The sequence below is a fragment of the Limanda limanda genome, chromosome 7 (assembly GCF_963576545.1).
Source record: "Limanda limanda chromosome 7, fLimLim1.1, whole genome shotgun sequence".
NCBI classification, from domain to species: Eukaryota; Metazoa; Chordata; class Actinopteri; order Pleuronectiformes; family Pleuronectidae; genus Limanda; species Limanda limanda.
Window position 1 is genome coordinate 23,370,267 of NC_083642.1, and position 109,260 is coordinate 23,479,526.

General features: G+C 40.2%; 1 protein-coding gene across 1 annotated transcript; it reads left to right on the top strand.

The window, feature by feature from the left end:
* Window positions 1-3,153: 3,153 nt before the first annotated feature.
* On the top strand, window positions 3,154-79,053 carry LOC133005600 (vitamin D3 receptor A). The gene is made up of 9 exons (XM_061075333.1): window positions 3,154-3,184; window positions 49,765-49,912; window positions 50,800-50,930; window positions 60,965-61,149; window positions 63,081-63,180; window positions 64,417-64,594; window positions 66,637-66,788; window positions 67,383-67,499; window positions 70,175-79,053. Exons 2-9 carry the CDS (start codon window positions 49,767-49,769, stop codon window positions 70,426-70,428), a joined length of 1,263 nt encoding a protein of 420 aa, XP_060931316.1. The 5' UTR covers window positions 3,154-3,184; window positions 49,765-49,766; the 3' UTR covers window positions 70,429-79,053.
* The last annotated feature ends 30,207 nt before the right edge of the window (window positions 79,054-109,260 follow it).

Below are 109,260 nucleotides of genomic sequence, written 5' to 3' on the forward strand. Positions count from 1 at the left end.
TAGTATAGCGTAGTATTGCATATTATAATACACTACACAGTAGTATAGAATAGTTAAGTCTGATATACACTATAGTATAGTAGCGTATAGTCAACTATATTGTAGGGCATATAGCACAGCATCGTATAGTATAGTAGGATACATACAATATAGTGTAGTATGTTATAGTATATTACAGTGCAGTAGGATATATACTATAGAATAGGGTATAGTACGGTGCATTAGTGTATATAGTGTAGCACAGTATCATATAACATAGGTAGAAACTATAGTATGGTATTTTATTAGAAACTATTGATACACACAGGATAACAGCAGCTGTTAGCAGAGCGGACATTCCATGCATTCCACTGTGATCATTTTGTTGATGTAACTGAAACAACATCAAACTCCATGTGTGATGGATACATCTCCACTGCTTTACAACAGGTCTGTCAGAGAAGTCAGCAAAACGTATTCTTAGAAACACAGCGGTATAAGTTGCATGCGGAACTCATTCACTCTGCTTTTAGAAAGGCAGGAAACCTGATGACACAGTTGTTTTTAACGTTAATAACAGCACGCCACATATCACATAATGCATGAGGAGGCTGTTTGTCTTTTTAAAGCCTTCTTTCACACAGCACAGAAAGTAAGCTTTAAAGAAAAACCCTAATCCTTTCACAGAGAACTCAAAGCCTCCAATAAACAGGCTTCAAGTTGCCTTTTTTCCATCTGTCAAAGAGAAGGGGGTAATGCTGCCGGTCTAATTTGTGTTGTCTGAAATGTAGGAAAGTTTGGGATAATTCATTGGCATGTAGCCCGCATGGCCATTCTTGTGTGTGTGTGTGTGTGTGTGTGTGTGTGTGTGTGTATGTGTGTGTGTGTGTGTGTGTGTGTGTGTGTGGGGGGGCTATTTCATTGCCTCTGAATTCTTCCACCGAGCAGATAAATGATCTCTGCTGTGTCTCCATATATCCACTGTGGACACACATGTTCTTGGTATGTGTGAACTATCAGTTTCCACCAGCTTCCAGGACAGAGAGATCTCAGGAGAGAAGAGGATGTTGGAACTTTCATATATTATGTATAGGTAAATCATCAATAATTCATGTCAAGAAATAACTTTCAACATTCAATAGTATTACAGCATTCCTTGCACACATATGAATACACATAGATGTATAAATAATAATAGAAATAATTGTGAAATGTCTCACCAGTGACATTTCACTTATTATAACTTTAACATTCAAAAGTATTACAGCATTCCTAAAGCACAACTCTTATACATAATAATACTGACATTTATCACTGTGACATTTCATATGTCTTGTATGTGTCAATCATCAATGATGAGGTTGAGAACAATGTTTAACATTTAAAAGTTTTGCAGAATTCCTCAAACCACAATGTATACACTTAATATTGTAAAATAAAAAAGTAATAAATACAATGGAATTTTCTCAATTATATTTAAGATATCATTTAAAGGTAAATAATCAAATATTCACAACGATATATAACTCAAACACAGTTTTGCATTATTCCTGAAACACAAATGTGTACGCCATAATGTAGTTAATAAAGTGATATTAGTGACATTTCTCAACATGTCAAATTAGTAATTTCATACAGCATGTATAAGTCAATCCTCGACAATAAAAGAGGAGAAATAAATTTGTAAAATCCAAACTCAATATTGCAAAAACGTAATAATAGTGACATTTCCCAACATCTCCCACTCTATATAAATGCAAACAAATCCACTACGCATTGCACGCTGCCGCTTATAGCGCACATGGTTTTTCTTTGTCCACATTTTATTATAGTTTTTTCTATGACATCTATTACAGTGACGACTCTTAACAAATTGTTTACTACCTACCGAGGCCTGCCCGCCGCCTGCTACGTCACGACACACCCCTATATGGTAGGCAGGCAGCTAGAGACTGATCAGCTGCTCGGCCAATGGGCGCGGACCGGGGCCCGGCTCTCCGGCATTGTGATTGGTCGGCGGGGCCTGGATTACATGTATGTATAGATATGACTGAGTGCTAAAGCGGAGGGGGGGCGGGCATTAGGTAGACGTGCGGTGCTGCTGCTGTGTTGATTCAGATCGAGAAAAAAAACTGGACTAACAGGGAGTCGTGTTGGCCGCTGCTGCGTGGATTAATGTGAGTGAATCTGCACTTTGCTGGGGGGGGTCCGGGACGGGACGGGACGGGACGGGGGGGCGGGAGGGGGACGTGTCCACTTTATGGCTTCGTAGGCTCTTTCTCGTGTGGGTTCCGCTTAGAAGTGCATTACCAGGCCGACACACACACACACACACACACACACACACACACACACACACACACACACACACACACACACACGCTGGTAACGTGGTGCTGCTGCAGTTGTTCGGACCTGACCGGGACGATGTGGCCAGTGAGCCCGCGGCCCTGGTGTCACTGGGCAGAGGCCGTTCCACTGCAGCTCCTGCCCCCCTCACACAATAATTACCGTAATTTACCGTGTGTGAATATTAAAAGGACGTTTTCGTGGCGTTTTTTTTTTTCTTCTTCTCCCTTTTTCCGTCTACGTTGCGCAGGGGAAACAAATCCGTGGGACGGCCGGAGCGCAGCTGAAAAAAATGTGGCAATTGAATATGGCCGCGTTGCGTTGGCACATGAGCAAAGTAGAGTGACAGGACCCGTGTGGTGGAGATGGTCATCAGCCTTTGTGTCATGAATAACGCCCACACGAACTTTTACCTCCGCACATTGTCCGAACAACTCTGAGGTTGCGTTGTGTCAAGTGTTGCGTCACATGTGACCCGGCCGGTCGCGGGTCTAGAGTCCGAGTCCCGGAAAGGCGTTCGGCGGGACCGCGGAGGGATAACGGGACTGTCCCCGGGGCTCCTGTCGTGTCGCCCGGCTCCCACGCAGACCGTTACATGGCCCCTGCCTAACCACCCCCCCCACCCTCTCTCTCTCTCTCTCTCCTCCTTCTTCTCCTCTCTTGACAGTTTTTGTTTCGTGAGGGGAAAAGTTTTTCCAGCGTGGGGGAGAGATTGTTTTTTAAAAACCCGCCTTCGACTCCCCCCCCCGGGACACTCGACGGGGGACACGTCCGGGGACCCGGCAGGCTGCGACACCACTCCCCCCCCACCCCCCCTCTGCTGCTGCACAAAGTGACGGGTGACATGCCACATCAGGTAAGAAGACCCTCCGCCGGTGGGATGTTGTTGTGACAGAAAAAAGGCAAAACCCGGTTAGCAAGTCCCGAGCTAGCTGCCGCTGCTGCTGCTGCACACTAGCCCCCCCCAACAAAACGTGCATCTTTCCCTCTTTGTTTTCCACGCTGCACTCGTGTTTACGTGCGCGGAGAGGCCTCGTGGCATTTCGAGGTTGCATATTCATCTCGCGTATCAGCAAACTTCCACTGCTGTGTGTTGTGTGTGTGAGTTGTGTTATTGTTGCAGGCGGGCGCTTCCCTCCACATTCCACACGTGGATGTCTGTCTGCTGCAGGGCCAGTGCGCAAAGCCCTGCCAAGCCCCAGAGCACCTATCGACATCGACGGTGTGTTATTATGGTGGTGTACACGAAGCTGTGTTCGTGCGGATGGATGTTCATGATGGGTTCATTCGGGGAGTACGGAGGTGCTGCCTGTCATTCTGCCTGGAGGGTGGTCCGCAGCTGATCAGGAGGGAGGACAAAGGGAGCGATTAGCATGGAGCTGAGTGGAGCCGAATGGACACGGGGTGGACTCCAGTCACTTAGTTCCTCAATAGTCCAATAATGTATCCAAATCATCACCATCTAATACTGCGGAATTGCGATGGAAAATAATACTAATCATCTGTCGTATTTGATCAGAAAACATGAGACCACACAGGAGGATTTGTGGCAGGGCTGTTGTGTCCTGCTGCATTACTTTAATGTAGGTGTGCCTATGTAATTAGCTAATGAGTGTAGATTATTTATTCACTCACTACGTTTACATGATGGCAGAAACCCGATTTCGGCCGAAATCGTGTTTCTCTATCCATGGGGGGTTAACTGCTCTATCTCAGGGTACATGGCACTGAGAAATCCGACTCTTGTCCGAAAGCATTTCATACCCCGCTACGATAAGTGGCGCTGTTTTCATTACAGCTAGTGGTGATACAGCCATTTCCGCTTGACCTCGTCACCACTCGCAACCATAAACAACAACAGCCTTCAACTCAGCATGCGAGAAAGATGACGAACGGAGAGCAAGGTGAAGCTACGTCCCTCTACATGATGTTGTGCATGTTTACTCTAGGAGTACTGCGAATGCGAACGGCGCATTTGATTAGAATGGTAATGGCGAGTGCCGGCCGGCACCGGGCAGCGACATTTTATCTACGTGTCGACTTCCGGGTCACGGCCAAGGAGGGAGGAGGGGGGGCAGGATCTCAAGCATGCGCAAAGACGTCTTCTCCAGTTGTTGTCTAGCTTCCAGAGTTACATGCGCGCGTTGTCCGATATACGGCCAAATCCGATCTACTTATCTGGGGGTGGTTATCCGACTTCAGTCGGACACAAGAAATCTAGATTTGTGGAGTTACATGACATGGATCTTCGATTGAAACCGGACAACGCCAGAAATCGGGTTTCAATCGGACACATGTAACCGCAGTGAATGTGTGTCACAGCATAGTCCTTTCCATTAACTCGATCATCTCTGTTTATACTGAAGAACTTAACTTAAAATTTAAGATTGGTAGGACATGGGTGGATTTCCTCACTGAGTATGCAGAAGGAAAATGTTGTATTATCTATTTCTTTAATTTTCCTAACTCTCCAATGGACGTTAAGAGAAACAGAAAATGTATAATGGCTGAATAGAAGTGTTGGATGACGCATGGTGCCATGCTACATTACCATAACAGCAGTCGGGCGAAAATAACTGTTAATAATTCTAATATATAATGCTTCGGTGGGTAGGACATGTAAACAAACACATGCCCTCTTGCTGTTGCTGCGTCTTGAAGCGCTTTGGGAAGCTCTTAAGCTTCAAGTGACTTCACATAGATGTTGTGCCGCAGTGATGAGCCATTTCCGAGTTGCGGATTATTGGCTTTTGTCTAAAATACTCCCAAACAACAGAGGATCCAGTGCAAGGTTTTGTAGCTGCATCTTGCTTTGATCGTGGGCAGCCATCGTTGCAACTTGCTGTTTTCTCAATCAATGACATCAGTTTTGTGGATTGTGTTGCCTCTGCACTAACTCTCCTTTTTGAAAATACATCTCATGAATTGCTTACCTAAAAAACCTCAGTCGGTTTTGCTCCTCCTTGAGTCCTCAACAATATACGCGCAAAGTATGTATGAATCTTAGGAACCGTAGACAGTGCTGTTTGTTGACAAGTTCAACTTATTTTATTCTATTCTGCATCGTATGAATCGTATCGTACTTGTGTACAGATAAAAGCAACTATCAGTCAGGATTATTTTGTCTTTTGGATTGTTCATACTCTCTTTATGTTACAGTTTGTAGAGTTTAAGTGGATATGCTTTGATCCCGAATCAAAATATCAGTGGTTAATGCCCATGATCAAATTCTTTTCATAGTGAAATTGTGTTTCACGTTGAGGCTTGAATTTAAACAAAACCATCAGTTTTGCTTTGAATGAGAAATGATATTTAGTTAAATCCTTTTGCAGGGGTATAACTGTCTTAAAATAATAATGGGGATTATGTGAAAAGGGGGTTTCCCCCTTTTTTCAGCATAGTATGTGAAAACACTGCTTTGTTTGTGGTGACTTAAAAGGGACGGTTCCAGCCTTCTTTTTTGTAGTGTTAACTCCACTTACTTTGATGAAAGACAATGCACCTTTGTTAGATTTGACACAACCAGGAGATTATAAAGTTTATGTTTTGTTCTTTGAGGGACATGTTATTTTTCCTCATTGTGGTTTTGTTACACTATTTGTATGTTTGCTTGGTTTAGCACTTTGAGATTTTACATGGTAGCTGACCTCCTACATTGAGTAAACACACAAAAACACTACAACCTGCAATAACATGATTCACTGACCACTTACCTCCCACTGCTGCCTGGCCAAACGCTTCTATTTCAAAGACTGGATGGTTTCATGTTGCCAGCTAAAGGACATACAGTGCAACATGCACTGGATCTTTGGAGTCAACATGTTGATCACAGTTCTATGAGTCTGGAAATAACTGGAAAGGGACAATCACACTGTCACACAGGACTGGAAAACCTCACCAAAGTCTTGCTTTTGTCTTCAGTGGTAAAGGGTACAATCGGCCTTCATTTCCATGTTTTAAATTACTCCTTTGTAGCCACAGGTTTTTATCGGCTCTATAGTTTCCATCGTGATTTAAAGCATGGAACCCAAGCAACACATTACTCTTTGCCTTTTCAGTCACCACCGTTGGTAACTTCTTTGTCTCTGATACACGTTCCATCTGTCTCCATTCAAGCAAAGCTACAATATCATTCAGTTGGTGTTGAGTGTTTTGAAGCTAAGGTAAAAGCTAAAGGAGTAAGCAAAAGTTTTCTGGCACATTTGTAATTGAATGTATCACAACAAAAAGGAAGTCAAGTAGGCAATCATGTTTTAGCAGGTTTTCTCTGTTTAAAGAACCCACACATACGTGCTAAATTTGGTGTAATAAGGCTGTAATAAGGGTGTTATAATATCTGTCACTGTGTTGATTCCTTCTTATTAAGCTTCCCTCCAGTATAAAGGGCCTTTCTCTGTAATGAAGTGCTCATTGGAGCACATTATGCCCGAGAGGTTTGTATTCTGCTGAGTTACAAGCGGGTTGTAAAATGATAACAGATGCATAGGGGCCTCAGATGCACAGGGCCTCAAGGTGCAGCACACTTTTTTAAAACATAAGCGATTCCCTGACAATATGGAATTCTTGAGTGCAGTCGTTTATGAACACACACACACATTCACACATTTGCACCAACAGGTCTGCACACTTACACACTTTGTTGCCGTGAGTTAAAAGTTTCCAGTGTCTTTGTTTGGTTCATGGGTTTAAAGACGGTGCTGCTTCTTATTTGCTTTTAAAGTGATATTTAAATGCAATGCAAATAGAACGGTTGTTTGACAGTTAAGACTGTTCATTCTGTTTGATGAAAGGGATCTTAGAAACAGACATTTAAAATAAGTTGTGTTGACATACACAAGGTGAGTTCTATCCTGATAAGGCAGCGTTTGACACTGAGTGAGGTAGCTGCGGGGCGAGGCTATGATGAGCTCTGTCTGCCTGTTGAGAACTGCATGCCCGACGCAGGAACATGTACAGCTAAAGCAGAATCTCTTGGTGTAATGTTGAGTTCTGCCTGCCAATAAGAAATGCGTCTATTGGCGGTCAAGTGGGCCAGGATTTATCCCAGCACTCACAATGACTAGTCCAACTATAAGAGACAGGTTCATTATCAATGCAGTTGTGAAAGAGAGACAGCAGGACAACAAAGGACGAAGCAAAGGCACAGCTCTGCAATGACACCTTTTTATGCTTTTATGAGAAGTGGAAACATCTTTACGGTGCATTAAGAAACTGTAGCCGACAAATTGCACTTGGGTGAGCTGCCAAATTGTAACCCTTGCCTTTTGGGTCTACAAAAATAACTTGCAGTCCCAAAAATCTGGTTACTGTTACAAAAGATAAAACTAAGCAACAATGTCAATTAATCGAGATAAACAATTATAGATAGAAAATAAGACAATTATTTTTCTTTATTATAACATTCTTATTAACATTCATGCAAACATCTTATAACAATCAGAAATACCCTCAAAGCAGTATTTCTAATTTACGAGAGCTACAGTGATTTTAACATTGTAAGGCAGCATATAATCATATAATATGTTGTATTGTCTCACATTATGGTAATATTGGCCACCCCAACACAAAATATGCTGGTTTTCATTGTTTGCTGTAGCTACTGTTCAATCTGTCACTTGTGTGTAAAGCCTTTCCTTAGAAGACTGTTCTGCCCATACGTGTTGGTGGTCACATGCTGGATTCATGCAGATACTGTTTTTTGACAACTGTGTTTAATCAATTGGTGATGCTTGGGGTTATGTGGCTCTCAGTGATTTTATTTATCTTTGGAAAGCTGTGATGTTTGTTTGTCTTGGTCTTGTCCAGAGTCAATGCTGTGGTTATGGGTCTTCAAAGTTCAAGCAAATATTTGTATACTGATTCCAGTTTAATCTGCACTGATCGTCTCAGATTTAGATAATCCCCTGTAGCAATACGTTGTCACAGATGGAAGCTCGGGCTCAGCTCGGGATGTTTTAAAGCAACTGGTGATGTGTAGGGATGTTCTAACCAAGTTTTTTTTTGTTTTGGCCTAAATCCCCATCTAAATTATTTATCATTGGGCATATCCAATTCTGAGTCCGATCCAATACCTCTATTCACCCAACTGTTGATTAATCTTGACGTAACAGCTGTGGCTACTAAATCTGACAGACCTTCTTTTTCACATTTCTACTTGCTACAAGCCGTAGAACTCCTCTGTTTCTCTTATTATTTGTAATTTTTTGTGCATGTTTATTTGTTTGGTAAAATCGTAAATAAAGCTCATCGGGAAAATTATGGGACCATACTTTTTTGACTTTTTGCCCTCGCAACAGAGGTTATGACCCATATAATTACACATAAAGATTTTAAGTTGTCATTCAACTAGCTCTGTATGGTGTTGTCTATTCTCTTGAATTTTCCCCTTTGTCTGTTCAACCATGGTAGTCACACTGACCAGTTTCTCCTCTGCCAAACGTGCTGCGTCACCCACCCCCTGCATGGTACAGTCTTTTTTTCCCCCAGGAAAGACCTACCAGACACCAGGTGCCTGCAATAGCAAAATGTTAAAGCTTTCCTGAACTGGTCAAAGGTTGAATCATTATTGTGGAATAACTCGGCAGTAGAGAGGAGATAAAACGGACGTTTGGTTTGTGCTCTTTATGACTTTCACATGTAACACATTATTCCTTTTTGGTTATTCCTTTATTCCTACAGCCACAATCTCCTTCTCGCCTCCTCCCTCTTTAATATGAATGTGCTAAACGGGGGCTAATGGATTCCTTATGGGAGGTACTTGTGTAGATGCAAAGGCTCTGGTGTTGTGGCTGGGGTGATTAGGTCTTGTTTGAAGTCCCTAAGGGGCTTGGCGAGATAAACGTCAATAGCTGCTCACCTCACTGTTTAAGGTCACAAGACACCATAGGAGTTGTGCTCACGGACTTGGAAGTTCCCAGGACTTAACAACTGAAAAACATGGTGGTGGTAAACCTAGGCATAGACCATAGCGATCACAGGGTTTGTGCAGCAGGTTGTGGTCTTTGGTAGCTAAACGCAACATGAACACTGACAGAGTTCAGTTCCCATGAAACACAAATGTATTCACCATTGGAAATGAAAGGCTATTTAGATAATAGTGTCCCCATCAGGATGCAGTGCATTGCTCTTGTATTGTTGCGTACAGAGAGATGGCGTTTCTGGCAGTTTGATTCTTGTTGAAATTCATGTTTTTCTCCAAGAGCCATTTTTTATGTCATGCAGTTTTCAAGATGCATGATAGGATGGGTTGAATATGGGAAATGCCTCTGTGTAGTACTGTGCAACTCAGAATTGAACAATACATCAATTCAAGGATTGCATTGATGTGCCTAGAGATAGTGAAACTTTGGAATACATGGATTTCTTATTTTCCTACTCCTGAATTCTATCAAATTGGCTGCAAGTACTTGTCAGACTGACGGAAGATAAAGCATAGGCCCAGTTTTCCTTTAGCAGGGTCATGTGGGGCTTAACGTGCAGCTTAAATGCTTAACAAGAGACTAAAATCACCATCAGTCTGACTTTGCAGAGGTGACTCAGATAACAACTTGAGTTGGTGTTCTAGTGACAGCTACTTATTGAACCTCTAGTCTGAAATTCATAAATTGATTTGGCCCAACAAAGGTCAGACTTATTGACACATAGTTTTATAGTATGGGTTCTGTAAATGTCAGGCAAAGTTAGTTTTTCACCTTTGTCTCCCAACAGGGGCAATGTAGTGAGACATTTGGCCACAGGTTGGTCAGAGTTTATTCATGCAACTTGTATGACATGATGGGAAAGCCTTCAATTTTACTGTTTAAAAAATATGCACAATTGCTTGCATTTTCTCATGGCACGCAAATAGCAGGTCTATGAACAAGAAGCAGTCAAAGTCTCCCTGCATTTTGATTAAGCTTAATTGGAATCAGACTGGCAAACTCCAGGCTAAAGATATTTCCCTTATAACCGTCACTGCCTTCTGTGTGGATAAATGGACTCTGTTTCCATTGATTTAAATGGAGGCTTTTAATTAGACTGATGTGAGACTCGGGTTGCATGTGTTTTACTACCACACTAAAAGCACAGCTTGCTCATTAGTGCAGCCACTCATTAAACCTGGAAGTGTGTGTTTGGACACGTATGAAGTTTCCTGGGACTTGGAGAGTGACAAGCCCCTTTTGAAATGGTCTGTTCAAGATGGTGATGTTGTGCCTACTACTTCGTTCTGTATTAAAGGTGCAAACACGAAGGGATGAAATGGTTACTGTTTTTTCCGATTAACTTTGATAAAATTCCTGGCGTAAGTATAACCGTGTCAAATTTAAATCATCATTAACAGAGGTTTTAAAGCTGCTAAAGCCGGTAAAACTGTCCAGCATTCACCACAGTGCACAACGCTAGGCCTACAATCAATGCTTTCACCACACAAGCCTTAGTGCATATATGTGGACAGTTTCAAAATAATGACACTATTGATTTGATCATTTATTATCAATTAATACATTTATTGTATTTTTTTGTAGGCTGCTCTTACTCTTAAAAAAAAAAATCCCATTTTAACATGATAACATAATGGTGATACAAAATATCATACTGTTTCATCTCTACAACCCTTCAATGTGGAGGGTTATTCGATGGATTGAACATGATACATTTTTTAAAGTTGGGAGCTTTGTTTTCAGACTATTGGAGAGAACCAGCAGCTGCTCTCACACATAACAATCGGAAATCAAATCTTCTAGTGACGGTCATCTTTTAGTATCATTCTCCCAAAGGGATGTTTTTGCGGGAATTACCACGGAGTGACCAGGAAACATTTGTCTCCTTGTTGCTCGCTCTTTCTGTGTCTGTCTGTTGAGGGCTCAGTGTAAGGGGCTTTCAGCGAGCTGCTAACCCTCATTCTCAACCTTTTTTTCTTTTTTTCTGTCTTTCCTGATGTTACTGTAGCACAGAAAGGGAGAGACCACCCCCGAGGGTGATTGGTTGTAGCTCAACAGGCCCCCCACAGAAGGCTCCTCCCCTCTCATCCTGTTTGTGGGACATGTTGAATCTGAAAGTGTTGTGGATGCCCAGGCACGAGGCCACGCACACGCACACGGTTCATGTCAATATGTTGTTACTATATAAATATTTCATGCCTCACTGTGTTTCTCTATCGTTTTGCCTGCATCTTTTTGACACGTGTACATTTACACGCACACACACACACGCACACACACACACAAACACACACACACACACACACCATGAATCCAGAGCGAATCCGACAGGACAAAGCATGTTGTTGCTCACAGCTATAACACTTAAATTCTCACTCTTTCCCATCGAGGTCCTGATGTTTAAATTGTTAGAATGTGATAGTAAATAATCTACAATGACTTTTAGAGTTGGATTTAGTATGTTCCATCTTTTTGACAAAAAATATTTGACTTCTGCTCTTACATTTCTAATTGGTTTTAAAAAAGTCAGGTGTCTGTAGAAATGTTTTATAAGCGCTAAACATTCGCTTTATGAAATCTGGGTTTGTCCTCTCTGTAAATCTGCTTTTAAATCCTGACTCTCCATCTCAACTTGTGTCTTCATGTTTTATTTCTCATTTATTAAAGGCTATATCAGAGCTTTTCAGAAAAGACAAGTGTGTGTCCTGTAAATATCTGCAACAGTTGAATACAAACATTTGGGTCATCTCGATATATATATATATATATATATATATATATATATATATATATATATATATATAACAACTTAATGTGTGGATTTCAATTTTAAGATTTTAAAGAAAACAAAGAGAGAGAAGCAGACATGCAGAAATGTTGTCTTTATTGCTTCACCTCAGGTGGTTAAAGTAAGTTTTATTTGCATACTTGTTCACTGTCAAACGAAAACAGGATGGGTTTAATGCAACACAGATTTCTCTTTTTTTGCTTTGGTTACAAAATTGGTCTTAAATCAAATTCCTGGTAGCAGTAAAGTCTTAATTTGCCTCTAAACTCGTTCCTCTTACAGTCCGTCTCTGCCTCATTTCTATATGTTGTCGTTTTCTCTCCTCCCTCCCCTGCACCGCCAGCATTTTACGCTTGTTATTATCTTCTCTCTGAACCACTGTCTCCCTCTCTGTGTCCTTACTTTTGCATACTGCATTTTTTCCCCTTGTTATGGGGTTTCCTTCTTTTTATTGCCTCTGTTCCGTTCCTGTTTTTCTCTCCTGCTGTGTGCTGTATTATGTAGCATTTAAGACTCGCTTTGCTTTTCGCAGGAGCTGTAGTCTGCTTGGGACAGATTTGCTCTAGTGCTGCGCTGAACGTAGCTTGTAGTGTATGCCCTAAAGTATGCAGTATGCAACTAGGACACACACACACGTAGAGTCTCTTTCTATAATATTCTGCATTCTGCTGTGGCCCTATGCTCTGACTGAATATTTCTTTTGAGTTTGTTGTGGCGATGACTGTTTTTTGCTGTTTAAATTATTTTGAACTGCTCTGACATTGTTTGATGGGCTGATTGGACGGCTCTGTTTCATCAGTGAAGAGTGGCTTTACTTTATTATCTAATGAAATTATATTTTGATTATCACATGCAACAGTATTATGGATTTTATTTTGATGAAAGGCTCACTGAGCCAAATGGGATTGAAATGATTTAAATCTTACAGAGTGAGTAGCTTAATAACATATTTAGTGTGATCCTGTTTTTAAAAGAAGTAATGAAACAGTTTACATAAAAAAGTTTCTTATACCATGATCTCATGTGTTTTAAGTTAGGTAATAATTGCGTAAGAGCAGCCTTTTTGATAAATTACTAATAGCTTGAAGCAGAAATGCCAGCTTTTACTTCAACTTTTCTTGGTCTGAAAACTGTGGTTTGGGCTGCAGGGAATTTTAACAGGCATTTTTCATTTTAACATCAAATTATTTTAGTAAATCAATTGAGTATTTATCAGAATGAAAAAGGGTTAATATAGTTATTAATCTGCAGATTTATCTAAAATAATGAAAACAAACTTAGGCTGCAGCCGTAGCTCAGAGCAGGATGGTTTAATAAAATGAATACGGCATATGTGAAGCAAGAGGAGCAAGGCTTTATTTATTAAGCTGTTTGGGCCATTAAACAAGGTTTGAGAGGGAACCCAGCGTGTATGTGTGTGTGTATGTGTGCGTGTGTGCACACAAACACACAAACAGGGAGCGGTCTGCACCAGTGTTAAAAACATGAAGAGAAAGTGAAGGCCACCAAGGCTGATCTCATAAACTAACCCTAACCCTCACTGACCATTACTTTAAAACTGAGCACTCAATTAGAGGTTCTGTTTGCAGATGAGCCTGCTGGGCTGTGTAGTTGGCAGCCACACCAAAAGGAAATAAAACGTTTTTATACATTTATACAAAATCTTTCTACTTCCACACAGAGAAGATTGCAGTCTATTTTTATCTTTTACCCGTGGAAGCCAGACAACTTAAACTAAAGCACACTTTGAAGTGATCCTACTATTACTTTGTTTGGCAGATAAGTGGCATTGCTGGTTTAATTTTCAGGCCTCAAGGCAGTAAAATCTGAATTTAAAAATTTGAATTGGTGTTTAGGCAATTGTTGTGATGATATATATAGCAGTGTGTTTACAGTATTATTTTGTGTCTGTTTCTGGGGACCAATATTTATGAGTGTGTGCAATTTGGTGCAATGGACTGTTGGGCCATATCGGCAGAATGCGCTCTACTAAGTTCCATTTGAGTTCAGATTGGGAAGGATGGATGAATATATTGTGCAGTGTCTTTGCTCAATGTTCCCTCTTCTAGTGTGTGTGTGTGACATGCTTTTGGACCTGTCAAAATATAGTTGCGTCTGACACGTGGATGTATATGTGGATGAAAATTGTGTGCGCGTTGGTAGAAATGTGTGAGTCATTGCATGTTTGGATCTGGCATGCTGGTCATGGCATAAACATGATTGTGTCTGTCACCATACAGTATGTCAATAAAAGTGACCTACTGTATGGTGTGTGTGTTTAGTATATATATATATATATACAAGTGTGTGTATATATATATATATATATATATATATATATATATATATACTTGTTTGATTTTTGCCCATGCTCTGTGTGTGTTTGTCGGTATCCAGTGTTTATGCTGAAAGCTGACACAGCTGTTTCACAGTAACTGCACTGTTTCGCAACACTATCTACAGTTTCACTCCAGTCGAATCCTGCCACTTCCCTCTATCACAGTTTTTCCCTCCCTCTCCCTCCATCTCAGATTTTCTCACTGTGTCGTTCCACTACACCACTTGTGCAGATTCATTGTACCAATGTGTTTGTCGCATCTCTTGATGTGTTTACACATAGCCATTATGCCGTCCTGTAGCCTGTAAAGCTCACTTTTGCAAAATGCATTCAGAGCTCTGGAACGTTTGTCATTTAAAAAAAAAAAAGTGAACCTTGTCTAACCTGGATAAACAGAATTTAATCACACTCTTTTTAAAATGCTGGTCAGTGTCAAATTCATTTTATTGTGCATTATAGTCTCACGATTAACTATCACCTCATTCAGACCCCTTGCTGTCAGAAGTGTCATTTAATTCAGAAACCTAAGCTACAGAGAACCCATGACTGTGACCCCAATTAATATCAAGCGTAGTGGCACAGTTTCTTTGTTACTTTATTCATAGATTGTCTGGTTTTGATAGGGCTGAAAGGATCAGGACGAAAGCATATGGATCTCATCATGGTATTTCACTGTCAAAGGCAGAAACCATTTCAATAGAAAATGTGAAATTAACAGACCCACATTTGTAACCATTTAGAATTGAAGCAACATTGTAATTAGTTGGGTTGAACTGGTAATTGTGACAATAACTGGACCTTTGTTACTTTGTTTCCTTCCAAATCATTGTCATGCCCATAGTCTCTCCTCACAAATGTTAATGTCAAATGTTTTTACTACACTGACGCGCTTTATAATGTTATTAATCTGAAAATGGAAATATGAATCTGTTTGTTTCAAGTTGATGCATATTTGGAATAGCATACAAAGATGGAAAAATGAAAAAAAAAAAAAAAAAGGATACCATTATCTCAGGCAGGAAAAGTGGAGCCGTACATGTAAAGGAAACGATGAAGATGTCAAAAGAACTTTTGGTGATAAGGTGTTGACCTGACGTAAACAATGACATTTGATTCTCCTCAGTGGATTAAATATTTTACATTCTGCTTCCTCCTGTGCCACCTTAAATACTCCAGATATTTCTGTGTTGTTGTGAACGCGTCTGGGCAGAGAACCTCCTGCTGCGTTGTTCATGTGTGAAAAGCAAACTCTGAAGACAGTCCCTCAGAGGTTTTAGCTTTAACACTTTCCGAGGCTGTTTACATCCATATTGGGTGAATCGTGTTGACATGTGACATATTTCTGTTGTTTTCTTTAACATTGGAGCAGGACAATGATATTCCACACGCTGCAAAAACAAACGCTGAGCGTGTTTTTTTCGCTATTGTGGCCAAATAGTGGAATAATTTAGACTGGTCAAGTTAGGTCGTCTGACTTCTTTCCAAGTGAAAATATCTTTCACAAAGTAGAAATCCAACTGAAGACAAACCCTCCTAAAGGAAGCAGGGATAACAGATGCCTGGCTTAAGCATTACCTGGAAGGATTAACACATTTCTCAGCGGACCCATCACACTATACTGTACTTATTTGATATTTGTTTTAATATTTATCAGCAAAAACAGATTTTAGCTGTCGCAAAATAAATGTAAATTCAATGGCACTGCTGTTTTTTCTTTATGAAATTGCACAAAGATCCTTAGAAGGAAACCCAGCAATACTCAGTCGTGGTAAAATAGATCCTTTCAGCCCTGTCATCCAGCCTGAGGGGCCCCTGAGCTGGCTGCGAGCCAGTGGCAGCAGGGAGGTGAGGTGCTTTAATTCACCTTAGCCAGGAAAGGAAAGTGTTTACACCAGAGTGAATCAAACAGTGGAAACAACTTTTGTGACTAGACTGACCGAGCGAATAATGATAACAGTCTGCGTTGTCTCATAAAACCTGTGGGCCTCGACAACTCGGGCAAACAGATTTGAAGTAACAGATTTTATGAAAAGACTGAGGTGTCTAATATTGACATGTTTGTTATTATAAAGTTATGGCAGATGAGTTTCCATTGCTTGAAGTGAATAAAATATTTAAAAAACCCACTCCCATATATATTGACAACATTTGACTCAAAGGAATACATCTAAATGTAAAAAATCCTCAAAATATCCTCTCTGATATTATTATATTATCAGTGTTGCACTTTTGCATTCGGTGTGTAAACCTGGTAAGTCTCACTTTACTGGTGAACATGTAAAATTTTAGACCTGTAGCCAAAAAAAAGTTTTAGATGTCGACTCTTGAGTCGTTAGGTAAGTCTCTCCCCCCCGCCCATAAGTTCTGTAAAACTTCAGTTTTACAGAGCTCATGTCAGTAATGTATTGTTGTCTGAGCTGTTAAATGTAAAACAGGTTGTGTTTTTCTCATAATTAATCATTGATTGTATGCAGATGAATTTGTTATATTTTTCCCTGCGGTGCTGCTTTGCAACAGCTGTAGCGCTGTAGGATTTATGCCCTTCACGCGGTGCTGACAAATACAATGACAAAATGAGTCTATAAAATAAGTATTTCCTGAGTTCGTACTTTGGCTGAGAGGCTCTTAAAGTAAACAGTGAGGTCAGACATATTTTACAAACAACATTGTGCAATATTCATCAACAATGTGTTACGTTATATGCTGACATGTGCAGGATGAATGTAAAGGCCTGGCTGTTCGAAGGCTAACTGTGTTGCTAAATGTGGTTTAGGTATGAAAGAGCAGTCTGACGAAACAAAACTGTTTGGGGGGATTTTATTGTCAACATGTGTCATACTGGTAGTATGTGCATGATGTTGGTGATAGCAGTTATTTCTTTTAATATGTACCCTGAGTCGTAATAATAAAAAAAAAAGTATGAAGACCTCAGATCACCCTCAGCCGCACATTTCTTCTCTACCCAGCCTCCCTTCTGGCAGCTTTGCGAGACTCTGCATCAGTTACATAACCCTGTCATTCCACGGATGCCTTGCAACAAAACTGTTTTTCTTTAACCGTTAGCCTTTGAATCGAACTGTTTGTCCTTTAAAAGCCAGTGTAGGCATTAAGGATGACCTGTTGATTCATCTTTCATGGTTTCCCCTGCCATTATAAGACTTATACACAGAACCTCAGCATTGTTGTGGAGTGCTCAAACAGAATGAGCAGAAGCAACTATGCTGACTATGCCGTATTAACCCTAACCTAATGTGATATGTTTATTCATGACAGCTAGGAATGTCACAATACCAGAAATCCATTACCCATACCTCTGAAATTCACAGATTCTTGATGCAAAATTTGTTAAGTATAGTGTAAGGGAAAATTGGGTAATGCTGCACACAGTGTGATAACAAAAATACACATTCATCTAATTTGTGCTAGCAGTAGTTTATATCCATCCATCATATATACTGCCTATCCTTTATGGTCCCAGGGGGCTGGAGCCAATCCCAGCTGATATTGGGCGAGGGGTGGGGTACACCACCAGATTGGCAGCCCACCACATACAGAGAGAAACAACCGTTTACATGCAAACTCCACAGGGAAAGACCCAGTTAAGTGAGGGATCTCTTAAGTTATTAAGAGATTGTAAAACCGGTTTTGGTTCATTATAAGTTTAGATGATGAGAAACACTGTAGTAGTAATCACAATAATTATGTGGTAGCCTGAATCAGCTGACTGAATTAAGCTGTACAGTAAATCTCAGTTCTGGTGTGTGTATGTGCACACATGCATGTTCCTGTAAATGTGTGTATGTGTACACAGCCACAGAAACCGAGAAAGAGTAGTTTTGTTTTCCAAGGATGTATGCTAGTTTACCCAGAGAGGAAAAACCACGCAACAAACAACAGCCACAACAAGTCTAAACATGGGGTGATGATTTGTGCTCCTCCTCCCCATTCTCTCTCTCTTCGGTTGTGGTTTTTGTTTTCTACAGCTCTGTGATTGCAGTGATCTGTTGAGGACCTCATGCCTGGTTTGGAAATACAAGTCACTCAGCCTCTTCGGAACATACACTACACAAATACAAGTGATTACACACATAAATCCATTAATTCTGGCACGTTGGCAGGAGGAAACAGATGAAAGCATCACTTGACGTCTGCAAACACACTTTGCTCTGTGGGATCCCTCCCATGTTCCACTTGTTTACAGTTGTGCTGGTCACCGCAGAGTTGAAGCTGTCACTCAGAATCAGTTCCTACTTTCACATGTGGTGATTCAGACCGCCTGTTTAAAAAAGAAAAGACAGCCATCATTGACAGACGTGTATGTTATGGCTTCACCAAAGACTTGATCCACAAATCCTGTTTTGACAGTTGCTTGTACTGGTGATTATGCGTTTGTGTTCTAATCATACAGATGTGAAAGATTGGTTGGTGGGGTTCTTGCATGACTTTCAGGGTGTGTCATTGTCTGTAATGCCTCAATTTGCCTTCTCTCCTTTTTTTGTTTTTCTCTCCTTGGTCGTATTTCAAGGACAGCAGATTTGCCAAGGAAAATAATCCATAAAAGCAGCGGCAGAGAGGACAGCTTCAATGACATGTCTTGAAGAGAACTTTGTATTTTTCAAGAAAATTATGACATTCTATTTTCATACACAGGATGTCTAGATATGAAAAACTTTTCTTTGGACCAGATACAAATAAACTTAGAGGGAACTAGAGAAAAACAGTGAGAACCAATTTATATTAACAACAATAAATTGTTTCACGGCGCCTTTCTTGACACCCTTTGGCACGGTCCAATGTGTCAACGGATGAATCATTAAAGTAAAACCAAGAGTTGAAATCCGATTAAGAGACACAAATACCTCAATAGAACATGTTTGTCACACAGGAATAATTGGAAAATGAAACCAAGTTTAAAATCCGGTTAAATGGCATTGACACCTAACATCCAAAATCTTCAAATGTTGGATGTTCGAACTGTTGGGTTGTGTCGAGTTGACGTCCAAATGTTTATTATCCACAACCTTACTGCCATTTTTCTGGAGACATCCTTCAGACAATGCGGTGTAGGACACTAGGGTTGATTGGTGGAACGATGCAGGTCTTGAAGCATCATCAACCCATGCTGAACAAAAAATAATTTTCCCTAACCCTAACCCTTTCTGACTTTATCCTGACTTAATAAATATCAAGTTTATTCCAGAACTTTCAGTATTTGGATGAAGAAGCTCTTAGGGCTCTTGGTGCTGGATTCTGATTGGATGGCAGGCTTTCCCCCAGAAAACTGGCTAAGCCTAGTGGTAGGGCCGCTAGAGAAGCCGACCGGCGGCCGACCGACGGCCGACACCGTGTTTTTGTAAAAAAAAAAAATTTTAAAAGTTGAAAAGAATTTTGAAATTATGACAATTATGTGTTATTGTAAGACATTTATTAACAATACTTATTAACTAGTGCTGTCAAATGATTAAAATATTTAATCGCGATTAATCGCATTTATGTCAATTTTCGTTTTAATGCTCTTATCAACATGGAAAAGTGGATTGGCTTGCTTTATGCAAATGTTTTATTTTATTGAAAAACAACATTGCCAAACAGGGCGGTACAAAATAAAATTATAAAGAGCACATTTCAGGTAAACAAGGACTCTAGTGCAGTTAAACCATGGCTTAATATTAAAAAATGTTCAAGTTTGCTGTGAACATAGCCGCCAGGCCTATAAAGCAGTGGGGGAAACCCTGGATGGTTTCTGTTAACTTTTAGAAATCAGATAATTTAACTGGACACCTATGACGTGGGTGTTTGATTAAACTGTAGGTAAAGACAGGAACAGCTGCGCCTCAACTAAAGACAAAAAAAGGGTGTGAGGAGATTCTCAATGAGAACCGTGCAAATGTAATTTTAAATCGGTATCATGTTAGCATAAATCCGGAAGTCCAGATCAACAAACGATATGAAGAAGAAAGAGGACTTGTATAGCATTAGCTCTGGTGAAAGTGGAAGCTTAAGTCTGAGGGACAGCTGCTGGGAGGAGGAGAGGGGATTGGGGGGAGGAAATGTAAATGAAACTGCATTGATGTTAAGAGATGTTAAGTTATGGGTAAGAGTGAGGGACGGAGAGAGAGCGATGTCATGACAGAGAGAGGAAAGAGAGAAGCAGGCTGTGCAATATGAGCGAGAGAGAGAGGGCTAATGTAATATTATCTCTTCTGGACAGACCGTTTTAATAAAGTGTTTTAGAACAAATTGTTATTCTCTGTTCTTGAGATTGGCTGCGAACTGTGAAATGTCTTTTTCCTGGATTTAAAACTGGTCATGACTAAAACTCTCTTATATAACCATCATTGTACTGTGTATTGTACTCTCTGGTTTATTTTATTGACTGAAGTAAGTCAATGATTCAAACCATCAGTTGCAGACCCATCAGTCAACAGTTCAAATCGAGCAGAAGTGTATTTCTTTTGTCTGTCACTGTTCTTCAGGGGCCATTTCCTTCCTTAGAAGTAGCTGCAAACTGAGCGCTGTTGCTTTTATGCTCCTCCCTTCTTTACCTAAAGAAAATGTCTGTGAAAGGTGCAGCTGAGGGCGAGTCTGAGTGAGAGGAAGGCAGTTGCTCTGTCGAAAAGGTTATCTTCTGTCTCCAGCTTAAAATTGGTGAAATTACGGCTAACAGCAACTTGGTATGCTTTTTTTGTAGTTCTAAGCTTCAGAGGAATAACTTTGCCTGTGTACTGTAATACATGACTGTCGCTGTCACCCTTAATGTCCCACCAAACCATGTTCAAAAATCTGTCATGAATAATCATATATTCATATATAATCATATTGTTTTGCCTGATGAGTGCAAGTTGGCACACTGGCCAACTTGCACTCAGGCAAAACAATATATACATTTTATATATAAAACAACACATTTCTGTTTTTGTTTGTACTGCCTGGCTCCTATTACTTGATTTTAGACAGGGTCCAAGAACTGTTTCTAAAAATCCATGTAACGTGCATCATCCTGGCTGTTTAACAGCTTTTTATTTCTTCACACAATGAAGACAATTCTGTCTTTAGTTTTCAGACCAAAGAACTGTCTGTAAGTTGTAAGTTAAACAGGCAAAGTTGCTGACAAGAGCAAAGCAGGGGATATCAAGCCAGCTGAGGCGGGAGTCGTGTTGCTGAGCAGCTTTCTCTGCAGGAGCCATGCGCACACACTGTGCATGGATGTGCAACAAACACACACTTACTCAATAACGCCCTGCTGTTTGGATTTTACAGGGGCTGCTCTGACCGAAGTGAAGTGATGTATCAAGAGAAACAAGCGTTATTTACATGCATATATATATATATACACACTAGGGCTGAACGATTTGGGAAAATAATGTAATTGCAATTTTTTTCCCCAAATACTGCGATTGCGATTTAATATGCGATTTTTTTTCGGTCGACCAAGGCAGCCCGACCAACCTCCGTACGCAAGGGTCTCGTAAGGGCCCCCCCCCCAGACATGCCGCCAGAACTGCGCATCCCCTGAGGCAGCGGGTGAGTGAGAGACCTCCGCTGCAAGTAACGAGCCAGTTTTTATTGAATAAAGTTATATATAAAAAACGGACAAATGCACAGGCCACAGAGTCAAACAGTACAACTGCATGTATGAACAGTTTTCTGAAGTTAATGAAATGCTCCCACTCCTCAGACTTTGATTTTTAACCCTTTCGAACACAAGTCACCTAACAGACAGAGTGTGTGTGGAGCCACAACACAGCAGACATGAGGCGGTGTAAAGACCTCGAGCGTCCCGTTCATGTCCGGGTGGTCGTGCAGCGGTACGGAGGCGACGGGCCTCAGCAGGAACCCCCCCATGTTGAACACATCCGTCTCGCAGATGTGCGTGTAGGGGACCGGGGGGCTCTGGAGCCCCGCCTCCCCGGAGCTCAGCTTGCTTTTCCAGGGAGCGATTTTCAGGTCCGCCGCCGGCACCGTGGTCAACAGCGAGATGAGCTGGTTCTGTGTGTCCGTCACGTCAGCCGAAGACTTGAGGCCCCTGTAGCTGATGCAGGCCTGCTTCGCTATCTTCTGGATCAGAGGAGTTTTGTTGTCCCGCGGTGTGGCTGCGGGTGAGGACGGCAGCCCGGTGCGCTACTCTCGTTCGCACGTGATAATCGTGCACGTTGCGATTAGGACATCGCGTTGTGTCATATCGCGATTTTATCGCAAATGCAATTAATCGTTCAGCCCTAATACACAGACACTCATGTATATGTTTCATTCTGTCTATTTTACGAGCTGTGACATTTTGGGTAGAAAGCAAAGGAATTTGAACTATTATTTTGATTGTAATATAAAACTTAAAATATTTTGTTTTCAAATGGTTTCCTTTATTTACATTTATGTAGATAAAGTAGCTCACCGGGAAACTTTCAATCAGCCACACGTTTAGCAGTTAAACAGGAAGTTTGGTCCTATTAATTTGAATGATATCAATGTCCAGGCTGATCGTCCTCCTCGCCATTTAGATAAAAGGCAACATATGTTTTCGCTAGAACTCTTTCCCCACTTGACTTCACCGTGACGCTTGTATGCATTGTGCAAATGTTTCATACAAATCCTGCTGATGAGCACAGCATTTTTAACTGTTCGGCCTTAGCTCTTATCTTACCTACTCTAAGCCGGCATCTTAATAAAGTATATATCTAAAATATATTATGCTTCTAAGCATATTCTTTTGTAATAAAAGTCAGATGGAACAGTTAAAGCCTACATTGACAGGGTTTTAATCACTCACATACAGTGGGCATGCACGCCCATAATTAAAAGGAAGCATTTGGTTGTTAGCTGCAGAAAGAGCGAGGCTTCAGATGAGAAGCAGCAATGGTGACTAACAAATCATCTCCAACACATGTAAGTATTTATCATTGTAAAATGCAGAATTTAACTGCACAACAGCGCTTAGCAAAGCCAAAAGTGTCGGCAAAGCTTGTTATTAATTATCCATGTTGTGTTCTCAGCTGGTAGCCAGGGCTAATGCTGGTTGTTTTCTTCCAGTAGGGGTCTTGTGATAGGAGCCTGACGAATCTGCAAAGGCTACGTTACAACCAAAAAGACCCAATCAACAAGCGGTTTCGAGTGTCTACGTCATAGTTTCCAAACATCTCCTTTTCTGCTGGTTCAGACTAAGCCTTGGATTTCAAATTAAAACACAAACAAGTCCAGTTGCTTACGTACAGGACTTCTGAAGAGATCCTTAGCAGAGTTGGTGCCTTGTCAAACAAACCCATGGTAGTGTGTATGTAAGTCTCCATAATAGCGCTTCTAACCCTCTACCTGATTATATATAAACATTTGAATGACTTTGCTGGCCTCGTATTAACACAGCAGAACATAATACACAGCGGAACATAATATTTGTTCATTCAAACCTCTTACTGTTACGCACTCTGACTCAGCAAAACAAGACAACAAAACCTACTAAATCTCCAGGGTGAAATTCACTGTAGCTTAGAATTGATGCTCCATGCTTTATTCAGCCTGTCGAGGTCAACCAGAGCAGCCCAAGCCTGTCTTTGTTGCAATTCCTTACAACATGCTGTGAAATGTACATGTTCTCGGCACATTCTGCACATTTTTGATGATTTGAACCTCGGTAGCACCTTGGGTATAAGAATACTGATTACATGGTTCCAATAAGAGAGGGGGAAATCTCTATTCTCTTTGTCAAACTCTCCTTATAGTTCCTCCTTCATCCATTGTTGATGTCAGAATATATCAGTTGATGGTGGAAGCAAACTTAGCTCCACATGGATGTCATCTGCAAATCTTATTGCCATTATGTGCATCCCACCTCCATTTTACATCTGTGATCCTCTTTTCCCTTTCCAGGGTTTCCCCCAGAAAACTTGCTAAGCCTGGTGGTAGGGCTGCTAGAAGGCAGCCGCGGGGGGGGGGGGGGGGGGGGGGGGGGGAAGAGTTGCACTGCTGACTTAACTTATAAGCCCTCTTTTTTATTTATTTTTATCACGTTGGAGTTGCTAGTTTAAACCTACAGTTTTGCACTTTAATATTTGAGCCTTTGTTTACATTTTGTTTTGTGCTGCATTATATGGTGACATACAGTTTGTTGTTATCAAAATAAAATGAACTGAATTGAAATGGTCAATTTGATTTTTTTGGAGGAAAATTAATCATTTACATTAATCGACTAATCAATAAAATAGTCGTCAGATTAATCGATAGAAAAATAGTCGTTAGTGGCAGCCCTACTTAATATTTAAAATTCAAGTTTGCTGTGAACATAGCAGTCAGGCCTCTTATTTCAGAAACAATGAACCGTAACAGTTTGGTTACCAATAAAAGGTAAGCCTACTACTTCTTTGCTTTCAGCCAGCTACTCAAACAGACAAGCAACAAAATAACAAACAAACAAAATACACAGGCAAGTGTCGGCCTACTTTGAAATAAATTAAACACAGAACTTTGTAGGGCTATTTGAGTCCTCCTCATATTTGTGGAAAATGTATGAAATAAGAAGTACCCTATTTTTAAATAAATAAAACCAAATAGCTGCAGCCTAATCGTGTAACGGACTAGGTTTATGTTTGGTTTTGACTTATGTTCAGTAAAACACTGTGTTGAAGGAGCGTTCTGATGTCCGACGGTCAGTGAAGGGGACGTATGTTCAGTAAAACACTGTGTTGAAGGAGCGTTCTGATGTCCGACGGTCAGTGAATGGGTCTGGGTGGGACATGTGACTGTTTGGACCAATAGGATGGTTGCTTGGGGATCGGGGCTCAATGAGGAAGTGAAGTGTTGTTGATGTGCGCGAGTGACGGATTTATTTATTTTTAAATAAAAAAAACAAGCGACGCTTAGCCTGGCGGGGGGGGAGTATAGCCTGGCGGCCCGCCAGGCCTATACAGCACTGGGGGAAACCCTGCTTTCTGTTCATTTTCTAATTGGAAAAACAACAACTTTAAAAGCACTTGTACATGTATGCCTATTATGTCTCGCTGGACACTGTTTATTTATTTAACTTCAGTCGTCAGTCTGCCCCAGTCTTGGAACAGAGCAGCGTATTGGTGTCTGTGTCCTGTTCAGTTGTTTTTATGTACAGGATGTGCTGGAGCTGGTTACTAGAAAAGAGGACGGGAGATGGAGGGATGGAGGGATGGAGCGAGAGATGAGTCATTTTCTCTGTCAGACTGTTGTTTTCCACTAAGCCCTGTTATTTTCGCTTATAAAAATCGATGCCAGGTAGTGGGTGGAAAAATACTCCCTTTTTTGTTTTCACATTTGGTGTAATTTTATAATGGGGACAGACTGTGGTTAAACTTGAAACATTTGCATGGACTTGTCCCTGTGTAACCCTCATCTCATTCTTTATATAGACCTACATTTTTTGTGAAATCAATTGGCATAAGATTAAAATACATAATTGTTTTTAAGGCTTCAATATGTTGTGAGTTCCTATAGGTCTGTCTCTTTCTGTTTTTTGAACAGCCTCTTGATGGCTGCTCCAACGTAGCACTGAGCTATTTTGACCATTCAAAGTTTTTATGGTGGCATGTTCTCCTCCTGTCTGTGTGGGTTTTCTCCAATACTTTAGCTTCAGAGGCAGATTGGGGCCATTTTGATTGAAGTATCTAAATTGACCATAGCTGTGAATTTGAGTGTGAAAGATTGTCTGTCTCTGAATAGCTGCTTTCAGACATCCACCGAACTCCAGAGAACCTCCACAGTGTCTCCGGAGGAGGTCGGTCTATGTGTGCAAAAATAAAACAAATATTTCAGGCTGAAAAAGAATAAGACACCAACAAAGGTGTCAGGAGAGTTTGTGGTGGTGAGAGCTGATGCCATTGTCATCTGGAGATCCTTAACAGCGGATGGATGGATGGATGGATGAATGGATGCTGAAGAGTTGTCTGCTTGTACATGCTGCAGGTACAGAGCTACGTTAACATTCCTTTTAGTTATGTTTTAGTTCATCTGAGGGAAATGCCTGGCTCCTAAATTAACCACTATATCAGCCAGTCGCTCTATTTAGTTATGGACGTTTATTTCTGGACAGATCATGTGCGGTAGGTTATACAGACAATGTCACCACCAGAGCTTTCATCATGAACTAAGGATGTCCTAATAACAGATTGTCAATGGATGAATGTCATGGCCAAATTAATTCATAATTTTTCAATTGCCCCTCCTATCGTTTCATGTATGCATCTCCTGCATATAACCAATACACCACCACACCAAGCCGCTCCGACTACGCTCTGTAGACGACAGACAGAACATGTTTCTTTGCCTGTTTTTTCATTTTTCATGGTTTTTCAAAGTGAATGGACAGTGAAAGAGAGAGTGGAGTTGTGGCCCATTAAACCAAAGAACTGAAAGACATTATGCTAATGGTTAGCACATTTTCCATGGAGCCAATATTGATATTTGGTAGCTACCAGTTTTAGTAATGACATTGTGCGACATGTCTCCTCACAGTATGTGGCCAGTAAAATCATCAGCTGTGGTTATGATGTCATGAAATCTATGATTAATGACTTAAAGTTGAGTTCAGACCCTTTATGATCTCATAGAAACAACAAATTCTTGATTTTGATGAACCAAATTAAATTCAATGAATTAAATTAGATAGAATTGGATTGAATTAGACAATAGAAGTTTGATTGGAAACTTGTTTCTATATTTGGGTCTGAATGATGTCATTCAAGAGGCCTCCTTCACTCCTTAGCTACTTCTGAGAGTTTCTTCTTCTATCAAGGTGGCTAATCTCTTCCCTGGCTGCAACACTGTCCGCACTTCTATCCCCCAATGATTCCTCTCAGATTATGATCAGGCTGACAGTCATTATAATTGACAAACTGTCTGTAAATTACTCTTTGCAAACTGTGAAGCCTTTATTACTTTATTGAAAATTCCCAACAGCCTATTTTGGGACTTTAGAGATAATACAATCAAAGCACTCATTCTTTCAATGTTATAGATGGACTCCCTCATGTAAGGAACACCCAGACAACTTGTTTCTCTTGTTTTCCATCGACTTACCTAGGGACCAGAGATTTAAAGTGCGGCTGGTTGACAATCAGTCCCTACAGGACATGTGTCTCTGTGTCTGCGTGTGTCACTGATCAGGTGTCCATGTTGTTAACTGTGATACATTGCTCGGATTAGTCATTAAAAATTAAGGCCTATGTGATTACTCCTTAACATAGACACTGAAATAAGACACTATGAACAAATTTCACTATCATTTGCTTTTTTATTATATTGTACAAGGAGTGCGTTGCATTGTATAAGATGACCCTAAAGTAGATAGCCCATGTGAAATGAACCTCTATCTGAACTACATAACATCTGTATTGCATCTTGTAGTTTTCTTCGTTGCAGCTGGTTTTGATTTTGATAGAAATGTGAATTCGTTTTTGTCAACAAATACTACAGACTCTTAGTTTTGTGTTTGTCAGTGACTTTTCTTATTTCCTTCACAACATTTAAAAAATGTATTTCAATACATTTGGATTTGCTAGATTTGTGAACAGTTACCATAGTTACAGGTGTCTCTCACAAAGTGTCTGTGGCACTGTGCAGCATTACAGACAGACTTACCTCAGTTAATCTGACTAGCGTTTCCAAACAATGTCTGTTTGAACAGACCCGTGCTCCCTAATCTAATCCAGTACAGTTGTTGTTCCCCTTGTGAGACTGACGCTGCCTCTATATTCACTCACTTGTTGACTTAAATACTGCTCGTGTTCGTGTTATTAGAAGATGTTTAGATCTCATCAGATAACATCAGGAACTTCTTGGTTTTGCGAACATCTAGGACCATCACACATCAATTCTGGAACTATCTGACTGAAAATGTTGTTACTTGCACATCCACTGCACTCTACAGTTTACCTTTTATAAATATCAGTGTGCTGCCTACATGTTCTTGTAGTTTATCTCAGATATTTTGTTGCCTTCTCTGGTGTAGTTCTTAGAGGATTGTAGATTAATTCAGTCCATAAATCTGTTTCATTCTAAAAGAGACAAGATCAACTTGGGAGGGTATTTCTTATTAAGAGTAGTGCAACATGTACTCAGGAGATGAAGTTATTGAATTAGCATCAAAACTGTTTTAATCTCTTATTGTTGTTTAGTTTTTATTTGTTGACACAATATAGTGTAATACATGCATCATACTCACATTTTAAAATCTTCATTAAGATTTTTTGTCCTGGCTGCTATCAGGTTTTGAAATATCAAGTTTTCGTGTTGAAGCATGAACGTCGTATCCCAATTTCAGTATCCTGTCTTTTTTGAGAAATCTTATTTTACTAGCTGGAGCACTCAGTAAGATATCAGGATACTGGTACATGTGTACGTCTTATCACAGTTTCTGACCACTGCCGGCTACTATTTGCAGGCATGGCTTCATCCAAGACTGTGCCTGAACACAATCATATAACCACATGTGGCTGAAAAAAACAAAACTAGTTCAGTTTTTTACGCTAGTATTCCTTTACCAAATAAACACTTATGTCTTACGTCCCACATTCAATTGTTGTCCATCATGGATCTATTGTCCATGTCCAACTTTTACTTTAAGCTTAATTTATGTCTTTTACTCACTTCAATGTGTGTTGATATATATATAGTTTAATATTAGCCGTCATATAGCCTGTGAAGTTGAAGGAAATTAATAATAGTTTTGAAACTATTCAAAATATGTGTCATTTTATCGCCAGACTAACGTTATTATATTGAATTATTTTAACTACTCAGAGTTGACAGTTTGAGTTCAGTTTTTCTTGAACCCTGCAACAAATTCTCTGGAGCTTACATTTTTTTGTAACAGGGACTCAACTACCACCATATGACATCATCGATGCCAGTAAAGAATCTAGTTTGTTTCTGCAGTTTGAACTGAAATTATGAGGAAGTGTCTGGATTTTTAACCCACCCTTTTATCTTAAAAAAGTCAGACCCTTCTCCTTCAGTAAGAGGCCCTTCTGCTTCACTGAGTGCCAGGCCCTTCTCCTTCAGAGCTCCTCTCCCTTTAACGGCTTGCCAAGCCACATCAGGGAATGTGAAAGAGTCTGTTCTCAAGCACAGACTGAAGATCCATCACTTCAGTTTATTATATGCTAACCCTTGCACTGACCCTGAACCACGTCCACTATCACCGTGTTTTTTAATGTGGCGGTACTCTCACATCTCAGAAGTTTCAGTCTGTTCCTTGTTATCTATTTGTTTATTTTCCTGTTGAACTCAGTGTTTGTGTAAAACCTCTGAGTGAGTGAGTGTGTGCTGTTGGTGGATGAGGAGGAGGGGGATGTTATTGATTTACACCTGCATACTTGGCAGTCCACATGAGCTGGGACGAGCCCGTTCACACAATACCGCCGTGGCAGATGAAGTTGCTAAAGGTCTAATGTTGCCATTGTAACCATTATTACCTGCTCAATAACAATACTGGCAGCTGTGCACAGAGGCCGTCACTGAAGACCTTTTTGGGGCATGCTAGCATGCTCGCGTTTGTGAATTAATGTGCATTTTCGTGTTCTCTAGAGTGTGGTCTTAACATGTTGTGGTGAAAGCATACTGAGTTCTTGGCATTGAATCAAAGCATTAGGTCTGGTGCACACTAGAGGATTTTCAGCTCTTAACCAATTGTAAAAACGTGGGAGACCACAGACATAATGACAGATTAAACCGATTTTTAATATCATAATCTTCAGAGCGTCAGACCAGACACTTGTAGAAAAACAATGCATCTCAAGGGCGATTCCAGAATTGTGTGATCAAATGTGACTTCAGAAGAAAAACAAACATCGAGGAGGATTGACATCATGAACTTGCTGAACTTGTTTTCCCTTTTTTGTTTTTTATTTGGGCAGATAATCTGCTCCAGCTGGCCTTGAATTGGGAACCCACAATAGTCGGAAGGGTTAAAATCGGCCTGTATTTATATGTATATGTTAATATATATATTTATATATATATTTATATATATATGTGGCCCACCACCATTAACACATGGAAATAATACATAAAGGGATTCACCTGTCTGTCTTCAGAGAGGATGAAGGGAGCTATGGATTATAGTTGCATACCGGCCGGGTTTACCCTCTACTTTTGGCTCCTATCAGCTCCTACACAAATGGTCTCCCCACACACAAAGCACAGCAGACACAGCTTCAAGTCAGGAATGAACAGGGTTGGATTTCCCTCCAAAGTCCAAATTGAAAACAGAAAGTTAAAGGATCCGTCTTGTAATTCCTGATACAAGATGTAATCTAGTAGTGCACAATAGAGATTTCATTGTTTTGATTCCAAGGGGAGTGTGAAAGGTTTTTTTTCAGCAGGGTTACTGTTTCTCCACCGTGGCTTTTAAGGGGCCTTTACCTTTCAATTCATCCACTTTATTTAATGTTTAACATCAGATGCTTACCCCGACCACACTAGTACCTTGTTTTCTGACCAAATACCAACAAAAGTAAAGATTTTAGTTTACTTTAGGGCTAATTAGAAAAACCTTTACAGTTTTGTTCCTAGGTAGACATTTAAGTGAATATTTGCTCATAGGAGGAGGTCTCTATTTGATGCAGATTATAGGCCTTGTCTTAGAGGAGCAACAAACTACAGCTTCAGTTTATATATATATATAATATATGTGAAAGAAAGTACAGCTAATGGAACAATTTTCCAATAACAATTTGATAATAGTGAAAGGAAACTATTTGCGGATGAGTTTGTTTTGGATCCTACAAAGATTAAGTGAATGAAAAGAGCTCCCTCAGTGTGTTGCCTGGCCGCATCATGCACCTTACATTTCACTGAGCTAATATGTTTGTTTTGGATTGTTTCCCTCAGTTTTTTTCCCACTTTGACATGCATGGAGGTTTTGGCAGAGAAAGCTTCACTCTTTCCCTTTTCTTTTTTACAACTTTGTTGGGGCTATAATGTTTGGGAAATCACAAGGACTCAGTTTCATTAAATGTATTTAATTTTGGTCTAAAATAAATTTAACAAAATTTAATTAAATGTGTTATAAGGTTAACCAATGAAGATCATTTATATCAAGATTTTAGGTGTCAGCATTTCTTTGATAACTTATTTGATTAACTATACAACTTTCCTTGTAAAACCTCTACAATATTTAGTCCAGTAGCCGGCATACTGTAATGTAACATAATGCCATATTTTGTATTTCATCATTGACCAATATCTAAGTTTATAACTGCTTCATCTATGAATCATGCCATCCTAAATCATAACAGTAAAACAGACAGATGAGCAAAAAAAAAAAATATCCCGCTTTCCGTCCCCCTCCCTCCCTGTAATATTACAAACACCATCAATGGAAGTCATGTCACATTTGTCATTCCACAATAGCATACCATAATACATAGACAATACATTACTTGTACATTAAACTGTTCACTAACTAAAATACCCAAATTTGACCAAACCACAGTCAGTTGTGATAAAGTCACTGAATTATTCAGTTCCTATGTTGTTCAATGGTAGAGAAATATGCACCCAATCATTCTGTTGGAATCTGTCAGTTGCTGTCAGAGGTACAATATGTTCTTTATATCAAAAGTTGTAGTTCTGCTATGTCGGCCTCTATATGCCCTCATATTTTCAGTATGTCTTCATTTAAAATGGCTTATCTTTCTATGGACTTCCTTAGGCTATTTGAGGCTTAGGAAATTCCCGGTACCAGAGTTTCACCATCACACAGCATTCCAGTGTCATGTGGCTCGCATCATTAGTTCATAAGGCCAATTTCACTAACATAAGAGAGTCACCAGACCCGTCACCCACCCATATTATTGAAGTCATATGGTTTCAAAGAAGACTTTCAACTTGTCAGTAATAATTTTTTGTCTGATTTCAGGCTATTGCTCAATATCTAACTGATAGGGATGCATCTATCTATATTTTTTTATCGTTTAATCTAACAATTATTTTGTATTACTCGATTAATATTATAATAATTTATCACAAAAACGCAACAAAATATTGCCCAGTCTGAACTGCTAATCTGCCTTTACAGTTCCATTTCTCTCCAAAAACATAATTAGTTGAAGAGGTTGTTCCATTCAAGTAAAAGGAAAATATCTTAAAATAATAAAAAAAAAAAAAAGTGCTTAATTTTAGAAAAAGTTAATAAAAAGATGTACTTTGAGTTTCACCTTTTTTCTTAATATGTAGCTACATTTGACATTCCACTTTCTCTGAGAGAAGGAAACTACCGCGTGCTGCCAAGAATCACTACCGTATAGACGGAAAAAGCAACGCAGGTTAAAATAGAAACACTCCGTCGAAATCGAGTAACAGGTCTAGGTCCGTATAAAGCGGCTTCTAGGTATGGTCCAGACCGCGGTTCAATTATTGGTGACCTATGCTAGATGATAAATGATGATGTATGCTCTTGCTTTATAGGGACAAACCCACAATCTAGTGTGAATCCTTTTCTCTCTATTCTACACACCTGTCTCATTAACTACTGTTCTGTCTTTTACTTTTTTACCATCTCAATCTAAACTGGCCCTTTGTCCTTATAACAGTGATGTGATACTGGCAAGATGCAACATGATTATTTCTCTCAAGAATTCAGTCTGGCTCCAATAAATATCCCATCAAAATCTTCAATTTGCAATTTTACTCAAGCAATTTTACAATCTTGGTAAATGAACGGAATGGCGGCTTATAAAACAGCCTTATTGAACTTTTACAACCTTTTATCACACTCCCTTGATTTAATGACATCTCGTATTGTTGTATATTCAGAGGTTCCCTTTGAGTTCAGGGAATCCTTTGTTTTGCTTCTCTTTCTTGAACTTTTTGGAATCTTTTATTATACATGCACTTTTTTATCCCCCCTTTTCCCCTCTTCCATTCCCTTTGCATAAACTCTTTCTCCATGTGAGTCATGGCTTGTGCTGTATTTGTGGAGTTTTCCCTCGCCCGGCTGATCCCAATTATCAGGTTAACCATTAACCTTCAGGTTTCACCTTGCTGGCCCTTTGCCCTCACCCTCTGTCATTACTTACATTTCTACAGGCAGCATAAAGGGAAGTACTTTGTGATGGGGTAGTGGGAGGAAACGATCAAGGCGTTAAGGAAGAGGCCAGGCGTGAGAGTGAGTATCAATGAATATCTGACTCATTGAAGCAGCTTGAGAGGTAAAGCCGGAGGAAGGAAGGCAGAGTAGAAGCCTGAAGTGGGAAGTCGTTAGCTGCCAGTGCTACTGGGTTGGATTAGACGTTATATTGTTTCCTTTATATTAGATACAATTAGATTTCTATTTATTCACGCCAGTCAGTTTTTTCCTCTGGGATTCCACTCAATTAGTGTTATCTTGCGTCATGTCAGTGTTATCATTCATGGTTTGTTAATGTTAATTATTTGCTTGCATGCATACCGCAATGTGTTCTTTCTAGTAAGTCATTACAATTTTACCTGCAATAAATACATATAGATAAAAGTTCAAATAAAGAGGCAATGATATATAAATTGAATATATTTTCCGATTTTATTATTGTTTTGTTTTTTGAGTAATGTATGACTCATCACAGGATATGCCCGCAAATGTGATTCAGTCTAACAGGCATGCTCTGTTGTTCTTACTGTTTTGCAATTAAATCAGCATGTATTTTGGAGAAACAAAAGAGAATTCACCATAACTAAACCAGATGATAAAATCAAAGTAAAAAGGGCTGGATTGAAACTATGAAACAAACGGAAAACATGTGTTTTTGTACCTTGGACCTCCTGTTGTCAGCAGCATGGATTTTGATTGCAGACAAGTGAAGCCCTCCCAGATGAAAAGTGCCAATATGTTTTATATTTGCCATGGAGCAGCCTATACATTGATTGAAAGAACTGATGAAGAAAGCACCTTTCAATTGGATACCTTTTTTCTGTGTGCTTAGGAAACCTGTAGTTTAGAGAATACATATTAAGAACAATATACTTTTATCTATGTATAAGAATAGCCCATCCCACACTGGACCACATAACCACTTACAACCATTAATATCTAGGTTTAGTCTTCAGTAGGAAGGCATGCAATCGACATTCACTCAGGTCACATGTATTTATTCACTCTTGCTCCAAGGGAAACCTCACACCCAGATGCCTACCCTAGTTCTTGTCCCTTCTCCAGCACAATGCCATGACAAGTCTGTTTGTAACTTCTGCCATCTCAGTCACAGATTCCAATGTCTTCCGCATCGCTCAAATGTTGAGTTTGAAGAGGCTACAGACGAGCTGCTTTCTACTTCCCTCTTTACTTACCCTGTTTTAAGTGTGTTTGTTACATAGGAAATAACATGACAAACAAAAACACAAGGGAAAACTCTAATGCTGGCTATGGTAAAGGAGTTGATCACCTTAATTTAAATAAAAACCTCTATATATGCACTCTGGGTGGTGAATATGACCCAACAATTATATCACCTTATTTATTACTTTCTGGATGTCACTGTATTACTTATGTTCAAATTCTTGGAGGATAAGCATGCCCGGTGTCGTTCAATTTTTCCATCTCTTGCTAGTCTTGTTGAATAAGATGTGGCAGGGTTAAATAATGCCTGGATTGACACTGGTGTGGTTTTGGAATGTGTTCCACTGGTGCTGGTTGTACACACACTGGTTTTCGCTTGGGTGCAGGTTTCCCTGATATTCACAGACATGACGTTTTGGGTCGGGTTCTGTCATGTTTGTTGGGCTATCTACTTAATTGTTTTACACTGCACATGTGTGTAATCACTTCATACAAGAAATAACCATTCATGTGAGAGATAGAGTAACACAAACCTCAGTGCAGCATCAGGCTTGAGTCCGGTTTGGGTAACAAAAAATGAAAAGCCAACCTTTAGGGTTGGGCTTGGACAGGTTCAGACAAATGAGCATAATACTGTAGTTTGCTTTGTGTGGGATGATTTAAAACTGAGCCGACGGAGGTGCCCCATTGTTTGGGGAATGAGATTTTGAAAAAAGTTGTATTTATGCCACTCAGCCTGAGACAGAAACCCCAGTGTGATAAAACCAATGAGGTCCATAGCTTTCTTTATATTAGCTTTTCTGGTTAGATTTAAAGTACTGCATCCTTCTCCAGTCATCATGTCAGCGGGGGCCTCTGCAGAGCTGGTGGGTAGGAGACTGACCTTCTTCCAAATCATTATTGGTTTGGACTCTGTCACTGTCTGCTATGTCTGCCAGCTGAGCTACAGTAACACCACATGTGAAAGAGGAAAATAAGCTGCTTAACACTGTGCTATGTTCTGCGGTGTGTGGGCAGTGTTGTTCAGTATGTTGCTTGACATGTGATGTTTTTATCAGACCCTGATCTAATGGTAATATGCAGCGTATTCTCTGCTGTTTTTGTGTTTGGCTCACAGATGATATAAAACCAGCTTTCCTGTTTTCCTCATTTAATTTTCATTTAATGTAATTAGGGTAAGAGACTTGTAGTAACAGCAGTATTGGTTGTCCCCGCTGGAAATATAGATCCAGCTGCTTTTGCCAAGTGCGCACACATGGACAAACCGTACTGACAGCTTAATGGGATGCATGCTCAGACTGCTTCTCTTACCTGAATGAGGCAGCCGCGTCTTTGTGTGAAACTCTGCTTATGCTATATTGTATGTGGTGTTTTTCAGTGGAATTAGTGGATTGCATAAGACGTCATATTTGACCATTATTATTATTTCAGGGTTTCCCCCAGAAAACTTGCTAAGCCTGGTGGTAGGGCTGCTAGAAGGCACCCGCGGGGGGGGGGGGGTTCTTATACTCTAAACATGTTGCACTTTGTTTAATATGCACACCTAACTTTTTTATTTTGATAAGGGGTTAAATAGATACTTTGATATCTTTTTGAGTTGCACTGCTGACTTAACTTACAAGCCCTCTTTTTTATTTATTTTTATCATGTTGGAGTTGCTAGTTTAAACCTACAGTTTTGCACTTTAATATTTGAGCCTTTGTTTACATTTTGTTTTGTGCTGCATAGGGATGGGTATCGTTTGGTTTTTATCCGATACCGGTTCCTAACCGATACTTTTAAAACGATACCGGTGCCTAAACGGTGCCTGAACCGATACTTTTTTCAAAAAAGTGCACAAAACGATGCTTGACTAAGAAAGGCTTTTTCTATTGCCAAATATATTAACTGTTTAAAGTAGATTATAAATATAAATAAATACAAAACCCTTTTAACTTAAAACTATGAATAACATGCGAACTGTTAACAAAAGTTTACACTATACTTAAATAAATAAAAATAAATACAAAACACACCATCTGACTCGTGACTCTGACTTCGGTGCCTGAGCCAAATGAAGACTGAGGGTCGCTTTCCCATCACTCAGAGACCCCCGTGTCTCCGCGGCTGGGGCTGTCGCAGGCAGGCTTCGGCCCCCCGCCTTCGTCCCCCTAAAATGCGGTCGCTTTTATGAAACATTTCTCGGCGTGGTCTTCGTTCCTCCCGCCCCTAGCCGGTCCCGGAGCCGCAGAGGAAATGCGCCCGGCGGAGGGGAGCCAGGGCCGGGGAGAGGTCTCGCGAGGAGGTCCTCCCCCCCACCTGCACGGGAGCCCTGACGCACGCGGGGCTCGGGGACAAGAGTCCGTCCACCGGGGGCCCGGCGGGAGCCGCCGCTTCCCGTGAAGGAAGGAGCGGAAGTGTGAGGAGGCGGGACGAGCGGAGACCTCAGTCTTCAATTGGCTCAGGAACCGAAATGAGGAACCGAAATCTCCGTTGCATTTCGGTCCGGGTAGGTACCGGTTGTATTGGAACCGGTTCCATATTGGAACCGGTTCTCGGTACCCAACCCTAGTGCTGCATTATATGGTGACATACAGTTTGTTGTTATCAAAATAAAATTAACTGAATTGAAAAGGTCAATTTGATTTTTTTGGAGGAAAATTAATCGTTTAGATGAATCGACTAATCGATAAAATAGTCGTCAGATTAATCGATAGAAAAATAGTCGTTAGTGGCAGCCCTACTTAATATTAAAAAAAATTCAAGTTTGCTGTGAACATAGCAGTCAGGCCTCTTATATCAGAAACAATGAACCATAACTGTTTGGTTACCAATAAAAGGTAAGCCTACTACTTCTTTGCTTTCAGCCAGCTACTCAAACAGACAAGCAACAAAATAACAAACAAACAAAATACACAGGCAAGTGTCGGCCTACTTTGAAATAAATTAAACACAGAACTTTGTAGTAGGGGTGTCAGTCAGGGCATTTTGACAAAAAGGGGTCATATCTGAATAAACAAAGCCTTGGTAGAGAACAGGAGGCAGCTGAAAACAAATAACAGATACAAACCTGTAGAATTTAATATATTGTCATCCGTGTTATTTCTAGTCTTTCAAATAATGCGAGTCACAGTTATGCTTTGCAACAATTGTGAAAATGCTCCCTTAAGCTCTACAGTATTACAAAAAGCATGATTTTGAAGCATCATATTTTAATTTAGCTGTGGATTCCTGCCTCGCATCATTGTCAGGCTGTTTGTGTGATGCTCACTTGCACACGATGTGGCAGCCGGATTTCTCCGTTGATACTGCATGTCATGATGTGCAGTCAATCAGCTGGTGTCCCTTTGCCCTTATTTACATACTCTAGGTCGGTCATTGATAAGAACGTATTGATCAGCCACGAGTGAGCTTCAGTGGGAGAGGTTTGTCTCTCTGTCTCTTTATATAAAGCAAAATCCTTGTCAAGGATATCGATTTTTTTCATTTTGGAATTCACCCTTAAGCATAATTTAAAGTGCACTGAGGATATGAGGTACAAATAAATTGTAAGCTAACTCGGCATGTGTACACCACACATCTGTCTATGTTCTTTTAACATTGGAAGATAACAAAACGAGATACTTTTAGAAGATAAAGTACTCTCTGCCAGAAATATACTGCCTCTCGGTGTGTATACTTTGCACTTAGTACATTACAGCCTCTGTTCTCACTAAGCCATCACAATTAAGCTGCCAGGAACAGCGCTAGGCAGATCATGTGACACCCTCCGGCCCCAGAGAGACTATTTCTTTGCCGTTCACATCCATCACATAGGGGGGTAAACTGTTCGGACATTTTTCTAATTTCAAAACCTATAAGTTGTGTGCTAAACCTGACATTTTGCCCCAAGGTAGACACTAGAGGAAATGCTCGTCTGGTGAGTGGTGGAAATAATTTATCATTTTATTTCCTTCATCCTAACGTGCTTTTGCCTTTTTATTTTCTAATACTTGTATTCCTTCATTACATTTCTTCACGAGCCTTGTTCGCTCTCTGCCTCCTTTTCTTTTCTCCGTTACCCCCGCAGCCCCTTTTTTCTCTCCCTCTCTTTCCCTCTCCCCTTTCAGTCCCCCAGTTCCCGCCGTAATTTTTTTTCATTACTTCATTCCTTTCTTTACAAGCTCCTCTCTGTCTCCCCCTCTCTCCTCTCACGCTCCTCCCTCTCCGTCTCCTTGTCAGTCTGCCAACAGACCGACGGCCTGTACGTTTTCATCGTCTGCCTAGAAAACAAGGTCTAAAGTTCAAAGCTGCTGTTGCGGATTGGCGGCAGGAGAGGGAACTCGGGAAGAGGCCAGGCCGGGGTCAGAAAATATTTGAATATCGTCACATGTTTTCGATTCGATTTTAGTCCATTTAATCATATGTGAATTAGATGAGTAAAGCGGAAATTCATTACATTGGTCCAATGAAACAACTGCAGGCTGATAATGAGGAACTTTGCTCCTCAACAAAGTGGGGACTTTTCAGATGAGGGATTGAAAATTTGCAAAAGAACTTGCAGAGCAGCTTTCAATTTAAACTCAATACTAATCTTTGTGCAGACACATTCAACAAATTATTAGGATAGTATTATTTCCATTTGAAGTTTTACTTTTATTCTGTGTCCTGTGACTGTTTTAGATCTGCTCCCTTCCTTTTGCTTGCACTCTGGGGTTGCTGATATAAAGTGCTATTCAAGGGACTTTGATATGTGTGTGTGGGTGTGTGTGTATTGTTTTTCTAAGTGCTCTTCAGATGACGAATGAAGGAAATATATTTTGACATTTGTCATTCATGTTAACACCTCCTGCAAGCGGTTATCTACCACAGGACTTGCGTGCGCATGTGTGTGTGTGTGATTTAATTTCATTAACCTCTTATTTATTTGCACAGCTGACTGTTCCAAGCTGTTCCCATGTTAGAATCTGCGTGTATTCGTTTGAGACGGGGGGGGCGTGAGTGTGTGTGTGTGTGTCAGGCTACTCACCTGTATTTATCGCAGCTGAGCTTCCTTCAGCCCCTGTTTTTACAGTGTCTGTATAACCCCCTCCCACTAACTTGCACACAATTAGCAGCATCTTCAGGACTTTTCCTGCCGGTGAGTGGTCATGTATAAAGGAGATAAAACTCTGCTCTGATTTTGCTGTGAACGATGCATGTGGTTATATGATATGATGTGGGGGCAAATTTAAGCTCAGCATTTTACAGTAAACCCTGTATTTATAGCTAATGATCATGGAACATTGTATAACATGCATATACGGGTGCATTTGGGAAGTACATGTTTTACTCTTTGATTAAGATGAAGATTGGGACCTTTCAATCATATTTGCAAAATGTGATTCAAAACTATATGTTAATCTGCCAGATGGTAAACATTATTGGAACATTTTTTTAATGATATGTCTGAATTGTACAACCAACGCTGTTAATGGTTGATATGACAACAGAAGCTTGATCTGCTAAGGTGCGTGAGCTTGTTGCTACAGTAAGAGTTTAAAAACAAAAAGAGAAAATAGTTTAAAAGGTCCATTTGCAGCGTGGACTTCAGAACAGGCTGAATCTGAAAGCAATAATCAAACTTGGATCTTCAAGTCAGTGCTTCATTTTCGGGATAACTGATACTGAGATCATTTTCATGTTTTTGATAGAAAAGTTAAAATATCTCTTGACAATTGTCTGGATTTATCCAAACTGGTCCAAGCAATAGCTGCTCCATTGTGAGCGTGTTTACTGTATTTGGGCATGAATGGAGGGGGGCGCCACATACCAGCCAATAGCACCAGTCCCCCTGTGTAGCTTACTTCTGCAGCCAATTGGGACAGTATCTTTCAAACAGACCTGATACACACACACACACACACACACAAACACACACACACACACACGCACATGCGCAGAGCTCTCCCTCCTTATTTTTAATGGCCTCAGGCTCATTTGTTCTTTGTGCAGGCATCTGGTTGGATAACATTTGAGTGCTTTCTTCTGTCCTCATGCTTGATGTTTTTTGATCCTGCTGTATTGTGTGTAACTGTAGTGGGGTCCAGTTTAACCAATGGATACTGACATTCCTGTCCTTTTTTAGGTCTCCGGGATTACATCATGGATTTTGTATTATGCATTAAGTATCTGTTTGCCCTTTTCACAATTTCAGCTTCTATTCATATTAAGGCAGTCCTTATATTGGTATAGGCCATATTTAGAGTAAATTGTTTTCACTATATGGTTCACAGTGTGTTTTTGCTGAAAATTGCAAAACAATTATAACACTAATTAAAAAACCTGTTATTAAAAGGATATGAGACAGTTGGGGAGCATACCTGGGGACTATGACCCTCCATGGTACACCAACTCATGTTTTATTTGGGCATCAACTTGCTTTGATCATTGTGTCCCACATTGAGGTTTGGAGCCAGAGAAGGGTTTTTGGGGTTCATGTGCCGCCTCTCCTCTTAGCTTACCTTTTGATGTCGAGGATTTATGGAGCCAAATAGGAATCAGATACCTGGGGCTCACCCTCTTAAAGAGAAAGCCCACCCTATAGTCAAACAGAATTTCACTCCTGACTTTTGTCGTCCAGCTCAGCAAACAAATCTAGTCAAATCTAAAGACGACAGAGGCATAAGTCTCTGTGCGCCATCGCGTCAGTAAACATGAGGAGCGGCCGTTTCGTTTTTTTGAGTGGTGAGATTTCGAGTGTGTGAATGTGCTTGTGAAGCTCTGGCTCGGCTCCCACTTTGCTGTATTGTACTGGACTGGAGTTTATGGCAGTTAGCTGTTGGTGAGGCCCACTGTGAGGCAGCTGGTGGTAAAAGTAGGCCATGTTCCCTGTTGTGCCGCCTATAGAGTGAACCCCAAAGTGCAAGAGATTCCATTTCCTATGGACTTGTCCTATACGGAGCCTTATACAGGACCGGTCAGTACTGGATTACTGCTGCGCTTTGAAGAGAAACTACGTGAAAGGAGAGAGTGAGGCCCCATTTCAAGTCGCTCAAGTTTTTTTTGGATACTAGAAGGAATTATTGGTGGAAAAAAGTTTATTCAGCTCCTCTGCCTGACATTCGTATTAAGAACAGAGACAAAACATACTTATCACAAATTTAAGTACAGATAAAAAACTACTGTAAAATCTTAGTGATAGAACATTTCAGTTGTTAAGACTAAATTGTCGGATTATATGAACATATTTGTATTGAAGTGTGCAGCTTTATTTTGTCTGAAGATATGAATGAATAAAAAGATGTTCAGTTAGATTATAATTACTAGTTTGAACTTGCATAAGGAAAAACTGTTGTCAATAGTTGGTGGGTGGTGATTCATCCACATGACGATCCTGGTGATTCATACTGCAGCTATGTGGTTGCATTTGCACCATATCCCAAATATATATATATATATATACCAAAAGTGTAGTTGCTCCTGACATATATTCATGCTTAGCTTTTCTATGTGTTATGCATCAGCAAAACTCCAAACTCTGAATTGCCATTGCCAGTTAGGGACTGACTAAATTCAAACAACTTCTCTTCTGATCACCAATTGACTCAAAGATGTCTCTCTTTCAAACAATTCTAGTCCTCTGTTGGCTGGGAGGTCATAGGTTGGGGTCGGCCTCAGAGCAGCAGCCTCGTGACTGGGAGGGGTTCGGGGGCATTAGATCAGGGACACTTGGGTCTTCGGTTTAGGGACAATCACTTTAACCTTTATGCTTCCTTGTTGCCAAGTTCAAACCAATTCAATAGCATTTGGCCACTCTGTAAACGTGTGACACCAGCAAAACAAGGCTGCCAAACCTTTTTTTACTACTAGAATACATGGTCCAGTTTACAATATACTATGCATTAGGGTTGTCACGATTCTTTAAGTCCATTTTCTATTGAAGCAATCCCTAGCACTGGCAGCCATGCTGTTGTTAGACAATCAAGTATTAATATGCTTACTTCAACCGATTATTCCCTCAACTGTCTTTCACAGTCTGTCTTAATAGATAACACCACCAATTTAGTTTGACATACCACACCAAGGCCATATGTCAACTTTAAGTAATTTAAAGATGCACCAATAACTTGTATCTCACAAAAACCAAAAATAAGTCTCAGAGGTCATCCTTTTGTAGTGTTGTGACTCCTTCCTCTAACTGCAGTGTCCGCTGCTCATATCAAACAACAGCAAGTGCCATTTAAACTGCTGTCATTGTTGAAATACCTCATAGGGGCTGCAACATATTTCCCCACCTGTGACTTCAGGTTAGCAGGAGGATTTCCCTGTGTGGTTGTTGGTTATCTCTGCCTCTGCCAGTAACCATTATGTCACAGCATCAGGTACCTGGAATCTTTTGCCCCTTGGTCATGTCAGGCATGACTGACCATGACTGATCAATGATACTTTTGGTCATTTTGATAGATTTTAAATTCATTTAGGAAACTGTGACACCTAACCTAACTAAGCATATGTTTTAGCTAAAAATCATATTTGAGTGCTTAAACACTACACCAGCCACAATTGACTGAAATAACTTCCCTTTGGATTGTAAATGATATTTGCCAGCGGTTTCTCTGCTGGTTTCACACATTATTTTCACAGCACTGGAATATATATCACACTAAATAAGCAGTAGAATCTCTTAAAATGGACATAAGGTATAATATTTCTGTGCCCAAACCCCCCTTCTACATTATGGCCAAGTTTTAAGAGATGTCTCGATTGGAGCCTTTACTTAAACAAAGGAGAAAATGTCAGAAGGTCTTCATTCACTGCAGTGAGGCCCACACTCTGCTGATTTGATCCAATTTGTTATCCAGCGACTTCCAACCCTTTTCTCCTCAACAAAATGGATGATGATCAGCTGTGTCGGGCTGCAGTTCCAGAGATGCTGAAAACAGGCAAACGCCACCAGATCCTCATTAATCACCAGCCTTTGGTCTCAGTGGTGTAGTGACAAAATCCTCAATCACGGTGATGATATGTGATGGCACTGGCACAGATTCATCAATACATTGACAAACCCTCCTCATGCTCCATTTAATGGAAAGCCTCACACACTGACAGTACATACGCATGGTCATTATTGAGCATGTGACACATTGCTCTTCCCGGCTGGTGGTCTTATTGTTTTAGCAGCTCAAGGCTATGCAGGTTTTGCACACTGGAACATCAGATTTATGATTGGAAGCATGAAGACAAACACAGCACAGTACTTTGACCGGCCTCCAAGGGGCACAGAGGGGGCTGCAGTAAAAGAGAGAAGAGAAGCAGACAGAAAGTCACAAGATGACTACATGCAGTGTTTGAAGGAGGTAGAGCAATTTCCACAATGTTGGAAAGGGGCCTGGGTGGGCTGTGTTTATGTTGTGTTTATTGGTCGTCAATATGGCAGTTATTGGTAATAATACTGATGGATAACTATGCATTTTTGCAATTTTAAACAGCATCTGTCGGCACTAATGTGTGGGATTCTCCCCCCCCTCTTTAGTTGCCTCTGTGGAAAAGCCACAGAAAGAGACCACACTGTTCAAAGCCTGGTCCTGAAATAACTGTCATTATGTTTGAGAGCTTGAGTGGCTGAGCTGCTTCAAAACAGGTCTGGACGTATTTTGATGCATGAATTAAATGCATGCATATCTGAAGTGAATGCTTTGCTAATTTCTGTGGAAATAACACAAACTGTGCTCTGTTGTGATTCAGTAATAAATGTTTCTCGCACACACTGCATGGTGATGGGGTCCTAATGGCCGGGCTAATGGCACCATGCTATGGTGGCTGGGGGGGATGGGGTTATGAATTTTAACACAACTAGATGGTCCCTCGGTTGTAGCTCTCAGCATCAGGAAAATTAGACAGAACATTCATTCGGCCTGTTTATCCCTCTCACTAAATGTTTCATCTGTTGACATTAGATGTCAGTCTGCATAGCTCTCTGAAGCAACATGGACAAATGTGTTTACAGCTGAGGATGGAGAGTGACATTAGGGAAAAAGGAGGGAGAGATGAATATGGAAGGCACAGCCCAAAACATTGAGAGAGAAAGGGAGGATGTAAAAGAGAGATGTGGGTGGGATTAAAGGCCAACATGCAACAACTCTCTCGCAAGCTATGATATTTAGTACCCATGAGCTTTGACTGCTGTACAGTGGTTAATGTCTGGACTGGTGTCCTAATAACAACAAAAAACTGTCAAGGACTGTTGCTTGATGAGCATGCAGACTTTGTGTATTCTGAAAATATCTAACTCTAGTGTCAACTTCAAAGTGGTAACTTATCTTGTGGATTGCTTGCAGAATTGAAAGCAGAAAGCAGGTTTTGTTATTTTGCAATACTATTGACATAGCATTGAATCTTGTTATTGTGTCAGCAAGAGCAAGGGCTCTAGACACAGTAAGTGAAAGGTGTCTCAAGGATAACAGGGGAGACGAGGTGAACAGGGGGGGGCTGTGTAAACAGGCCTTCTTGGGGCAGTCGGCTAACTAATTACATCAGTGACTTTCAGACATGCACTGCTCTGCAGTCTCTACTCCTTCTAGTGTAAAGTCTGTAAGAGAACACTCAACACAATATCTCCTGGTGAAAAATCAGTGACGTACACGTTGAAGACACCGACAACATGTATAGATAGTTTGTGGTGATAAGAGCTGACGACGGCGTCGGAGTGCTGTAAACAAAATCACATGATCTACACAGCAGAGTTAATATGACACTTCCTGCCTCTGCCTTAGCACGCAGCTGCTCCACCTCTGTCCTGAATTATGCGGAGGATATGTTGCTGTTTTGAACACGTCTGTGCAGAGAACATCCTGTTATGCTGTGCATGTGTGAAAGGCAGACTCTGTGTTAACTCCTAAGCCAATTCTCTGGATTTTACCCGGAGGTCATGTCTGAAAAAGGCCTTAGTAAGATACTATATCAAAAATGCTTCTGTGTTATGTAGAGTCTAAGACTGCGGCTAATGGTTATTTTCATTGGCAGTTGATCTAAGGTTTTCCTGATTATTTGGGCTTTTCAACATCAAAACTTCTTAGTGTCGAGGATGATATAATCAAACGGCACATTTTCACATTTAAGAAGCATAACCCAACACTGTCCTTTAGACACAAGCCCGAAAATAATGTATGCAGAAACATTTTCATTTTTTCTTTTTGGTTATAAATAATAGCTTTTCAATAGCTTTGCACAGTTCCCATATGTCATACATTAGTTATATATTACAGTAGCTTTTTACTGATTTTGGTGGGTTTTTTTGCCACGTGAAACAAGCTATATCAGCTCTGTAAACATGTATATGTGTTTACACGATCATATCATATGTCATATGTAAATGTGACCTCAGCTGTGTCACGCTTAATAAATCAGTTCACCAGTGTCGTCACACACTTTATTTCATGAAAATGGATCCGCGAAAAATCCATCATCCACAGCTACGGCCTTTTGTGTCTAATGACACTGTCCTTCTCGCTCTGGTCTCCCCGAGCTCATTTTATTTTGTTCTGTCGGCACGAATGTCACACATTTCATAGGGAAACGTTTCAATTCATAAACAAACAACACTGGTTTAGTGAGTTGGAATTAGTTTAAAATTAGGATGAACTAATCTATTTATCTTTCACAACTTATTTGCTGTTCTTCTGCCACAAATTTTCCCACAATCAGTATAAAAAGTGACTGTTAACTTTTGAGGTAAATAAAAATAATGACAGTAGTAGATGATAATGAATAAAGTCGAGGAAAAAATACATAGTAAAACTGAATGCATGGGAAAGAAGCCTAAAGAGAGAGATGGAACTACCTGTCAGTGTGGCAGCTAACCAGGCTGCCCTCTTGTCTACCAATTAATCATGTTGACCATGAATAAGTAAAACTGACATTTATTAAGCAGGGTTACAAATGAGACACAAGTAAGGAAAAAAAAAACATAGAAAAAAGAGCAAGAAAGAGTAACAAAAGTGATTAAAAGAGAAATACCAGCAGGGTTGTTAATTATGGACATGGAGCCCACTGGCAGTGCTGTTAATCAGCCCCAGTAATGAAACTGCAGGTTGTTATGTTGTTTGTGTAAATGTGCTGAGATGTTTGACACACTGCCGTCTCTCCAGTTTGACCTCACAAACTATTTCATTATTCAGTGGCGGCTGCATCAGGGGAAAAAAAACTGTTTATGTGACATGATGACTAATGGTGGTTCTTGTTTTTTGTGCACATCTGTCCTGTCAACGTTCCCTCGCCCACCTGAACACACACATGTAACCTGGAAGTACCAATACTATTGCAGTACCTGTTCTAAACCTGCCAGTTTGTTTGGCCTGTGCTAATGCTCCAGAGCTACCTCAGAATTATTCCTCATCATTAGTGAGTCCTGGGTCCTCAAACACAGTTAGAAAACTGAGTGTTCATTCATGGTTTGTTTGCAATAAATATTTGAAATTCAGTTTTTCATTAAATAAAATTATTTTTGCTGTTCATGTGTGATACAATCTAAAGAATAAAAAAAAAAATGATATTAAAGCTCTGTAGTTGGGCTTGATATAGGCTACAAAATGACCTTCTACTTTGTGAAAACACATTGCCAAAGAGGAAGTGATTCTATAAATGTTGTTGCCAGGATGTAGAAAAAGACATCACACCAGTCCACAGGCTGTTACCACTTTGTCCCGCCCCCAATAACCATTACAGAGTGCTGGTCTCCTGTTTATTATTGTGGGTACAAATTTGATGCTGTACTTCCCTGGACCATTAAGAATACACAGGCCAAGTGTGAAGACGTAAAGATAAACGGTTTGCGAGACTTACAGAAAGACGTTTGAGGAATTAGTAAGTAGATGTTTGTGAATGAGAGAACCTCCCCCTGTGCGTACATGTGACTCACACACAAACATCCACAGGTACACACAAACCTCTGAGACACACTTAGCGTAACACCACCAGCATTGTGTATGTTTGCGCTTGTCCTGCTTTACTGGTGCAGTGTGTTCTGAGTAATGAAGCCTCACAGCCAGAAACTCCTTCCTACGTGCGTATACGTGTTTGTATTTTCCTGGGAACCGATGATGAACCTTCCAGCAAGATGTAATGAGAGCTAATGGAGTCTGACTATGTTTGTCTCTGTCTTTCACTTATGGTCTTACCTGTCGGTTCACACACACAAGCTCCCCTCTTTCATTATTTCTGTTTCGCTCTCCATCGCTCCACCGCACCAATTACTCGTATCTCTTTGTCCTCGCTTGACATTACCCGAGTCCTACTTCTATGCACGTCAGCTCCCCACAGGCTATATTCTGCAGCCATGTGACTGTTTTCCCTGCTGTGCCTAAGTTCATTTCATGTACAAATCCCCCCCCCCCTCACACTTACTGTCCTCATTTGGTCGTCTTCCCCTCACATGACCTCTCTGTCCCCCACACATAGGATTTCTCTGCTGGTCCAGATCACCTTTTAAAGCATAATAATACAGAAAACATATTTTTTTGCACTGGACCACTTTTAAAAAATATCTTGACATATCGACTTTTTCTTTTTATTTCACCCATGGACATTTCTATTCATTAGTGTGATATGAAAGAAAGGCTGCATGATATGGCCAAAAATTACATAAAGTTATAGTTTTTAATATCAGTCAATATCGATAATTATTTCGATGAAAATAAATATTTTTGTCAGCTTTTTGCTCCTCAGTGAAGTTTCTGTTTTTTGACTCGTCTTTTTGACAGAGTGACTAACACTTGATGAACAGCAAAACATTTTCGAAATCTAGATAGATGGATATCTTGCATCTATTTAGAGTGCTTATAAAATAGATTTTATATATAAATATATATATACGCAAGGTATATAACCCTTGTGTTATTTCTATTTCTATAAAAGTTATATCGCAATAATTATTGATATAATTATAAATTATTGATTGATATTTTAATGTCCGGCCCTACAGGAGAATAAACTGTTGTATTATAACCTGGAGTTTGCTGGTCAGTGGTTTGAGTCAGAAAAGTTTTAAGGTTTTAAAAGGGAGTGAAATCTGAATATTGGTTCTAAATAAAATGGAGTCAGTGAAATGAACAGTTTCACTTGTCTAGAAACATCAAAACAAATATCTTCACTCCTACTGTCATATTTTTGTGTCTGTTGCAAAATTAAACTTTCACAAGATCTGACATCATATAGGGAAATAACAAAGCCACTAAATTAATATTAAATCTATGTAATCTAATGTACTTTGAACGCTGTTGAAAAGTGTAGACCTATGCACGTTGTGTAACTTGTTTGTCCTTTTTGCATTGTGTAACACAATGTAGAAGGCCACATCCTGTAATCTATTCCTCTGTCTCCTTTGTTGCATGCTTCCCCATTGTTGCATTAGCTTTATACCTTTTAGAAATAATAAATAATGATTACAATGATGCTAATAGAGTGAAACAAAACATTAAGTCATCAAATCGAAACAACTAAAACATATTTCAAGCTATTATTCTTCCTCCTGACTTAACGTTTCATTGCTTCCATTAGACTTTGACTAGGGCGCTTTCAGGGAAAGATTGATATGTATTAGTTTGCATCCCTGTCGGTGTTTGTTACTTTACTGCTGACTATTTCATAGGGGATGGCCAGATGGTGTGTGTGTGTATGTGTGTGTGTATGTGTTTAAAAATAGGATCACTGTAGACAATATTTCAGCTTTGCAGTATAATATACATCCATCATTTCTTAGCCCTTGGTGAATGGCCGTCTTTCTGTCATACATTTTCTTTCACATTAACATTGTCATTTCATGATTCCTCTGATTTTCTATGTTTCTGTGTGTGTGTATGTGTGTGTGTGTTTGTACCTGTGTCTGCTGAGTCATTTAGCCAATGGCTGCGAATTGCAGAGTGTGGCTGTCAATGACTTTGAGTAAATATGCTAATAGCCCGACACCTGTTTGTATAAGAAGAGGGAAACACACACCTCCCCATCAAGCACACACGCACTCAAACACTCCCACACAACAGTGGAGCAGGGGGAACAGAATATTTGATTGAAAACACATTTCGGTCTCTGCTATCGTTTTGTGTTCATGAGTCTCACTCCAACAAGGAGCTACTGTAGGTTTGCCGTGTCAAACAGGCTCTGACTTCATCTCTCCTTTTCTCTTCAGTGATGGAGCCCATGACGGTAACAACGTCGATGGTCGGGCCGGACGAGTTCGACCGCAACGCCCCACGGATCTGTGGCGTGTGCGGCGACAAGGCCACCGGCTTCCACTTCAATGCCATGACCTGCGAGGGCTGCAAGGGCTTCTTCAGGTGGGTGTCATCCCTTAATGATGTGTGTTTATAAGCAACATGTCTGTTTTGTTTGTAAGTATGTGGGATGATGTCATGAAAAGGTGTGTGTGTGTGTGTGTGTGTATCTAATGTATTATGAGGGATTTATCTGCGCGACTGTTACTGAAGCAGTCGACTCTAATTTTCTTTCTGTTGTTAGGTGCATTCATTGATTAATCACACATTTATGTTGTTTTTCTTCATAAAACATTTACTGACCACTGCAATATATTTGTTTTTACTGTATATCGGTATGTGTTAAGTTTAAATGATAGTTTTTGTCCTATCTTTAAAATTACTGACACATCTCCCAAATTCAAAATCTATCAGACATTTATTAGGAATGAAATGTCTGCCATAAGCAGAGAGATGAAGATTTAAGACACATTTGGACTGGTCTCTTTTTTCTGGAGCTGTATATGTAAATGTTGACTTTAACATTTTAATCCCAGCAACAGAAGGAAGAAAAGAAAGACGTCAACCCTTCAAACAGGAATTTAAATTTTAGTGGAATAAGCTGGTTCAGGTAGTTTAATTAGGAATTGCTACAAACTGTTTATATAATATATATGTAAAATGTGTGTAATGTTAAGTCCAGTCCAACTTATTTCTTTATAGTTGGTAGGGTATCAACCTGATTGCTTAATTATTTTCAATAAGTTGCATATTAAAAAGGAAGAAATATATGCACTTAATAAGATTTAACTTCCATGAATCACCAATGACAATATTTACCATTTCTTCTGATGTTTTCATGCTGCATGAAACGTTAAGCCTTGAAATTTCTATCCTTCATAATATTTTTGAGCCACCACAAGGAAAAAATACGTCCACATTAACAATTTATTCATTTTGAACTCTTGTAGGCGCAGCATGAAGCGCAAGGCCTCCTTCACTTGTCCATTCAACGGAAGCTGCACCATCACCAAGGACAACCGGCGCCACTGCCAGGCCTGTCGACTCAAGCGCTGCGTCGACATCGGCATGATGAAAGAGTGTGAGTACTATTATTTGCGATGGCTGGCATCCGAGAAGCTCAACTGATATGATTGAGTCAAATACTGAGATGCAATTACAACTTAAGTTGCAAATATTTCACTTTAAACATAAACAGAGAGCTTGATTTTATGCTGTAACATGCTTTTAGCTGTATGCTCTGGTTAACACAAAATTAACTAAAACATTGACTGATGACACATGATTAACTCATTTTGTGGTACACAAGCATTAAACAGTTGTAGAATCAAGCCTCATGATAACATTTATCAAATAGGTATTATGTATTAAAAAAAATTGCCACACAAATATGACCTGTAGAGGTCCTCTCTGTGAAGAGAGGCCAGGAAGAGTTGTGAAACCATCACATTTGTGGCATGTCAGACTAGTTGTTATAATAGAAATTAAATAATAATCTTCAGTTGTACCTTGTACCACCAGGTGGTACACCCTTTTTAATCTTAATATCATTAAAAGCTGAACTTGAGGGTACACTGAGGCTAAAGGTAATCTGCCTGGCTACTGGCTGGTATGGCAGTGCTATGAGAGCCATGTGGCCGGCTCAGTAGAACAGACGTCATTACCTCTATGCCTTTTTTTAAACTAAACTAAATGCCTACTCTCATAGGCAGTAGAGTCAAAAGCTGTCCTATTTAATAAACTACAAAAAATGTGGGTTGCAATAAAAGTAAGATGAGAGGAAGAATGGAATTAAAACAACACAGTAGAAGAAGAGTAACAAATCGCATGATTAAAAATGCATGAATCTGATATTAATAATTAGTAGTATTTATTTATCTATTTGAGGTGTAGACGTCTGTAGAGCAGCTGACTCTGATGCTTCACCAGGATCAGTGCATAGCTTGAGAACCACAACCATGAAATACAGTTTACCCTGTTTTTTTTCATGAATTTAATTTTTTTGCACTTGACCAGATGGTGTTGTTGCCAGTGCCAAATTCGAACACATTCCCCAGCTCGTTACACATGAAGCCAGTTAGAGAATGCTATTTTACAGTTGAGGCAGAGATTTGTATTTTAATTTATCGGTGGCCTATTTAATTATTGTGTTGTATCTTCCTCATTCATTTTTGGCATGTTGGTTTGGCCTTCCACTAAAATACTGTATTCAAATCAATGTAGTATTTAAATCAATATTTAATATCAACTATAAAAATCATCTCCAAGTAAATTATTTATTTATCTTACTCTTAGTACTGCGTTGCAAGGAATTATCGGCCAGGCAATTTTTTACGGTTATTATTACATCGATGGTTTTTGAAGTGTAACTTCACCCCTAAATAGAGGTGAAGTGTATCATGGGAAGGTCAAAAAATACCGTGAGAACACATTGCTGAGAGGGGGGGGCGTTAAATGGTAAACTCTCAGTGAGTTTGGGCCCTGCAAGGTCCAAGATGGTTTAAAATACTGGGTTCAACCCATGAATTTCAAGTATATTTGGTGATAAATGTAGTATTAACACCAGCATTAATGTGCTTCTTTAATGTCATAGAATTTAGATTGCAGCTCAAAATACACATTTAAGTCTGCATTATCTATTTAAAATGCTATCATCACTGTTATCAAAGTTGTAACTAATAGTGTTTTGATTTCTAGTGCTCTCTGTGTATTGAGGAGTCCATTTAATGGTCAGTGAAAGTTTAGCTGCTCTGGTTTAAATTGATATTTAAAAACATTCTGGAGGAAGAACAACCAATTGCATCTGCGGTCAAGGTAAACTGATCTGATTTGCTACAATATGTACTGTCTATGCCTAAGGCTGTGCTGTGCCCTATGGTAAACTCTGGCTGGGGTCAGGCAGAAGCTGAGTATAGTAATAATAATAATAATACATTTAATCCTGCTTCTTTCCAGATGGACTTTCTATCATTACCGCATCCGCAATTATGTTAATCAAAACACAATAATATATCTCAACTAAATTACCTTTTATGTTTAAAAGGCTGTGTCACAGCTGCGCTCATGCCCTGCTGTTTATGCATACAGTAGCAGCGTGTAACACAAGTAGAACGTGCTGTGAAAGGAGAATGAGACATCAGTTCACCCCACGTTAACACAAGACGACACCTTGTCTCATCACATTCATAATGACCAACATGGAAGCGTATCTTTAATCTGCATGTTGACAAATTAGCACATTACAGCCGCTAATCATTCCAGCGTCCTCGCTGCGTTTCGCTTATTCAAATGTAAACGAGTGAGGAAGTCAGTGTGTATGTGAATACTAACGCAGCAAGGGGAGAATAAAGGAGAGCACATGCAGGAAGGGCAGCCGGGGGGGATCAAATCTTGCCCAACAATAGCTTTTTCTTCAAAGGGATGCACAATGGTTTTGCCCACGTTTCATTCACAAACAGGCTGTGTGTGTGGGTGTGTGGGCTTGTATGTGAGCTCGGTTGTATATTCCGGTGGGGACTTAAAAGTGAATGAATTCTAAGCTTGTCTCTGAATGGTCTGTGCATGTATAGCTAAGGTTGTTTTATTTTTGCATTAAGAACCTAAAGGATGCTGTGTTGTTGTTACATCGACAATATCTGCTCTGGTAACCGTTTGGGCACTAGTACTAATTTAGCACCAAAATTGTAAAAAACCCGAATGATACCCACTGTCTCAATGCATTTGCATTTCTAGCTGCAATTGAGATCATCCTTGAGAACTAAGCAAAGTGGAAAAAAACAGATGAGGAACAGTTATGGTGTGGTTAACTCAGACATTTTCTGATCGGAAGTTTAAACCACAGTCACTCAGTTTATTTTCCTATTTAGTATAAATAAATCCAGGATCATTAGGTCATGGTTGGGGATCTTTGCCTCATTTGGAGCCAGGAAAAAGCATGTGTGTCCCTGTGACTACTTTGTGTGTGTGTGTGTGTGTGTGTGTGTGTGTGTGTGTGTGTGTGTGTGTGTGTGTGTGTGTGTGTGTGTGTGTGTGTGTGTGTGTGTGTGTGTGTGTGTGTGTGTGTGTGTGTGTGTGTGTGTGTGTGTGTGTGTGTGTGTGTGTGTGTGTGTGTGTGTGCATTTGTACTACGGGCTGAGGCTGGGATATAAGTGTCTCATGTTATTCATATGGGGGACCACTGTCTCCTGCTGTGTCTCACCATGAATCTTGGGACAGCACTGATGAACATGATGAGCTTGATACTGATATGTTCAGTACCTCAGACAGTATGTTGCAGCACTAACATGTGTGTGAACTCATATACTACAAAAATCTGTCTTTGTAAAGGTAACTCTTTTTAAATAACTTAAAAAAAATATATATCTTTACAAATGTTAAGTTAATGAGGCTGAATTAAAATTCTACTGACGTTAGGACTAGGTTATAATGTTTTCCAAAGTGTAACCCTTCATTTTGAATGGAAGATTCTACATCATGTTCATGAATGCATCTTCTGAAGTTGAATTGAAGTACGGTTACAATCTATTTGTATGTGTTTGTCTGATTTTACGCCATGGTCCAAGCGTCACCAGCATTCAGATTAGAACTTTGTGTGGTGTATTTGTTTGTGCGTATTTGTTTGTATGTGTGCGTGTGTGTGTGCACTCTTTGAGCTGAGCCATCTGAGTGGTTATAGTAAACACCCCTACGCTGTCGTTGTTTGACAGAGGTTAAAGAGATGCCAAGAAAAAACCTTCCCAAATGTGTGAGTGTATGTATTTGCATTCTTGCCAGCTTTGTGTGTTTGCGCGGGTGTGTATTTGTAACAGGATTAGAATCACACCAGCGATTCTGAAACGTCGTCAGTGTCTTTCAGTAGCACAGCTTCTCCTGAGGTTTCTGTCCTCCCTAATTCACATTCTTCATCCTCTCTCGGACTCTTTTGTATTCTGTCCCTGCTACAGCCTTTCTGTCAGGTGGTCAAAGTCTTTGACATCTGCATTATAATAAGAGCTAGATGCTCCATTTATAGTGGGATACACACAAACATGTCAATATACGTATATGAATAAATCCAAACAACCAAAACTGTATAGCCCATAGACTATTTATAAATTGTCTCAAAGTATTGTGTAATGTGAACTCCAAAGATCAATGAAACACACATGTTTTGAACCCCTTGGATTTCTGGTTCGTGGAGCCCCTTTTTCCACTGATCAAAAAACCCACTTACATATGGCTTTTGTCTGCAATTAGAATTGATTTAATCCGCATTCACTCCCGTTTCAAATGACTCTGCAGTACATACGGGTTTTGATCGGCCCCTTGGGCACTGATGGAAACTTGTTACCCGGATGAACATTCTAGTTTGGCAAGACAGTGAAGGTGTGAGAGCTTCTACATTTTCGGTGCGTGTAAAGTGAGCGCAGATCAGCAGTGAAGAGAGGACAGGCGGTTGGCTGATATGGCACCGTACAAGAATCCTGCTTCTATCATGTGTGTCTGCCCTGAATCCGAAGCAGCGGCGGGAATAATTTTGCAGTGGCGGTGAACATAGCAGAAACGCTGTATATGACACTAGTGCAGCACCCTGCCCTTTTCAAATGGGCCTTTTTCTTGGCCTTTGGTAATGCTGGTCACAACTTTCTTGATAAAATTATAAAAGTGACCTGCTCTTGTCCCATTGACCAATGTCACAGAATGCCCCAGCTGCTACAGAGAGCTGGTCCCCCTTTTAATCCAAAGTTTATCATTATCGATTGTATCACATGTCCAAGTTGCACCAAATTCAAAGCTGCACTTCCTTGGGGCTTTAAGAATACATGTGTCATATGTGAAGTCAATATGAATAACGGTTCTCAAGATATTTGACAGACAGATTTCTGGAATTATTAGACAGTAGAAAAATAAACCACTGTTGGAAATTAGTCCTCAGTAATTTCTGTTGTAACATTGCATCATCATGCAAGAACTTACAAAGTAGACAATATGTTTATTAGGTTTTTTCAGGTAATTAAGTACAAACAGACAAATACTAGGAGTAAGTAAGAAATTATGCCAAAATTAAAGGAAAAGAGAAAGAAAGAAAAAAGTCAATTGAAATAAAATAAAATATAGGCATAAAAACAGAACAAAAAAACAAACAGACAAAACTAGCAACTCAAGACAATGAAATGTATTGATGCATCACTAGTATACAAAATACATCAGAAAAAGAGGTGAGTGGCCTATTGTGAGTCTCATAGCTGCTCTAAATCTCCATCAAATTGAGCAAGGTGGTCTAAGAATGGCTGCCAGATCTTGTAGACATAATCAAGTGTCACCTAATGTCTTTGTGCCCGGCTCCGCCCTACAATCCACACTTTCATTGTGATCTACCGATTAAGCCATTTTGAGTCACACTCAGCATGTGTGAGTGCCTTGATGCCTGACTGACCTGAATTTACCCCTTCAGCGTCACAGGCCGAAAGCAGTAGTGGAAAAATCTTGGCCACACACCAAATCCGGCTTGACATATATCACACCAGATCTGAGTGTTTGCAGCCTCCATTGTACTTGAACTGGTCCGCTGGCTGGTTAATGAGTAATCCCGCTGTGAACCTCAGGCCTCCACGGCGCTCCTCAACCCTTTTCCCCTCGTCGTGAGTGTGGCATCACTGGTGTTTACCAAACTTTTATCTTTTCTTTTTTCTTAACCAGCCTCACTGTTTGCCTTTTCTTTCTGGCCTTTTTTCTTTGCTCCTCTCATTCAGGGCACCGCATCACCACATCCAATCAGTCCCTGCCCAAACAGCAAACTTTCTTTGGTAAAGTGCTGTGTGTCTGCCAAGAACTGTGGGGTGGTCAAATGTTCTTTTGATGGTCAGTTGTTTTTTGTGGACTCCTGCCTTGACGATGCCATCCAGGGCTCAAACTTGGCTGAAAACCTGGCTGGTTCAATCATGTTCCAGCCTTAGAATAGCTTCTTTGACAACCTGTGCCAAACTCCAACCAAACTGTGCCTATTCATGTTCAGGCTGCATGCTTGGATAATCCTCACCACAAGGAGTGGTTCTGGCGTGGGCTCGGACAGACACTGGAGCAGAGCCAAACGCCTAATTAATGATGGTGGTTTAAAGGAGATGAAAGCCAAGTAAACCCTTTGGTTAGTTAAGCAGTCCGACTCATTCAGTTGCCTTCATTAAGTCTGTGTTGTTTGGATCGCCACAACGCACATCATGAGCTTACGTAAGGCCGTGACTGAGGTTGCAATCCAGGGTGCAATCACTGGAAGTCCACTTCAAATATAGTTGTTTACAGCTTCCAGGAAAACAACCAGCATCTAGTATGAAGTGGAAGATCTGAAAACCACAACATTTTGAGTCATCCATGCCATCCCATAGATTTAGTTGGTGTATTTATTGCTTTTAGCCAAATATGCACCTAAAATTGTAAAGGCTAAAATAACATTTTTTTTAAATGCTACAGAAATTGCTGCATTAACAGATTTAAAAAAAACAGTGGAGCCAGTAGACTACACTTTATTCAGAATAGCTCATGAAAAATGGTGTCAGGAGCTTTATTCCTACATAAATAAGGTTTGCTATGCAGGTCAGTGTGAACCTAAACAAATTACCTAAGGTAATGGTGCTGAATTAGATGCCTGCAAAGTATAATAGGCGAGACAGAGTCTTTGTAGCTGCCAGATTGTGCGACTCACAGTCGTATCTGTGTATTTTGACCTCAGGACTCTGTGCCCGTGACCCTTTGGCAGGCGTGGTATGTCTGGCACTAATGCTGTCCATCTGTCTGTCTGTCCGTACAGTTGAGCTCTTCATGAGTAATCATAGGTCACTGTGGCAGGGAGTCAAAAGAATAATACAGGCAGAGGCATTCAGAGGTCAGCGCATTACTCCACCAGTGACTGCAGCGGCTATCAACAGAGCCAGGCCTCAGATGGATGGCGAAAATGTAAGAGGGTGTAAGAAGGAATACATTTTCTACTACTATATATATATATATCACCTTTCAAAACACTTATTAGGTGCTTAAGTTAAACAGTCAAAAGCAATTTGAAGACCACACAGCGTTGGAGCACAAATGCAAAAATAAAAACTTTTACAGATGGGAAAAGAGTAAAAACAAGATAAAATAATAGGGGAAAAATAAGAGAAACCACAATTATAAGAATGTGTCTTTAAGAGATATTTAAAATTGGTTAAGGAGTTCTCAGATGGAATTCCTCAGGGAGATTTTCCCAAAGAGTTGGAGCCCAGTCACCTGGGATCCTCAGCCGGGACTGTGGAATGGAGAGCAGGGCCTTCACTGAGGAGCTCAGGATAGGACTGTGCACATATTGTGTCTAAAGATCTGAAATGTGGTTATGTGCAACTCCAGAATGGGCCTTTAAAGTCAGCAATAAAATGTTGAAATCAAATATAATTTACTGGCATCCAATGAAGAGAAGTAATGCGCTCTCTTTGAACAGATTTATTGAGAACTATGGCTGCTGCATCTTGGACGAGCTGCAATTTCTGTAGACTTTGTTGGATCAGGCAGGTGAAAAGAGAGTAACAATAATCCAGAATAGAGAAAATTATAGCATGAATATAATCTATAAAAAATATATATACATATCTCCAATAGTTTCTCCTTGAGTGGTTTTAGCCCTGAATGTTCTGTTCAGTTTCTTGTGAACTCTGGGACCCTTGAAATGTGTTCTCATTGCCATCAGCAGCATAAAACACAGATGATGCAACACTCTCTCAAGGCTCAACTGCAATGACTTGTTCTATAACACACAGTGGATCTATACCTGGCAGAATACAGTATGGAGGTTTTTATAGATAGTAGTCGAGTGTTTGCAGGTGAAGTTGCTTGAGGCCCCATCTGCACATGACATGATCTCGTAACTCAATTAAAGCAGTGACAGAAATATAGTGTTAAAATGTGTTTCAATACAAGTAATAGATAGGCTCCGTTTGCAGTAATAGTCAAACAAGAAATGTAACACAGAAGGAATGTCTTTTAAAACCCCCTCATTACAAATGTTGCATTCACACACTGAGCGTTCGAGCCACCTGTTTTTCATTTTGCAGAATATCTTCAGGCTCAGCTTGTAATTCAAGGTTTCCTGTTTCACACCACCAGTGGCAACTCTGCAGCACACATCCAGATGTAGTCGTCCTTAGAAGACAAATATTGCTCGTGTGTGTGTTATCAATTTTTTTTACAGGGATAAGCTTCTAATAGGCCGCTCATAGCAAGGGCAGCCCCGTGGTTTAAGGTTGGATTAAAGACCTCTTGCATAGACTCCACCATACTCAGTCAAAGTAAAATTGACAAACATGTGTCGCGTGGTGTTTTTGTTTTCCGCTTTGCCTTGTTATTTTATTTGCCGCAATATGTTTTAATACATAATACATTTCAGTGTGTAAAGCTGGAGCAGGATTTTTATTGTTTGTCTGTGAGTAGTTTTATTACGTAGCGAAGACAAAAAAGATTTTTATGATGGCACTGACATTTCTCGAAATATGTTTTATTGCGGCCAAAGAGCTCAGCTTCCTCCTCCCACTTGTTCAAAAATAAAGTAAAGACACAGCTCTCATTTTTTTTATTTCTGCGTGAATTGTATTTGAAATCTTGCAGAAAATGATTTGTTGCCGTAATAAATGAGTCTTGTGAAAATAATATTACAAAATAATATTGTGGTTGAAGACAAGAGGAAGTGGCGTGCAAACCTAGAAATAGAAATATCAGATTCTCTTGTCAGACTTAGAACAGACCCTATGTCTTATCCATTCTGCACTACTGTGCCGCTCACCCTGTGGTCTTTACTCCTGCAACATGAATAAGGCAAGAAGCACTTTATTGTCCAACACCCACAACAGCAGCTGCATTAAGAGGCAGCGGAGATGACAGACCTTTTCTGCGTGCTGCACAGAGATGAATGGACCATGTAACCTGAGATGGAAATATTTGCAGTATCCATTAGATCTCCCTCACCTATTTTAGAAATCGTACTTAGTTTTACTTCTCAATGGTTGCACTTATCTACCATAACATGCTGTGAGGTAGCACTCAATTATAATACTGTAATGTCTTTACTTCATCTAAAGTGTTGCTAAGGAACACTATGAGAACTGCTTTCCTTTCAATGTGGGGGATAACTTCCCCTTTCTCTCTCTGTGTCTTTAAACTCATCTTACAACTGGTAATTCTAGGAATAGAATTGAGTTAAACTCAAATCAAAAATTTCAAATTTTAATGAGAACTAGCAAGGTGCTTTGAGAGCCCATACCCTATCTCGCTATATAACAAAGGTGGTGGGGGGGGGAAATCCTGCCCATTTATATGATTCACCAATCACCACAAACTCGAATAGTTTTGTTGTTGGGTAAGGCCTTCTCAACAAAATATCATGGACATTGGTTTGGCAGTTTTTGTGTAATCCTGCGGACAGTCAGACAAACAAATACAGATGGACACTCTTTGGCTGTGGTAAAAAGGATGTAAAGTGACCTCCTAGAGATGCAAAGTGTTCTACATAACCACAAACACAAACTGAACTGGAAAATGACATCAGTCTGAGACACTTTGTAACTACAGGATTTGATAATTGTCCAGATTTGTATTCACTTAAACACAAACACCTTGTCACCATCTTTGATTTATTTGTGGCTCAAACAACCTATTTACACTGTTAAAGCTCCTCCAGTGGGATTCTATGCTTTGTCTATAATTATACCTTTAGCATGTCCGTATGCTTAACCACATTGTAACAGTGTAAGAAGAGTGTGGTATCATTAAACATGTAGACCCGTTTGTTTTCACTGAAGTAGGAGTGATACGAGTCAGTTAGTTTCAATGTGATAAGAGTTTACTCTTAATTTTAGATACATTTGCTTGTAACCTTTTTTGGGGGATAAATTCAAAAATTTGATTTCAAAATACAAATTTTTAGTGTTGGTATTGATTTTTGGAATTCAGTTTTTAGTGTTATTGGAATATGTGATTAATTCTGTTGAACGTTGAACTTTATTTGTGTATTTTCTTTATTTTGTCTTTTTTTGCTCCATGTTTATATGTGTGGAGGCTGTTGATTAAATTTTTACTTGAATACAAAAAAATTGAATAAGTCTTCTCCCCCATCTTCAGTCATCCTGACAGATGAGGAGGTTCAGAGGAAGAAAGAAATGATATTGAAGAGGAAGGAGGATGAGGCGGCCCGGGAGGCGATGAGGCCGCGGCTGAACGATGAGCAAGCTCAGATGATTTCCTCTCTGGTGGAAGCTCACCACAAGACCTATGATGACTCCTATTCTGACTTCTCCCGCTTCAGGGTGAGTCCACTACTAAGTTTCTTACTTTACCAAAACCATACTAACATTATCATCGATGCAGCCCGAGATGCTTAAATGTGGGGGGAGCAGGTCAGATGTAATGCGACAAAAAGAGGGTTTCCTGCAGTACAGCATTTTGAGAAAATACTACAGTTAAAAAATGATAAGCAGTTACATACAGTTCAGTGTTCTGTTATCTTATCACCATGAATACATTTGAGACTGTTTAGATCAGTTTGTCTTGAAAGCTACACTATATATCTTTTACTGAGCAACAGCGCCCTCTGCAGCCAGACAAAGTGAATCATTCTGCTGGGTGATTCATTGCTCTATGTGTTGAACGGAGCTCGGACTGTGAGTCCCACTCACTAAACTGAAACACAACTAAATACAGGTTATTACCCCTACTTCCTGAACCAGTTGATATTCTAAAAGTATAATCACTGACTATTGTGAATAAACACTGTTTTTTAATGACCTAAGTGTTTTTAACTGATCTACAGTTCAGCTTCACTTGCTGGTTCAGATTCTTTCACACATGTCCATAAAGGCTTTTAACCGCCTGTAACTGGCATCGCTTGGTAGGTGATATTCTCCCAGTGGACCACAGCAACTGGGTCGCCCTAGTAAATGAGATTGGATAGAAAGATCTATTAGTGTCATGTGTGATTGTGTCACCCACTGTAGCAGAGAGCCACAACCACACTGACCTGACCCTTTGCAGATATTGCGTTGTGATTGTCTCTTTGAACTGCATGTGACCCTCTACAAGATGTTAATCCTACAAATATACCAGACTAAAACCTAGATTAATCTCTGATAAGACTATAAAAACTAAACTGTGCTTTGAAATTGATCATTGAAACTAGTGTAGTGTCCGTTCTAAACCTGCCAGTTTGGAATGGGCTGTTGAAGAGAGTCCAATGATCAACTGGAGGGTGTGTGAGTTATATACAAGTTAGAATTATTATAATTTCATACATTGCATAATAAATTAAGCAATCAACACAATCTTCAGACCCAAGATCACAATTTATCAAAATAAAAGCTCTGTAATCCTCTCAGTATAAAGCATTGTTGCAACAAAACGAACATGTGCTCTTACTTTGTAGATAAATTGCCAAAGAAGTAGTGATTCTCTGAAGGTTGTTGCCATGGCAGGGATCAGTGCCTGCTGCCACAGTACAGTGGATTTTTTGTCTGATACGGTGAAATAGACAGACATTTATGTAAGAATTAGGTAGATGACTATTTGTATATGGGAACACATTCTCTACTACACAGATATTAATCAGATTTCTAATAAGAAGGCTGTGGCTGAGGGGATAGATCCGTTGTCAACTAAAGAGAAAGTCGGCGGTTCGATCCCGGTCTTCCTCATCTGCATGCCAAAGAGTCCTTGGTCAAGGTCAAGACACCCTGAATTTCCCCTCATAGAAAAGTGCTGCCCGTAGATGCACTGGGGATGAATGGTTAATAAACTGTACTGTAAAGCGCTTTGAGTGGTCTTCAAGACTAGAAGAGCGTTATTTACACACTTGTTGTAGCTTTTTGAGGAGTAAACATAAAGAGAGCACACATTTTGATTACAGAACTTACTTTCTTCAATCTAGACAAATAATCAAACAGCGTGTTTGAGTTTATCGTCTGGTTTTATACAGACCTGACAAACTTTATACACACCTGTCAAACATTATTTTTGAGTTCATCATCTGGTTTTATACAAACCTGACAAACATTCGTTTTAATGTAGCCTTCCAAAGACTTAGTCAGGTTCTGATTCCTACAGCCTGAATAAGAATAATGGAGTTAATATTTGTATTTGATTCCTCACTCCAGGTGGCACGGATGAGGAGCCCAGTAGTGCGTTGAGTTGTGACTGTATTACAGTGAGGATATCAATATCTGTGTGTGTCTGTGTTTGTTTGCAGCCTCCAGTGCGTGAAGGCCCAGTAACACGCAGTGCCAGCAGAGCGGCGTCCCTTCACTCTCTGTCCGATGCCTCCTCTGACTCATTCAACCACTCTCCCGGTAAGACACCTCATTCTCCTCTGATGTTTGATTGATTGGTGATTCAGGGTTAACTTAACTAAGGTCCCCTAGGAGATCTGTCGATTTCAAAACACAAATATGGCAGTAACTCTAGCGCGATGGTCTTTCTGTGCCTCATGCTGAGCTTTACTGTTCCAGTGAAAAGCCATTCAACATCTACGTATGTGGGAACAAACTCTACTCATTTTCTCAGCAAGGTTACACTGTGTTGCAAGCTCTATTCATCGATAAGACCTATACACATTTATAAATGTACAGTAATGACCATGTGTCCTAAAAATGTCACAGGACGATTTTATTATCTGACTTTGTTAATTTGTTTGCATCCAAATGCAATTTGCATCAAATGATTTGTCGATTTTCAAAACACAAATATGGCAGTAACTCTAGCGCGGCGGTCTTTCTGTGTCTCACGCTGGGTTTTACTGTTCCAATGAAAAGCCATTCAAATTAATTTCTAAAGCTGTTTTCAGACATGACCTACGGGTAAAATCCGGAGAATTGGCTACAGAGTTTACCCCTAGCTTGGCCACTACACATGCACAACACAACAGGAGTTTTTTTGCACAGACGCACGCGTTCACAACAGCATCAAATCCTCTGCATTATTCAGGCCAGAGGTGGAGCAGCAGGCAGAGGCAGGAAGTGACTTCGCTGCCTAGATCATCTGATCATGTTTTACTTCTATTTAATGTTGCTTATTGTTGATATAGCCATATATCCGTTGTTTTTTATTCCTCCAGGACTAATATAGTAATCAGTGTGTCTGTAGGTCAGACTGTCTCAAGAATACCTTGAGGATATTTCCTCAAATTTTGTACAACTATTGACTTGGACTCAAGGATGAACTGATTCGATTTTTGAGTTCAAATGTTTATGTTTTTCCTGAAAGGGAAATCTTAAGATCAGCTTGAGGGAATGTCATCCAATTTTGAACAAGCGTTCATTTTGACAAGAAGATGAACTGATTACATTTTGGTGGTCAAAAGGTAAAGGTCACATGGCCGTGCGTTCTTTTGAACTCATAGGGCTGATTAACGAAGTAACATCGTTGGCTTCAGTAGCAATTTGACAGGCAACATTAGTCAGGCGGAAGTGAGAGGTGAATCTGAAATTTCAATGTGTTCTTTTTAATCACTTCCTTACTCTCCCCATCCCCTCTCCTCATTCCCTTCCTCTGCCTTTGTCTTGTCTCGTCATCTCCTGCTTAAACAGAGTCCGTGGACACCAAGATGAACTTCAGCAACTTGTTGATGATGTACCAGGATGGCGCCAGCAGTCCAGACTCCAGCGAGGAGGATACTAAGCTCTCCATGCTCCCTCATCTGGCCGACCTGGTCTCCTACAGCATCCAGAAGGTCATTGGTTTTGCCAAGATGATTCCAGGCTTCAGGTACCAATTAAAACAGACTATGTATATATCATTGTTTATAGACAAAGGGATCCATATAATACAATCTTAGCTGATCAATAATAAAATAATTGTAGCCCTAATTCAACAAACTGTTTAAATGGCGAGTGAAAGTGAAATCTCTGGTACTGATACGTTGAATATTTTATATTTCTTTGGTCATATTGTAGCCACATAGAAGATTAAGCAGTACTACCCCCGCTGCTTCCTTGTTTGTACCACTCCTCTGAATAATTTGTTGACTGGTAAAATCCTGCTGCATCTAACCAGTAGCACGCACAGACACAAAGGCTGGCAGCCTGAACGAGCCCCCCCCCACACACACCTACACGCGGAGCACACTGACTCACTGCCCACATGTGTGCAGCTTATTACCAGGGTAAGACGAGATGTTATCATTGCTCCCAAACAAACAAGCTCTTCCAAGAAAGCGGCTGGAACAGGCTGTAGCTTTCCAAACATGCTGAGTGGAGAGATGTGCACGTACATAAGACCATGTAACAAAAGACCAGGGAAGACATGTCTGCCACGTGGGTACTCATGATGAATACACGAGTGAAAGAAATGGAAATGGATCAATAATTGTTGGTCTTCACGTGGCTTTGTATGAATATCCATGTAATATTCCACTGCTGACATTGCTGCTTTGCATCATTGGTATACAGTATATATTTGAAGCCAAGTATCAGGTGTGTGTTGTTAGGCGGTAGGTAGGGGTAGAAATATAAAGTACCTCGCGGGTACTGTAGATATATGAAGACAAGTAGGTTTTCAGCTTGTGAACCCACCAAGGGTTTTAAGATTGTTTTCTTACCCTTGAGCAGTCGATGAACTCTGATTAGACCTCGTTTTGTCCCTCGGCCCTCATTTAAGAAAAATCTCCTGCCTTAGTATTTGAACATTATTTTGCCACCTATTTTTACCAATTATATCTATCTACGCTTCACATACAGCAACACTACAGTAATTCAAACTACAGCCTATTCAGGTTCATCCGCTTCAAATAAATCCAACAAAAAAAGCAGTAAATTCTTTCAAGCACATCACTATAAATCAAGGTGACGGTGTTCCCTTTAGCAACCTCTGCATGAAGCACATTTAACAGTTAACACCACCACCTTCAAGGTTTTTTTGCTGGTTTATGACCACTTAATAAGAGCAATAACAAAATTTGAACGTGATGAGAAATAAGTGGAATATGTATATGTCTCCTATTTTTTTCCTAAATTATCGTTTAATACAATTATAAAGATATCCATACCCAGGATTACTTTTGTTTTGGTCTTTATAATTTAATAAGTTGAAATCACTATATATATAGTTTTTATATATATATATATATATATATATATATATATATATATATATATACATGCATAGAAAAACTCAGAAAGCCTTTTACCCATCTTGGAGGTAGTGATAGTGTTTGGTCCTAAAGCTGTATGTGCATCTGTCAGCATGTGGAGACACATACCGCATATATACAGTAAACATGTACGACCTTAGGCAAGGGTTTGCCAAAGCCTTGGGTTGAAAGCGCTGTTACTACAGTAAATCATAAATTCTCTATGCATGCTGTCATTGTTAGTCTTCCACTTGCACACACATGTACAAGTGAAGGCAACCTTCTTTAGATCGTAAGAATACTTATTTCAAAACAGTGTGGACATTTCATCCTGGACAATTTTTCATACTCGCAAATATTTTTTGCTTTAACCCCTGTATTTATTTTATTGTGTTTATATTTTACTTGAAGTCAGAGAGGTTTAAGTTAAATAGTTGTCAAATTATATTAATGTGAAATGGATCTCACTTTGCTTCGCATAGATATAGAGGGAGGGAAACGTTTTATTTTTATATAATACATTTTACAGCCTGTACTTCTATACTTTAAAAAAGGTAAAGGTTATACCAGTTGTTAGACTTGACTGTGGTTTAATACAAGTATTTGTACTTCTCCTTGAGTAAAGAATGTGTTTACTTTAGCCACCTCTGCTCATACTGTGTCTGTGTGTTTATTCCAGAGATCTGACAGCCGAGGACCAGATCGCTCTGTTGAAGTCAAGTGCCATTGAGATCATCATGCTGCGGTCCAACCAGTCATTCAATCTGGAGGACATGTCCTGGAGCTGCGGAGGGCCCGACTTCAAATACTGCGTCAATGATGTCACAAAGGGTTGGTTACATCTCACCGTCATAGTAGTGAAACGGGACCAGTAGCTTGGTTTCATGTGTTCTAACTGCACCTCATAAATCACACACAATGAACAGCATGTTCAGACTGATAGATATGTGACAGAGACTTTGCCAATCAACACACACACAAACACACACACTCACACACCCTGTTTTCCAAGTGTCCATGTTGGCTGCAACATCAACCACGCGTTGATAAAATGTTAAGTGTGCATTGTTGCAGCTGATGACACAGCTGTGATCTCTTTTCCCCCCACTCCATATAACCGACTCTTACAAGGATCACCCACACGCTGCTTCTCTATGCAGACTTGCACATAACTGTGAGGTTTCGATCAGGTATTTTCATGGAAGCAATAAAGCAGCCACAAATACACACACTCTGTGCTTGTTCACTCGCACATGCAGGACAGGAAGTAATGTTCTCTGTCAGGGATGTATAAACATAGCAAGAGAGAACTGTGATTCTCCTCTGAAGCCCCTGTGCTGTAAGTGTGTTTTCATTCATACGTTAGTAGGAAAGCACAATATGTTTCCCTGATGTAACACACTCTCTCCGTGTTGTCCTCTCCAGCGGGCCACACTCTGGAGCTTTTAGAGCCGCTGGTGAAGTTCCAGGTCGGTTTGAAGAAACTCAACATGCACGAAGAGGAACACGTGCTGCTCATGGCCATCTGCCTGCTCTCCCCAGGTACTGCTTGTGTGTGTGTGTGTGTGTGTGTGTGTGTGTGTGTGTTTTGTGTGTGTGTCCATTTACCCATGAAAAGCTTTTCCTGATAGACAATATGTTCAGATTTACAGTACAGAGATATAAAACATCACATCAGAAATTAATATTGGGTTAACCTTTAATGACAAGTGAAAGAACGTAATTGCCTAATGTGGCCTTCAAGCAGCAGTTATCTGAAAACATTTCACCGACTGTTTGTTTTCACCGTCTAACGCTAAGGTGAGTCATCGAGTGAGAGCGTCCTTCTGCCTCAAGGCTTGTCGAACATTATTCCACTGCGGCTCAAGCACCAATCCTTTCTAAATTAATAAAATAGAAAGTGATGAATACTCAGCTTGCAGGCTCTTACAGTAATTGCATTATTTCAGTGTATATACAAGTACATTCTGGTCAACATCACTAAATTACACATTATTATATTCGGCTTTAGCCAAAGGCAAAGAAGAAATAACTCAATTAACTTGAACAACAGACATTAAACTACAATGAAAGGTCCATATATATAAACCAACCACAACAATTGTCAGCTCAGTCTTCATTAGTGAACCACTATTCATTTATATTTTTAAATACTTTGCTTCTACTTTTCATGACAGTTTTAATCCTCAAACAAATTTGTGTGACATAAAACTGTTGAGAGAACATATGTTCTGCTGTTCTTCACACATGATAAACAACTCCGACAGCGTGGTGCTATTGTTTTGTGTGTTAATGTAAATTGTGGTTCTGAAGCAGAAGTTCTTTAATGTTCTGTCTCTCTGTCACATACATCTTAGCTGTAATCCAATTTTGATTAAACTTAGAACTTTTGGTTGGGGGTAGGGTCTGGTCCTGTGCTGTTGATTTTTTTCAAACAAGTCAAAGGTCACAGTTAGGGATCAACGTCTTAACCTATTGCAATTAATAAAATAGTCAGAGGTTTCACAGGTGTATTACCAGGAGGGAAAATTAATTTAAAATGAGCAAGACTGATCAAACGAAAACATGGCAGCAAATCCTAGCTGTTACTATTACTATAACTATTCCCAATGATTTATCCAATCATTATATAGCTTGGTGGATTGCTTCACACAAGTTCCTTTTATAGCATCATTAACAATAACTACACCACACATATGCCCGCAAAATAAATGTGGGTTAGGTCAGGTCCTCATCTTACAGTGGCATTATCATTGCATTATTTTTCAGGCCTGCATCGCACTTTTAATTACCAAGTTTTAATAATTCCATAATTAATAACACTGATATTTGAATATTCCTATAATGTAGCACATATTCAATAGTTCAGACTGCATGCAGTGTAATTATAGCATCCCTCTGAGGGCATTTGTAGGTTTTCTAGTTACATATCAGCAAACTTCATCCTTCATCTTTTAAAGCCGACCCTATGATGATGACAGACCCAACCAGCTCCACACTAAACAGAACAGATCCCATCTGATCCAACCACATTTATTTTGGTTTCTTCCAACTTAAGATTGTGCTGCTAACATTCATTGGACTTCTTTTAGTTCTCTTGGTGAAATTCATTCTTGCAGCTTTGTGCTGCTTTGTGAGTGATGGATTTCTCCTTGGAGAGTGTCTGTAGAGGTTGACTTCATGTAACGTCCTTCACTCTGTCTGAAAACCACAGATAAATCCTTAATGCAAGTCTGTAGCACTCAACTGTCGGCCTTTCTATGTAAGGTTGATTGAACATTGAATTCAAGGACGTTTGCTTTCTATAATTATTGTTCTTCCTACACCTTCCAACCACTGCTGCAACTGTGTTTCAGCTTCTTGTCAGGGGCATTCTGGTGCTCTTGTGTTCTCAACCTTCTTTTATTCGTCTCTCAGTCTGGTTTCTGACTTGTTGAAGTAGTTCCTTCAGTGTGGAGCTGAAGCATTAGCTTATCATGCCTACCCTTCATACCCAGAATAATCCAACTAGCAACCCAAATGGGACCTAAAACATAACCATGATGACAACTCTGTTGTGTATTTGTTAATCATTTTGTTTTTCAAAAATGTGTAAATATTAAAAGTTAGCTATAATTATTCGATATATTTACCTCTTTTACAAAAACACAGCTGTTACATGTTTGTGTGAACAGATCAGCATCAAATTGTGCCTGTTTTTGCGTCAGAAAATGTGTTAGTCCATGCAGAGTGCCACTAACATGTGCACTCAGGTCTTATCTTATTTATCCTACAATAAACACTATGCAAGTAATGACAAAGTGAGAGCCTGTAAAACAGTATTTATCTTCAAAGAGTAATGGCAGAATATAGCATTTTATAAAGAAGCACAACAGAAAGAAAGTGGTTGTAATATTTTATAGTTTGTTCTGAAACTGTACAAACTAAATACTGTTTATTGTTTAACAGTTGGGTTAGATCTGCTTTCATTATTGAAGGGTAGTTAAGGGAGCAGCTACAGCTACATTCAGTTTAACAGTGACCATTACAATATACCATGATCACTATTCATTAACTTCCAAAATTGTGTTTGCAGCAATAGCTTAACTTTTAATGTGACCGATGCTTTCTTTCTCTCTCCATCCATCAACCTCCCCACCTCAACCTCCCCTTCTCTTTGACCTTCTCTCCTGATGTACGTTCTCTTATTTTCCACCCTCTCCATTTTCCCGTTGCAGATCGTCCAGGTGTCCAGGACCATGCCCGCGTCGAGCAGCTCCAAGACCGTCTGTCGGAGGCGTTGCAGGCCTACATCCGCATCAACCACTCGGGCGGACGCCTCCTCTACGCCAAGATGATCCAGAAACTGGCCGACCTGCGCAGCCTGAACGAGGAGCACTCCAAGCAGTACCGCTCGCTCTCCTTTCAGCCGGAGCACAGCATGCAGCTCACCCCGCTGGTGCTGGAGGTGTTCGGCAGCGAGGTGTCATAGCAGAGAAAGAGGCCAGCACGTCCACCTGTACTCCCTCATAACACACAGGATGATTAACCAACCCTTTCCACCGTTTCCCCCAAGAAAACCTGGCATTGATACATCTCTGGACATGTGGGAGAAAAGACGGATAATCAGACAGATGGTAACATTCACCTCTTCATCTTTGGCCCATTCTCCTCTTCTTCCTCCTGACCTCTAGGAGCGATACTCAAACGCCTGGACCTGTGGATTTTTTGGATTTATGACACCTGATGAGGCTGTGGATCTCTGCAGCACTTTGACAGGCTTTGGAAAACACAGTACAAGCCTCACATTTCATCACGTCATGCTGCTGTTGTGATGTCTGGAACAGATTTGACATCCAGATCCTCTCCACATCCACAAACTCCAGATTTGCCTTCTCTCATCACCACCTTTCTCCGGACATCACTTCTAGATCTCTGCCATGTTTTTACAGTGGAGACAGCTTGATGGAGGTGACTGTCACGTCCTTTTATTTTACCATCATCTTTATAACATCTCTTCAGGTTCACATCAACAGCTCCATCAGTTACCCACGCTGGCACTTGTGAGGGACAGATACATTTCTAGCAGTGTGACTTCACTTGTGTTACTTAGTTATAAACCATCATTGATCTACAGTTTGTTGACAGCCAATACATCCAAATATATTCAACATCAACATGATGAGCGATGGGCGATCTTAAAATAATGTAATTAGGGATGCACCGATCTGACTTTGCCACTCCTGGTACAGATATTGATACCCGGGCCTTGGTTAACGGCTGATAACGAGTATCAATCAAATATCAGTGTTAAATTAATAAGTGACCAATCTTATTATCAGCTGAAGAACTTGTTAGTTTAGGAAGCATTAAATACCTCCAAACTGACCCTTTGATTTTGGCTCCCTCTATGCTATGTCAGTTAGCAAAATCTACTGTTCTACCGATGTGCTGCTGATGCACGACGAATTGAACAGAATATATTGCTCCCATATATTGGCCCTATTGTCACCAATTCCCGATCCAGTTGTTCAATATCAGTGCATCCCTTTGGCGTAATTGATATACTCTGTTCGCTATTGAAAAAGTACTTTGTGAGGATGAGAGTCCAGCAGATGTCTTCTCCTGCTCAGCCCGTGTCTGTGTGTAGGAGACATCTCAGATGGTGGAAGGAAGTCTTAAGTCGGAGGGTTTGGGTGAGATTTGGAGGATTGAGTGAAGGAGATTGGAGAGATGGAGGATGGAGATGCTACAGTTGAAATTTCCTGCTCACCAGTCTACAGGGAAATTATCACAAAAAGAATGTATGTATAATGCTATATAAATATAAATGATACGTATAAGCTTATATATATATCTATATAAATATATATATAGATATATTTATGAGAGCAAAACAAGTTTGCTTTCATGAAGCTAATTGTTCTGACCGTTGTATAATGTAGAGGATTTGAAGGCTCCTCCTCAGTTGTGTGTGTGTTCTCTATGGAAAGACATATGTACACACACACAAGAAAGCACTGAGAAGTGTGTGAGGAGTCCTTCTATTTTTGTGATGCGTGTACAGTGTATGAGAATATTGATGGACCACAAGGGGGTGTGTACAGGCTCTGACTGGGGGTTCAGTGCAGGGAAGCACTTTTCTGTTGGATTTTACTCGTTATTGGACCTGTGAAGTTGGTCGACCGACACAACATCATGTTTCGTGGATAGTGATTATCCCAAAAAATAAGAAAATAAATAAATCTTTGTCCGGCTGGTTAGATTGCTGCTACGACAGTTAGAGCTAGATAGTTACAACTATCGGCTGTTGCCTCAGGGAAAAGTTTGTCTGATGATATTGTGTATGTGGTGTTTAGGCGTGTGTGTGGCGTAAGCTTACAATCATGAGACGGAGATTGTTTTTGAAGCTCTAGGATTCACTGTGATTTGTAATCATACTAAAAAACAGCATAAGTAAGCTAAAAGTCAAACTTTTTAACGATTACCCTAAGATTTTCATTCCCTAGCGTATGTTCATTAATAATATAAACTCCTCTTATGAAATGGTTTGCATTACCATACAATGCAGTAGAGATCTTAAAAAGTACATACCCATTTAATGGCTACATTTAAATAATAGTCATCGGTGTTAAAACATTGCTTGATTAATATGAACCTTGTGTGCAGTTTTTTTTTTTCTTTCTTCAGGGCTAATTCGATATTCTACAGATGGTAGCAATATAGATATAGGAGAACAATGTTTAGTTGAGTGTTTTTGAATGAAAATCCTTCAGATGGCCATAATAGCAGGACAGAAATGTAAAGACATGAGAAAGATGCTTTTTGTATTCACTATATAAACCAAGCCTCATACCGTTTTGTCACAACCTATCATTTCAACACCAGCCGCATAAGCAAGGGTTTTAGGATGTTACTTTTCAACATCACTACATATCATATCACCTTTTCTGTTGACACGGTGCATGCTCTCCCCTCACGCAGGCCTGGGTCGCCCCCTTGTGGACAAACCTTGTAAATACCACTTGCTAAGTCTGTACATAGTTAGAGATTAATGTAGGCAAAATACTAAGAGAATTCAATTGTTTGATGGAAAGATGCTCTGGAGATACAGCACTATATGCAATTAGGAGAAGGACTCTTAGGTTGTATTTAACTAGGACGGGCAGAGGTGGCAGTCCTGGTGACGTGGCTAAGTTGTTTCAAGGAGCAGTGAAGAAAACTCAGAATTAGGTTTGTCCCTTTCACAACAAAGTCACACATTCAAATAAGATCAATGTCATATCCAAAAAGATGCAGTTTTTAGTCCAACTATTTGGTTTGATGCTAAAATGAACATTAGTGCAATGCTTGGACTCAGAAACCTTAAGATGTCTACCTGCAAAGGCCCCATGTGACCGAACATTCCCAGTGGTGGTTGTGTTGTCCATTCCAACTGGCTGAGTCTCATGCATGCTCCACACACACACAAACACACACAACAGTAGTGTGTTCAATTCAATCTTAACTCTCCGGAACCTGACAACTCAGTCCGTCACCACAGGAAGTGTGCCCTCTCTGCCCGTTCCAAGCTTATGGATGTATGTTCTATTCTCTCTCTCTTCTAAAGTCAATCGATAAGCTTTTGACAATTATACAGTATATCCATAATGTTTTTATTTTGGTGAAAATCTCTCTTCTTTTTTTTCTTCCTGTGTTTTGTTCTGTTCAAGATTGTCGATCAATGTGTTTCAGAGTTTGCTTTCTAGCTTGTGCTTGGCTCGCTGCACTGGGACGTCATTTAAATGAAGCAGGAATGAGCAAAGTGGACTCCTGGAGACTTTTCTGTCTCCAGAAGTGCAAATGAACAAGCTCCCCTTGTTCTCGTGATTTCAGTGAAAACATAATAGCCATTTTCAAACTAACGATGTGGCTTTAACTTCATGTGCAGACAGGGAAGGGACACTGGCAACCGTTCTCTTTCTTTTTTCCTACTGGAATAACTTGTCAGTGCGGCCATGTTTCACCTGGATCCGTCACCTGAGGGGAAGGAACACGGCAGAGCTGAGTCTCTGTTAACGGAAAAGCGGTCCCAAGCTCTGTATTCAAAATGAGAAAAAAAGCTGCATCTGCTTTTCTAGAAGCACGGTGTCAAACACAATCGAGTGATCATGAACTAACACTGCCTCAACGGACCGACACAGGATTTAGCCAATGGACACTATCGCAACAGCATGGGCGTGCCTCTTCATTCATCACCCAACCATCTAACCGCCTCTTCTTCTGCAATAGCCAATTACAGCAGGATTACTCTTCATAGCTTTAACTTGACAGCCATTCAGGCTCTGCTTTTTCTGGGAAACAGTGGCGCACCAAGGGCTGATGGGAGTTTGGCGAGAAAGCTGCTTTGGGAATCGGACGTTTTCGAAGACACGCATGACGATACAGAAATGACGGCTTCTGTCCCTCCCAGAAAAAAAATCCGAGTGGACATCCAGAAGAACTGTGTATAAAATGTATTTTCGCCACAGGCAGACGAAGTAACGCGGTGTACAGACAGAGGGCGCTGTGACTGATGAGACGTCGCCTCCTAAAACCCAAAGTGTGACTTTACTTTTCTCACTACTTTGTGTGTTTCTCTCGCATTGCAGCTCTTGACATTTTTACAAAATAGTTGTTGAATGACATACAAAAAAAAAAGTGGACTTTTTACTTATAACATCAACACCTACATCTGTTAGAAAAGGAATGCAGGATGGGATGAAGGCGGGGAGAGTCTGCTCTGTTGCCAGGGTTCCGAGAGTGAAACCTCACCGATCTAACTTTGCTATGCTGCTTGTGAACACGTTGCTGATTCTCCTCTGTGGGTAATTTCTTAAATTTCCATCATTTTTAGCTTGTTCATGGAGAACGCTGTGCCTGCATGACATGTCTGGCTTTAGCGTTTTGACACTTAACGTTAACACAAGGACAGTAGACTATGTGAGGAGATGTTAAAATGGACCTGAGCAATGTGGACGTCTCTCCCCCCCCCCCCCTCTCACCCCTCCTCCCCTCAACCCAGGTCAGCAGCTCCACCTCAGTAGCCTTACTAACGGAAACCTCACTCAGCTGGAAACATTGAACAGATACCTCAGTAATTTACAGAAATACTTATTACCATAGCTTTTAAGGGAACCAAACATAAACTCTCACACACACAGACACACTACAACTCTCTCCTCAGTCTTTGCAGTGTTATGACGTCTCTCTCTCTCAAACACACATACAGTAAACCAGTTGCCAGTTGTTTTATGATGTAGAAGATTGTCCAGCAGAATCCTATTGCCAGTAGGCCAGTCAGTTTATAAGGTGGATCCCAATGTTTCTAAATGTTAACGATCACTCTCCAGTTTTTCTGCTTTACTCACGTGATCCTTGTCTCTGCCTCATTCTGAACTTTCAGTCTTTGTCGTCTCTACGAACAGGCGACGTGCGTATAACCAAACATACTACCTCTCCCTCCTGCACATACATACAAGCATATGTTTAATTTTTTTGTCGAAGCATGACTCTTTTTTTTTTTTATTCTTATGAGGCATCCGTTTGAATTTTAACACTAATTTAGGAAGGTTTTTTTGTGTATATGTACAGTTTATTCCTTTTTATATCTTTTCTCTTTTCAAATGCTGGATCATTTTTACCTCAGATCTCACTACAAGCCTACAAATCTTAAAGTCAGTTCATCAGAGGCCTCTTGGGCATCACCACCCAACTGGACTGGCAAAAATAAATTTGAGAGTCTCTGCATGGCTGTGTTCACATAGCAGCTAAAAGAGCCCAGCTTCTTAATTTATGTGACACAATTCAACCTAAAAAAAAAAAAGATGATGCATCCTTCAATAGAGAAGTTAACTAGACATCAGTATATACTCCAAAACTGTTATAGTATAGTCTATAAATTTGGTTATACACTTGAGTTTGTAGTGAGACAATGACGTGAACAAGTCAAAGAGAAGAGCAGCTGAGGCTAAATACTTAATTACATCCAGGACACGGTTAGCTCAGTTACAGATCAAATATAGATGTAACATTAATGATACCTCTTTTAAACCAAAACAAGCAGGTCCAAGCAACTTATTTTAACACGAGTAAACCTGCTCAAAAGGGCGAGTGACTCATTTCTCATTGCCAACAGAGAAGTCCATCTTTCTTTCTTATCTTTCCCCCGGTGCATCATAAACGTCATCACAAACGCACTGAAAACAGAGATATCTTACCCCAAATTTAGATTAAATTAGAATTAAAAGAGACAATGGGTTGAGGAAGTCTTTGCTCAGATCACGCTGGGACCGAGATGAAAGCTGTTATGTGAACACAGCATGAAACCTCAGTGGATGTGACGAGACGTGTGTCCAGACCAACGATGCACTGAACAGATTTGGAGGAAACGGGAGGCAGGCGGTCCTGCCTCAGCAAAGCAGAGCCTGCAAAAATACTTTGAGGCCACTATACTAACATGTCACAGTAAAATGCCACCTGATTGGCAGAGGACTCGTTTGTTCTCTGGGTTTTTTATGTTTAGAGCTGAATCAATGTCTCACAGTTCAACACCCTCCACCAGGAGAGTCCGAACGCTCGGCTTGATGAAAGTGGAGTCATCGATACGTACTTATTCAAACTAAAAAAAGGGAGTGGTAGTTAAACTTCGATAATTGCTCTGTCCTAACATCTGAAATGTAAAAAGTACTGAGCCCGATGTCCTTCACTCGGTCTCGTCCTGTGCGTTTCTCTGTGGCTGTTTTCCTTTAAAGGTCTGAAAGGCTTTGTAACATTGGGATCCTGTTTTAGATGTTCTTGATACAGATAGTGTGTAATGTAGTTTTGTTCGGCTCAGCCCCCCCCCGTTTCTCAGCACTCTGCCTTCTTCTAACCTCTCACTCAGCTTCCACATCACCAGGCCTTCAACACATATGCTGTGAATGACACACGGAGCCTTCAGCGATCACTCTTTGTATAATGATGATATCACCTCTCAGCTCACAGCATGACGACCTCACGGCTCCTCTAAGGTTCATTTAACACGCTCAGCTGCTGTTGATGAACAGATATGCAAATATCACAGAGTTCATTCAGTGCGAATAAATATTTCATAATGTAATGATCAATGTTTTTTTGGAATCAAGGTAGTCATTGGGAAGATGTGGCACGTTGGGAAAAAAAGATGAAATAATACGATGTGACACCCAATCTGCCAATATAGAAGAAAGATTATTTGTTGTTTAATGTTGATAATGTTATTAGCTGTATCTAGAAAAATGACGGACCGAATGAATTACAGACTGAAAATTGAATCTTAGATGGTTTGACAGATTGTGAGTGATAGTGGCCGTAATTAAAGTGCCCATATTATGTCTTTTTTTTGTTTTGTATAAAGTTAAAGAAAACCCCTTGGTAGTTACTTTGCAACTACGTCACCAAGTAACAGGTAAAACTTGTTTGCAGTGGTGGTTCAGGTGTATCACTCGATCGCAACTGTTGCTGTAGCAACAGAGCTGATTAGGAAGCATCTGTGTAAGAGACGGAACATTAAGCAGTTGACCGATCACAAAAGAGTTGGCCCGCTGAGCTGTTTCAGATAGGGCTACAGCAGCCTAGGTTCTGAAACAAGTGACGTATAATTGGAATATTACGGCATGTGAAGATAATCTAGGAGACCCCAAATACAAATGATGAACCTGAATCTGTAAATGACACAATGTGGGCACTTAAAGGTCCTTGGCTCCTGCTGATTGGTTGAACCGGCAGGAGGCGGTGGATAGAAAGTTTCTCTTCTGCCAGAGCAGATGAGCAGATTCTATCAAGGATACGTCGTCATCTGTCGCTCTGGTTGCATTTCTCTGCTACCTCTTTAAATATGCGCTTGCTCATACACGCATGCACTTAAACAGCTGCACTCACACATGAAGATACACTTCTGCTGACTGACTGAAAAGGTCAGACAGTGAACACAACACACACTCGCTGATCAACCCACACACGGCTCACGTGTGTGCACTTCTTTCTCCCTCACCAGCAGTTATTGCCAATGATGCACTTGTGTATTTGTCTCTAAATGCTCTGCAAAGCGTGTGATGTCAAAAATAATGATCTGTTGTCATCTTTTTTTTTAACTCTGATCTCTATAGTAAGACCTGGACTAGCCAGGTGGTTAGAAATGAATTGAACATTAATTAGTTCAGTACATACAGAAAGTTTCATGTCTTTAAAAAAGAAAAAAAACAAAAACATAAATGCACATATTGCTCAGCTCAGTTGTACCTTGGTGTGCCTAGAACCCACAGCCTTATTTTGGGACAATATCAGGGGTTTTAAAGCAGAATACAGGACAATCCGCCCTCGTATTACTGGTGACAGTTTCATTGAGTTATAGTAGCTGTTTTTCCTCTCTTCATATCCACATATTTGCTAATTTCTTAAATTGTTGTATCAGTTGTAGGAGTCGGCAGTAGCGTGCTCGTGGGAGTTGTTGTCTGTGGTTCTCTGCTGGTTGTTCTTTTATTTATTCCCCTTGATGTTTTCCATTTTTTTCCCCAGAAACATATAAACCCTATCTGGTTTCTAAAAATATACTCGTTTTGATTCGTGCTGATGCAACAGTTTAAAATGAAAGATTTTGATTAATTATAGAACATCCAGCAGCAGACTGTGGCCTCCCACGGCACAGCCTACTCATCATTAGGAGAACAAAATTAGAAATGCTTCAAATCAGAGTTTATCTCAGTAGAGTCCCAAGATAAGATCCCTTTACCCCTCACCCATGCACACCACATTGCAGTAAAACCCACCAGACCTCAGTGCTTCTAGCAGAAACTTGTCTTTTAAACATATACAGTTGCCATGGCATCGCTGTTGATGGCATCATCAATAGCCCCATACCATAATAAATAGTGTTATACATACAGTACCTTAACCAATGTCTCTCTTTGTGGTTAAAAAATCACCGCCTGTTCTTTGTGTTGCTCTTTTTTTCTTTTTTTGCTCTTCTCTTTGAAGTTGATCCATTGTACTTTGATTACATGCATTGTATGTAGTAAAATACTGATGATGTTTTGGGGAAATCACAAATAAAACAGCTGTACATAATGATGCAAAACGCCCCCGGCCTCCCTGCTCTGTTTGTGCTTCGTAAAGCTCTTGTTTTGTGACGCCTGGGTTTCAAAGAATAAGGTTAAAAGCCTGGTTCACCCTAATGATGGAAGCTTGTTTTCAGTCTCAGTTGTACATGTGTCAACAGAGTGGATATTAAAACGATGTATCCATGGTAACCCACATTTCTTTCGTAACAAGTTCCCTTTAGACTAATTATCTCAAACACATTTTGGGCTTTGTGAACACAATATTTCAGGAACATCTCCAGGGATTCTCTTCAAATTTCATGCAAAGTTAACCTGGACTCAAAATTGAACTGATAAGATTTGTGTGGCCATAGGGCAAAGGTCAAGTTCACAGTGACCTCATGTTCATAGTGATATTTCAGAAACTTCCAAAGCAAATTTCATTACATGTAGCACAAACAATCAGTAGAATTAACAAAAACTGAACTGATTTGATTTTGGATAACAATTGTCATGGTCACTGTGGCCTCACAAAACATGTTTTTCTCCACTTGAACAGGATATCTAAAGTCCACCTTCAGGGGATTTCCTCAAGTTTTGACTGATTAGGACTGAATGAATAACTGATTACGTTTCAGTGGTCAGGGTGACTGGATTGTCCCCAGCACCAGGCGTCGGGTTCCTGAGCTTTTACAACCGAAGCCCTTCTTAGGAAATGTGTTTCCCTTTAGTTGACCTTCAATTTTCATGGTCTCAATCAGTGAAAATGCAAAAATAAAAATGTGAAGGAGGTTTTTAGTTCATTTAATTCTATTGTTCTTTAAAACATTTGATTCCAAACAGCTAAACATCAAACCAGGAAAAAATTATATATGAAATTAAATGCTCAAACATCCTCTGTGAAAAGGCTTACGTTTGGTGATTTATATACACAGTGATTGGAGTTGTCTGTGTCTTTACACCATTCTGGAAGAAAAACATTTAGAGAGTTCCAGTCAAATCCCCCAAAACATGTTAAAATATAACATTTCTGTTTGTTTCATGTGTTGACTTGATTTATTTTAAAGTAAAACTACAGTTTCCTGATGGCTCCACACAGATCTGGTGCAGGTGTGCAGGACCACCCCCCCCCCTTCCCCCCGTTCATGAACGCAAGTCAGAAGCTTGTAATAAATGTGTGAGATCAATGATGGAGCAAACAGAATCACAGTAACAAAACAATATAAATGTGATTATCAGGATCGATGCTCTGCACTGATGTGAGGATGATTCCTGAAGCACAAACAGCCCGACGTCCTCCCAGGTGATTAGAGCTCATCAGGGAAGTCACACGCAGTAACTTCATTAAGGTTTCAGGAAGTGAGCAAATTGGAAAGCCTGATTCCAAACTGGGCATGTTGACAGCGTAAATACTCAAAGCAATAAAATCACAAGGAGGTCTGTCGGAGGGTCGATACCTGAGGGAGTAGAAAAGGAGACGACGTGGTACCTGACACTCAGTCTGCAGTTTGATCTCCGAGCAACATCTGTCCAGGTGAGTCTGGAGTCTGGTTCCTCAGTTGAACCTTTGTTTAATCTGAGAAAAGTGCGATTTTGATTCTGTGTTTTATTGATCTAAGACAGGCAGACAGCTTGTTCAGTGGAGAGTGGTTATACAGGCATGGTGAAGACCCAGTCTTTATTTCATTTCAATATTATTTTTCTCGAGGATTTATTTAAGATCACCTTTCAACACAAAGTTGGAAGAACACTGTTTTCTAAAATACCATCTTCATGCTGTTTCTCTATGATTTATCTTTAGTGAATTTAAGAGGACTTAATTAAACATGGAGAGATCAAAATTCCTTTAAAAAATGTACTTGTCTTTTCAGTAAATCCTCAGATCTGCACCACCTTCATGATGTCTTCCGTCAGTCTGACTCAGGTGTTCCTGCTGTTGGCCATGCTCCATTTCACTACGTCACTTCCTGTCAGGTAAAACATCTCTTCAATCTCACACAAGGCTGAGAAGTCAAAAATATAGTAAAAATATACATCTGGAAAAACTGCAAACTTCAGCCAAAGAAATCCCCTCATGATTCTTCAATATATCAAAACACACTCTGTTCACACATTTTTACCAAATAGCAACAAGATTTTGATGCAACTTGATGTAAATCACTCTGAATTTGCTTTGGTGAATGAAATGTGAGAAACAAATAAACCTGCTGTTCATCTTCTTGTTGTGTGACTTCAGGGCTGAAGATGAAGTGGAGAGTTTCCTGACTGAGATCAGACACCTGAACGCACCGTGGTCTCTATCAGGGATGAATTCTGCAGACACTGTGTTCAAGGCTAGACTCACGTAAATTTACACACACACACACACACACACACACACACACACACACACACACACACACACACACACACACACACACACACACACACACACACATACACAGCAGACGGACACATTAAGAGGCCAGCGGATGATGCATTAAACAGCCACATGTTCGCTCTGTCTGGTAGAGACAGAGCGAAAAGGGAGACAATATTAAAGTAAAATTCTGTTGTCCAACTTTAATTATTGTTATTAAATGTCAAATAGACTTGCACGATTCACTTTATTTACAGCTGGGGGGAAACTAAACTTTTCTTTCAGAACTACAAACACACGTGAATCATGAAGTTTTCAAGAAGTTTCCATTGAGTGAAACATTCTAACAGACTCCATGTTTCTTCATGGCTTCCTCGCTCCACTGATACACTCATGCCGATTAAAACAGCGGCTTGCTTTCGTTTTTTTGTGTTTAATTTAAGCAAATCAGCTCTTTACCTTTGAGATTTTTCTCCTTTTCTGTCTCTTTATTTTCCACTTTGAAGAATCTGAACAAACAATGTGAATCTGTAGAGAAAACCTGACTTGTTTTAAGACAGCCATGCAAAGTTGGTCAAATATCCTTTAAGAAAGACAATAAACCACAAATCCAACTCGTAATGAGGGAAAAGTTTAAATGATATACGTTAAAATTCTAAAATTCCAATTCCCATTGATCCGTATTGATGTGATTGTCGACTTGACTGTGTTTCAGGCATCTGCTGTCGGCAGGTCTGGACCGCAGGAGGCAGCTGGGAGACATCGAGTTCTCCAACAGATACGCAGAGTTTCTGCGATCTAAAGCCAAACACGTCTCCATCTGCTCCTTCCTGCGCCGCGTGAAGAAGAGGTGTGAGACTCCAGACACCTGAGACACAAACATGTCTCCCTAAAGGGCGGGGCGATAAAACCATCACTTTAATTATCACAATATCATTTCCATCAATAGCAACGTAACAAAAGCTCAATATATGTTGATTTATTGCTGATGTATTGTACAAGCACAGTGAGCGGGTTTAACACATAGTTGGTTTTAATGATTGTCCTCACATATGTAAAATGTGAGTTTAAAACCAGAAACTTCACTCTGGAGCAAAAATGAGTATAATGTGATATTTATCACGACAGTTATCAATATTGACTTATTGATGACCAGCCAGCCCTATGTCCTCATCTCACTCTCAGCAGTTCGGTTTGACTTACTTATCTCTCTAAAGTACATTTTCATTTGGTCGAGCTGCAGATGATCCACAGAGGAGATGTTGACACAGATGTAGATATAATATCTGAGCTGATTTCAGCAACTACAATTCACAAGCAGCATTGTGAGCATTGGTGGAGTTTCTACCTGCAGACATTAAATAGTTAACTTGGTTATTGTATTCATCATTTATCATTTGTCAGTATTCTCCTGAAAATATAATAATAATAGCAAATAGTAGATAAATCAAAGTAAAGAAAACTCTGTCATTAATTTCCAAAGCCACTAGTCCAACTCCTTAACTTCTAATTGTTTATTTGTGAATGCATGAATGCAGGAAATAGCTCTCACATATTTGTTTCTGTTCACAGCGGAGGAGACGTGGAGAGAGTGAACCTCCTGCTCCAACAGTTCATGTGTCCGTCCGTCTACAACAACTGGCCGAACGACCTGTAAACAACACACAGCAGAGCCAGAGAGAGAGAGAGAGAGAGAGAGAGAGAGAGAGAGAGAGAGGATACATGTTACTGACGTGTGTGAAGCTGGAAACATGGAGGTCTTTGTAATTAAAGGAAGTTTTATGATTTACTGCGGGTGTTTGGAGTTTTTTATGTGAACATTAACAATAACTTCCTGGTCCTTGTGAAGGACACTAAATAACAAAGAGGCTATAGAAAAATATCCTTTAATCAATTAGTGGTTAAGTGCAACTTATGCAAGGCTTTACACGTTGGTAAAGGTTAAAGGTTTATGTGTCAACATGAGACTCAGACTCACATGAAAAGAACACAGAGGAGAGATCACATTTCTCCTGTGTTAGCTTCACGACACTGGCTTCTTATTTCCCCCCTTATTATATTTATTTTCATACATTTGTATTCAATTTCAATACCTGAGACACATGAGTCTCCTCTGCCTGAACCTTTAGTTTCAACTGGTACATGACTTTCAATACATCTATATGTTTTAACCCTCACACTCAAAATTTAGTGAACACATCAGATTCAACAAAAGCTTCTAACTCAGTGTGTAGGAGACCTATGTGTTTTCATCCCAGAGGCTTATGCTTCTACAGCTGTTCGTGGTCATTCATACTCAGATGTGCAATTTGAAGTGGTTGAACATGCTGCACATACACGCCTGTGGCCACTAGAGTGCACTATGATACATGAGGTAGCCATGAACCGCTCATAGACTTTTAGAGGGTCTCTGTGTTTTATATGAATGTACATATGGAAAAAACTCGACCCATATTTTTCTGTTTAACTGCTTATTTCATGGCTTCAGTCACAATTTTGAAATGATTAGTCCGGATTCAATTTCATTTAAAAGTACAAGCTGATGAAATGCTAGATTTCTGGAAATGGTTCAGTCATACTTCAGAACAGAATTGTTCATTAACACAGTGTTGAGCAGAACATGATGAAATGTAAAGGAACCTTTTTGCTGTTGAATCTCACCAGCAGCTACTGAAATACATTATAAGCTGTACATCAAATATTGTATAAGCATATTACAGCAGCCGTGTCTAACCTATGCATCTGGACCACCCATGGATCCTGATTCAATAAGTTAATTGTATTATTATTATTATTATTTGATTTATTTACATCTTTTTTGACATTTTAGCAATTTTTCTTGTCAATACCTGAATATGTTTAGCCACGTCAGGCGTATTAAAACCATCAGATTAAATCTCATTGGTTGAACTGCCTATAACTAAATGATACAACTACACTGAAAGTTTTGTCTAGCATCAGGTTAGTAAACATTTAGTGGCTCATTGTGTTATCAGCACAGACCCTAACTGGGTAGTCTTCCACTGCTTTTGTTTCGTTTAAACAGTTCAAACTATGATTTCATTGTTTTTCGCATAAACATCCCATAACTTCAGATTAAACGTGTTATTAAGACGTTACTGAGCAACTTCGTTCAAATGAAATACAACTCTCTTGCTCTTTTTAAACTTACTGTTCTCTTGGCAGCGATGTTTCTGTGATGATCTACTTAAGTTCTAAGTTACTTGAATTGAGCAGATTTAAAGGACGTTTGTCTTCTGCAAACAGTAAAATCATTGTGCTGTCCACCTTCATGTTTTTCCTGGAGCACAGAGACATTCAGGATTGTCATGTGTATCACATGTGTCTGTCCTCGCAGCTGAGAAGAAACCGTCTGATCATGTTATTCATTAATATAGTTCGACCAATCTTCTCTCACTTCAAACTCATCACTACCGAACATGATCCAGTATCGACAGGTATCATATTTTCATGATTCTTGTTTTAGTAAAGTCCTTGATGTGTCGCTTTTATTCATTAACTCTTTGTTGTGTTGGATTTGTTTTTGCTGATTGTGAATGTCTCCCGTTCTGAGGTTTCTTCTTGAAAAAGAGACAGAAAATCTCAGTGAGATCGATTGAATTAACATTAAATAAATAGAAATTCTTCTTTTGCAGAATTTCAGATTTAATTTCTTTATTTAATATGTCACTGACCCAGGACAATACAAGTTATTGTTTGAAACAACAGACAAACTGGTTCTTTGTTAGTGAAGGCTGTGACATTTGTCTCTGTGTCAATGCGACATGATGAAAGTTGAGAGAACAATTCGTTTGACACCATGTGATGGAGCCCAACAGATCAATCCTCCTCCGAAGATTTGTCTGTGTGATGACTAACCCCACCCAACCGGCAACTCTGCGCAGGACGAAACAAACGCACAGAGAGTTATCTGCAGACCCCGACATGACCCAGGTCTGGGAGGGAGGCAGGAGGGAGGACAGAGAGCCGGGCCTGTCTGTGATGGGAGTCATCCAAACGTCATTAGGACAATCTCCTCCTGGAAAGAGCGACAAACAAGAAAGAATGGGTAGAGAGGGCAGGGGATGGAGGGAGGAAGAAAGGGAGACAGAACAGTTTGGATTGGCTAATGGGAGTTTGGGAAAGTGGATTATTTAGATTACTGACTCAATCAGTCACATGACAAACAGGTTTTTTCTGAGCATCGTCCTTTGTGCTAATGACTCATCTCCTTGTGGTCGGGCGACTGAGCTCTCAGGCTGGAAATAGAACTTCCACTATGTTCCACTCATTGTGGTTTTCATAAAAACAGCTTCTCCCACATTAAGTTTTCCTCCAGCCGCAAACCAGACACTAATGGCTCGTGCTGCACTGGGTTGATTGACTATTTTATCAGTGGCTTTCACGCCTCATGGGAAGGTAGTTCCAGCTGGAGATGAGCAGCGAGAACCAGGCGTCTGAAGTGTTTCTACAGTCACATCGCTGGGTAATTCAGAGCAGCCATGTTAGGAAACAGCTCTGACACACAGACACACCTACATGAATAAAACGTGATAAATATCCCCAACAGACCTGTGCAGTCACATCCTGCTCATGCTGACTTGCTCAGTATGTCGCAACACTTAGATTGATTATTTATTTAAGCCTTGGAAAACACATTGAGGAATAAGACCCTCATTTACAATGGTGCCAAGGGTACAATGAAGAGTTAATACATTGAAAGAAAAAATAGGGTTAGGGTTAGGGTTAGTATATATGCATATACATATATATATATATATATATATATATATATATACAGTAATGCAAGGGAAAAGGTCATAAACAATAATTTTTGACGACTCAATAAAATACTATGTTTAAGTCAACTAACAGTTACAATCACTGCAGGAGAAGTCAGTTGTACATTAGATAAGATTCGAGAATTCCCTTCATGAAATAAATGAGCACAACCTTAAAGGTTTTCGGAAATGGTCATCACAACTGGAGATGTAAAAGGTAGCATCATGAGGTTCTTGAATCAATGCTCCTGGACGAGGGAGGGACACTAGCTGCTTTCTGGATGCAGGTACCAACAGAATAAAGTCATAGATATCCAATCTAGGATCTTTATTAGGCAGTTTCAGGACAAGCATCTCATCCTGATCTCATTAAATACAATATTCCTTCAGTTATTATTTGATTATACATATTATATGAATGATGAGTTCATCTTTACTTTTCCATGTTAGCATGTTAGTACTTCATTACTTTTAAACCTCCCAACCCTGTCTGTCCCACTCGCCCCCACATTCATTCCAAATCAAGACATGAATGTTCAAAAGTCTCAAATGTAGGCTCAGTAATTTTGAATACAACCATGATGACCATCATTCCACCACGTGAGGAAATATTATATATATAGCATTTATTGGGGACTATTTTCTGTTGCGGATTGTTACAAGTTTGGAAAGTGAAAAAACTTAAAGATGATGTGTCTCTGTGCCACAGTGGAGCTCATTGGTTTGATTTGATCAATGTATCTGAACTCTGTGGCACAGAGTAATATGATATACTTATAGAACTTAATTAAAATATATTTAATATTCATTATACTTTTAGCTGGCTGTTAATGTAGCATTAATATAAACTGAATCATAGATGTGTTTTTTGTTTAAAATCAAGAAAAGCTGATAAACTGAAAAATAGATACACTTTATTGATGTTACAGTACACTTAAAAGCAAAGGAATAAATAAGATAAAAAAGACAATATTGGCCCCATGGTTGGGTTCTCTCCTGAGACGGGAATCACTTGCAGTATTTCTTACTGTCTCATTTTCACTTCAGCACTTCCCCGTCAGGAGAAATGTTTCAGGAGAACAGAATCTGGTTCCTCCGGCCAAGAGTCCGACATCCGCAGCTGCTGCAGCAGACGAATGGAGACGGAGCTGGTTGTTCAGCGCAGCATTTATATTTATTTCTCCTGTTTCTCACAGTTAATCAGCCACATGCTCAAATGGCCTGCCATCTTCACACAGTAGATGAAACATAGAGTACACACACATACACACACATACACACACACACACACACACAAGTCAAACCAGGTCCCCACAACAAGATGTGAGAGGTGCTCACAGGGTCAGTGAAATAAAATGTAAATTCACGTTGATTGTCCCTGAAAATGTCACTTTGACACTGCATTAACATTATAATGCTCTACTGACAATTTCCATAATGGCATTCAAACTTTATTTTCTGCTCTGATATCAGATAAAAGTCAAATAAACTAAGAGCAAACAGCTCCTGACTGTGCAGGTTATCAGTTACAACTCTGATGGGCCTCACAGTGATTTGTGATTTTATGACAATTCTGTCGTGGCAGATCTGAAAATGCGTGTGGTGATTTAACCTTATTACACGAATAATGTTACTACTGTATTTTCCCCATATTTGTACAATTTAATTTATTGTGAATTGTAGCTTGTTGCCTTTGTCTCTTTCTATAACTCTTATTTTTTCCTTCTATCAACACATATAATGTATAAATATGTTTTCATGCATGTTCTATATTTTTTCCTTGTTTTACTTTCTTTTAGAGAATCTCTCCACTTCTGAACTGACTCTGAAAAGAAGCCACAGCTGCATGTTCCAAATCTGAAACTGAAAGTTTGAGGGTGGACATCATTTTAAACCCAGCTGACTTTATTTGGAACTGAAGAGGAGAAAAAGGGATTGCACACTAACATGAGGAGAGGAAGAGAAAGAGAACAAGATGGATGGAAGAAAAGGATAGGGGGATCATCAAGGGAGAGAAAAAGAGAGAGGGAGGGAAGGGTGGGGTGCATTGAACAAGGAGGATCATGGGATTACAGGGAGAGAGTGAGAGGACAAGAGAGGTTGCGGTAACACTGCTGACGCACATGTGAAACACGGGAGGGGGGGGTGGAAAGGAATCTCTGGCAGGGATGACCAAACCTCGAGACGAGGTCAGAAAGCCACTGGCGACATGACGAACACACACACACACACACACACACACACACACACACACACACACACACACACACACACACACACACACACACACACAAACACACTGAAGTTGGGGTAGTAATGATAACAGTAATAACAGTAGTTTAATAGGTGATAATCATCTATTGGGTAAGGATTGTGAAAACCACAAGGAGAGGATAAACAGTACCCCCACTCCCCTCTCTCCCTATCTCTCTCTCTCTTTCTCACACACACACACACACACACACACACACACACAAACACACACAAACACACACAGTAGTGGTGTCAGAGGGAAGTCCTAGAAAAAACATTCAACACACTACTTTTTGAATTTCTTTGAATATGAAAAGTTTGTGTGCGTGTGTGTGTGTGTGTGTGTGTGTGTGTGTGTGTGTGTGTGTGTGTGTGTGTGTGTGTGTACATATATTTTGTGTTGGATGGTTGGTTTTAGTTTAACAGTTTATTTGTTAAGCACTTCTATTGTGCAGCTTTTACTTTTAATAAAACACACACGCAGAAAGTCAACAGATCTTCTGATGCAGGGTTAGGAAGGTTAAGGTTAAGAAGATGATGGTCTCATAACATCATCAACTCTGGTCTATAAAAACAAACAAAGTTCGCATTGGTTTGTTTGAAGCTAACGTGCTTGCTTGATTCTTGTTGTTCTGGGTTTGTCCCCTCCTGGTTGATGCACTAATTGGAAGTCCCTTTGGATAAAAGCGTCAGCTAAATGAAATGTAAAAATGTTACACACACACACACACACACACACTCCATAGAGACTGTTTTATGTTCTCCAATAGCATGCACACACACACTTGTGAGGCTCAGGAGTATGTTTGTATGAGTGCGTAATTATGAGTATTTGCATGTTAGATTAAAGGCTTGTGTGTGTGTGTGTGTGTGTGTGTGTGTGTGTGTGTGTGTGTGTGTGTGAGTGTGTGTTTGCACGTGAGATCTCGTGGATATGTAAACAGGGCATGTATGTTCAGTATGTGTGTGTGGTTGCATGCTCATGTGAGCATGTGTGTCCTGGCCAGTCAGAGCGTGGGAATGTGGTGAAGGATTTCTGTGGTATTTTTAATGTTTGTTATTAAATATTACCACAAGGGACCACGACCAAACCCCAGACACTCCCCCTCTGCTCCTCCTTGTCCTCCTGCTCTCTCCGTCTCTTTCTCGCCCCCCCCAGCCCTCCCCCTCAAATAACAATGAAAGAAAAAAGGCTCGGCAGTTGGTTTAAATAAATCTGACACTTAAGGAATAGGCCAAACAAACAGAGTCAGAACCAAACTCTGGCAGGGGTAAAAAGTTAAAATAACCAGGGCAGCACAAGAATGTGGAGCAGCTCAGAAGTAAGACACACACGCAGCAGCAGGTGGAGACTCTGCAATGAGAAGGATGAACAGCAGGTAAATTCACTCACAGGGAAAGACATGGCAGGAGACTCAGGCTCTGATTGAACTACTACAGTTTCTGTTCTAATCCTGCCTGTTGGTCATGGTCTGTTCTCTTGTCCTGTGTTAAAGCTCCTGAGCTACTTCAGAATGATTCCTTGTCATTAGTGAGTCCTCCTCAAACAGTTCTAATATATACTGTCACTCTTTAATGTTTGTGTGCTGGATGATGTGTGCTGAGCTTTTTCTAAACAGTCTATGGTTCAAAGTGAAGTTACATAAATGGGTTCATCCTACCTGGTTAAGATTTTGGAACCTATATTTTCATTAAAAGAAAATTAATTTGCTTTATTTCTGTTCTTGTGTGTGGCTTGTATTTGAATTTGAAAAATTTACTTAAATGGAGTATTTTTTTTCAGAGATTGCAAGCCATTATTTCCGAGGTGTTTTTGACCCAAGTTAACAACTTTTCCAAATAAATTAATTCATCTCGATATATAAAGCACTGCAGCATTGTAGTGCTTTTACTTTGTAGACAAATGACCCAAATTAACAACTTTTACAAATAAAATTAATTCAGCTTAATATATAAAGCATTGCAGCATTGTGGTGCTTTTACTTTGTAGACTAATTGCAACAGATAAAGTGATTCTATGAATGTTGCTGCCATGACGGAGATCAGCACCTATGAATGTTTGTCAGTCGGATATATAAATAAAGAAACAACTAGTTCACAACATGATCTGTGATGTTTGACCTGTGGTTTGACCCAGTTGCAGACCCCTGTTGTAGATTATCCAAAACTGGATCCGCTCACTGACCGTTAAGCCCTGTGTCATTTTGACTGACGGCTACACAGCGCAGGTCCCCTGCTTATTCAATTTGTATTAATATTGAATGTATTACATGTCCAAATGTTACCAAATTCTACAGTGCCCTGCTCTGGGTCATTAAGAATACACAAACCAGATGTGCACTCTACTTATACAGTAGACGGACAGATGTTTGTGGAGTTAGGAGCTGTTGAACTAAGCCAGGTCCCCAGAAGCATGACTCTAAATGAAGGACAATTTTCCTAACAAAATTTAACTAAAAACTTCAAAGGTGATGAACATTTTGTTGCCCAGGTTCTCTCCTCTGATCCCCGGTGAGTTTGGAGGACTGTGACTAAACCTCTTTCACAGAACTGATGTGTTTCTGATGTGAGCGCTGCAGGAGTAAACTGTTCCCCTTGACAAAAAGCCTATTGGATTTTAAATAAATTGGCTTTTGGATTATTCTACAAAATTAATTCTGCAACAAGCTTTATGACACTTTAACTCCCAGAGACAAGAAGCTAAAGTTAGGCTCTCAACAAATCAACATGTCAATGTCACGCCAACTATGCAACTAGCTTGTAATTTAATTTAGGGCAATTACCTGTTCTGCAAAGTCTATAGAGATAGTTTGTAAGAGCACGAGTGTGAGGCTGTTAATGTGGAGTAGAGAGCAGATCAGTTTGTATTGTCTTGATCTCTTAATGTCCTTAACATCCACTGTAGGCTACTTATGCCCCTTTTTTAGCAACCACCATTTTTATAAACACATGCGCTTAAACAATCATGTGTGGCGTAGGCATATTTACTGAGGTATTTTATTTTGTAGGATAAAATATCTTGAGCTTGTTTTTACCACCAACCTTATTCCAGGCATCTAACCACAGTCCCCAGTGTTTGCTCGTTGTGGGAACAGTTGGATTGCTCTATAATATTGTATGGTCTCGATCTTACTATGTACAGTGCCTTGAGATAATGTGTGTTTTGAAACAAAACACTTTCAAACCTTTCAACATGGGCATGAGTGTAAAAATGCAAAGTGATTGTTTAAATGTTTTCATCCTCAGGGACCGTGAGACCCCAAACCTCCAAGAACAACTGTCCCTGGAGCAGCGTTTTATTAGGCTTTGAACCATCAATACAGTGAAGGATGGAGTAAATTATTCTGGGGAACTACTGATGATGTTTGAAAACTAAATGGAACTAGCCACCACAAACATGAGCATTAACTGTAGACAAAATACAACCTGTGTATGTTACCCTGTAGAACTGGTGTCAGTGACTGGGTGCCTCCCACACGGATGGCGTTACATACGTGTGTGGTCACCAAGTCGGAGGCAACTGCTGGTAACCTCTCCACTGCTGAAGCACCACATCCATGCTCAGGCAGGTCTTCGCCGTTTCATTATGTCCTTATCTTCTTTTTTTCACGATGTCGTCTGTGGTGCTTCATTTTTTAGCGATACTGTGAAAATGATTGTGGATATAACGTCATGTGAGATAACCGTGTTGGCTTTTTTTTTAGCCTATTCTGTTCTGAAACACAACTGTCGACGTATTTTATGTGAGGTCGTCCCCTCCATTTCCTATGGTTTATTAAAAATTGCTCAAAGACGGAGGATAACAAACTGTTAAGATTCACTGAGCTTTCATATTCACCTCTGTCTTGCGCCCACATCCCCTGCTGCTGATTGGCTGGAACAGTGTTGTGCTGTTCTTGTTCTTTCCCAATTATGCAGCCATTGTCTTTTTCCCTTAGGTCACAACTAAAAATAATTGTTCTACTATCCTTTTTTTTAATGATCCTGCAGTTTTATTTCCTGGAGTATAATGACTCTAGGTTCTTAATATGAGTCTATACTTAGTCTTGTTTTTATTCAGGCTACCATTTATTTTAACCCTTTGATACACAAGCTATGCAAACCCCCTCTAAGGCACAACATGGGTCAAAAATGACCCGTATTGACTTTCAATGTTATTTCATGCACGGCTGAGTGTTTCTTTGCTATATTTTTGGAAATCAAATTATTTCATCATTTAATATTCAAAGTATTCATTAAATATCTTGTTTTGTATTACCACAAATCATTATTTTCATTTTATCTTTCATAATTTATGAACTAAAATAGTTTTTGTATTTTTAAATCAAGATTACACACATGGGTCAAAAATGACCCGATGGAGTTTAAATTGTAAATATCTTTGCAATACATTTATTTCATCATTCAGAATTTCAGGAATTCCTCAATTAACTTGTGTCATTTGTCCTTTTCTACTTTTTTAATAAAAAACATTTTTGTATCACTACCCTTCCATGGGTCAAAAATGACCCGTATTCATTTCACATGTTATTTCATGCATGGCTGTGCTTCTTTGCTATATCTTTTAAAATCTATTCATTTAATCATTTAATATTTCAAAGTATTCATTAAAATATCTTGTTTTTGATTACCACAAATCATTATTTTCATTTTCTCTGTCTTAAATTTTGAACTAAATTACCTCATCACGTTTACACACATGGGTCAAAAATGATCCATGTATGCAAGTCTGAATTTGATAGGAACCTTTGATTTGTAAATGTTTGTAGTTAGGAACATGTTTACTGTGGACAACTTTTCACATGCCACACTTGTCAAAACTACTTGTCAGAACTAAATCATGTTGACCTAGCTATCGTTAGCTAGAATTTACCTAGCTTTCATAAGCTAACATTAGCTAGCTAAAAGAGAATATGTTAACAGCTAGCTAATAATATTGGACATATTTATCTTTCCCACCAGTAGAGGGAAATAATGTTATATGTTATGTGCAGTTATCTTTTCACAAGATATCAAATATTTTCTTAGGTAAAACAATTGTAAAATAAGACTTACATGAATCAGATGTGCAAAAGCAGCCCGTTTAATTCTGACAAGTAGTTCTGACAAGTGTGGCATGTGAAAAGTTGTCCACAGTAAACATGTTCCTAACTACTAACATTTACAAATCAAAGGTTCCTATCAAATTCACACTTGCATACATGGGTCATTTTTGACCCATGTGTGTAAACTTGATGTAGTAATACAAAAACCATTTTAGTTCAAAAATGAAGACAGAGAAAATGAAAATAATGATTTGTGGTAATCAAAAACAAGATATTTTAATTAATACTTTGTTATATTAAATGATTAAATAAATAGATATTAAAATATATAGCAAAGAAGCACAGCCATGCATGAAATAACATGTGAAATGAATACGGGTCATTTTTGACCCATGTTGTGCCTTAGAGGGGTAGTGATACAAAAATGTTTTTTATTAAAAAAGTAAATAAGGCAAAATAAAAATAAGAATGTGTAATGATCAAAAACAAGTTAATTGAGGAATTCCTGGAATTCTGAATGATGAAATAAATTTATTGCAAAGATATTTACAATTAAAACTCCATCGGGTCACTTTTGACCCATGTTGTGTATCAAAGGGTTAAGCACAAAAAGTAAATAACTGACCTAGAAACAATGAGCCATATAGCTACATGAGGTTAAATATGTTTCATTAGGGTTATATTTGAGAAGCTTCATATAGATTTTCATAGATTATTTAAACACCTTTATCTTTTCCTCCCTTATTCTTATCCCATGATGCTCCTGTACCTGGGGTCCTGTGAATCCCGGTGGGTGTGAGTGTGCTGAGGAGGCCAGATGCTGTAATGATGTGTTGGTCCAGTCGGAAAAACAGAAACAGGAGTAGAGAGAGAGGAGAAGAGCAAGGGCAGTTTTCACAGCGCTGACCAGAGTAAGCAGCTTGAGTGTTTATCTGATCCTCCCTGGTCTCCACTGTCGATCATCAGATAACCAACCCATTTGTTAAATTAGCTCGTCTCTCTCCAGCTGAGAGGATTGTCCTCTTCCTGCTTTGTCCTCGTCTCCGTGTCCCAAACATGAGCTCAGAGACCCAAAGGGGTCTTCAGCAGTTTCACAGAAGTTCACGTCAGTTCAATATTAGCGATAAGAAATATTCTTTGCCCGAAAATGAGGACTAGTAATTTAGTTCTTTTCAGCCCATTGATTTTTACAGTATGTCTGCAGACGGAAATCAAACCTCACCACACACAAAAAATCGTCCTCGTTAGAGTCAACATATTATTGACTTTGGCTTATTTACAGACCAGATTTAAGGGCTGCAGAATGTTTAAACACTTGAGAGGCTTTGTAAACCACAGAGCCAATTCATCCTCACTTTTTTTTTTACCCTGCTGCCTCGCTTCATTCCTTGGAGTGCAGCTTGACTCGTCTGGCATGGAGCTGCACTACGCTCTGTTGTCACGGAAGAGAAGTTCAAGTTTTGGGTGGAGCTGACAGATGGAGCGATTCATACCATACAGTAAACCTCTTTTTGTTTAGTTTTTCATTTTTTTTAAACCAAATGCAGAACTCGATATTTCTCTTTCCCTCTGTGGAGCAGTTCCATCCCCGACCTCTCACACTGTCTAAGTTTCCAGAAATGTTGTGTCGCTGTGGTTGCATCTTCAGTTGGAATCACAAGGTCAGTCCCGTGGTTTAACTGTGGCCAGGGCAGATATGATAAACAGCAGATTAGATCGTATGAACAGGAATCCAGATATATACAGCAGGGCGGCCTATTTCTCCTTTAATGTGATTCTTTCTGTTTTCTATACATAGGTAATTGAACTCTTTCAATAACCTTTCTTCTCCTGGCATATTTTAAACTCTTTAAGCTTATTTTCTACAGATTTTTAACATTTAAAGAGTTTTTTAATGTGATGTTCAGGATGACTTTCATCCTTACAAAAATCATTGTATTAATCATTGACCGCCCTCCCGTTGACCCCATCATTTACATTGCAGTCCTAAATGTACTTTCCAGTGTTCGACCGTTTGTTTACATGTTCTAAACGTTCTCACATTCCCCCCACCAGCCCCAGTTTTCTTTTTCATGTCCCCATATTCCATCCATTCCCAACTTTCCCCCATTCCTCTGTTTGTTCCCCTCGTTTCCGACTCGCTGCCTCTCTCGCAGCTCTCTTCTGTTTTTTAAGAACTATGTGAGAGCACAATCACGGCGACTCCAAGCTTTTCCGCACAAGCAGCCAAATTTATCCTTGTGGTTTTCCGCATGTTTATTTTGGGTTTTCTTGAGGGACGACATATCTGCGGGAAAACCAAACAGCCCGGAGCGGGTGCTTTCCCTCTGGGGATCATCTCGGCTCAGGGTAAAAATAGGAAGGTCTTTTTTCGGGATATGGAATTAAGGATTGGTGAGCGCCTCCCGAGGGTCCCGCTCTCGCAAAGAGGGATCATCACTCATTTTCCCTTTGTTTATTTGTCTGTGTGTGTGTCGGTGCTTTATTCATCTCCTTCCAGTCTGCAGAGCATGTGAAAGCAACTATTTGGGTTGTGTTTCAGACACAATAGAAAATCACCACAACAGTTGTTCACCATTTTTAATACCACTATAATTTGCAAGAAGAATTAGCTAAAAAAACCCACATAATAACTTTGCCATGATTACTTCAACGGGTGAAACAAACGTCTCTTCTCCTCTTTTCTTCTGCATTTGTATGCAAATCGACTTGGAACGGAGAATCAATCTCTGTCATCCCTCTCAATAACTCTCCTGAACTTTCTCTCTCTGTCTTTTCTTTTTTCCTCCAGCTGAACTCGATGGCTGTCATTGTCGGACGTGTGTGTGGGTTGGGAGGAATTCTGGGATCGGAAAAAACCTCCTCCGCTCTGACTTCTCAGTTTGACCTGTGTTTAACATGCTGTCTGCTTTGGTAATCTACTACTACTACTGCTGCTGCTGCTGCAGTCATGGAAATCATTCATGTGCGGGATGGGCGACCTGCTCCGCTTTCATCAATGGAGAAGATGGGCGAATAAATTTGCTGAGTTCCCCCAGATTTTTACTGCGGAAGCCTTTATGATATCTTACTCTGCTGATGTGGCCCCCATGCTGCAGGTTCCAGAGGGAACATATCATTTGTTGAGAGCAAAACGAGCAAAGACGTATCAACGGTCAATGGAAACCAAAATCATCAACCCATCGAGGGTTGGATTCAAAACCACACAGAACATCTAAGTAAAAAAAAAAGAAAATAACTGGCTGATCCAACTTGTATGACTTTCCTAATGGCAACTCATAATGTGAGACTGTGTATTGACCCGCCTGCCTGTATGCACTCCCACCAACAACCTCTGGGCCTGCTCCTGATGAGTTGGTGGATGGTGTCCGGGGGGATCTCCTCCTAGACCTGGATCACTGTCCAGTGATAACCTCAAGTGGATATGGGTCAGGGGAACGTGAGGGCCAGTCAATGGCACAAAGGGGCAGATGCCTGTTCTGCTGCTGGGTTGCAGTAAGTACAATTTGTTTCAAAATAGCCAAATTACAAACTGCTACATGTAAGTGCCATATAACTGCAACAAGATTTGATTTTATCCAAGATGTGGTCGAAAGAGATGTGTTTTTAGTCTGCGGCGGAAGACGTGTTGACTCGTTCACTTGGGGACATTCACTCATCCTGGAGTTTCTGCTCATAATTGCGTGGGCGGATACGTTACTGTGAAGAGAAACCAACCAGCCGGTCACCTGGGTGTGTCCGAGGCTGCTGTCACTGACTAATAAGAATCATGTGCACGTACATGAACACATATAAACACATGTACATGACTATTTTATAGTGCATTTCACTCATGCTGGTATGCAACTCCTTAGAGGGGAGGCTGCACAGTGCTTGCTGGAGAAATTCATATTCAAAACATAGTTTGGATTGTGTTTGTTATACAAAGTGGTTGTGTGAAGGCTGTGGCGGTGATTGGAACCAGAAACCCACAGAACCCACAGAGTCAAAACACCCAGGATAAAGACACAGAACTCACAGAGTGCATTAAAGTCGTGAAGTGCTGCACATGAAGCCGGTGAAGCCTCTGTCTCTCCGACAGTCTCCGCTTCCTGACATCATGTGTGAAAGAGCAACTCCCAAAAATGTCTGGACCTGATTCGCGGGTCAACAGAGACTTTCTCTCTGCATGATCATTTTACATTAAAATGAAGAGATCATAGTAGTTGTGATGTTTTATTTGGTAAAATAAACTCTCCCTCCCCTTGAGGTGATTTCCAGTATTTTCTCAGTCTGACGTTAAAAGTCGGGAATCATATCTCGTGTCTCTTTTCTAATTTAGGTTTGTGAAACTTGATGTTTATGTTTTTAATGCTGCTGCGATTTTAACCTGCAGTCAACCTACATGTAGGTATGAGATCATACCAAGGACTTCCATCAATGGCACCACATCCTCCACATGAATGGACTAGTAGGGCTAGTGTCCAATCTTGTCCCGTCCGCTGGGGCCGTACGTTTGTTGTGTTCCTCCCTTTAGATGTAATCATTTTCAAATATTTGCTGCTCTTTCTGGTGTTTTAAAATATTCTTGTACAATACAGCCACACTTTGGTCTGTTTTCTTCAGGTGTTTTGAGCTAGCTGCTATAGCTAACTATAGCCTAAAGTTTGATGCTGCTGACGCCCTGTAGTGAGTGTGTTACTACCAAAGTTAAAATGATTTGGTCTGGTAGGTACCAGCCGTGTGGGAACCGGTGCCTGATTGGCTCCAGATTTTGGTTCCCAACCCTACTGGTGGCTTCATTGTGAGGGTCCTGATATTGTCCATATACCACCACTGTCATGACAGACTGGGACTCATTGTTCATGTTAATGTGACACCTGTGTTTGTCCTACTATGACATGTCAAAGTGTCTGCGGTGAAGAAGTTCTGCTGCACATGGGATTAAGACCTTTTCACATTTCATGATGTTTGGATGGCTTGAGTGCTATAATAATAAGAAAAAGCAGTTTTTTAACACCCACACTTCTATACTTACAACTCATTTTGACTTTTAATCAGAAAAGTCAAGACAAAACTTAATGCTTGAATATCTGGTCTTAGAAATCAAATGAGATCATCTCACTTAGTGTTTTTACAGACCTCCACAAAAATGTCCATGTGTTCTTTTTTATGATGCAAGAAATAAGTTTGAGGTAGCGTAGTAATTAAGTCAAGTCATGTCTGTTAAAGAAGGTGGGGAAAGAAATTCTGTATCCACACCAAAATGTAATGGAATCTTTACTGATTCATATCACTTCCTTTCACTGAGATTAGTGGCAATACATCCAATAGTTTTTGCATAATCTTGCTTCCGAACAAACATACAAACCAACAAACAAACAAACGGACAGGGGTGAAAACATAACGTCGTTGGGAAGGTAACTATTTGTTTAGCTGTGATCATCTGTCGCTGACTTTTACCTTCTAGTCCCCACAACAGAGCAGAGTGCATTCTTGGAGTTCCTCCTCTGTAGGTCAGGAGGAGGTCGCTGCCCTCTGACCTGGTCACAAGATTAATGTGTTTCTAGTAGAGCTTCGTCACCTCAGATACAGAGTGCTCTGGTCAGAACAATAGCTGGACAGATTTAATGGTTTCTCTTTTTAAGGCAGGATATCTTACATAGTATAGTTGACCTGTTTTTCTTGTCAGAGCAGGAGAGGATTGTTTCTCAGTTTATTGTTGATGTAACCGCATCATATGCATCGTTCCAGGGGTGAAGACACAGATTGAATCAAATTTGGGGTCAACTGGTCTATATGAGTCTAAAGTGACCCAGGTCTCACTGTGAGTTCTGGTCTATAGAGAACTGTAATGTGCAGCCACGATGAACGTCCCCCATCAGAGAGGAAATGACTTCATGAGACTCAGGGGCCTCTGCAGCGCCCGGAGGGAAGGCTGGTATACACACACACACACACACACACACACACACACACACACACACACACACACACACACACACACAGGTTTGCGCAGCTATATTTCATAGGACTTTGCATTCACCTCATTTTGGACATCTGAACACAAACCATATTCATGTCTAGCTCTGACCTTAACATCACTGAAATCTGCATCTTACCTGTAAATTGACTCCTAACCAGCACCTCAGAAATTATGTCTTGCCTCATTAGAACCAGGTTTTGGTCCCCATATGCTCCGCTGGTCTTGACAAGATCATTGTTTACTGAAAAAGTTCCTAAAGAGGTTACGAAAATTAGTACACACACACACACACACACACACACACACACACACACACACACACACACACAGACAAACATTAAATTGCATGCAAGAATGGATGAATGTAAACCATACGCTGCCTTATGCTAATACACACATAGACCCGAGCAGACACACATGCACACATTGCAGGAACACGCGTATCTGTTCTGTTAATACATTCACTCTGGCCTGTCACCTCTCATGTCGGGTGCTGAGTGCGTTATTTATTTTCGCTGGCCTGTGCCAGAGTTAAAAATGGAATGTTTCAGCTACATAAAACACTTCCTGTTTTGACGACTCCCTCACCGAGCCGTTCCCTCAGCTGAGTAGTCCCACAGCACCACGTAATGACACAGAGGAAACGTGTGTGTTTGGGTCTAAATAAACTGTGTACATTCACTCATGGCTGTCCTGGTCATGTATGTGTTATTGCACATTTTCCCCACCAGTCTGTTTGCTAGTGTGTGCAGCGGTGGACGGTCCTGTTGCATTGTGTGTTGCACGGATACTTGTTTGCTTGCTCATGTACGTGTGCGTGCATTCCTGCGTGTGTGTGTGTCTGTGTGTTATAAATTGTACCTCAATACAGACACTATGGTACTGGACTCTTATTTCCACTAAAGATACTCTTAAAATAAATTTTGGAACATTATATTTCAACCACGACATATTTTTTAACTCAAACCACTGCTGAAGACCCACAACTGGGCCACAGGTCAGACTCATGGTGGGCATCATAGTGGGTCTCTTTAGTCAATATAATAACACCAAGCCAGTGATCAGAGATGTGCCGCTACGGATGCTATCAAAATAAACTGGACAGAATATATCAGGCAAAACACAGCGGTCTGATATATGAGCTGTGGTCTGTACACAGAAAAATATTTTAAATTAGAGCATTTTACACACACACGCACACACACACACACACACACACCTGGCACTTCAAGAAGCTCATATTGCTGTAGCTAATGTGCTTATGTGCAGAGGAAATGTCACAAAGATGCTACACTGACAGTGACACATCCTGCCACATCAATTCACGTCTTTGTTTATTATGCTCATCATCCATCGACGGCGTGTTAAACAGTGATTTGGTTTGTTCTTACATAAAGTTTAGGAACAGCTTTTTTAAAGAACGATAAGAAATTGGTGCAGCAGAAGCTGAGATATCCTGACTTTTAGTGACACCAACATTGCTTCATCCTACATATCCATCCATCCATCCATCCATTTGAATTTTTATTTGGATCTGCACCACATTGCTCACACTCATAAATATCAGTGAAGATCCATTACTGTAATTATTCTCGGACAAATCAATGAAAAAAAAGCCTTATGTTAAAGTAAGTAAAAATTCATTCTTGTTTCTGCCTCTTGATCTGGATCCACACCAACATTTTATGGGTTCTTCCCTGATCCCTCCTCATCCTTCTTCTAAATGTTGTGGTAATCTGTCCTGTAGTTTTTTGTGTTATTCTAACAAACCAAGGCAGATGAAAGCAAAAAGTGTTGATATATAATTTTGTGTCAGACTCCTTCCTAAGGCTACGTGAAGGACTCCTCACAGCAGTGTGGGGTATGTGAAGGACTTGGAGGTTTGAGAAGCTCTACTTGCTGTAGAGAGGCTGGTAGCTCCAAGCTGTGAATGAATAAAGCTCTGAATCCATCGAATGTGGTCTGCTCTCAGTTCAGGTCTGAATGCACCCAGAAGCATTTAGAGACCTGATCACTCAAACCACATTCTGAGGTGGTCTCTGACGCATGTTGCCACGTTACTTAGTAGACGCCTCTGACAACTCCCAGTTTCACATGGAATCTTTTGCACTTCTCAGTTTCCATTCTTTGATGTGTTTGGAGCAACAACATCAATATAGATCATTGATATTTGTCTTAAATTGGTCCATCATTTCCTTAAAACTTTGCTCATTCATTCATTCAGTCGCTCCTGACTCTGCTTGTTTTCTTTCTCTCTGTCAGACATAAAGACACAGACGCACACTCACACACATTGTGGCTAAAAACAACACATTTTGATCTTTACAAACACAAATGACGGACATGTTCAACTGCATATAGAGCGAGGAAGTGAGATCTGAACACAAGTGGTCACAGGAGACACATTTGTAACACCTTGGTGTAAAGACTATGATTTAAGGCGGTGCACTTGGATCTCTCAGTACAGATGTGAATCAGGGCCAATGATCAACGTGTTAAAAGAAAGATAGAAAGACATGAAAACAACAATAATGATCCGACGGCCACGACGAAGCTCATCCTTGACCTCGGAGCCACGTGGTTACAAAAAACAATAACAGCATTTTTCTTTTTCTGTGTCTCCATGGGTCCTTCCATCTCAGCTGTCGTCCCAGTTTTGGACCAAAAAAATTGTCCAAGTGTCTGGAGCAAGAGATGACACTCGCAGTAGCCTTCTAGCTTCTGCCCCTCCCCCATCCAAGGCTGTTTGCTATACTTCTCGTGTCCATCAGTGAGTCATTAGGTGAAGGAATGAGGTAATACCACCATCCTCCTGGCTTCAACATGAAAGCCCTGCTACAGTGTGCTGCCAGGAGCCATGAGGGGGGGGGGACACAGGGTTGCTTTCCGTCACGGACCCTCCAGCTCTTCCTGTCCCCATCAGATTTCCGAAGCAGCCTCTCCTGACCAAACACACAACGACTCGCTGATGGCCTATTTCCTGGTTAATGTGCGTGTAGGGTTACTAACTTCCACTTGTAGAAATACAATATGGCCGCAGGTGGATAGTGGTGGGGTTGTTTTGATAAAGCAAGCTGTACGCAAAAAACTGCTGAACCAAGTGCCATGAAATGTTGTGTATTGGTGGGGCATTGCACAAAGAATGAACCATTACATTTGGGAGCAGATCTGGATCAGAGGGCGTTTCCAGGATTTTTTTTTCACTTCTATAACATAGCGAGATAGGAAATGAGCCGAAGCAGATGTTTGGAGACTCATAGTGCACTTCTAGGGTTGTCAGTTAGCTTGATTATTTTTTTTCAATGTCCTTAAAAAGGTTTTTTTTTTAAAATTTTTATTGTTTGTCAGAATAATTCAATAATCTCAAGAAAACAGATATTTATGAGTTGGTACGAATTGGTGCAGATCCAAATAAAAAACATTGTCAAGTGAATTTAAAAGGGGACTGTTTGGTTTTGGTGAAGGTATGTGCTTGAGTGGCCTTCTAGTTTATTTAAATTTTGTTTAGGGCAACAATAAAGTCCACAACAAACCAAATGTAAGGGTATCATACAGTTCTCAGGGTTGCAGGTACAGCCGCAGTGTCCAGTACAGTCAGATTTATTAACTATGAAATCGTCCTTTTGTAAAAGATTTGACATCCGGTCTTCATCTCCATTCGTTCCATAGTCCTGATTCAAATCAGATAATCATTCAATGGCAGAAATCCCAGGTCCAGATGTTTAATCAGAGCTTTTGGAAAGTCCGTGTTGCTCTCGGTCCAGATCACTCACAACGCCTCTCACATTCTGCTGACAAACCAAAGAAAACATTAACTCCTGAGAAGTGAGCCGCTGCAGACGAGTGCTGATTACATCTCAACACTGTGATACTGACGACTGAGTGAAGTTACAGGTGTTTCCAACAACACACACGCACACACACACACACACACATACACTACGGCCCATTACTACAACAAACCAACAAAGACACAGAGCTGTGGTGTGTTTAGCGTTGCTGCTGCTGAAAGTTCTCCTTATCTGCATGTGTAAATCTACACACACACACTTGAATGAACAGACATGTGTATTTGTTTTCTCTCCATCACTTGACGTGTTTGTCTCTCTCACCCACAACTTGTCTTTCTGTCTTTTCCTTTCAGACTCATAAATACACTTTCGATTTACGTTTTTACTCCACCAGCACTTACACACCCGCCCACACATGCAAACATACACACACACACACACACACACACACAATCTTTATTTTCCCTCCCTTGACTGTAATCCCTGCAGCTGTTGCTGTAACTCACACTGCTGCCTCTTCCAGCCACCACACTTTTTCTGTGTGTGTGTGTGTGTGTGTGTGTGTGTGTGTGTGTGTGTGTGTGTGTGTGTGTGTGTGTGTGTGTGTGTGTGTGTGTGTGTGTGTGTGTGTGTGTGAGAGATAGGAAAAGACAGATTCTGAATGGAGGAGGAGCAGCAGAAAGAGCGAGGCTGGGATGTGAATGAGAGGATGGGAGATGGAGAGGAGGAAGAAAAATTCCCCTCCAATTTTCCCCCTGAGAGATGGTCAGTCTTCCCTTTCTCCCCCGACCCATTGTGTTCCCTCTTTACCTCCTTCCTCTGTTCATCCATCTCCACATCCTCAGGGATCTGCATTGGGATATCACAAATCCATCAGCCACATCTGGCTCTATATGAATGTCACCAGGACAGTTGGCAGTGTGCCAATAATGTCCAAATATAAATCAGACATTCAATCTCTGTGTTTTGGACAGATTCCATATCAGTCATGTTGTAAGAGAACATCCTGATGAACTACATGTGTGTCTAAACGCAGTTGACAAGAACTTTGTTTTTCCTTATTTACCTGAGAGTCAGCTAACAATCGCCTAATTCACTTATTGATACCAACAGACTGGGGACATAAGGAGAATGTTTATGAATACCAGATGAGAACAATGATCAGATTTCATCCCCCAGACATTAAGGACAGATACACACTGCATGATGACACGGATCTAAAAGTCAGGATATCTCTGCGATTGGAGATCTAAATTTTGACCATATTCTTTGAATCTGTCCTCTAACTTTTAAAAATTCATGACTACGATAAAATGCCCCTTGGAAAAATAATAATAATTTAATAATAATAAAGATTTTATCCCGATGGTTCTCTGTTGGTAAAAACTACTATACACTGAATGCCAGGCTCTTAATGTAATTTAAATATACTGCATCAAATATGCATGTCACATATCTATATGTTTACATATTGAAAACATCATCATGTGGAACTAGACACACACATGCACGCACCCAGGCACGCACACACAAACGCACACACTTTTGTCATCAGTGGAATTTCTGGCTGTTTGACACTTTGGTAAATATATATGCACGTTGAGATCATTGAAAGGTCCTAAATAGGTTGTTAGTGGCGACATGGTAATATTTACTCAGATACTATTAATGCCCTATGTGTGATGAACAAGCTTCCTGTTCTCGTAAATATAGTGAATACTTCTCCGAGAAGAGTTACAGATTTTTTTGAATTCTAATTCAGTAATGTGTGACACTGACTCTGTGGCTGTTATAAACAGTGTTAATGTGCTGGACAGGATGGATTGTCTGTGCAGTAAACATCACTGGCAGCATCATGTACACAATGATGTTTACAGGACACCAGGGTTTATTTACATTCGAGTTAGGCTGCAACAACAAGCTGCTAAACACACAGAAATATGACTGTTGATGCAATCTGTGCACTTCTAATGACGTGCTGTTGTTAAGGGGCTGATGCATATCTGTTTCAGATGGCCGGCTGTGAGGTCATCACACTGTTACACAACCGCTAATCTTGCTTCACGTGTATAGAATATCTGTCCTGGTGTGTGACACATCTGAATCTAGATATCACCGATCTCTCCTGAATCTCAGCCCCGTCACTATGAAATGATTCTTGGGTACAGCTCATGAGAAGTTTATGAAGGAGTGTGTGACAGCTTTGTTGCAACAGATCAGACTTCACCTGTCGGTCAAACACTGTCAGTGCAGCAGCTCCTAATTAACACTTGTGTTTATTAAGATGTAAAGAGCTTTGTGTGTGTGTGTGTGTGTGTGTGTGTGTGTGTACAATGTAGAGGCTAAGTAGCGTATGGTTCTGGCCTCTCAGGCAGCAGCCCTCCAACACAGGTCATGTCTTTTTCTACACTCCTAGTATAGGACACACACACACACACATGCACACACACTTTACTGTGAAATCCCCCCAACATATGGAGGCTATAAATTCAGAAAGACGTTTAAATTCTTGTGCAACATGTTTCAGTTTTTCTGCAGAATTGTTCTGACTCCTTTGGGTTTGACGCCGGTTTTTATGTGAAGTTAAAACCATAATTCTTCCCAAAAGGACAGCTGGCATGTTGGATCGACCGCCATATTAACGGGCTGCACACTCGGACTCCAGAGGACTCTACAGCTCTGTTACATTCTCTGATAAGAAGAGGTAAGTGTGGGTTTTTTCATGCTAGGTTTTAAGAGGTAAAATAAGCCTTTTGTAAAATCCTATTTTATGAACGATCGTGTTGTTGCATTTCATTCTTATCAATAATGAAAATACTGACCTGTGCAGAAGTGCTTTGTAGGACTGCATAAAAAATATATATTAGTATAATAAATGTGGTCATAAACTGATGAAGCCAAAGTTTTTCGGGCAGGAATCCAGATTCTCAAAAACATTTTTTCGGCCTTGCTTCCTAAATTGTGCGGCCTTTCAGCGACTGCTAATAAAACAAGATGACAAAACAGTGTGTGGTGCAGCGGGTCGGGTGAACGAGTGAGTTCTCGGAGTTTTGCATGTCATCGAACACTAACATTCTTTAAGTAGGTCAGGCAGAGAAGTGATTCCCAGCCTCTTCCATAAACCTACTGATGTAATGCTGACCCACAAACAACAGCAGCTGCTGGGATCAGGGGTCTGGACCCCGTCTTATCCTCTCCTTCCTCCTCCTGCTCTTCCTCCTCTTTGTCCCCCTGCTCCTATTTCTTTCATTTCCTTTTTCTCTCTTCTTCTTTGCATTTCTTCTGTGGGACTTGCTTTTATGCAGCTTCAATTCAACCGCATAATTACATCATTCTTTGCCGGTATTACCGTCAACGCAGTATCCTCTTGATCCGAACCTTATCCAAACTTTGAGTGGCCTTATAATAACATAACTTTAACCATAACAACAGCGACTTCCCTGTCTACACCTGCAAACAAACAGGGATTTGCTCATGACTCAAATCTGTTATTAGACTCTGTTAGACTGCGTTGATGGAAGTTATTACCACTAATGGTGTTCATAAAATCTCGAGTTATAGTTTTATACAATTAGATCCCAATTCATTGCATGGGCTTGTTATGAAAGCTCCTGTCCCTTTATTTGATCAATGGCCTGAGTCACTGGTTTAAAGTCTCAAGACCAGAAGTAACTGCACCAGGCAACAGATGGGTACAGTTGTCATCTCTAAAGCTGCATTAACAGATGGGTGAAAACCCAATGTCATTTTAAAAATCACCTGGACATGCATCAAGTAGATGTCAGCATTGAGTTGTGTGTTATGCCCCATTAAGGGGCCAGGGTACCACATGAAAACAGGTTCCCCTTTTCCTCAAGTCCTAAGCAGCCAAGGGAACACTGATTTATTAAATAGATTAAATTAACAACAGATTAAATAGGAATAACAACAGAGGAATAAACTCAAAAATAATAATCACTCAGACTTTAGGGTTGCAAAGGCCAACGTTACAAAGACAACCAAACTAACTGGAAAGTGGCTGCTAATCTTACAGAAAACAAAAAAACAATAGCTTACCTTCCTAACTAAACTATCCGAACAGGAGAAGGCAGACAACAAAAAGGGCAGCATCTCTTCAATGAGACAAGCTGTTTGCTGTGTACAGGTCACCAAAGAGACCTTATTGGTGAGTACATCTCTAGCAGTTCACACACTTTATGCTTCATTCGATCTATATTGATTCATTAATTTTGTTTCTCAGTCCCAACTTCAGCCTTCCAACTAGATTATTTTTTTGTTTTTCTATCAGAAATAAACAAGAAATTTGAATTTGAGACGTCACATGCTTTCATTTAATAAAGTCATTGATTTATGTCAAAATGAAGCCTTGACCTCGGATGACTTCCATCCCACTTTTCATCAGTGTGCCAAATTAGATTTAATCCATTTCCACCTGAAAATTATTAAACACGTCAGTGAGTGTGAGCCCCTGAGCAACTCAACATGAATAATCAATACATGAACACATGAATATCTTCACCTTCCAAGTGTAAACATTCATTTATTACTGTGTCTTATTTACATATTCTGGACTCTCGTTGCTTCTGTGCACAGAGGGAAAGTAACTCAACTGTGAAAGTGAATCAGGGCAGGATTAACTAAGTGGGTGTAAGTCTAGTGTGTGAAGATGACTGTGGTGTGTGGGGAGTTCTGAGACTGACAGGCCAGCACATTGTCTGTGAATTATTATGAACATCTAGGCCTCCATCTTGTGTTTCTTCTCCTGACAGCAGGACTGATTATTGAGGCTTAGCAGACGAAGCTGGTAACCAAAACAGAGGAGGGGAGGTGGAAACACACACACACACAACTCAGTGCCGTCAACACAGGCATCTTCCCTTGTGTGTGTGTGTGAGAGACGGCGGGTGTGAACGAGTTTAGTCTGTCGTCAGAGAGAATGAAAGAAAAGGTACACGAAGGCTTGTGTGTGCGCATGTGTGGCTCGGACGGGAATTTATACGTCTGCCTTTGGTTGGAGAAGCTGGAGGAGTCGCTGGTTTGATTCCCAATAATCACGTTGCCAAAGGTAGATGAGGGCACGCACAGAAACATTGTGTGTGTGTGTGTGTGTGTGTGTGTGTGTTTGTGTAGTGTGGTCGCAGATATGTAGCTACCCACCCCTCCAGAGGGACCTCGCCCTTGTATTCAGTAATTTTAATGACAAACACATTTGCATGCTTTTCAACACACACACAGACATATTTGCACACTAGCACGTGCACCCACACTCCATATGTTTGCCATGCATTTGACATTGACGCATAGCTTTTTGTTTTATTTGGCCAAAATGAGACTCAGATGTGTGGAATGACTCTGATAAACAACCTGTAGCGAGCCAGCTGCCTCATCAGGCTGCATTACCATGAATCAGTGGAAACGTCTGCACAGCTGACCTCTTGCCTCAAACTGAAGGTTTCTTATGAGAATATTTCATCCCAGAGTATTAAATGAGAATGTACTATCTTACTGTGGCACACCAGGATTAAATATTGGTGGCTTGGCCCTGCCAGATGAAGGCCTGCAACATATTTGGGCTCTCAATCCATAGTTTAAGAAAGCAGGGAGGAGACCAGGAGAGGCCGAAGAGCATTTGGGTCTTTCACAACAAATTCGGACCAACAAGTGACTTTCCTCTTTTCTAACCGATGGAGCTCTGTGTCCTGCTACTCCCCCCTGGGCTGAGCCGGTTTGACTCATCACACATCACTTTTCTTCAGAAGCTGCAGAGCGTGAGGCTCATCTCTATTCAGTGTTTTGTGCTTTCACAAGTGGACTGATCATGTGGCTGCTCCCTACTCCTCCTGCATAACACACAGGAGAGATTGCGTAAAAACGCCGGTGAAATGTGAGAACACAGCAGGATTTACTGCAAGTAAGTGGTCACGTGGAAGCTGTTAAAAATAAAATAAGTACACATACATCTCAAGATAAAAAGAGGTGCCATACGCATTGAAGACACAGAGAAATATATCAACTCGGAGAGACGACAAGATTTGAGAGCTTTTGGCGATGAGG

What these genes read in the sequence shown, in the direction of transcription:
- LOC133005600 (XM_061075333.1), top strand. Translation starts at nt 49,767, where the DNA reads ATGGAGCCCATGACGGTAACAACGTCGATGGTCGGGCCGGACGAGTTC. An exon ending in CTCATTCAACCACTCTCCCG is followed by an intron (nt 63,181 to 64,416) that starts GTAAGACACCTC and finishes CTGCTTAAACAG; the next exon opens with AGTCCGTGGACACCAAGATG. An exon ending in AAGATGATTCCAGGCTTCAG is followed by an intron (nt 64,595 to 66,636) that starts GTACCAATTAAA and finishes TGTTTATTCCAG; the next exon opens with AGATCTGACAGCCGAGGACC.